This window comes from Diadema antillarum, unplaced genomic scaffold (assembly GCF_040938485.1).
Source record: "Diadema antillarum isolate AM-2024a unplaced genomic scaffold, OU_Dant_1.0 scf00000079, whole genome shotgun sequence".
Lineage (NCBI taxonomy): Eukaryota > Metazoa > Echinodermata > Echinoidea > Diadematoida > Diadematidae > Diadema > Diadema antillarum.
The window spans coordinates 1007192-1151370 of NW_027270968.1; the positions used below are offsets into that span (position 1 = coordinate 1007192).

At 38.9% G+C, this 144179-nt stretch overlaps 3 protein-coding genes and 1 long non-coding RNA gene across 4 annotated transcripts; all 4 read right to left on the bottom strand.

The window, feature by feature from the left end:
- Nucleotides 1–15074: 15074 nt before the first annotated feature.
- LOC139717643 (intermembrane lipid transfer protein VPS13D-like) lies at nucleotides 15075–52802 on the bottom strand. The gene is made up of 32 exons (XM_071629150.1): nucleotides 52778–52802; nucleotides 51934–52099; nucleotides 50798–50961; nucleotides 49929–50117; nucleotides 48769–48908; nucleotides 47752–47902; nucleotides 45371–47313; nucleotides 44325–44526; nucleotides 42666–42924; nucleotides 41504–41684; nucleotides 40516–41157; nucleotides 40069–40147; nucleotides 39310–39747; nucleotides 38247–38471; nucleotides 37344–37501; nucleotides 36710–36808; nucleotides 35683–35916; nucleotides 35121–35301; nucleotides 34437–34642; nucleotides 33826–34025; nucleotides 29746–29816; nucleotides 28945–29041; nucleotides 26208–26306; nucleotides 25163–25283; nucleotides 24465–24599; nucleotides 23779–23932; nucleotides 23078–23285; nucleotides 21428–21647; nucleotides 20720–20911; nucleotides 19646–19815; nucleotides 18498–18629; nucleotides 15075–15231 (listed from the first exon to the last, which is right to left on the bottom strand). The coding sequence occupies exons 1-32, from the start codon at nucleotides 52800–52802 to the stop codon at nucleotides 15075–15077; spliced, it is 7638 nt and encodes a 2545-aa protein (XP_071485251.1).
- Nucleotides 52803–53858: 1056 nt separating this feature from the next.
- LOC139717644 (intermembrane lipid transfer protein VPS13D-like) lies at nucleotides 53859–55232 on the bottom strand. The gene is made up of 3 exons (XM_071629151.1): nucleotides 55024–55232; nucleotides 54373–54595; nucleotides 53859–53879 (listed from the first exon to the last, which is right to left on the bottom strand). Exons 1-3 carry the CDS (start codon nucleotides 55230–55232, stop codon nucleotides 53859–53861), a joined length of 453 nt encoding a protein of 150 aa, XP_071485252.1.
- Nucleotides 55233–57032: 1800 nt separating this feature from the next.
- On the bottom strand, nucleotides 57033–73245 carry LOC139717645 (intermembrane lipid transfer protein VPS13D-like). The gene is made up of 11 exons (XM_071629152.1): nucleotides 73160–73245; nucleotides 67682–67798; nucleotides 66727–66855; nucleotides 65655–65702; nucleotides 63355–63602; nucleotides 62432–62600; nucleotides 61076–61177; nucleotides 59549–59756; nucleotides 58715–59103; nucleotides 57958–58139; nucleotides 57033–57336 (listed from the first exon to the last, which is right to left on the bottom strand). Exons 1-11 carry the CDS (start codon nucleotides 73241–73243, stop codon nucleotides 57033–57035), a joined length of 1980 nt encoding a protein of 659 aa, XP_071485253.1. The 5' UTR covers nucleotides 73244–73245.
- An 869-nt stretch (nucleotides 73246–74114) lies between these two features.
- Nucleotides 74115–76149, bottom strand: LOC139717667 (uncharacterized). Its single transcript, XR_011709993.1, has 3 exons — nucleotides 76055–76149; nucleotides 75332–75409; nucleotides 74115–74296 (listed from the first exon to the last, which is right to left on the bottom strand). It is a non-coding gene; the product is annotated as an uncharacterized lncRNA (long non-coding RNA).
- Between the last annotated feature and the right edge of the window lie 68030 nt (nucleotides 76150–144179).

Consider the following 144179-nt stretch of genomic DNA (forward strand, 5'->3'; position numbering starts at 1 on the left):
GAATAGATATTACCAATTCTCAATTATATAAGCTTGTTTATCTTCTCATACTAAGAAATCAAAGAAAACAGTTTTTCCATCTCTCGTAAATGCACGTACAAACGTACGTGTAATCTTAGTGACGTAGTCCATCCTTGAGAACGAATATATTTATCAAAATTTCGTTATCATGAAGTATATAAATATTCAGGTCCTAAACTTGTTATGTAAAGTCTACAATGCAAAATTTGCTTTTTATATAACGAACATGGTCACAGCTAAAATCATGACAAAGAATTAACATAGAAAAACAACAGAAATATGCTCCGTTATAGAAATACGAAGTTTAGCTGGGGAGGGCAAACGAATACATTAGGAAGAAATCCCTCTGCGTTTGCTCCTTGTGTTACACACTGTTACCGAGGAGAATTTGTGTTATTATTTTAGTCAGAAATGATAATAGGTTCGATACTGCGAAGTTTCGTCATAACAAGACACAATAAGTCCATATAACTTGGATGGATGTTTGTGACTTCGATATTATACAATATGGTTTGTTATTAAAAAAACCTTTTGTAGCGCGTCATTTCGGAGGCTCGTTATTCATACAGTTTGTCAATACGAAAATTGATAGAGTTCGTATAACTATGAAGCTTTTTTTATTCGGTAAATGATAGGAATCTCCGAAGGTTAACCGAAGGTTTATCAATTGGAACATGAAAAATTATGTTCGCTTATCCAAATGTGGAGAAACAAGTTAACAACTAAAATCCTCCAATTTCAAAACCTCATAATAACCGTTTTCACCTAAACGAATATCAGGCCCATTCTACTTTTAGAAGAACGGACCTAAAAATAATGATCCTTAATATCTATTTTTCGAAGAACATTTCTAATAACAAACCTCCTGAATTAACTACATTTTTTGTTTTCATTTTGGAATAACAAACCTTTGGACATCGGACTAACGAATCTTTGGAAGAGCGAACGTATCAAAGTGCAACCTTAAACCTATTCTTAATCATTACTTTTTTTAACATGTGTTTTCAAAGTAAGCACAAAAGCACAAACAAATTGACGATCTCTCTGTCTCTTAAATGTGAAATGAAGAAAAAAATCTTTGAAAAAATTACAAATGAATATTGCTTTTCATTGATGAGTATAAAACAACACAATGTGATGATAAGCGGAGGATTTGTGTGTTTTCATCAGACAATAATTGTATACTGCATGATTTTTGTTCGCTTGTGACGGCATTTCGATGAATAAAAAACATAAACAAACAAACAAAAAACTTCTCCAGAGGAATTTGGTATAACGGGAGTGCACTGGCATTTCTTTCCTCTGTGTGTTGGAGCTCGATCCCTTCTCTGTTTCTCAGTCATTTTCATTCAACTGCTTCCACGTCCTTTTGAAACTTTTCCGTTTCTTATTCAACACATGCTCATTGCAGACTTCTTCCGTCATTATCCTTAATGTGATTGCGTAGCTCTTTTCGGATTTGTTTTGGTTTGTTTTGTTTTGTTTTTGTTTTCTGTTTGGTCGCAGCATGTTCAGGCTATTGAGGGAATGAGAGAAAAATCGTCATGAAGAGAAAAATAAGAATGAATTAAGGCATTTAATATCATGACAATTACAGCGAACGTCCGTTATGGAGACCAAAACTGGATGTGTTCTGTTTGAGAAGGCAGCTACCATACTCAAAAGATAAACACTTAGAGCACCTGTCACTAAAAAGTGGCACTGATCCTCTTTCTCCAACTATGTAATCCACTGACTTATTCAACCAACGAACATCCGTGAAAAAAACGTTTTCCGTTTGTTATTACAGGTAAATTGAGTGCTGAACGCTATTCACTTTCGGGTATGAGCGGCTCAGTGATTTGGTAATATTTTCAACTAACATTGATCTTATGTGCAGTGATATATTTGTAATTGTCAGAAATTTCCTTTCTCGGACAGAACGTCCGTTAGCGAAACTTTCAGAACCTGTAACAGTACAAATTGTCTCCAGAACCTCATTAGAAAGAAATTTAAACGCACAGAATTTGCAGATTACGCAACATTCCAGTTTCCTATAACTTTGTTTTAAGTGTTTAGCTGTTTTTTGGTATAATTAGAGGGAAAACAAACGTAAAATTGTAAGTAAATTTTCAATTGTTTGTTCATCATGGTCACATAACGCCTTAAAAATTCCGAAACTACTCCTCTAAACTCATTTTCTACTTTGTAAAACTTTATTTGTCGCTATTCGAGCCAAAAGTTTTAAAGAATACAGGATACTTTCGGGACAAGTTATCCCTATCGGAGGGATTGCATACGTCACGGACGTTCGTTCTACTACTAGGGTCATGTTCCAGGACGGATAACTAATTGGCAGAGAGTACCTAGCCTTCCTAACTCTTTCAAAATTTTGAAAAGGTATTGTCAATGCAAATTATAAGAAATTTGACATCCTTACAACATATGTATTGCTCAGAGGGGGATCAGGAGGTGAATTTTCAGAGAAAATATTAATTATTTGCTTGGTTTTTGGTGAATTGCATGGTCCAAAAACTGCGGACGAACCTCAGTCCGCTCCAAAAATGGCATGCAGCTCCTCGGCTAGAGAGCCAAAGGTAAAATGCACCTTCGCCATCAAAGCAAGATGGTGTCCCACTCGAAAACGTTTTCATCATCACGGACGTTCTTTTTTTCTTGGAGGTTCGTCTAAAAATATAATTTCGGTTCCTATTTGACAAAGGATGGACAGAAACTCAAAAAAAGCATATTATCGTGTTGCTAGATCTTAGTTGATTACGACTCAGAACAATATCGCCAATAACGTTTCATGGGCTACGATCTTTATTAGAAAATAGCGAAAGCACGTCCGTGACGAAAACTGAGTATAATTTTGCATAAAAGAATATTACGTCCCATGTACAGCCAGCAGACGTACAATTTTTGCAGGATATGTTCATTAGGTGGAACACCAAATTTTCGTATACGTTACAGTTGGGACAACAAAGTAGAATTTGCAGCAGCGATAGAAATAAAAGCATCACAGACGTTCGTCTGTTTAGGACTTTGATATTTTAATTGTTCTCTGTAATTTTATACGTGCTCATAAAGTTCTTATAATGTTGTGGTACATACCCATGATATGTCAAATCCAGGACATGGTCAGATATTAGATGCCACGTACAATTAAAAATGCACATCATTAGTTTGAAAAACAAAAATTATTGCGAAAATAGCGTTTTTACCGTATTTTTACGCTTTAAGTCCTTGTGAAATGAAAAATATCAGGCAAAAGTCAACCAAACCATATATTTCCTGAAAGGAAATTTACCAATTTTTGAGATGACATGAAAAAATCTGGTTTCTTAGATCATCCTGGCGTGTTCTAAGGGAAAGAATGTCATAAGGTACGAAAATTGGCAATTGTACATCGTTCAAAATTCTCACCCATATACAAGTGTAAATCTTTTGTTTGTGAATGTGTATAAGTGTTTGTGTATGTGAGTGTGTTTGGATGTGCATGTGTACATGATAGTCATATGTTTATGAAATGTGTACAGAGAGAGAGAGAGAGAGAAAGAGTGTGTGTGTGTGTGTGTGTGCACGCGCATATCATTGGCCGTCCTCTGAATCATATTATATCCACATTTTCTGTCAAATTTTTTGTTTTGAGATTTTCAGTCATTTCAAAAGGCACATTCCATTATACATATTGTGAATCTTCCATTTTCTAAATCTGATGTAATTTTTGTGTAATTATCACTTTTATAGCGTCTTGCCATTTCACTTTGTTAATTTCCCTGCAGGCGCACGTGTTAAAACACAGTGATATGCTGTCCTCTCCTATATAAAAACATCACACATTAGAGTGAGAATTAAAGTCTGACATATTACAAATTCATTGGAAATGCTAGACATAAAAGGGTAGGAATCATGATTGAAAAATGGGTAAACTTCAAATGCGCTTACACTGAAATATCATTCTTACGGGAAAATTGCATATATATTAGGATGACCACCTATGATATGCAAGGGCGCAAATAATGTTACATTTTAGCAGAGAGCATAAGCTACAAAACTGTATGTCATGGCAAACACCACTGTCCCTACTCTCTGTGCCTGTTTTAGGCATTGGACCCTTGTGGAATAAATTAAAGATTTTGGTGCAAAACTGCTTTATAAATCAACTTTAGATCAACCTCTGCTGTTACCATGAAAACAAACTTCCGCTGATGTTGAATAATGTGTCTTTTACAACTTTACATGCAGCATAAAATGTGTGCCAAATTTTGTATAAATTGCCTGAAAAGTGGGAAGTAGTTTGAGAGGTGTCACTTTCAATCCACAAAGTTATAATTATCTGTATAAAAATGATGTTGTTGCAGTAACTCATTTCTTGACACACACATGAAGGTGTCTTGCATAATTACATATGACAATCATATAGCAATCATACATCCCAAAATCCTACTGAAATGCTAAATAACTGAGAGTAGTTTTTCCACAGCATCACATGGTAAGTGTTTTTATTAAAATTTGCCATTACCAGGATGGAAACCCATCACTTGATACTGATGAAACTAGAACTATCACTCAATGTGATTAGTACCACCACCTATTAACACTATGGGAGTTATGGCAATGTACTGTTCAACATTGAATAAATGTATATTCATATGTATGCTCACTGATAGTCACATGTGCCATAAAAGTCAAGTGCTCAAAACCTGAATAAGATAAATAAATTGGCAATTTCTATGATTTTCATTAAAAAATGCTTTTAAGATGGCAACACAATGTTTGACATTAACAAAAAATGAACTTTCCTCAACTACTATATCATAAGCCATCACATGTGCCAAATTTCAAGTCAAATGCTCAAAGACTCAGGGAGTTAGCTAAATCAACTGTATTTTGTATGATTTTTCATTGAAAATATGCTGTTACCATTGCAACACATTGTTAAAAAAATGACGGAAGAATACATTTGTACGTGTATGTACAAAGAGCAGTCACATGTGCTAAATTTTAAGCTAAATGCCCAAAGACTCAGGGAGTTTGCAAAATTTTTGAATGATTTTTCATTCAAAATAAACTGTTACCATGGCAATGCACTGGTCAAAAATAACAAAAGATTAAGTTTGCACATCTATGTACCATACCGGTGACAAATTTCAAGCTAAAAGCTCAAAGACTGAGGGAGTTAGCTGAATCCATAATATTTCAGTATGCTTTTCAGTGAAAAAATGCTGTTACCATGGCAACGTATCATTCAACATCAACAGAAGTCATGTCCTGCACATCTACATGTACATACTGTAGTGGTCACATGTGCCAAAATTCAAGTCAAATACTCAAAAACTCAGGGAGTAAGGTCAATCCTCATATTTCTGATTAATTGGTATTTAAAAAAACTGTTGTTGCCCTGGCAACAGATTTATTCACACACACAAAAAAGGCATCTAGCACAACTACTGTACATTGATCCTATATCCCAAATTTCAACTGAATTGCCATAAAACTGAGAGAGTAGTTTGATTCACAACATTTGGCAAGATTTGTTTAAAAATTTGCCATTGCCATAGGAAATTCATTAAGCAATACTAACAAATAAGGTGTCTTGTACATCTTCTTTTTATAGCGGTCACAGAAGCCAAATTTGGCGTGAATTGCTCAAAAAATAAGAGAGTAGTTCGATCCACAAATTGTTATCAAAGTTTGTCGTTGCAATGGCAATGCATTATGCAATAATAACGAAAAAGGTGTCTTGCACATCTACCTTTGATACATCTAGCAGTCACTCATGACATGCCAAATTTGGAGTTAATTGCTCAAAATATAAGAGAGTAGTTCGATCCACAAATTTTTATCATAGTTTGTCGTTGCAATGGCAATGCATTATGCAATACTCACGAAAAAAATGTCTTGCACATCAGGGAATAATTTTCCTGGTATCGCATCGCAATTTGCTATGCATTTTTACACCACTGCTATACAAACTAACTTTTGTGTAGCAGTTTTCTTACATAGAAGTGTACAGGATATCATTGAAGATATATTTCATCAGCTGACATTGCTAATCAAATTTGAGTTTGAAAATTATTCCCTGCACATCTACCTTTTAGCAGTCATACATGCCAAATTTGGGGTTGATCGCTCCAAAAAGGAGAGAGGAGTTTGATCCAAAAGATTTTGCAATGGACTGACCACCAGCCCGATCAACACCGACTGCCTGGCCACCAGACCTGAGAGTGATTCCTATACCCCCATACACACTATGTGTGGGTGGGTGTATAAAAAAAGTCTTGCACACCTAAAAGCCTGTACATAAAATAGCAACTGTCAAATAGGATACCTGTCTTCCCTAATTGAGCGACGGCAGCCTCGCCCTGGCCTTCGTTCATCTGGCCTTACTCTCCAGGTGCCCATCACACATCTCAAGGGATACGGAGACCGGGTGAATTCCTCTATTGCTCCTCGCCTATAGTGGAACTCCCTCCCATCTTTCCTCCGTGAAACTGACAAACTGGATCACTTCAAAGCCTCACTCAAGACTCACATTTTTCACCAGACATTTAATTGCTAACTGTCTTGGAGGAGTCTGCGCCTTTGAATGTTTCTATGACAGATATATGGCGCCATACAAATGCTGTGGATCATCATCATCATCATCATCAACAACATGTGCAAAAATTTAGGTTAATTGTTCAAAACTGCAGGAGTACTTTGAGCCACAAGACTGTGCAATTAACCGACCAGCCGACAAAACCACAGAGTGCCCTTGTACATGCAGTATAAAACACCTAAAAAAAATCATAGCTATTTAATTTAGTTGATTGCTCATCACGTGGCATGCAGGTAAAAGTACCATGGCACACTGCCGCTGTTCAGTCATGCATTATTTATCGAGCAATTTTGGATATTGAACAGCTGATGTGATCAATACATTGACAGCCATATTAGGCTCATACAGTATATAGCTCATTCTTTTTTTCACCATTGCATGCCTCAGTCATCATGCCATATATACACGTAGCTTTACCATGCACATTTAATTATAGGTACACACACACATTGAGACTCCATGTATATCCGTCAACAACATAAATGATCGCTTTTTCGCACGACAGAGTGCATCGTGCCACGTCGTTTTCCGCAGTGCCAGTATTACCAAATTTGGTATGCTACATTCCGTGCATTTGCATTGACGTCATCTGACGTAAATGACTATGGGTGTGTCGCACACGCACAAATACAGTGTAACTGCATATCTACGTACATTGAACGGGAATTCGTGAAACAACACACTGCGCGTGTTGCAAGGCATAACTTGATGCAAGGCATAATGCTCTACTGGCCTGCACTAGTCAAATATCGACATATTGTATTTCTGGTTCTACACTGTTCTCCTTTCCTCAAGCGTGAGTTTCAAGGTTATATTGCAATTTCATTATCTATTCATTGGCTTATTGGTTTATTGAGGGAGCAGCTAAGTATGGGGAGGAGGGAGGGAGTTGTATAAAACAATGCATGTTTGCGTTTGCATTCGTGTGCAATAAAACGAAACCGATCACTGGGAATCAGTGGGAATGCTGAGGGATGATTGTTCCAATGCTTGTGGGATTCATTCAAGAGTACATTATATATCTACCGTTGTGTGAAAATTGTTTGCTACAGAATGGTCTCATATTCAATTAATGTGCAGATTAACCCTAAAAGGGCTGGGGGGGGGGGGGGGGCGGAATCCCCCCCCCCCTTGACGTTTCGCACTATAAATCTGTAACGCGACAAGGCCTCGTCGCGAGGGCGGAATCCATCCCCCCGTGCGGGGGATTTTTCAGGGAGCGCTATAAGCAGGTGGCCGCTAAAGACAGGTGGTCACTAAGACAGGTTTGAATGCACAGAAGTTTGCACAGTCATACATCAGTTGGCTGCATGCATGCCAAATTGCTGGAAAGTTATTTTGGATTCTATGCAATACGGTCAATGAGCAAAACTTTGCTTAGAATAGATAGGTAAAGCAATACACTGGCAAAAGGAAAATGTTTGAGAAAAACAAATTCAATGGACTATCTTTCATTTATTGTATTAATGCAATTTTCATCAGTGTCAAACTCTTGTTCTTTTGATAGGGGAGGGGTTTAGATAAGACTGTTCTAGTTTCTGCATTCTTCTCTACACAAACCCTGAGAACGATTGTTGCCAATCCAAGCATCAGTTTTCAATCTGCTTGTAATACTAAGACAGCAAAAAAAAAAAACATAAATAAATAAATAGATAAAATAAAATGAAACGGAAGAAATGGATTGTTCGCATGTCTTCACTATGTTAAGATGGCTATCAAATGCACATTGTGCTCTGATATTCACAAGAAAAGAAAAGACTAGTATTATCATGTTAATAACCACACAACTCTCTCTCTTTCTAATCACTGTTTATGATACACACTCTAGATGGGGAGCGGCGCATCTCTCAATAGTAAAGACATCCTCAGGCATATATGCGCTGGACACCAGAGAGTAGAAGACGAACCACGGTAAGAATGTAACATCTACTTCGGTATGCTTGTTGCCAACTATATTATACACATGATGCACAGGTCTGAGTGCGGCAGTCAGAACTGTGTGCATAAGGGAATTATGGAATGCTTAAAAGACAAGTCCACCTTCATATACATAAAGGATTGAGAGAATGCAGCAATATTAGCAGAACACATCAGTGAAAGTTTGAGGAAAATCGGACTATCTGTTCAAAAGTTATTAATTTTTTAAGTATCTGCGCAGTCACTGCGGGATGAGAAGACTACTACAGTGTATGATGCCACATGCGTACAATGATAAAAAGGAAAATAAAAAGAGAATTTCATAAAACATTGCTCTTTGAATAAAGTGCATATTTCTTCGACTTGTTACTGACGTATGTTAAGGATAATGTTATTCCCCCTAGCTTCTGAAAGAGAGAAGTCAAGTATTCTTTTGTTATGGGGAAAAATGAAAATAAGTTGAATTTTCTTTATTCTTTCTTTATATCATTGTACACATGTGACATCACAAGAGCTCTGTAGTAGTCTCTTCTCATCCAGTCATAACTGAGCAGAAACTTCAAAAATTCATAACTTTTGAACGGATTGTGCGGTTTCCCCTCAAATTTTCAGTGATGTGTTTTATACTAATATAGCTGCATTCACTCAACCCACATGTCTATGAAGGTGAACTTGTCCTTTAACCCACGAGGCAAGTTTGGGCTAAATTCCACAGTTACCGCATGCACACTATATTCTGACTGACGCACGAAAAGACATGTGCGTCATCTGTGTTTAGAATGGGTGATTTTACCAAAAACTCCTTTTTTTCTATCATGTTACCCAATGACAAATCTACTAGATGCATTTCCTTTTGGCTTGTCACAGACGAGAGCCCTGAAAATCATGCATCCAGTATTTACTGGATGCATGATTTTTTTTTCAATACATCCAGTTATTACTGGATGCATGATTTTTTAGCCAATAGGCATCTCGTACTGAGTGTGCAAATGCTTGCTTAGTGCGCGAACATTTGTGCACGTACAAAATGTACTCTTGCTACATTACAAGTGCACGATAACATGTTTACCACTGTGGCTCGGCGTGCGGCCAGTACATAATCAATACATAGCTCTCAACCAATGAGATGGCAGGATTCTCACTGCCCATTCTATAATAAGGCATTAAGTGTGGAAGTGACCATTGAGAAGAGGTCATCATAATACAGTTTGATTACCAGGGTTTCTACATTTGTGCGCTTGAGATGAGGCAAGATTGGCAGCAATACTGGACATTAAATTACAACTGTACAGCAGTCAGGACTAGGGGAGGGGTTGGCATTGTCGAGACAGTATTCACACTGGGCAAGCTACAATACGTATGATACACAGACACATCATGGAGAAAAAACAGGCATATCATTTGTGACCTGCCACAACAAAAGGATCTGAAAGTCGCTGATGGCTAAGCTGAGGAAATCGAGTTTGAAGTTAGATTATCAAATCGGTTGAAATCATTGATTTTTTTTTTTTACATAATTTTGTAGTCTGATGTTTCGTCTATCATCCACTGAAATTTCGAAGGCAAATAATCAAAGGAAAGGCAAGAAATTGGTGTTTTTCTGAGCCATGATTTTCTGACTTTCAATGGAACAGAACGTGTCCAAAGATTTGGATTTAGTGCCGCAGATAGACTCTGCCCCTAGCAATGAGGGAGTGATCTTATTGGTCAGTGCGTGGCATCCTGGTTACTGACTGGTCATGCATAGACCACTGGCGCTAAACTTGAGTGAACATCGCAGATGTTGCTAAAACCATACCTTCTATTGTCTAGAGGGAAAAAAACTGTCTTACCTCCCCTTGATAATGATTGTGTCAAAAGGAAAACTTTGAAGGTGATTTTCTCGAAATTCTGATTTCCTAGATCGCTCAACCTGCTCTCATTAAATCATTGATACCTCAGCATCAAAGTACTTTACTGAGTCGTGTTATACATGAAATTAACGCAGAAGAGTGAGGGAATAATGTCATGTCATTTTCAAAAAATTGACATCCCCCAACTTTTGGATCCTTTTGTGGTAGTGGGTAACATTTGCTAACACATGGGCTTACACTTGAACATCACATATATGTACAAGCTCAAGACTACCATCCTGCATGCACAGATCGAAAAAAAATTTCATTTCAGTTTTGCTGTGAAATTGTTAAATAATAATCTTGTAACAAGAACTTCTTCATATACAAATTAGGAGGAACTAAGACCACGTTTTTGGGCTGGAACGAGCAGGGGCCGAGCTGCGGCCGAGCCCAGCCTCAATTGCGGGGCCAAACCCCGCAGTTTTGTCCATTTACTTTGCAGGGCTCGGCCCGGGCTTTTCATTCAAACCCTTCAATATTTTGTAGTAGTGGCGCTCTGCTTGTAAACAAACGTAATTTGGTATAGTCTGGTTTTCAGACCCTTTGCCAACTGGATTCTGTGGCGACAAAGTCGCCGTTCGGGCAAAGGCTACCTTATTTTGCCAATTGTAGTTGTGCTTAATGTACGTACTAAAGCCTCAAATACACCACTCCTTCTGCCAGTCGTGCAAACACTCCCACTTTAGTGAATTGGGCTTGTCACATATGTACCTGTATGACATGATAACATACTAGGCAGGCACTCACCTACATGTACTTACACGCACATATGTATATACAGGGCCATTATGCCCCCACACATTATAAAAAATGTAATCTACTATCTATGTGGTGGGGGGGATGCTTCAAAAATATTACGGTAATACTGTCCCATTAAACATGTACGTAACGCTGCTTCCATATATCCACGGCCCAATTACAAGATGATGGCTGTATATCCCACTGGCAGTTTACATTGATGCATGTACTAACAAAAAAGGTGACATTTTAATATAGTACTGCTGTATATTTTCACAATACAGCTTAAAATGAATTCAGGAGAGTTAGTGACGAAACCTCACTCCAAGACTCTTTATCGTATGTTTTGTAATGCAGATTATGGATGGAGGGCATTGGTGTCAGCGCAGAAGGCTGGACTGGGAAGGGTGATGTAACTCTACCTTTAGGAGTGCAGGTAGAGCGCTCTTCAACGGACCTGCCTGCTGCAGCAGACCTGCCTACTGCAGCAGACCAGCCTGTTGTAGCAGAGCAGCCTGTTGTAGCAGAGCAGCCTGTTGTAGCAGACCAGCCTGTTGTAGCAGAGCAGCCTGTTGTAGCAGACCAGCCTGTTGTAGCAGACAGGCAATTAGAAGCAGGCCAACCTGCTGTGGGCTTGCCCCCTGTAGAAGATATCTATCTTCCCGACTAACAGGCCACACCAACGTGAAGGTCATGTGACCACAAGGAGATAAGGTTAAAGGAAAAACGCTTTTGGCACGCCATGTTATGTCTTGCTTCCACTTTAAACACTTCTTGTACACTGTACATTTCGATAAAGTCCATTCACAAGTTTTTGACAGTTTCTGGCAGGTAAACAAACCAAAACTACCAAAAAGACAAACTTCCATGGTGACATAAACTAAAGCATTGTGTAAAAAGATTTTTGAAGTTAAATTATAAGTACATGCATTATTCTCTAGTATTATTAGAGGAGCAGGTAGATAATGTTAACAAGTATTCTGAAAAGTGGGAACTTGGAAAAATGAAATGTCGGTAACTCACTCAAAGGTATTGATCGTAAGAAATGTAATAGTGTACAATACGCAAAGAATGAACTTGGAGGAAAAGCTGTCACAGCCTGACAAAGAATTGTTGTGCAAATGGGTAATTCCATGAAGTTGGGGCAGTGTCCATGTAGCATCGTGATATTTGAAAAATACATTTCAGCATAACTCAATATTAATTATGCTATACATTTATTGTTTGTAGGCTTTACATTTGCATTGAGGCCACACATTTTCCTGGAAATTTTGTGCCATTCAGACTCAATTTTGATGAAGTTATTAAACAATATGTAACGGTGTCCTGTAGCATCGTGACGTGTCCATGTAGCATCGTGAAATTTTAACATTTGGTCCTAAGAGACAAATTATGGCAATTAGCTTGACCAAAATTTGATGCAATATGCATATTCACTAGATTAGTCAGATAGCTAAATATCTCAAATTTCCTGTACACAGTTTTCATTTTAAAAGAAAATTACAAAATGTATCACGATGCTACGCGGTGTCCTTTTTTGTTACATTTGGTGGACACCGTGTAGCATAGTGACACATTGTGTAATTTTCTTGTAAAAGTAAAACTGTAGAAAATAGAGTTAAGATATTTAGCTATCTGACTAATATAGTAATTATGCATATTATATCAAATTTTGGTCAAGCTAATTGCATTAATTTGTCTATTAGGACCAGATTTTAACTATCACGATGCTACATGGACACGTCACGATGCTACAGGACACCGTTACATTTTTTAAAAATAACTTCATCAAAATTGAGTCTGAATGGCACAAAATTTCCAGGAAAATGTATGGTCTCAATACAAATGTAAAGCCTATAAAGAATATATGTATAGCATAATTAGTATTGAGTTATGCTAAAATGTAACACTTTGTGCCCCAACTTCACGGAATTACCCAAATAGAAGAAAAGTGCAGTGAAAGTTGTAAAGACGAATATTTAGAAATAAAGTGTAGACTACATGTAGAAACCCAAAACTGTATAAACCAGAATGTGTAGGAGCAAGCACTATGTCACTTAAAAAAATGAGCACAATATTATAGTGATATATAGAATAGATGTATGTGCTATGAAGCACAACCTTAGTTTTATGAAGACTGGAACTACTGTAAAGTGGCAATATGTATAGCAAAGATATTGATACAGTATTAGGAAAGTTGGTGCACACTGTTAGTATGTCAAGTATTAAGCATTCTATTTTATGGTATTCTTGTTGTTGTTGTTGTTGTTGCTGTTGTTGTTGTTTTTGCTGGAAATCAAAAGTCTTCTGCATGTTAATGAAAGATGTCTCCAAAATGTGGAAAACAGAAAGTGTATGATATCCATCTGTTCCCATATGCTCCCATATGTATCCATACAATGTATGTTCAAATAAATGGCTGCATCAGCTATACTACAAACTGGCCTGAAATCTTACATGATTATGAACTCAGTCAAAATCATCTTTCGTACACACACACACACACACACACACACACACACACACACACACACACACACAAATGCCTTGATCAAATTTAGACTCAACTCTGTGATCATTTTGCATAGGGAGAGATTTGATGTGTGTCTATGTGCATGTGTGCATGTGTGCATGTGTGTGTGTGTGTGTGTGTGTGAAATATATTACTGCTGGTGATTTTTTTATTTTATTTGACATGACGAGAAGCACATGATAAAACACCTCTATGTACATGTGCCTCAGGATGGGGTTAAAAAAAAACAACTATGGACTTATAGTATAATCATGCAATCTTCTTTTAAATATCTTCTTCCTACAGTATGTGTATATGTGTGTGTATATATATATATATATATATATATATATATATATATATATATATATATATATATCGTTGGTGGGGTGACAAAACCTCGTATCTCAATATTTGGTGGAAATGAGTTTTCTTCATATATTGAAGCTAGGATCCATTACTATGTAATTCCCAATCCTTGTATGCCCATCTGCAAAAAAAGGTCACAAATGAAAAATAAAAGTTGGCTGTTTCCATTGACTTACATGTTATGGCAGCCATGTTTTTTTACAATGTAGCTCTCCTGAACATTTGACATTTTTGAGATACGAGGTTTTGTCACCCCACCAACGATATATATATATATATGACCATCAGGTTATAACACTGGTCAAGGTTGGTGAAAATCTGACTATGTGTTTTCAAGAATTGGGCCTATTTGGACAAATTGAGATCCTATTTCCCTAAGGATGCTACCTGCAAAGTTTAGTGAAAATCTGCTATGGAGTTTTCAAGAAGATGAACATGTAAAAAGTTTACACATGATGCAAAACACACAATGAATGATCGCAACAGCCAAAAACAACTTGGTCGGAGAATTCACTAATTCTAAACGAGGGAAACCAAGGGGTCTCACACTCACTGGAGTATTGCAAGTTCACCTTCCACCCATTCTTGGAGGCAATCATTTACGAACATAGAAAACTTGCGGCCCCAAGGGGTGGGGATACAGTGTCCACTTGAATGCGTATACTGTAAACAAGGAATGTTCGCGTGCATTTTAATTTTGCGAAAGCCAAGATTCGCAAAATTAAAATGCATGCAAAGTTCTTGTCTACACTTTATGCATTGTATGTCATAGGGGAACTTGTGAAAATTCAATGCTGCAAAAATATAGTGTTTTGCAGTATATATAAATCTTGTCACCTGACTGATAATGCCTGTTTGGTAACAAATATGAAAATGTTTTCAAGAAAAATATGAAAAGGTGAAAACAAGTCGTGGGGTTTACACACAACGCACAATGGACGCTGGACAATGAATGACTGCAATAAAATCACTTGAGCACTTAGCTAGGGTAAGCTAAAAACAACAAGATGCAGTATTAGGTAGAGATGAATGTAAGAAATCATGAGCTCACCATGCTGGTGACGAGATGTCGCTGTGCGAACGCCAGGTGATGAGAGGAGCGGTTCTCCAGCTGGAAGCGGGGCACGAACGTCACGATCTTGGTCTCGTGGTAGCGCCCTCTGCCGGGCCGCACGTCGATCCCGATGTGGTACACGCTGAAGGGACATGAATGAAAAATATTGATATCACTGAGTCCGGGCTCAGTGAAGTCTACGGCATTCATCCTGAGGGGGGTTGGGAGAGATTGAGGGAGGAGAAATCATGTTAATCTTGGTCACTTCCTGCAAAAGAAAAAGGGACAAATAGGGTATTAGTATGAACACCAAATCCTACACACAGAAACAGAAGCCAACACAAAGAATTAAAACCTATTATGTGTCATCTTTGTTAAAATCTATGGTGAATTTACTGAGAGCTAACAAAATTTCCATGATTACATAAATATCGACAACATTACTGGTTTAAGGTAAATCATAGACACATTCAGTACCTACGGTTGATTAATTTTCTTTTAGCTAAAATGTAAAAAGTGAAAAATTATTGGTATTCATTTTGGAAAAAAAGATTTGCTGCAGACTTACGCAGAAAGCAGACAACCCAAAACACCACCAATGTTAGTAACAATGACTTTTAAGCAGTGTATGAAGTGTTATACTTGGGATCAAAAGAAACATTACATCAAAAGTGTATGTACATCACTGACCTGCAAAAGTGAAAGATATCAGCCATCCAAAGAGCCCGCGATGACAAAAGCTGATCATAAAATGTCTATGAATACCGAGTTTACTGCAAATGCTATGCACTGCGTACATTCTTTTATTCTCATGAAGTTACATAATCTTAAAGATCACACAGATAGTCTTAAATCTAACATAAAAGACATTGTGGGCTATAGAATCATATTATGTCATAATGTGATAATTACTTCTGCTAAACTACAGTTAGCGATAGCTACTCTGCAAATGACCATTTTCTTTGCATGACGGAGCCTTTGGAGATATATTGCTTCTTTCTATCGACTCATCAGAAATATCAAGACACTACAAAGACTTCACTGGTAAAATCTAAGAGTACATTACACATGACTGCTTTCCTGTCCTAAAATTTCTTTCGCCCTTACTGATGACTTGAACGCACTGCTATCTCATGTATCATGATCATGTGTTGCCTGTTTCTCCTTCCTACAGTACATCATGATTTGGATGCAGAATTCTGCATATCTGTCTTCTTAGCTGCCAAAGCTTGAAATGCACAAAAAGGCACACTCCATAAAAGCATCTACACTTACCCATTATCTCTTCAACAGAGGAAGGTTTTACATTTTGAGTGATAGCTTTCTCCCTCTTTGTATTCTTTGCCATACTAACTCTCATCGTGCTGGCCTCTTTGGACAATGTTCCCTTTGAAGAGAACACTATACCCAAGTACCTAAATTCTAACTCATTATAGGTTATGTTTAGACTGGTACAATGTACAATGGAGTTAAATTGCTGGAAGAACTTTGTGCAGATGAATGCCACAAATTTTTGCATGTGCAGATGAATGTCAGAAGTTGTTGCAATTTTGATATGAACAAAGTTTCATCTAATAAAAAAGTTGTTATTGGCAAAGACATCAACAAACATGACATTCAAACTGAAGTTCTGTGAAATTATAAGGAGGCATTTAAGTGAAGGTGAAGTGCAGACTGTGTTGATGTGATGCAAGCAGTCAATCAAGAGGGACCATCTTGTATGGTGGCCAAGAAGGCATCAGATGAGGTCCAGGAGGAGTTGTCATGACGACGCGATTCAAGCTGCTCGTTATCATTGTGAGAAATGACATGATGGGTTAGTACATCTCATCACCAGCAGCACAACCCTTGGGCATGATTAAGTAAAACAGCATACTGTAAAAGTGGAAATTTTCGCGGTGTTGAAATTTTCGCGCATTTCGCACAACCAGAAACTAGCGCGAAAATAAAAGCACGCGAATATTTTTGCTTGCCATATGTTCCTGTGCGTGATGTCTTGATTCCGCGGAATTAAAAACGCGCGAAACTCTTCTGACCTGGCCAAGCGCGAAAAATTAGTCACGCGAAAATATCCACTTTTACAGTAATACATGAATATTGTCATGATGATATAGTATTACACAGATCAGTTGCATTTTTTTAAGGCAGTAGCCTCACTGGCCCTTTGAGAAGATGTTGCAGCTTAATAATTGGAACTGTCATTGCAAAATACATCATACCTAGTATGTTTCTAACAGAGATCACCAGAAGAGTATCAATCATATGCTCAGTTTCCTCAGCATTGACGGCAAGAATGTGGAGGAGTGAATGCTTTACATACAACCAGCTATGAATCAAGCATAAATAGCCCAATGGGATCATACATGTAGCAAAGTTGAGAACTGGGAAGACAGAAGTCCACAGCCTACAAATATCAGGCAGGCCCTAAATGTGGGTTTCATGATTTCACAAGGAAAGGGATATTGATGATATTCTATGATAACTCTTGTTTCAAGGAATATAAATTATGAAATCTTATGATGTTAGAGTTGTACAAACCCTGAGGATTCTTCCAGTGGTACTACATAGATGGCTACTTTAATCGTTAACTGAGAATTACTGGTACCTCCACCGGGTTACAGGCGAAATTAAAACTGGCTTGTTGTCTTTAGCACCTTTCAAGTTCCACTGGGGATAACCATAACTCAGCAGCCCGCTAGAGGGATTGTATAGTTTTGGTTGAGACCTACACGTAACTTCAGGTTGCTAACATTTTTGGTGAGACATTGAGAAACCTCTTATGAAATATGAAAGAGCATGTAATTCTAAAAGGGATTCAGTGTTTATTTGATGAAAATTTGTTTTAAAATGGCAGAGATATCCAAAACAGAGGAATACTTATAAAAGGGGGGGACCCACCTTTTATTAAGATTGCTTTGTTTTACTTTGTTTTTGGATGTTTCAGCCATTCCAAAACCAATTTTCATCTAATAAACTTTGAATTCCTCTTTTAGAATGATACGCTCTGCATTATTTCATAAGTGGTTTCTTGGTATCTCGCAAAAAGCTATATGCCCAATCCTCATCTCCGCCAATACTATACCATCCCTTTAAAGTAGACTGAATCTTTCCTCAATAGATTGACAACTCCACCACATCCTGAAAGTGACTACAGTAAAACCAGAAATATTCACAGCATGAAACCTTAACAAATTACAAAGGGCACTCACTGCTTTGGGTAGACAAACGTTTTGTGTGCATTTTACCTTCGCACATCCTTGCTCCTTGCAAAATTCACTCAAGTTTCATGCATGCGAAAATTTCTAGTTTTAAAGTACACTTTCCAGCCAAGCTTGGATTGAGGTACGTACAGGCAAACATGCGGAAGAATGGAAAGGGGGGGGGGGGGGGAGGGGTCAAAGGACTCACATGTGGGGGCGGCCTCCGTCTTGGTAGATCCTGAGCGATCTCACCCCTGAGCCGCCCTCTAGTGACATGCGGTGGCACCAGTACGGCGTTCCTTCTAGACCGATGATGCTTCGGCCCAAACGCATCAAGCACCTATAGAAAGGCAGGTAGATAAGGATCAAACATCAAATCTCTTCATTTTCTTTTCACAGACTATTGACTGTCACTATTACTATCATTCACTGAGATCTTTCAGAGTGAAGCAAAAGCTTTTTTTTTTATTAAACCAACCTTTAAAAAAAATGCTATATTAATGAATTTCTGCCATGAACATGCATCCTTTTCTTCTTCTTCTTTTTTTTTTTTGCATTGAACATCAACAAAGTGACTGTAGCACTGTAAACTGAGAAGCCTGCATGTATGACTTCACTCTGGATCAGCATAGTTCCATATTAACAATGTCAATTTTCTAGTACAAAATGTAACTGAATTACTCAAAGGTACATGCACATTGAAATCACTTCATTAATACAAGACATCAGCTCACAAGGGGCAAATATACTTTTGATAAATCCACTAACATTGCATGAAAATATATATTCTTTAACTCACATACTACTTCATAATCACAAGATATGTTTTATCGGTGACACAACATTTGCTCCTGCGACAATTGCTCTGATCTTATTTTCTCCAAGCCCTTTGGGCTAGGGTTATGTTTGTGAGTAGAATTTATATTTGACTCGGCATGCATATATTTCATGAGAGCAATTGTTGCAACAGCAAATGCCATGGAACTATTTTATTGTCTCATACCTACGGTATGTTCACATCAATGAAAGACTTTCATTGCCAATGACACTGTCACCTCATTCATTGTATCTGAATATGTGAGAGCAAGTGCTGTCACTGGTTCTAGACCTTTAAACTTAAACTGCTGCTTCGGTTTTTATCATCAACTTCATAAAACTTTTCAATATCTCTTATATTGTTGTGTCTATACTCCCCTCTTCTTCATTAATCGGAGTTGATATAGAGTGAAGTTTCTCATTAACCCTTGGTGTGCTTTGAGTGCCAGTGGGCACAGAAATTCCCATAGCTTTATACACACTGTCCCAAGACCCTGGCACACACAGGGTTAAGTCATCCTAGAGCATCCTTCATCTTACATGTGTTCTCCTCCCTGGGGTTCCTGATAAGAGAACATGAGGGGCGCCACGCTCCTCGCTCTCTCGTGCTCCTCAAACTGGCCCGCAGCCTCGTGGTCTGCGTGCTCCTCCCGAAAGATGAGAGGGAGGCCAGACTTGTTGATGAGCCAGTAGGGAGCCGACACGGAAAGCTGATGGGGGCAGATGGGAAAATATTCATCAGAGTCATTTCTTGTTTAATTTCCTGCTAGTCAACACATGCTTTCATCACAAAATGTTCAGGTTCAAATTAATCAGGTTACTGGTATCTGTCATTTACCTAAAGAGTCATGGGTTAGCTGCATTCTACATTTGCATACCTCCTCTATGTTTATACCAAAATGCTCTATTAATGCAAGTGTTAGAGTGGAATATGTACCTAACATAACTCTTAGTTCCAACTTCATCATCAAAATCTTTGCTACTACCGTAACAGCAGTCCCCCTCCCACATCAATACAAATCTTCATCGTTCCTTTAAGCATAACTGACCCTGTTGTGACAATATCCCTTTCATTACTCAAATGGTCACTGCACTCACTAATTTAGGCCTTGTCAACATCACTGAAACCTATCACCATGGCAACCAACACCACAATCACCTGTAATACCATTCTTTCTACCATCTCCTCTTCCTCTTACATCACAATTAATTCCAACTTAATCATCTTCATCAGCATCCTCATCTTTATCATTCTCTTCATCATCATCATCGTCATCATCATTGTCATCATCATCATCATCGTCATCATCATTGTCATCATCATCATCATCATCGTCATCATGATCATTCTCCTTATCAAAATATTTGCTACCATAGCAGTCCCCTGACACACTAATACATTTGTACAAACTGTCATCCTCCCATAAAACCTAATAGTATAACTGACCATGTTGTGACAATCCCTTTCATGACTACCATGGTCACTGTAATTTACAACAGGTCATCAGTTTAGTCAACATCAATGAAACCTATCACCATGGTAACCCCCACCACTACCACCATCACCATTCTTTCTCCCATCTCCTCCTCGTCCTCCTCCTGGGGCACACTCACCTTCAGCGACCTGCCAGCCATGCACTCCACCCTGACAAAGAGATTGAGCTTCCTCCTCTTCTGGTGGCCGTCTCTCAGCTCCACGTAGCCACACCCGCCCCTGGTGTGCTTCGCTGGGATGGAGAGGGGGACGGAGCACTCCCTGAAAGACTCTGTGAAGAACTTAATGTCCTGGGCCAGGTCCAGATCAGTCTGCATGGATGAATTTAGTGAGCAAAACTGAACAATCTGAGAAATTATAGAAGACCACTCTGTCAACTTACAAAAACTTTACAGTTTTAAAGCCTCCAAAAAGTACCAGTTCAGTGGTTTAGGTTTAGCATGAAAATTTTCTTATGTTGAGGATTACCTCACCATGAATTACAAAGAAATGGCAGAGAATATTTTAATAATGTTTCTCCCTTTAATCATCATTCACAAATATTGACTGCAGGACAGTATGGGAAAGAATTGAAATAGTTGACCTGCCACGACTACCCGGGCAGTCAATATCAATATACTGTACGAGCTGAAATTTTCGCGGATTGCTACTTGGAGGACATTTTCGAGTGTTGGTAATTTCGCGGTTGCGAGGGTCTAACTGAACTTACTTATTTACGCGTTATTATTTTCGCGCTTCAAAGGTGATTCGTGAAAATAAAAACACCACGAAAATTTCAGCTCGTACAGTATACAATTGTCACTGGACTAGATCTCAGGATTACTGACCGTGTAGATGGGCTCATCCATGCCTGGCCGGATGCACCCCTGGACCTTGGACTTGACCACCAGGTAGTTCAGCTCCACAGGGAGGAGGTTGGTCAACACCATGGGGGGTAAGACGATCAGGGTGTGGCCGGGCTGGGGGGTCTCGGCCTTCTTGGCCGAGGGGCGTCGGCCTGGCGTGTGCTTGGTTGGGAATGCCTCATGTTTGACGCAGAGGCAGAACCTGTGAGTTATGAAGAGTGGGGAGAGGAGGGGATTGGAGGGGATGTTATTTCTTGATGAGCTCCTTTCAGTGCAGTTCAAACCAGTTATTGCTTAAAAGATTTTTAGAGGGCCATTTTAAACTTATGATGGAAACTAGCAAAATACTGAATCCATTTTGAAACTGTTCATGTATGTTTGCTGTGTGGAAATTATTAGTTGAATTTGTTACATATTTCTTCTTTGCTACAGCATCACTATCACAGAATATCTTCATCACAAAAAAAAAATGCTATCACAGCAGAATCCTTCTGCCAACCCCTTGTAGCCAACTATTCCACAGAACACTGCAAACATCCAAGCCTTACTCAGCATCCTCCGCAAATCAGCAAATCTAAAAGCTATCTTTCCAGAGCCATGGGTAGTTTAAGACAAGAGTAGTTGCTGTGCCACTCCACATGGCCTGCTTATCTGTGTCAGAGACCCCCCTCCCCCCTCCTCGAACCCACACCACCAGGGAATCCTGGCTTTGTCAAATGCTCATTGACCAGATGCACCATGTTCACATTTTTATCATAAAACTTAAGTTTGTTTGTTTGTTCATTTTCCATCTAACAGGATGGCTGGATAGCCCATAGTCACCTATACTAAACTAAGCTGGTCTTTCATGGGGTCCAGCTGGATGTGAGGCGGGACCACTTCACTGGGTTAAACACCCAGCTCTTTGTGATGAATAAATGAAGCAGGATCTTTTACGTGCATGAGTCGTGACTCTCTAACACACGGGACCTCAATTTTATGTCCTAACCGAGGGACAGAGTGTTTTGCCTCTTGCTAGAGGGGACGGTATGATTACACACAACATTGCTCAGTCCAGACTCTGGTATTGAACCTGGGTCACTTGGATCTGAGGAAGACAGGATACCGACTGAGCCAACTCACCACCCTCAAAGTTACAAATTCTGGTCAAGTCTTGATGTCTTCAAGCATTTGTTTACATTCTTATCATAAAACTGAAGTTACCTTTTAGTCAAGTCTTAATGTCTTCATGCCAGGTCCTTTGATAATAAAACTGAAGAAGTACTTCTGAATTGATCATTACCATGTAGATATGCCTATGATAACGACTGTAATGGTCATTGCTGTTAATGACCACTCTTCTCTACCTTTTTATCAGGAACTGTGAAAACAAAGACCTTAAAATGAACTGTCATATTCATCAACCTGCAATAGACACAATTTTATTCATCAAAGCTCTCATCTGTAGGCAAACTGAAATTCACCCCAAGTTACAAACTTTCAGGAGATTCAGTTTCAATTGGATCTGTATTGTTTAATTTTGTTCAGTTTGGTTTGTTCTTTTTTTCAGCGAGATTGGTTGTATCTCTTCCACTGCTGCAATAAAGATCCCCTGATCTTCAGTGCTGATGTGAATTTTAATGGGACACTAACCTGAAGATTCCTGCATTGCCACTGTCTGCCCTGCACTCCATGGGCACACTCATCGCTTCGCCGGGATTCTGAACCGCTTGCCACTTCAGGGGCCGGTCGCAGTATGATACAGCCCACCCCTTGGGGCGAAGGTAGATATCCCACAATGCATAGGGCAAGGGGATGGCGAGCTTGCCGTTCGGTTCCAGTGGATTCATGGAGACTGGGTCTGGGTAGAAAAGATAGGGAAATGATAAATATGCAGAGAATTAGTTTTGTTGCACTGCTATCAAATGATAGACACCGTAAAAGCAGAATTTTTGCAAGAGCATTTTTTTTTTTTAATGCTTGGCCTGAAAAGATAAATTTTGTGTTTTTATTTTTTAACTCCATGGAAGATAAAAATGAAATTGTGTTACATATAACAGGCAAAAAAGAAAAAAAAATGTGCACTTCCATTTTCTGCTAGTTTGTAATCATAAGACCAATGCGAAATGAGAGCACCCATTATAAAAGATATTTCTTCAGATTTGTCCTTTTAGTCCATCTTCAAACAATTATCACATTTCTTTTTTTCTAGCCCACAAAGCAGAAGGTGACGCAGATTCAACTCCGACAGTTAGTTCCTTCTTTTTCACGTGGTGTTCATAATAAAACAGATCAAGCATACTATCTAATCTACAGAGAGCAACAGCAAATAAAAGGAAATCTTTGTGACTTACTTTCCGTTGGAGACTCAGGGTTGATGAGCTTGAGTTCGATTGGCACGCTCAGCCGACTGATGACCGTCAGAGCTGACCGCACGGTGATCAGCTTACGGGCACTGCCCTCTAGTGTTACGTGGAAGATAACTCTGGCTTGCTGCTGGTCAGAAAACTAAAACAAAATAAAATAACATAAAATACGAAGTTATGGAATGCATAATGACCATCAAGCATTTTTAGTCATATAACACAATCGTTTTAAGAGGAATACAATGAACATTAATTTTGATAAGTTTTTTTTTTGGGGGGGGGAGGGGAGGGGCGGGGTATAGATGCATCTGTAAAACATACAAAACAATTTTTCAACGGTAATAGGATATCCTGGTTAATAATTATCTAAAATATCCATTTGAGATCCCCAAAAGTCCTTTTTTTTTCAAACATTTTTTTTTTTTCATTGAAATGTGCCTCACTGCATAAAATAGTTGTACTGGCAAAGTCAGCTTCATTCTCTCGTGTTCATGTTGGCAGCATATACATGTAGATTGTTCATAATGACATTCAAGTCAACAGATTTGAATTATACTGTGGCCACAGAACATGTTGTGACACTCATTGTGCTTGTGGATATGAAAAAAAAAATGTGGTTGTCATGGAAACAGTTTACTTTAAAAATTTAAAATGGAACAAGTTGTGGCCCTCACTATGCTGGAGAGCTGGTTGTGATGGGGTTTAGCCAGCCTGAAGAAGACGCCCACTTTATCGACAGAGACCGGTGTAAGCTGCTCCCATCCATCCACCTTCACCACCAACTGGTGCACTCGCAGCTCATGGGTGTTCTGGCAGAAATTTGAAAGAAAAGAAAAGAACAAAGACATTCTCTGTCACTTTCATTTAATGCTCCTACCTTCACTTATGCAAAAAAATATATATATAAAAGCAAAACACAGTTACTTAAAAAAAAATAGATACATCCAAAAAATGGCAAGATGCTGTCACACAAAAGAAAAAGTACACATGTATCAAAGCAATATAGTCATTTTGCTATTTTCAAACAGACCTCAAGTTCCACATTTTCATCACATCAAATACATTAAGCATCAATTCATTCATGATGACACAAAATTTGCTCCTGCAACAATTGCTTTTGTCTTATTTTCTCCCAAAACTTTGGGTAAGGTTTACGGTTGTGATAGGGTTTTCGGTTTAGTTTGATGTTAGGATTAGGATTAGGGCTCGGGTTATGTTTGTGGGTAAGTTTTATGTTTGGCTTTAAAAATGAGCACGGAGACATTTCATGGAAGCAATACTGTCAGAAGCAACTGTCATGGAACCTCCAAATATCTCTCCCAAGATATTGCTCAACCCTCATTGGTCTAGACGGAATAATCAAAGGACTCACCCGATGCCTTGCTTTGCCCTTCTCTTCAAACATGAAGGGAATCTCTCCCCCAGGAGCCACGTCCTTCCACTGGCTGAATGACCTCTCTGACTTGGACTTCTCTTCCGGCGATGACAGAACCCTGTCATACGGGGTGAGAGCAAAGAATTTATGTGAAACAACATTTCAGAGAGGTAAGCAATAATAATAGTGTATGAACTCATTGGCCTACATCGTAACTTCTCAAAGATGGTTTAAATCAAATTTATTGTTTATATTTAGGCCATGGACTAAAATGAGCAAAATATGCATACCTTTCAAGTGCATGTTTTAGCACACATTCATTATTGGATGCTTATTTGCGTTATTGCAGCGATCTGTCATGCACATTTTTGTGGACAAAATTAGCATAATCCATGGTCTAAACTTTGTGAATTTGGGCCTTTGAGCACCATGACATGGAGCAAACAATACACAGAAGAAACAACTATAACAGTAATGACAGTATATATTGCTTAACACATGTATACATCATCAAATAGAGACAATTTCTAACTTGCACATTGATATGTGTCACCACAGACCTGCAGTGTTCACATTTGAAATCATGGTTTGTGCATGTGACAGTAAGGAGTATGTCATGTCAAAAAAGGGATATATTATGTCACGTAAAATTTTCTTACAGTGTTCTGGAATAAATTTCTGTCATCTAGTCCATATTCATAGTATGCATAAATGCATGAGGTAGATATTTCTGTAATCTTTGATTGGTATCATTGGTTCTCTGCTTGTAATATATCCTTCTGTCTATACCCAGTAGTCAATCTACCAGCATCCATAATGCTTTTGAGCAATGCACTGAACAATGGAGATTAAACTTACCTCAGTGCTCAGCAGCTGACACAAACAAGCGGTGAAATTCTATGCTCGACACAAACAATCAATTACTGGTTATTCTAAACACTTTCAGGTGTGCAATATAATCCATTCACAGACACTAGAACACAGCTTGTGGTAATATTCTTGACGATCAAATCGAGCAATGGAATAAAGAAAGCACACTCACTTGTTTGGAGTGGTTGTTAGAGTAGCAAAGGAGAGGCGACAACCCGTCTGGTTCCTGAGGGCGAATGGGACGAAGGGCGAACGCTTTCGTCCCGTCGTTCTGATGATGAAAAAAAATGTTGAATCAGAGTCTTTGAGTGAAGTCATTCTGAGACAAAACATGTAATGAGCCAAGGAAGAATGCAACTCTGCTTTCTGTAGTAAACTGGTTTACTTCATGTTCAAATTATAGACACACAAGAATATAGAAAGGCAATTCTTCCTGGCAGGAAATCGAGGAGGGGTTCAGGCAATGTCTTGGTGTTATGTACATGTATATGCAAGCAGTTTTGTCCTTTTTCATTTTAGAGTAACGTAAACACATCAGATTTCATGGTATGGAAAGTTAGGATATACCTGGGCCCCATTTCATAAAAGATTTTAGGATGGCAACTCTTGCTGGAATGGCAACTTCCAATAGCAACAGCCAATCAGGAAGCTGGATTCTTGTCGTTACTATGACAATTGCCATTTCAGCAAGAGTTGCTATCATATCAACTTTTTGTAAAATGGGGCCCAGATCTTGCCTCCTCCTCCCAATCCCCTCCCCCCCCCCCCCAAAAAAAAAAAAAAACCACCAACAACAACTAAAATCTGTCTTATAATTTGAAAACAAGCACAGTTTGAGCAGTGTGATATACTATAGCAATTGAGAGAAAATGGCCAGATTTATAGTATAATGTTTTAATTTGTTTTCTCCAGCCAGCTTTTAGTACTCACACCATGCTATAAACCCATACACAAATTCTGTACATAATTTTGCTTGTTATGATACAAAGTTCTTTGTTACACTTTGAAGGCTAAATTGCTGGTTACATTCAATTGTAATGCCCTTAGTTAAAGACAATGACTCAAAACTGTTCTCATATTATTTGGACCACACAAGAAGACATAAAGGCCAGAATTCACGAAGGTGGTACAAATGAAACCATGGTTTAAACATGGACTAAAACCATGGAGTGCCAAGTGTTGCATGGAATATTTCGTTACGAAATCAGTCATTTTGTCGATGAAATGATTATTTTGTGACGAAATGACAACATTTTGAAACTAAATGAACATTTCGTCCACAAAATCATAATTGCGTTGACGAAACGATCATTTTGTCGACGAAATGACCATTTCATAACGAAATATTCCATGCGACACTTGGCACTCCATGGTTTTTGTCCATGGTAAAACCATGGTTTCATTTGTACCCACCAGTCACAGCGGACGGGTGCAATTAAGTCACTGTTTTCATTTTGACCTGACCTCGCTTTCCTCTTGAATGAACACGTTTCGCACGAAAACCGCTAGGAAAGTGTCGCAGCAAAACTGCCGTAACTTTACTATTTATTCATATTTTTTGATGATTCAAACGGTTATGAAAAGTAAAAACCTCATTTTAACCTACCATTATGTTAACTTTTTTAAATAACGACGAGAAAATAATCCAAAATGGGGCATAACTTCACTTTCAAAACGGAAAATAATTGTCAGAAATCGTTGCTAAAATTTCACATTTTGACTTCGTGAACAACAAAAAACTTTCAAGTATGTTACTAAGTATGTATTTCTTTCCGGAATTCTAAAATATCACATTCGAGAAGTCATGCGTCCGGATATGTCTGGAAATAATCGAAAGTGGTGCACTTTCTACCTTCGTTCCGAGCACGAAATTTCATAGTCATTCGCATACGGGAAGACAGGGTACAGTCCCACGTACCCACATCTTTGTCGCTCTAACGTCACTTGTACTTCAGTGCCGTACGGCACTGCTGTACTCTGATCGTAACTCGTACCGGGAATTCGTAGTTGTAATGTTACTTACTATAGTGCAGTAAAATCTGCGTTAAGTCCGAATAATCCAATGTCAAGAATTTGCAACTGCATAAATGGTATCATAGCCGAATATATATTCAAATTTTTGCTATATTCTTTTTAATAGGACAGTTCTGATAACGTAAGTGCTTGTCTTTGAGGTATAGCGAGGTCCCCAGCACACTGCTGTACATTATCGACACACCGCGTCCCACTCTCATAGCATGCATGTGCAGTTTACTAGGCATCCGCAGCAGCCACCTCGCATCGCACAGTAACAGTATGCTGCAATGCATCGACCAATCAGCTCGCTGGATCGAAGCTGCATGGGAAAGTTCATTCATTGCGCAAGCGCAAATCAGTTTTTCTTAGAATATGACGTCATTATTCTGGTTTGCTGCTCCAAAATTTCTGACAAGATACCTCATTTATTTTCACTTGTAACTTCAAAAATAGGTCTTCGGCAAAGCGAACAGGGCTACATTTACGTCCGCACATGTCTTATGAATATGTATGTCAAGTTTCATGAATATTAAGTGGTGCGTCCAGATGTGTCTGGAAATAATCGGACGGTAGTTTTCCGAGACAGAGAAACATGAAATATTGAATAACTTTGAAAATTCTTTATCGTTTCTCGTGATTTTTCGTATGTGGATAGAAATCATAATTTTGCATTGATACTCAAAGTTTGAGCGATTTTGGTCAATGTATAGCGGAGATATGAGAAGGTGAAATTTTGGTGAAAATGAGAACGCCCGATTCGCACTGCCTCGGTGACGGTTGAAAATTCAAAACGTTTCGTGGGTTTCGGGGGAGTTAATTATAGTCGTCCGCTGCGACTGCACTTCGTGAATTCGGTAACATGCGAAGCTAAATCCAGAATCATCGAATCTTACCCTCCCTGGCTGTAGTAGTCTTCAGTCCAGCTTTTCTTTGTGTCGCTGTATAAGTTAATCAGGGCACTCGTTAGGTTGAGATCCAATCTCTCATTCACTGAAAGAGAATAAAAAAGCACATAGATACTTAAGAAGACTAATGACTATCCTTACAACAGTACCTTTAAAACGACATACAGCTATCTTCACATTCATATCTGTGACTACATTGTACATCCTCAATATAAATTTGATTATTTATAAGTATATTTGATGTCAGGTTTGGGTACGGTCACCCGGGACATAAACGCAATGAACAACACTACCTTTTTATGTTGAAACAACCTTGCATGTGGTCTACCTAAATATCGTTATAATAATAATAAAAACAAATAAATAAATAGATATATAAAACCTTGCATAAAGCTCCAAAATGAGCAAGTAGAAATTGGTTTTGCAACACAACAAAGACTTGTCTAACAACATATAGTCTAATTACTACATTCTCTTTTCATTTTCAATTTCCAGCAACCATCACCATACATTCTTCTAATGCCTGCATTTGGGATTTCAAATGTATCACATTTAATTTGTTACAGTTGGACAGGCACACAATTCTACCCTCTGCTTCTCTTTTGGCAACAAGTCCCCAAGTGTAAACAAGCATGGGTCACTGAACAATGTGTATCAGAACAAAATCAATTCTTTTATCTTTGTTGGGTTATAAAGATGACTGTATAAACAATACAATCCCTGGATTTTATTGACACAGACAATGAGAAACAAAAGTACGGGGAAAATGAAATATTGAGAGAGGCATGCCTTTCATTTGAATGAAGAGTTTTTCAGGGTACATCTGACTAGCAGCTTGCTGGATCCACTCAACATTGCACCTGCAGGATTGACAAAACATTGGCAAAATATTGAGGATGAGCCAGGATAGAGAAAATACACTTTAAATTCCCACAGGGGGAATGAAGATGTTAAAATTTGACTTTGGGGGTATGTTTTTGCGTGAGTATGTGTATGTGAGTGTTTTTTTTATAAGCTTCAATGCCAGTAAGGCTTTCAGGGTAAAATGACGAAGGGTCACAAATCACAGAACTATGTGTTAGCATTTGCTACACAGAGTCCCCTCTATCAACATTCACAATTCTACCAATGCCTTTAATATCCTCCCTCCCCTTCTTCTTCTTCTTCTTATCATTATTATCATTATTATTAATTTTATTATTAGGTGATACGCTATCAGCGTATCACCTATTGTGATTGTCAAAATTTCTCTTTTTTTTTATTCTTCTTTCTTTCTGCCACATTTTGTGTCGTCAATATCTCAACAATGACATTACGGAATAACATAACATTTTCAGTCAACATGTCTCATAACAATATCTAGCCACAATAAGGTTTTCATGACAGTAACATATCTATGACGTCATCTAGGCGCCATTTTGTGATTTTCGGACCTTGTCACATGATCGATCATAACTTCATAACTAGATATCATTTCTGTATCATTTTCGGTGGACATAAAGTTCAGGTCAGGCTCTATCTTACGTTTTAACGCTAGTTACCAAGGTCATCATTACGCGCGCGTTTGCGCGCGTCAAAATTTTAAAAGGCTCAAAACAACTTCCCAATGGGAAATCTCGAAGTTTCAGACAATTCTAAGCGTTTCAAACATTTTCTCGCGTGCGCGTCCGTCCGCGCAATTTCGCGCGCAGAGGGCGTAACCAACATGAAAATGCAATTTTTTTGACTGATTTGGATTTCTGATACTTTGAGTAACAATATCCATTGATTTCCGATCGATTTTGACCTATAACAAAGGAATGCACTGGCGTCAAAGTTGAAATTCCGCGCGCGCGTCTTTCTGCAAATATAGTGAAAAAACATGTTTTTGTTTATGTTGCCATAGCTCTTTAAATCGTCCATTGACCCTATATTTCTATTGCATATTACAAAAGCATATGAATTGGAAATAACGTTTCAAGTACCAATATTGCCAGGAAAACTCATGACGTCATCATATCATCATCTGAAATCAAAAAAGTGGAATTAATTTTTTTGAGGTACTCTTTCTGACATTCATTTACTCGTATCTCTATTGTTTAAGCTTAATATCACCCCAAATTCAGATATGTTTTACTTTGAACATTTGCCTTTCAAGTCCATGTCATGGTTTTGAAATTTGATGACGTCATCATACTTTAAATTGTGATTAAAGGTAAAGACGCAAAATCGGACAAGTTTACGTGTTATGTCTATGGGAGGTGATTTTTTTAAAAACCATACATTGACTTGACAACGTTTAAGCACCTTTATCTCAGATGATTTTGCTTCATTTCCTCTGAAAATTAAGTATGTTGTAGCTGTGACAATAAGCTGCAGTAATCATGCATTTTATTCTTTGAAATCTCCTCATCAGGTTGACAATTTTGCAATTTAAAACTGAAAATGAGAATGGAATGCGGACGAAACGATTCCTGATTCATCTTTCACGTACATAAGTTTACGTTCCTCTAATTTTCTCGTCGAGACGTATGGCCGAGTGGTTAGAGGTGTCGTCACAGAAACGTGAGGTTGCACACGTACGGGTTCGAACCTCACAAGAGCACGAAAGAAAATAATAATTTTTTTTTTACTTTTTTTCTTCAATGGAGTACTACACCTTCGTCCATGTAGAAGTCACGTTCGCATGTAAACACACCTATACGCACACACTCACACAGTATCCCTTTGTTTATCGTTGGAGACTGCATTGCTTCGACTGCTGCAAAATATTGCAGGCTGGGCTTTTCAAGCTGATCATGGTATATTGTAACAAAATGAAATTTGTTCATATCAATTCAGTAACACAATGTAGTCGTGGTTACTTTGTGCTGATTTTTATACATGTAAGAAGCTATACATTGTAAAAAAAGGTATTTGAATTGTTCCTTTAAGTCAGTCTTCTGTATTGATGATTATTTGTCAATTAGTGGTTTTTGTGGAGTTTCAGATAATGATAAAAAGTATGTATGATAAGTGCAGCGATACTTTCTACAGTTAGTTCAAAGTTGTGTTACAGAGGTTTGATACATACATTTAGCATTGTGTTTGTGTGTCCACGTGTGTATACAGGTTGGCCATATGGCACATTCTAGACAATAAATCTTAATTAATTAGCAAACGCGATCAGCTATGGAACTGAATATGGTACTAATGTATGATGTTCATGATTCTCATTAAACTGTGACGAGTTTAAAGAGATAGCTTAACTGTGTGTAAAAATAAAGCAATAATAAGGAAATTTTAAGGGAATTTGATAACCATGCCTATAATAATTTCATACAGGTACTAATAGCTGCCTCATAGTCACATGATTGATCGTCATGTCAATAGCAAACTGACAACGTACGATTAATATATTATACATTAAACAACTGTCTTTCAAATCCATATCGATGTTTTCTAGTTTGATGACGTCATCATACTTTAAATTGTGAAAAAAGTAAAGACACAAAATCGGACAAGTTTACGTGTTATGTCTATGGGAGGTGATTTTTTTTTAAAATCATGCATTGACTTGACAACGTTTAAGCACCTCTATCTCAGCTGATTTTGCTTCATTTCCTCTGAAACTTTAGTATGTTGTAGCTGAGACAATAAGCTGCAGTAATCATGCATTTTATTCTTTGAAATCTCCTCATCAGATTGACAATTTTGCAGTTTAAAACTGAAAATGAAAATGGAATGTGGACAAAACGATTCCTCATGTATCTTTCACATACATAAGTTTACGTTCCCCATATTTTCTCGTCGAGACGTATGGCCGAGTGGCTAAAGGCGACGTCTCAGAGACGTAAGGTTGCGGGTTGGAACCCCACAAGATCACGAAACAAAATACTTAGCTATTTTACTTTTTTTTCTTCAATTTTGTATTACATATTCGTCCATGTAGAAATCACGTACGTATATAAACGCACCTATACACACACACAGACACACACACACACGCCATATCCCTCTTTTTTGTGTGTTGGAGACCACATTGCTTCGACTGCAGCACAATTTTGCAGGTTGACTTTGTCAAACCGATCATAGTATGTAATGACGACGACTGAGGTGTTGTACTTTGAACAATTGTCTTTCAAGACGATGTCATTGTTTTGTAATTTGATGACGTCATTACACTGAAAATTGTGATTAAAGGCAAGGTATCAAAACCAGCCGATTATAGGTTTTATGTCTGCGGGACGTATTTTTCCCAAGTTGCCAGAAATGGCATAGCAACCTCAGTCGTTACAAGGCCGCTTTTCCGTCTAGCAATGCAATAGATGTTCACACGGCCACGTTGGTTGAGTGGGCATTGACTTTCCCCCTGTTATATCTATACATTGTTTTTTTTTTGTCTTACCATTTCCGTGGATGACCCGTGGCCGAGTGGTTACAGAAACGGTTTCGCATGTACGCTCAATATAACTTCAAGGTGCCTATATCACATTCTTTTCTTTGTCGATCACAGATGACTGTCATCTGATGACCACAAGCGTATCACCTAACTCGTCCTCTATGTGACGAGTTTTCATGTCTCGTTATCATTAGTAGTAGTAGTAGCAGTAGTAGTAGTATTCTTGCTGATGTTGTGCAGCTGTTGTTGTTTTTGTTATCATTAATATCATTATCATTATTATTATTATTATTATCATTATCATCACCATCATCACCATCATCATTATTATTTTATTTCTCATTCTGGATTTACTCATAAACTGTGAAGAGTTTTGGAGACATGTACAATGTACATGCATTAACCCACTGAAGATGAGTCCCGAGTGTACTCGGGCAGGTGTCTAGTGTATGAGAAATGCATGTGGCAAAATCAGCCCATCCTCAATGGGTTAATGATCCCAGACTCACTTCCAAGGCTCCAGGCACGGCTCCCATCCAGACAGACTCCTGTTGTAGTAATCAGCAGCCAGGAGGCAGGAGGCCTGGCCCTGGGCGCTGGGCAGCAGCTTCTGGAAGAAGTTCAGATTCTGGCACGACATCTCGATCAGGGGCACGTCGATGTTTCCGCAGTCATCGATCAGGGTGATGCCCAGGGTACCGGCTCGGACCTTGGAAGTCACAAAGGAATAGAAACATATTGCAATATTCACAATTGCGTAAGACAAATGATTTCTACACAAAAACAAAAATATGAATTAAACTCCTTAACGAACAAGTTCACCTGATAACGTGTGGATCGAGTGAATGCAGCAACATTCAGTTTGAAGAAGATCAGGTAATCTGTCAAAAAGATTTGAATTTCTGAAGTTTCAGTGCCACCATTGCTGAATGAGAAGTCCACTACAATTTGTGATGTCATGTGTTTAGAATGATATCATGAAAATTGAATTGGAATTTCCAAAATATTCCATTTTTATGAAAAGTACATATTCCTTCAGCTTGTTACTGACATATGTTACCGGTTGTAAGATTAAGATGGCACTCACAAGAAATACTAAGGATATAAAGAAGCTGGTTACCTCTATCCCAGCTATCTCCATCTTGCTCGCCTTCTCCTCTCCCCCGTTCTTCTCCCCTGGGCTCCTAGGAGAGGTGGAGGAGGAGGAGGGGAGGGGCTGGGCATTGTCTATTAACCAAGAGGCGGCCAGGTCCAGTCGGTAGTTGGAAGCCTCCAGGGCCTTGCGGCAGTCCTGGGAGCGGAAACCCAGCTCCTTCAGTTTGGACACTGGAGGGGGGGGGGGGGGGGGGGAGTGAGGAAAGAGAGGGAGAGAATGACAAACAGTGAACCACATAGCACTTTCATACAATCCAAATTATCATGTATTCATCTGACATTTGGACAGGAATATACATCACTTCAGGTTGTGTTTGGGTTCTCTGCTTTCAATATAATGACCCTCACTCCACGGTTAATTTGAAATTGAAGCTAAAAAGACACTACGACCTAGTGTTCATGGATTAACACTAAAAACATTTCATCCTCGGTCAGTTCTGCCTCTTTAGAGGTCCCCCTAAAAAAAAAGTAAAATAAAAGGCACACACACCCACAAACAGGAGCAAGAAAAATGTTTAAATTTGATCATATCCCATACAAAATAAAAGTCTGATCTTGGCATGCAGAAATGCTGGATTTTTTTAAGTTAACATAAGATACTCTTTGGCGCACTGGAGTTGATAAGGTGCACACATACAGCCCAGCTAACCTTGCTTTCTCAACTTGGGCTTTGACTGCTTTTCCTCCGCCTCGTTCTTCTTGTTGTCGGCGTCCTCATCATCGTCGTCCGGCGCCTTCTTGATCATCTGGGCCGGTAGTGAGTTGGCGATGCCCAGAAAGAGCTGGGCATCATGGTAAGAGACTCGCAGATTTAGAGCCTGGATGTGCACCTGTCAGAAGAATTAGAGGTGGAGGGATGGGGATTAACCCATTGAGAACCAGTTTATTTTGCTATGACACACATTTCCCATAGACATCTGCCCAGGTGTACTCAAGACTAGTCTTCAACGGAATAGTGAAGAAAAATGTGACCGATCATTTGTGATAGAGCATCTCTTCTGATCCTCTGGACTTACCCGACTGTTTAAAGGTAACTGCAGAATATTTCAGTGTAGAAGTTTTTGCTCGTTCTGAGCTTGCACACACACACCAAAATTCGACAGCACATACAATGCCATGGCGTTTTCTGTGCAATCAACACTCCCAGCATAAAAAGGGTTAAAGTCAATGAATATCTTCAGGGTGGGTTTTTAAATGTTAAGGTCTCATACCTCCAGGATGGTATGTGCATCCATGATGTCCAGGAGTCCCCCCAGCTGCTGGCCGCTGTGGATGTGGGAGGAGCTCCCCTTCAGCTCCACGTTGATGGTGCTGGGATCCACGATGGAGAGCGCCGACTCCTCCTCGTTCCTCATGGAGCAGGAGAAGATCTCCAGCCCCTCCAGGCCGCCGGAGAAGGGGTTCTCCTTGGAGTCGGGCTTGTAGGTCAGCACGGCACAGGTGGACTGGAGAGACACCAAAGATATGGTGCTATAAAAGTGTTAAGATAAGCTTTTGCCTGTCATGTGCACTGCTTGGCATCTTGTCACGGTGTTAAAGTGTTAAAATGAGCTTCTGGCTGCCATGTGCACAACTCAGCATATCAGCACAGTGTTAATGTATTGACATTAGCTTTCACCTGTCATGTGTGCAATTTAGCATCTTAACACAGTGTTGAAGTGTTGAAATAAGCTTTTGCCTGTTGTGTGCACAACTCTGCACTTTAATGCTCAACACTTCCATAGAACACCTGGGCCCCGTTGCTAGAAACTTTGCGTTTAAACGCAACTTGCAACTGATTGTCACTGGCCAATCAAAATCATTGTTGCATGCATGTCTTCTTAATAGGGCAGACCCTGAGCCAATCAGAATGGTTGTTTCAAAATTAGCAATTATTTGCAATTGATTGCAACTTTCTTGCAACGGGGCCCAGATGGTATAATTGCTCACAGTATCATAGGCATGGTGTAAGTAAAAGCCTGTGTTTTCAAAATGGAGAAGTACTTCAAAATTAATCCAGTGTGGACAGTCCAAACTATTAATAACAGCATAAATTTTATGTGGAGGTACAGTTATAACAGAGTCACAATGTACAAGATTTAAATACTCAAAACCCTCCCTAGGAGTAACTACAGTGTATGTACTTCTACTGCATTACAGAGACTGATGGGTGTGTTAGGATTCTATTCTCTGAGCTCAGTTCTGCAAACAGTGATTGCAATGAATGGGACTGTTAGCCTCATCTTGTGAGCAGCTCACCTTCAAGATGACAGCATTGGAGTCTTGTGATGCTGAGTCCTCCAAGATGACAAACTCTGTCTCAGTGACATTCACTTTGAACTCTGATGTCTTCTCAACCTGTTTGAGATAAAAAGACAAAGAAAAGCGTACAATTAAAGTCTGGCATCGTTGTGATCCATGAGATAATGGAAAATATTGATTGTCCCTGAACTCAACAAAACAAGAATGTCTTTATTAACGTTTTCTTATTAGCTCATCCCTTCATATCACAACCACAAAGACTACACATGCCTTAGGTTTAAACCAAGATTATGACTTAAAATCCTTGAAATCTAATAATAACACTGTTTAAGACAGAAGAATTCATATCTAACAGTTGCTTTAAAAACATTGTTACCTTTAATTTCAGGAAAGAGCAGCAAAAAAAAAAAAAAAACCAACAACAACAACAACCAAACAAACAAACCAACAGCAACAATAACACCACCAACAACAAGAGGATATGTTCCAATCTGTTAGGCCTAATCAGAAATACACTGTATCTTAGACCTTTGACTTTTATCATGTGATAAAACTGTCAAAAATGCACTGCTCTCCTACCATTAATCTCAATCTTATAGCACAAAGTATAGAGGACCACATTGGTACCCACCTGTTCCTTATGAGGCACCCTCTTGGTGAGTATACCGGTACCAAGACTGACGGGTGACCCTGCCCTTTTATCCACACTGGTGATGTTGGAGGACTCTGTGGATGGCCCCTGGGAAGTGGAGGCCTCAGAGGGCGTCCTCACACTGACTCCATCTGATCCTGAGGGGAAAAATCACAATAAGAGTATATTTATCATCAACAAGGACAATATCATATTATATCTGAATCAAATATTCTATGAATTATGACATATTTTGCAAACACAGCATAGTACTTGTGCATTGTATCTCCCTTCACTGTTTTCCTTGAAACTCATTTTGACATAAAATACTGTAAAACAAGGAATGTTTGCATGGATTTTAATTTCGCGAATTTCGCAAGCGCCAAGATTCGCGAAATCAAAATGCACACAAAATTTCTTGTCTACACTATATGCATTAAACGCCATTGGCGATTTGCAAAAATCTTATGCCAAGAAAATGGCAGGCGGCTCCAATTCACAAAAATTTCAGGCCGCGAATATATCATGTTTTACAGTAGATATTCAATTCTTTCAAAAATATTCTTCATTGATTTAGTGCAAATGCTTAGAAAGGACGGTCTTGTACAATTGTATGTGGGTATCACCCAGATTTCATATGATGTATCATGAAACTATCATTTGCCCTGTCAAAATGAAATTTCCATAGGAAAAACAAAGTCAGCTTGTAACAAGTGCTACCTACATTTGTATGATGACCTATTGCCACCAAACTGAATTGTGATAAGTACTACAGGATGCTCACAATCAAACTTCTGAGTGATTCAATAGACTCACCCTGAGCGGCCCACAAGTTGAACAAAGCGTAATTAATATAGCAGAGAATGATCATTATCAAATAATTGACTGCTGGAGTGGACTCACCCTGTGCGGCCTGAGAGTCGTATCCCAGCAGAAAGTCCTTGACTGCTAGTAGTAGGTCCATGACGCAGACCACACGCATGTTGTTGAGCAGCGCCGTGGCCCGGGTGTTGTCTGACTGAGAGGCGTAGTGAAGCTCCAGCTGGAGTGGGTTGGGGTTGCGACTGTGGTGCCTCGTTGGGGTCAGGATCTCCTCGAAGACATTGCTCCTCCGCTTGGAGACATCACCTGACCAATTCATTCCATTTGAAAAACCAAAATAAAAAAATAATAAAATGAAGTGTGAAGCTTACCCTAACTGTTAGCCTTTTCTCTACTCCCCTCCCCGGACTTACTCCACAGTTCATTATATGAACACTGTTACATAACTACCAATTGTTAACTCAGTGGCACAACTCTGAGTTCAGTACAGGGCATTTATGGTATTGCATAATCCACTGATGATGTCATGAGCTTTCACAAATCATACCTGTTCATTCTGCTTGTAGATTAACGTGACAGACATAAATCTCATACAAGCACACTGAGACAGAAATTTGAATCTCTTTCAACACTTCATCTACTGTCTTGCAAAGGCTATGTGTGTTCATCATGACAGCTTTGACTCTGTGCCATTATAGGGGCCTGAGAGTAATCAAAGAATCTCTGAACCCATTGAGGGCGAGTCCTGAGTATACTCAGGCAGGTGTCTATGGGAAATGTGTGTTGTATCAAAATCAGTCCATCCTCAACGGATTAAAGGGGAGGTCCACCCTAAAAATTTGGTTTGTGTAAATAGAAGTAGAAAAATAAGAGCAACATGATAGTGAGAGTTTGAGCAAATAATGATAAAGGCTACGAAAGTTATGATTTTTATTTTTCCCCAAGATGTGATCAATCAAGCACAAATTGGGAACTCCCTGATGTATCACATAAACTACATGTAAACCTTCCATTTGCCCTGTGCATATTGACTTGATGATGTGTCCTGTTCCTGTAATTTTCCTGTTTCTATTCCCCCAAACTAATTTTTCGGGTTGAATTTCCTTCTTAAGATTTGGAGACTTGAGGTCGGTTGATGCCATACCTTTCCACCTTGTGTCGTATGCTCTGATAGCATGCGACACCAAGTCCACCATCTTTGATCCGTTGGACTGGCTCATGAAGGAGAACTTGGATTCCATGAAGTTGAACTGTCCTAGCGACCTCTCTGCCGCGACCTCTTCATCACCGTGGCGACCGTCTAGACCACACCCGCCACTCAAGGGGTCGCGGGGGTTGGAGCCATGCTGGAGCAAGAGTTCGAGGGTCACATTCACCAGATTGATGTGCATAGAGATATTGGTGCATATCTGGCCACTGAGGACTGTCTGGGACTCCGGGTTGGCGGGGCGGGGCATCGGCTGGAACTCCTCCAGCTGTTCTCCCAGGTTGTGGTCCAGGAACCCACGGATCAGCTGGTACTGGGACAGGTCTAGGCAGCAGTGGACCGACGACAGCAGGCCCTGGATCTCCATATCTGGAACTGATGACAAGGAATAAAAGGTGTCAATGTGTGTGAAAAAGTTGCCACTTTTGTTGCAATAAAGGCAAGATATAGAATGGCGAGCTCTACAGCATGAGAAATGTAGACAATATAGAATAGAAAATATTCTATCAAAGTCAGGTGAGAGCAGTTTGGTGAACTACACTTTGAATTCACACATCTACGTATAAGGACTTACCCCACAGAAGACAAACACATTTTTTCTTTTTAGGGGGAACACAAAGAGATGCTTAATAAAAAAGACACCATGGATTCACACAGAAAAATGGTCAGTACCATAAAAGAAATTGAATACTTTACCAGTTCTCCTGATGTCAACATCAAGATTTCTGTCCACCTGGATCTTCAGCAAACACGTCTGCTTCAGCAGCTTGCCACCCTAGTATGAAGAATCATGTCACAGAAAGATGATTTTTTTTTTTGATAAACTTACATTATAGCAGCAATAAATATCACAAACAAATTAAAAAGTCATATTGTTTTCACCAGAAAAACAGTATGACTGGTAGGTTCTTATCCGTATGTCTTTATTTTCTCACATTGACCGAACACCCTTCAGGAATTACTAAACAATTCTCAGTATTGTTTGCTGCATGAACATTTAAGTTCAATATAACAGACGACTAATTTAGGTGTAATAAAAATGTTGCAACTTGAATGCTTGCACTCAATTTATTAGAGATCTCTAACACTATGATACTGACATCAAATGATTCTAAAGACCTTTATGTTCAGATGTGTACAAACCTTTCTCTGCACAACAAATGAAGGGAAGATGAGTGCTGTTCCATCCGACACATTGAAGGCATCATGAGAGACCCTCTCCGCAGAGTACAGGTCCATGTCTTCCAGGTCAATGTGGATGCAGTCCAGGAGACAGGCCCCTTCTGCATTACCAACACCACCACTTCCACCACCATCATCACGCTCTTTGCTTTCTTTGGTTCCCTTTTCTCTGGAACTCCCCTTTGAACGCTTGTGGGTATGCACTGGGGTTGAGGTGCGGGGACCAGCCCCTGCAGCCGCCCTTGTCAACACCCCTGAGGAAGTTCCCAGATCAAGGCCAGTGTTGGCCCCGATGTTCAGTCCGGGAGTTGTGCTGGAGGCTACCTTCCTCGTTTCCTTAGAGGGCTTGGTGTCTCCTGAGGTCTTGGTGTCTCCGGAGGTCTTGGACACACCCTGGTCTCTTGCGCGCATCTTTGGGCTGGAGGTCTGGTGGATGATGGTTCCGGGAGTTCCCGACATGAGGAACTGGTTGTATACGGTCAGGTTGCCAAGGTTGATGACCAGGAGGTCCTGGGAGTGAGAACTCACAGGGGCCAGCATGACGGGAGAGCCGGCCTGGACGTCAAGCTTGATACGAGAAGTCCTGGATGGACCAACCGATACCTGAGAAAAAAAAGAGAAGAAGATAATGCTGGAGACCACTGGTGGAAGGCATACAAATTATGGACTCTGGAAAGAGAGCAAGTAATTCTCATGACGACCTTGAACAACTTTGCTTTCTTTACCTATTGTTCCTGAGAATGACAGTCATCTTTATAACCTTGAACCTTTGAACAGTGAGTAATACAATATGCAATGGATAAACTTGGGTGTGAATATCATCACTGTAATTATGCTGGAGTCAATTTCTGCAAGAAGATTGAAGGATTACATATTGGAAACTTGCACATTGCTAGAAAATTGACACACAGCTGACAAATTCAGGAATGAGAGAGTTAAAATGCCTCACCTGATGGCCTGCTGACGCTGCCCGCATGGTGCCCAGGACTTCCTGGAGCTGGTTGAAGTGTTGGGCAAAGGCCACCACCTCCGACTGGAAGCGGTTGGTGTGGACGTAGCGGACCGACGACATGCGCAGCTTGACGCTGATGTCAAACTCCCTCAGGGATTCCCTGTCTGGCTGCCCGTATCTGAAGATAGGAATGCGGCAACGATGCATTATATAAATATTGAATGGACACAAATGTAAAATCTAATTCTACTGCACAAGTAAAGGTTTTTCACTATTTGTTTTATACCACGCCACAGACATTGACAAGTCAAGACCAGAATATAGTGCTGTTGTGGCAAGCACTTTTCAGGAAATGTGAATGATTCAATCGCACAAGGAAGCTGCTGATAGAAACTGATAGGGTGTGCACTGCAAAAGTATACTGTGAAAACAGAGTAGTGTGATGGTGCTAAACATTAGGCTGAGCCTGTCATGGGAGTAAAAGTACAATTTGTACCTGTGTATACTGCCACAAATTGCATTGTCGATAATGTCAAAAACTGCAAAATGTCAGTGTGCCATGGTACATTTAAAGTGTTTAGTTGTCACATGACAAACAATTGACCAATCGGGCGTTAAGGATCTTTCACGTGTTGTTGAGATTTGTTGTATGAATTAGAATATACAGTTGTATAGTACAAGTCTCTAAGTGAAGATATTCATGCTTGGATGAACCAACACATGACTGCTGCCATTACAAATAATTTGAGGCAAGGAAAAAGTATGGAATTCATCAAATTGCTTCAAAATACCTATCAATATCATGGTCTATGCCTTTGATCAAGGTATAAATGTCATCAGAAATATCAGATTTGAATTTCTGAAGAACTGCAGTAGACTTTCCTCACTACATCCTAGTTGAGACATGCACAAAGAGACTTGAAATCTATGTTGAACAGGGGTGTGAGAGTATTTGCAGAAAAAAAAATCTGAAAAAATCAGAAACTTCTGGAAAAAAAGTCTGAAATGCTTTAAACTATAAATATTTCAATGCATCTCAACTACAAAATATCTGAAAAGGGGGGTTTGGGGAAGACCAAAAAAAGTCTGAAATCAGATTAAAATCTGAGCTCTCACAGCCCTGGTGGGAAACAAAGGAGAGTTCAAGAAGTGAACATACTTGTAAATGTGAAAGCTTAGGGCTTCCTCCCCCTTCGTTGTGAATCTCTCTCGGTAGAGAATGCCATGCGGAGTCAGGTCCAGCAGTAAGATGCTTCCCAAGTGACCTTTGACCTCTAGATTGCCCTCTATGCTTGTCATGTGGGCCGTGACCTCCGACACGCTGGCCCTGGCGAGCTCGTAGTCGGGCTTGTTGAGGATGAGGGAGAGCGAGGCAAGGTGGACCTGCATCTCCATGTTGTTGACGTCATCAGGAACTTCTGGTGATCACAATAATAACAGAATTTCAAAATTTTGAATAAAGCTCTGCTAAATTCAAAGATCAATCCGTATGGATGGAATCAGAAACTTTCAGAAATTTTCTCTTGTAAGGAAGCACCTCTAGCATTACTGTGCACTTGACAAAGTTTGTGCTTAATTCAAAAATGAATCCACAAGAATTGATTCACAAACTTTCAGAAAATTTCTCTTTAAAGGAAGTAGAGTTGTACCTCCAGCATGTTTTTTTTTGCATGTACTGAAGCAATCAATGGCCACTTGCATTCTTCATGCACAGAAATGGCAATGGTTCAGCATGGTATAAAATGAGCACATTCAAATAATTACCTCCGCCAAGGGAGGAGGATATGTTTTCATTACCGTAGGTTTGTTTGTTAGTAACGTAGTTAGCTTTTAGTTTGTTTGTTTGTTTGTCCATGTGCAAAATGACTAATAAAGTTGTGCACGGATTTGGATGAAACTTGCAGGGAAGGTTTAGAATGACACAAGGAACAGATGATTAAATTTTGGTAGTGATCCGGAAATTTGTATGGATTTTTTTGAAGGGTTTTTTACATTTTGGCAGGTAGGGTCAATGAACTTGGGAGTTCAAGCTGTACATATTTGAGGTTTTCATACGTGCACTAAAGTGCGTGCCCTAGTTTCTGCTAGGGTGAGGTGCGTCGCCCAGCTGAGGGTTTATGACATAACATAAGGCTTCTATATTGGGAAATCGGGCAATTTTTCAGCATGCATACGTATGGGTGGAAATCACTGTTCTCTATGGAAGAGCAAGATCATCGGTGGAAAGTAGCTGCTTGGCGGAGGTCTGCGCTCTAAGAGTGCTTTTCTCGTTTTTGTTTTGTCACAATAGGGGCTGGAAGAGGTTTATTTCTGGCTTACTCCGCAATCTTTTCTGAAGCAGCACAGCAAGTCATCTGGATTTCTTCTTACTCTTGTCACTATGTCTAATGTCACGTCAAACAGTTCGTGAAGATTCAGCTTAACGATTTAGCATCAATGTAACTGCATGACTTCACAATAATTAAGGAAACTACCTTACTAGCATCTCTTCTACAAACAACATACACGTAGTTACTATTATGTGGGTGGTACTCAAAACACAACTCCAGAATCATATCCCATTCAAATGGACACATTACACAATTATCAAAGTAGGAAGACCTCATGAATAGCAGATCTTTACCAACACTCTAGGCCCCATTTCATAAAAAGTTGATATGATAGCAGCTCTCGCTGGAATGGCAATTGTCATGGTAATGACAAGAATCCAGCTTCCTGATTGGCTGTTGCTATGGGAAGTTGTTACTTCAGTAAGAGTTGCTATCCTAACACCTTATATGAAATGGGGCGAGCGGGTCGTGATGGCTCTCAAATTTACCTGAACTTGAGGGGCTAGCTTTGGTTGCCTTTGTCTCCCTGCTTGTACCACCAGCTTCTGGTGTCCTTGCATCACTGGGTCGGGGGGATTCCCCCTTGGGGAGGGAGCTCCCGATGCCCAAGAAATCCAGCAGCACCACCCATGTCTGCTGGTTGATGGTGATGTCCAGGCGGTTGAACTCGACGTCGACAAAACGGTTGATCTGAATGTAAACAGGGCAAACATGGCGGGATCAGGATAGCAACAACAAGAATTATCCATAACTGGTAAAAGTAGATAGCAACAGTCTATTTGTACCCCTATACACTGAAATGTCAAATGACATAGAAGTGTGATGATGGTATTGATAAAAGCAACATAATATGTAAATCATTTTAAAAACAACTGTAATGCGATGGTGATAATGATAATGACAATGACAATCAGTTCACTATGCAAATATGCTCTTACTAAAAAAAATAAATACCTCATACATTAATCAAATAAGGTGAATACTACAAAGCAATAAAAAAAAAATGCAAGAATTTTTTTCTTTATAAAGACAGAGCGTGATGTAAGTGCATGTGCAGCCAAAACCGGGGCAAGTTTGTCCCATGAGCTATCCCATAATGCATCTAAAACGCTGCTCTGCGCACGGCACCTACGTATTGGCGATACCCTCAATTGAGCCTCAGGTAATATGGCAGATGGTCAGTTAGTGAAATATGGTCTCACAACTATCTAAAAAGCTCTCCATGATGATTAAAGAAGAGACTGTGTTGACAGACTTTCAAAAGATGAAGAGCTGCTAATCACACGCTGGGTGAGACTGAGAAAAGATTTTGAGGTACAATTGAAATTAATCATTTGTATACAATGATTTCACATGTTTTTAGGTACTTTTGGAATACTGTTTGTAGAGTCATCATATTTTGATTTTTTTTTCTTCTGAGTATTATGAGTGGTAACAGGGAAGATGGATATATTTCTCAACTTTCTGGGCCTCAAATTAACTATAAGAATGAATGTCATCACGATTCACTTTAGTGTTCTTCTAAAAGTCTCACCTTTTTGTACTTGGTTTTGTACTCCTCTGATTTCTTGTCCACCAGAAGAACCCTGATCTGAACCAGTGCCTCACTGGAAGGGGCGGGGTCTGTGGCGATGTTCTCCATGGAGACGTCAAGAGATGGAGGAGGAGTGGAGGGGTAGAATCCTCTGCTGCTGCTACTCGTCTGCCGACTGTACAGGCCAGAGTTATAGTACTGCGACTCTTGTTTGTTAAGTTCCGACGGCACAGAGCTGGGCCTCATGGGAGAGAGAGCAGGCATGGACGTCACGGAGGGACAGGACGTAGAATGCACCATCTTCACCGACTGACCACTGCCCGACCTCCTAGCGCCGCCGTGGGATGCCACCAGCTGCCTGTGTCGGGAATCCGGTCTCTGGAGGAGGTCCTCGATCACCAGCGACTGTAGGAGGACGGTGATCGAGGTCGCTGCGGGGGAAGTCTTCTCGTAGTCCACGCTGAAGTCTTGCAGCTGCACATCGACGACTCCCTGGTCGCCGTCACTCAGGTCTCCGCGCATCTGTATGCAGAGTTCAGGCATGGTGAACTTGGCACATATCCTCATGGGATTTTTGGCTTCTGATGATCGCAAAGGAGTACTTTCTTTGACCGTCCTATAACCTACTGCTTTTGCCTCCGCATCATTCGCATCCAATTCTCTGACACTGAAAATCCCCGATTTTCTGTCCCTCTCCTTTCCAAGGTCAGCGGCAGAAGGTGGTTCCTTCGCCGGTTCTGCGTAGGTCAGGTTGTCCATAGTCTGCAGGATCTGCTCATAGACATGTTTTGACAGGATGACTTTCAATGAAGACACCACCCTTCCAGTGACCTGCAATGTGGATGAGGAGGAGTTATCCAAGCCTAGAACATCATCCTGAAGGTCAAGAAATGCTGCACTGTTATCCATGACAGGGGGCCCTAATCCGGCAGGGATCTGGTTGACGATCACTTCCAGGGATGTGTTGTGAAGGATCGGGGTGCCACTGTAGGGGCTGGATGCTGCTTTCATCACATCCGCACTCATGGTGCTTGTGGTGAGACTCGAGAGCGACTTACTGTCCTCGTGGTTGAAGGAAAACAGATTCACATTTTGAATCCTCAAGTAGAACCTTGTCATGTCTGTCCCTGTATCAGACTCCGATGCACTTTCAACACTCATGTCCTGACTGATCTCTGAGTTCTCATTGTTGGTCAGGCTAATCTTTCCAAGGTGGCCGACCAAGAGTTCTGAACTGGATGCAGTCCTGGGGATGATGATGACGGGCGTCTCCATGACGATGTCAAACTTCACATTGGAGCTCTTTGGTTTGATCACACGAGAGTCTGTCATATCGAAGGATATGTCCTGGGTGTGGTCGGCTTGTTGCCCGGGCGAGTCCATCATGGTGTTGAACACGCTCGGAGACAGAGAGGTCATCAGGTCTGGCATCTTGGCCTGGACAAACTCCCTGGCGGCATCGCTGGCGGCCTTCTGGAGTGAGTTGGCAAGATTAGTGATGGAGCTCTGGAACTCGTCCATGCACTGCGTGACTTCATGGAGGAAGCGCGGCACATGGATGTAGCAGAGCGAGGCAAGGTGGACATTGAGAATCATCTCTTCGTTTGAGTTGTCGATATCATCCGCAAGCTGGATCTTCACCGAGCCCAGCGACATGGCAGTGGCATTGGACTTGTCCCGAGACTTCCTGAAGGAAAAGGTGAATGCTTTCAGTTCATCCTTGTCAGTGTCATCGTCACCTACGCTAAATCTGGAGCTGTCCAGAGCGGACCTGAAGAGGTCTGCCTCGGCACTTGGCTTGGGGGATTGAGGAGCTCTCAACGTAGGACCTTGCGTAGTTGGATCCTGCCCAACACTGAACACTTTCTGATGTCTGCTGCCCTCTGGAGTCAGGTCCAGAAATTGGAGGCCACCAAGAGATCCTTCCACCTTCATGCCACCGCCTGGAAATTAGCCATAATGAATAGATAAATGCCAGTAGCTTGAAAGCATAAATGATTAAAATGGGCATCATTTAAACAAACATTCAGCCTGTACACCACATGAATTGTAATTATTTCGTTGAAAAAAAAAATGATATGTATACTGTACTCTCAATTCTTAACTGCTAATACATAAATGACCTTTTAGACCAGAGTTTTGTCTAGTATAGAAAGAACTCACTGAATTTCCTCTCTTTCTTTTTAATGGAATCAATCTGATACTGGGGAAATTCTTTTAATGACGATACTATGCTGTTCCCTCTATAAAACCAACTTCCCAAGAAAAGCAACAAAATTATAAACTCAAACGCTAATTATAAATATGCACTGGCAACTCTGTGGCGCAAGAGTACAGTTTTGATAAGTTAAATGATGAGTCCCAATGACAAGAAGCCTTACCCAGCGATGCCTGAACATGAGCCTCACTGATGGTTGCTGTGGCAACCTTTTGACCCTTGACCTTTGGCCCAGTTATCCCTCTCACCAGCACAATGTTGAGGCAGCGAAAGTCTGCTGATATTTCCGTCCTGGTTGATGAACTGTCAGAAGGCTGCGATGGACATTATTTTTTTTTATGCAGAAAAAACAAACACAAACACACATCAGTTTTACATCATCTAGTCCTGAAAATTACCTCACTCTCTATTAAAAAAATCCTATTCAAATAATCACAAGCATTGTGTTTCAGCACTTATTCTTTTTGTTTATATGGGCGCCAATTCAGTTTGACAAGATCCAAGTTCTCAATCTAGTGATCAATTTCATTCCGATGAAAATTTATGTAGCTTGGCCTTAACTTCCATGAAGTACGTATAATTCACTGTCATTGAACATTCAATGAGGAGAAGTACGTATATGGCAGTAAAGGTCTCTGTTGTTTTGTTACAAATTATTTGCTGTGGTTATATGTCTTTTTCTCTTCTTTTTGCCTCATGCTCTCTATCTAATGTTCTGTTTCAGTTACATTTGTTTTCTAAAATACCTAATTTGCTAGTATGCTACTTTGGCTCTCATTTGAGAGCTAACTTGAAAACTTAATTACCTCTGATTTCAGTTGATGTGCCAGCTGATCTCTTATCAAGAATGATATTCTAAAAGTGAATGTAGTTAGTTTGGAATGGCAAGAAAGGTCTTTAGGATGAATTCTAAAATGAATAGAATATCTATGGCATTAACTCTGATTCTTCATAGAAGTAGAACAACAACATCACGGCATGCACACAATATCACTTCTACATGCCACAGATTTTCCTACAAACTGTGTTACCTTGTTGCCTATGAGATATCATAGTTCTTATAGAATTAACACATTGCTAAGGCAACCCTGTTCCCATTCACAATGGAGCGATTCAACGGGGAGGAAAAACGATAAAATCACAAGGGCTAGAACTCGTCTTCACTGACAAGCCAGCGTACCTCTATGATGCTGGTATCCCTGAAGTAAGTGCTGGAGAGAGCACCCTCGTCTGGGCTTGGGGATGTCTTGGCCTTGGTTTCCTCGTCGGGAAACGCCCGTCGGAAGAACGAGAGCAGCTCCACAATGGTTTCCTGGTTGGCTGCATTGGAGGGGGAAAAGGGAAACTCCCATTTTACTGGATGGATTGTTTGAAGCAACAGTCTAATCTCTCTTCCATTGCAACTGAATTCTGTTGCTATCTCTCCTCAATCATTCTATTCCACTGGGCAATTGTTTCACCATCCACCCCCCACCAAGGTCAGAGGTAAATTCATACACACATACGCCCCTCTCCTCCCCTCCCCCCCCCCAAAAAAAAAAAAAAAATCACAAAAATCACAAAAATCACAAAAATCACAAAAATCACAAGAAATCACAATAATACATCAGCCAAAAATCTAATGCAAAAAGATGACTAACTATCACAGTGCTTTATGATGATGCTCTACATCATGAGGATAAGCTGACTGACAAGCTCGGTAGTAATAAAAAATTCAATACTGGATCTGTTACTTTGAAGTGAATGAAGTATGGCTACATGTATCAAACATTTGGGATTCCGTGACTGTAATGAAAAACATGTATAAAGCCTGCACGCTTGACATACAACAGCGTCCATGGCTTTGCCTTATTTTGTCACAAAACCAGAACACCTCCATTTGCTCCAGTAATCTGCGGTTTCTTGCCATCCCATTTTATCACCTTTTGATATCATATCCCCCCATATAAAGACTTTCCAAAGATGGAAGTTGGACCTATTCACTAGACTACTGAGCTTCTGCACATAGCCAGCAATGGTTCTTATCACTCATAACAGCAATGATTTAAGTGAATAAATACATGTACAGTTTGCAAAGGGTTGGGAATTCTTAAACAGTTTCAACAGAATTGATATCATGCATGAACGCTTTAAACGAACTTAATGAATTTGCCTATTACCAGCCAATGCTTATAATGAATTCCACGGAAATGTATCGTACGTTATGACAACTCTTTTAATGAAATTCAATAGCATGTTTTGTCATGAATGGAATTTTGTTATTTCCGTGGGACGTTTTCATTAACGCATACTGTACAGTCTGTGATGGGTGCAAACATGGGCAGAAAGCAAGAGCCTCACCAATCAAGTCCAGGCTGTTGAACTGGATGACGGCCACCTGCATGGGACCGTCGTCGTTGGTGTTCGACGGGCACTCTGCGCTGATCAGCTCCAGCTCTACGGTGATGAGTGCCTCCCTCTCCTCCAGAGGGCGCTCTAGCGATGGCGACATGCTGGGAGGCACCACAGACAGGGGCTGCAGAGTGGTCCCTGTTTGAGTGGCAAATCAGAGGCAACAACTTTGTGGATTGCACAAACGCACACACACTGGGATGAGCTTCCAGTTGACAATCTAAGATGTTTATGACATGAGTAGAATCTGAATATTTACCGATTGAAGTCAAGGTGTAAACTCAGCTTTCCTTTACATGTACACTTTTTCCAATGCATTAACAATCTTTAAATGTTGACAACCTCAAGCAATTTGAATGACACATATCCTAAAAGTTGGCAATTCTTTTTTGGAGATTTTTTTTTGGAGATTTTTTTTTATCGGTCAAAACAATCAATTTCAGAATTTTCGATTCAAAAATGTTAATTTTTCTTCAAACCTGCTCTAGGTATAATTGTGTGTGATAAAGGTATCCAGTTATACATTTTTGCCCAGGAGATAAGTTCTGTCTGTACTCAAATGTTGGAGGAAAATCAAAATGAGTACAATTTTGTGTAAAAAAAAAAAATGAATAAACAAAAAATAGAGAGCTGTCAACACCTAGATCACACAGAGTTGCCATTATGTCTTACTCTCTATAACCTTTTTAAATAGTTCATAACTTTTTTCATGTTTTTATAAGATCTACTTCGCTGACTTTCCTGCTTTCATAAAAAGCAACGTAACTATGAGGATGGGAGTTCCCTTTAAAGTCTGTCCTTCTCCCTGTTAAACTCACCCCCTTTCCCATGACTCCCCATTTGTTGAATGGCAGAGGCCAGTTCAGCATGTGTGGCAGAAGCCATCATAGTCTCAGCGGGGGAGGCAGGCGACCTCGGGGAGGTGGGTGACCGAGGAGTGGAGGCCTCACTGTCCACAATGCTGCCACTGGGGGCGTGTAGGCTGCCACATATGAGAGAGCAGTGGAAAATACTTTAGAAAAATGGCTAGAAAGGGTAGACTAGCTACAGAGATGCAGTGTTGTGCCCTCCTTATATATTGGTATACTGTTGATGTGCTCTACTTGTTCAACATCTTATTTGTTCAACCTGCTATCAGCAAAGATTCAAATATTGCAGCCTTTACATACAGAGCCTGAGCTATTGTGGAGAGCCAGTGTTGTGTCATGAGAAAATTGTCATTTGTTTCACTGTAAGTACACTGTATGTTACTTCTAGATGATGATAACATGCGTCAATCAAACATCAAAGTCACAGATCCATATTTTGGCTACAACATAAAAGAGGCAGCAATTCATTTTATTACAACAAACTCTTCATAGCCAGCAAATATCAGAGAATTTCAATACCAAGTTATGTGCAGGGAAATCCGTCAATCGCAAGCACATGATACTATAGCGCTCAAATGATTCACGTGTCAGTACTAAGGCCAACTTTTACACATAATTAAGTCCAGGCAAAGGATTGAGGTCATTGAGGAATGTTGGTTGCAAGGTTTGAGAACAGGATTTACAACAAGTGATATGTCAGCTGTAACAAAGAATCATTGTAAATGCTGCTATTTCACACACAGATACTTTTGTGAATGGTACGTTGAACATTTCTGCAGGTAGTTATTTTCATGTTTGGTGATCTTCTCGTTACATGATACTAGAAAAAACAAAAACAAAAACAAAACAAAACCATCACACAAAAGTCCAGGGTTCAGGACAAATGGTGACTTCTCAACAAACTGTTTGGTCCAAAGACTTTTTTTTTAATCTTTGTCAACATTTTAGCATAGTGTTTTTTTTGGAGAGTGCCTATTCACAAAATCTGCAAAAATAAAGGGCCACCACAAAAAAATTCAGCACATACAGTGAGTCAAACCACGATAAAGAAGATAATTACAACGTATGCCCAGAAATATTTATACCTGAGGTCTTTGTGCGAGGCTAGCAAGAGCTCGAAGTCTGGCCCAAACTGCTGCAGGGCATCAATGACCAGTAGACTGTGGACGCTGAGGGACACCGACATGTCATACGGCCTCTTGGTCATCATCGTCTTCACCTGGGATACTTGGAACTCTGATATACAGCGCCCTAGGAGAGACAGAGAGTCACACCATATTGTGAGTATTATATGTACGTACATCACATTTGATCACAGAACTTGGTGGCGGTGGTGGTGGTGGTCCTGTAGAATGTTTAGAATGTTTCAAGTGTTCTACAAGGCAGGGCCCCCGTACAATTTTGGAATCTCATTAAAAATGTCATTAAAATGACATTTCTTCAGATGTGGGGGCAACTCTTCTTGCAAAGTTATCTTGTATCCCACACGCGATCTCATTGCACTTTTTCCGTGCAACCTACATAGGTAAATCTATATCAAACAACGGACAATAACAGACAAACACACGCTCTGGTAATATATAGGGCCCTGTGTTGCCAGGATTGTAACAACACCAGGATTTGTAAGAACTCCGGGAAATGTAATAATGTTTCGCTGGGAAATATAAAAATCTCGAATCTCATTTTAGAATATCATGCAAACAAAGGTATACCTCATATTTTGTTTTTCCCCTTTTTCAGATTCTCAGACATGGGCACATACACCTCATCTAAAACAGGACACTTCTCATATCCACATTGAAAATTAACGTGATCAAGTCTTGAATCGTGTGACATGCTAAAAAGTCGAGCCCAATGTGATAGTGAAATCTGCTGGAAATTTATAAGGTTTGCAAAAATTGCCAGCTGCCCACATTGATGTTATCTAACCTCTGCTCTGTACTTCAAGAGACATCTTATCGACAGAGAATTGCATCTCCAGCAGTCTGGACTCCTCCAAAAGGGCTTGTGTCCTCTGTCGGATGGTTGCCTCCAGGTCTGATTGGCTGGTGGGAGAGATGGATGAAGGAAAATTACATTTTATAACCCTTAACCATTCACAGGAAAACTGATGTGTCATGCATAGAAGCTGTACATATTCATCAAATTTTGCAACAACCTATCACATTGGCTAGAAAACAAAAATCGGGTTGGAATTTGAAATTGAGAGATGTCCTGATTTTTGTTTTGTTCACAGCTTCAATGACTTCAAAAGATGCTTGACTGTTGTTTGATTCTGATATTTTTGATTCATTCAGTACCTTGGAGCAATTAGCAGGTCCAGTTTCTGCCAGCATTTCATAACATTTGCAACATGCAGTAATTGCAGGTTCACATTATACAACACCGGCAGCTACCACAAAACAAACCAATCAAACAGCTGTGAAAAGTTTACTAAAATTACAGCAAAAGGCCCATAATCTGAAGCGTAAAAAAAAAAGAAGACACAAGTCTCTATGTATCACTGCTCCCTTATGTGTGATGTACATGTACAGTTACATGCATCAATCAAATTCCCTTCCCCTTTTTTGCTTTTTGACAATATCTGACACCCACTTTACAAAACACACACAAACAAGAAAAAAAAAAGGTAGCATAGCAAAACAAATGAAATAAACACAAACACAACACAACAGACACAGAAAGAGAATGATGTACCTGGTGTAGTGTGTTCGTCCTTTGGTTTCCTTGTCCAGCGTTTCACTGACCGGTCTCTCTACCACTGGACTGGCCGGCTGGTTGGATGAGTTGCTGGACATGATCTTCATGCAGTTGTTGAGAGCTTGGATCTGATGATGGACGGGAGGAGAGAATGAGAGATGATGAGGGATGCAGGGAGAGCACAAATGGAAGCAAAGATGTAGAGTAGAGAGACAAATCACCCCACAAGTCTGTGCAGACATACAAACACAAGTTATAAAGATAATCTACATGATCAAAGTGTATTTTTTTCTGCATGTGTGTATGTCTGTCAGCCTGTATTTGTGTCTTTCTGTTTGGGGTTTGTGTATAAAATACACTTACACTGTATACCCGTAAGCAGACTTATGACACACATGTACAACAAGAAGGTTTATTTAAAAAAAAACAAAACAAAAAAAAACCGAACACATACACAAGTAGACCTGATAGTCAGCCAATAACAGAGCTAGAATGAAAAGAGGAGACAAAATATTAAAACAACAACAAAAGATAGAGAGTAAAGAAGATACAGTGTAGGAGGACACACTGAATCACTTGGTGCAAATCTTTTAAAACACTGAATCCATCATCTACTGTATGTCTGAAAGGTCGTCATTGCAGGAGTGGCAGACAACTTGCCATACACACACAGTAATGTTTGTCTGGCAAGCAGCTACCACATCAAAAAACAAACAAACAAACAAACAAAAGCAAAAAAACACCAACTTTCATGCTGTACTGCAGAACAGACCTGTTCAAAAAGGCTAAACGAGGGCATGAATGCCTCACAATGTACATCTCACCTTCCTTTCATTCACATGAATGGACAAGCTGGGCAGGTTCCCGGACAGAGTCATGCTTGGCCACTGAGGGTCTGTGGTGAAGGCTAGTCTCCGCTCCACCTTTACCGAGATGGAGAACTTCTCCAACATCTGTAGGTGACAGAGCCCTCGTGTGTGCGACATGCGCCAGTTCTCCGACCCCCTGGCCACCAGGATCTGGAGGTCCGACATATCCAGTGCATACCTGCAAATCAGAACATTGAACTTTTTGATGTAATTTTAAATTCGTTGCAGCTTGGCATTTACTGGATTAGAAAACATATGGAATTTTCTCTCTTTTTTTTGTGATTACCACCTTCTTGTTTCAAAATTTTAGAATGAAACTTTCCGACTATTGTTCTGCATGATATGAGAAAGCGCACACATTACCATATAGCCTGGGACATGTGGACTGACAATAACACACAAAATGTCAGATACATTACGAAAAATACCAAGTTATTCTAAAATTTGAATGTTGATTAATGGGGCAAAGTTGGACACAATTTTTCTGTGTTTGTTCTTTATGTCTCAGTAATGTGATAATTTTTGTTCTGCTTTCAAAGCCACATGCAAACCTTTCCTGCCGGTATTAGTTCTTCTGAAGTAAAGCGAAGGAGGACAGTCACGCACCTGTCATACATCCTATCCCTGAGAGATTCTGCCGTGATGGCACTATTCCCAAAATCTGTCATGTCGATGGTGGCGCTTGTCATTGTGGAATCCACGCTGAAGGACGTTGGTCGCTGGGATGTGTCGGCCTGGGTCGCGTCAGCCTCGGCTAATTCACCGGGAGGCGTCGAGAGTGGAGTCAGGAAGTCGTCATCGACATCCGCTACCATGGCAACAAACACATTGCAAAAGTTAAAGGGACATGATTTACACAGTTGGTGTTAAACATTAAGGTTATGAAAGTACAAATTAAGGCTTTTAATGCTTGATTCACAACATTGTGCTGAGAAAGGATTCTATTCTCTATGCTAGTTTTTACCAACACCATGCTTATATACTGATCATTTCTGACATTTCACATCAACATCAACACTCCTTTCCCACCAAGTACATTCATTTGCAGAAGACTATACTGACAAATCATAACTGAGCAGACAAAACAGATTAAGCAACAAACATGACTTCTTAATCATTTATAACAACAATGGCTACAATACCATAAATACATGCACATCCTTGTTTGAAGATCTTGTGATGACAGGAAAACAATGATTTATAACTTCATAGCAAGAGCAAGTAGGGGGTAAGCTCAGGTGACAACATGAAATTGCCAATTTGTGCATAATGGATCACAACTATAAAAAAATCATACTTATGTTGAGTTTCTGATCAGAGTTTGCTAAAATTTTCAATGTCCTGTTCCTCTCATTACGTCGCTTCCTTTCACATAAACTAATTTTCAGGGTGGACTTCCCCTTTAATCAGGACTCGACTCACCATCGTCCCCAGTCGATGATCGCTGAAGAGACTCACTCCTCTTGTAGGTACTTTTGGCTGTCATGCTTGACAACTGAAGCTTACCGAAGTCAAGAACCACCTGCAGCATAAAGAAGATGTCTTTATATTACAGTAGACATTCACAGCAGGAAAAGTTGTGTAGATAACATAAGGGCAAAGGTCAATCTTTAATTTGCCTCTTAAAGCAGCATAACAGGAGACAGCTGAAGTAACAAAGTTCTGGCGCTTCTCGTCTCCACTAACTGTGACTTTATCAGGATATTGTGGTGATGGGTAACACGTATGAACTCTGCTACAAACAATTAATACTGGAAGGGCATTTTCTCATTTATATTAACAGTGATTCACTCACTGTGGCAAATGAATTAATACTAAAAGACTCATGCATACTTATAAGCACTTATCCTGCACAATTTGTGTATGTTTCTAATATGTGTATGCCATAAATTGACAAAGATTATATTTACGAGACATCCACTCAACTACTGTCAAAGTGGATATTTTCGCATGAGTAATTTTTTTTTTTTTTTTTTTGGTGCTTGGCTAGGTATGACAAATTTTGTGTGTTTTTAATTCCGCTGTATCAGGACACTAATTACTGAAACATATGGCATGCAAAATTATTTGCATACTTTTATTTTCGCGTTAGATTGTGGTTGTGCAAAAAGTGAGTAAAAAAATAAAATCAACTTTGAGAGTATTGGTTGTTTGTGCCTGTCTGTCTGTCTATTTGTTAGCTTATTATGCCTGTTTGTTTGTGTTTGATAAGCTGTTCTCACCAGAGTTGCATCCTTGGAGAAGAAGTTGTCAGGGATGATGATAAGGGGGGCTGAGATGTCACAGTGAATGTCCCATCTCTTCACTTGTGTCTATGGAAAAATCATCATCAGTCAAAGTATACATGGAACATAAAACAAGAAAATGGTATGATACCAAAAAAATGAGAGTGAATATCAACATTTTACTGTCAATAGATACTGATCAAGCCATCCTGAATAATCATATTTTGCTATTAAAGCTTGAAATGATCAAAAAATGATATGCAGAAAATTATTTTTACATACACTTGTATTATAACTAAACAGAAACAAATGTTCAGTTGAGTTCTTATGATTTTGTATTCAGTCTGAGAGAAACATGACTATTCCCTTTAACCACTGTTGGCACATTACTTAATGGCACACACTAAAGGTGATTTTCGAAAGTGGTTGGTATGTGTAATACACGAGTCTGTATGGCGCCTTCACCTGTTGCTCCCCCTCCAGTAGAGAGTCCAAGGTATGAATCAGCTCCTGCTTGGTCTGAGTCTTGAAGTCCTCGTACCGTAGCCGGGCTGCCCGGGTCAGCTGGAGCTCCGAGGGTCTTGAACTGAGGCCCTTGCCCCCCTGGGCCTCTGCCTTGTTGAAGAAGTTGGACACTCTGTCCATCGCTGCGGGGTTGTACACGATGTCCAGCGGCCGGCTGATTATTTCAAGTCTAGTGGGGAAAGGGGTGTGGTGGGCAAACGTACGTTTGTAGGAAGGACAGACATTGAGTATGAACTTTAATGATTACACAATCATAAAATTGTGCGATTATACTGGTATATAATTCCTATGAAATAACTATAAAGTCTTTTTTTCTTATGTTTACTGATCAAACCACTGTGGCAAAGATGTCATTTCAACCCACTATGTTTGTAAGTGAAAGTATTGCATTAGTTTGCCTACATTTGTATCAAATATGTCACCGATAATATGAGGTGTAACTACAACATCAGTCAGCTGGAGATTAATCCTTCATCATCTACTGGACTTCAACGAGGAATGTTCGCGTGCATTTTAATTTCGTGAATTTCGCGAGCACTAAGATTCGCGAAATTAAAATGCACACGAAAGTTCTTTTCTGCACTATATGCACTGAATGCCAGTGGTAGTCCGCGAAAATTTCATGCCGCAAAAAAGGCTGTCGGCTCCAATTCGCGAAAAATTCATGCCGCGAATATATCATGTGTTACAGTATCCTTTGGCCTTGTGAATGTTAGTTGGTGTCGGTAGACTCAACATTCATGGGACAACATTTTTTCGAGAGACTGCTGTAAGTTGTGAGTGGACCAACCTGCAGTCTGCATTAGAGTGGGGCGGGTTGGCTTCGTAGGACATCTCGAAGACTGGGAGATCCGGGGTGGGTTGCTTAAGATTACTGGCCGACGTGCTGGTGGAGAGGTAGGATATGTTTGGCGTTGACGGGCGGCCGGTAAGTAGGGAGTACGACTGCCTTGGTGTGAGCACAGTCTCTTCCTGTAAACATGAGTTTTAAAGGATAATAGCAAAAACAAAGTTTTTATAAATGATCACGTTTTGTTATACATATTCCACACTCATAACATCAAGTATAAACACGAAGACAAAGTTAATCTAAAATGGGTATATCACCTTCCATTTTGTCTTCTGCCCAGCCAAATACATATCTATCTTTTTCAAGTTAATGATTGCATGTTTGTTGTATTGTTTTGTTCAGATGTTTGTATCGTGTGACAACTGTTGTGTGAACATTTTAAAGATCACTTTCAATGTAAGCAAGAGTCTCTTTTCCTGTTGTGTTTCTTTTGTAAGATTGAGACAAGACACAATTTGCATAGCAGTTCTTGTTAACAATGAATAATACTGGAAAAAAAAAATATAACAATGATAAGTACCACGGAGCATGTTAAAAAGGTCTTAAGTCAGAAATTCATGAAACTCTGGTGCAATGTAAGGCGGTATTCTTTAATTGAAAGGTGATATGGGTGTTTGGAATATACATTTCCTGACTGGGAATATTTAAGGACAATCCCTTTGACAATCCTTAGCCACTTTCACATTGAACATCTTACCCTCTTCTGCTGAGGAGCAATGAGATTTGGGAAGAGCGATCCCTTTGTCATCACGTCGTGTATGAACAGGGCCCCCAGCTTGGCACTGAACAAGAACGAACTCGTCCGTAGCCTCCACTCAAAGCTCATCTTCACGCTAGCAAATTCTAGTTCAATGATGGTCTCGTTGCTGGTGCTCTCTGTTTCGACAGAAGGGCTGGCCTGGGAGTCCAGACTAGGAGAAGCAGGAGCGGAGGTCTGGGGTGGAGTCTTGCTGCCATGGCAACTGCTACAGAGCTTTATGGAGCCTCCCTGGAGTTTGAAGTTGAGGAGTGCGAAGACGTGGTCTCTCCGCAGGAGGTTATTGTCCGCCATGGGGTCCCCAATCACATCCAAAATTTCTTGTTCCTCTGAAACAATCAAACAAGACTATGTTGTTTTGTTTTGTGTTTAATTAGTGAGCTCTTCTATTATGTGAAGAACTGATCTTCATTTACCATTGCTGTGTAATTTGAGTAAATTATCCAACATGTATTCTAGCTTTAAACCTGTTCTAATGCCATTGTATTCATGAAATCCTTGTATTGCACATGAGTAAATCAACTTTAGTTAATATCATTTGAAATGTTTTGCAAACAATAACTCCAAACTTTAACATTTTGATAAATTACAAACTGCCTTATGTTGTAGGCATATCTTAAAGGAAATTATGCAAAAAAAAAAAAAGCATAGATCAAGCTTTAACTCAGACAAAACTATACCCATCTACAATGTAGAGCACTAAATCATGAATGTTACAAATATAATTTCCCCAGCAAATTAATTTGTGAATCTGTACATGGGTAGATGTCTCACCTTCGTCATCAATGAGAGGGAGCGGGGAGGTAGAACGCCTGCTCCCCACCCCTGAGGACATCTCCGAGGTTACGGACACGTCGTCCACACTGCTCTCAGCACCTTCCGGCCCGCCCTGGGTGGAGGTTGAGGATGACCAGCCCCACCCCCACACCCAGCGCTGGATGATACCCCCCTCCTGGGCCTCTGCTGGCTTCTTGAAGATTTCCTGTAAGAAATTATGTACGAAAAAAGGACAGTAACAATATTAAACATTACCCAATAGAGAATGGTGCTGTCGGCAGACATATACATAAAGTGCCTCAACCTGACTCAGGTAAATTATCATTGCAATATATGGCTCATTAAACACTACATTCCACATTAAAAAAAAAAAAAGAAACATGCAACATTCCTGACAATCCTATCTCTATATTTAATAAGCCAATATAGATGTGTTTATAGTAGGCCTACTAACAGACCTATTGATGAATACGTAGATAGTATAATATTTTGCAATCGCCTAATCATATTATGTTTATGATTGTATATAATCTTTGTTTGAAATGGAAAATAATTTAAATGAATAGATAGAATAGATTTATAAATAGATAGAAAGATAGATACACCATGTGTAGATAGATAGACAGACAGACAGATAAATAGATAGATAGATAGATAGACAGATATATAATAGATAGATAGATGGATAGATGGATAGACAGATATTGTAGATAGATAGATGGATGGATATATAGATAGATAGATAGATGGATGGATAGATAGATAGATAGATGGATGGATAGATAGATAGATAGATGGATGGATAGATAGATAGATGGATGGATAGATAGATAGATAGATAGATGGATAGATAGATAGATAGATAGATAGATAGATGGATAGATAAAATAGATAGATAGATAGATGGAGAGATAGATAGATATATAGATAGATGGATGGATAGATAGATATATGGATAGATAGATAGATGGATGGATAGATAGATAGATGGATGGATAGATAGATAGATAGATGGATGGATAGAAAGATAGATGGATGGATAGATAGATGGATGGATACATAGATAGATGGATGGATAGATAGATGGATGGATAGACAGATAGACAGATGGATGGATAGATAGATAGATAGATAGATGGATGGATAGATACATAGATAGATAGATGGATAGATAGATGGATAGATAGATAGATGGATAGATAGATAGATAGATATATGGATGGATGGATAGATTGATGGATAGATAGATAGATGGATAGATAGATAGATAGATAGATAGATGGATGGATGGATAGATCCATGACTGGCAATGATTCATCATGGTCTTCTCAGCATCTTATTACTCTAAATTCAGAGGGTAACCTTTTAAACTGCAATGTAAAAATTCAATGAAATTTAGCAAATAACCATAAGAAATTCAATCTGCAGATTTTGAGTAAATGCCTCACTTCATTCTGGTAATTCAATTCTGTCATCTTTGTGAAGAGATCCAAAGGTTATCTATTAACAGGAACAAAGTTCTACCTCTCCTTGTTTAATCCTCTCCTCAAGCTGACCATAGACCAGACCACGTAGAATCCTAATCTCCTCAAAGGACAGATCCTTCTCCATCTTGGTCATGATGGTCTGATGGGGGGAAAAAGTAAAAAACATAAAATCAAACAACAAAACCCAACATCAACAGAAGACGATTGGTCTAATAGGGGAAAACATATACATAAAACAACAAAAACAAAAGACGACCCAGGAGCAATAGCAAGATGAATGATGGGCGAAAACATAACGAATGTTCTACCTAAAAGGATTTGAAATGCTGGATCAATCCATTTATATCACATATCCGCAAATGTCAGATATTTTTGTTTTTTTATTCTACAACATTGTCTGGAATACAAAATTTCTTCTATCTATTGCACTGAGAGAAGGAATAACATTTTGTATAGTTTGATTCCTAATACATGGCCTCCATGGGAGAAAAAAGAATAATTGCAGAATGTTGTACCCATGGAAGAACATTACACATAGCCCACTATCTCATGATCATGTAGTTCCACATGCAAACTGCTTATTGACTATCCATATAATTCTGTGTTTTGTTCACTGATCTGTACATCCGCCAGTACACTTCCTTCCAAAGTGGCACAGACATCCTGAAAATAGCTGCCAGTGAGTTTTGACTGGAGTGCATAACCCCCGCAATACTTCTTGGTACACAATGGCTGGGCAAGAGAGTGAAAATTTTGTGTATGTACATATTTATCAAGGTCCATTAAAGTTTTCAGCCTTGGTGAAAGACTGGGCCCTCAATACATGTACAAGACATTTCCACATGACACAAAGATGATGCATGTAAAGATATGAATGGGGAAAACAATCCCTTGCACTTTTGACCTTACATGAGGTAGGTCTGGACAGGTTAAGAATCAAGGTATTAGTCAACTTTAAAGTACATGTACCTGCACCATCTCAAGACCATCAATGAGAAGGCTGGCCCAACTCTAATAAATTTGGTAATCCCCACAATAAATTGCATACTTATCACTGATCTCTATAAAAAGTCAGCACACACAAAGCTGACGAATCCCTATGCATGTATACATGTGCACATGTACAGGGTATAGTCGCTGACGGGCACTTCTATTCTAGCAGGTCTGCCTATAGCCTACGGTTTTCAAATGTACACCGGTGGGCCGCATATTAAGATTAATTGAATTGGGCCAACCTTCTTTCCTCACCTTACTGAATCTCTACTGTCTGTACCTTTTAAGATCTAATCTGATAATTTCACTGATTGTATCGTGTTATATCTCCCTATTAAAACAAATCCAATAAACAATGATGTGCTAATCAAGATGAGGTTTAATGTATTACTGAATTCACCTTGAACTGGGTTTGGTCCGTCTTGTTCTCTATGAAGCGAGAGTAGACATCTGTGTACTGCTTGATGAGACCGATCCTTTCCGAGATGAACTTGGGCGATCTCCTCCTCCTTCGATCCTGGATGCCATGGAGCACACTTGTGATGGCAAAGTTCCACCATCTCCTCACACTGTCATCAAACATTAAGAATATTTCATGAAGTGAACATATTTGTATAATTACGCCTACACACATTTTTCACAGATATACCCATGGAGCAAGAAAAAAACAACAACTCTTACATCTTACTCGCTTGACTGTGTATTGTATTTAATAAGTTCGATACACACTCAGAAAAGCTGGGTTACAGCAGTCTAATGAAACTGTGATTGCATAATTGTTTCAGCTCACATCATGAGTTGTGCTTCAATACAAATTGACTACAATCCCATAACTCTGAGGGCTGGTGCAACATGTGGCGGGTGGGGGGGGGGGGGGGGGTGTCTTTTTATTTTGCCAGGCCACAAAACCTTGAAGTGGTAGAAGCATGGATAAGGCCTCTTTTTTTTCTGCTTGGCAGCTGAAAAACCTGAAAGTGGCACCAGAGAGTTGCGCCGAAGGCCTTTTTTTTCCTTTTTATTTTTCCTTTTTTTTTTAATTGTCAGCTGATGAAACCCGGAAGTGGCACCAGAAATATGAACTGCCGCCCCCCCCCCCCCCCCCACTTTTGAAAACATGGGGCTGGCCATGTGAAGGAAGATCCAGATGTTGAAACTATGTGTTGAGTCCAACCCTGTCCTAATACCAACACATACATGTACTCCAAAATGAAGCAGACTCCATGTGGCTCTACCTGGGTAATTAGCAAGAGACAGCATATGGTATGGACCCCGCACATTATGCGACACAAATGACTGACCAATTGACCGGTCTGACCAACTGACCTCTCTTTGTCGCTGCCCCAGCTTTCCGGTCTCCACTTCCGGTAGTGTCGGGCCTTCTCGTTCCTCTCGAACTCCTTGACGAGGAGCGTGATGCCCCGGTACTGGTCCTCCGACAGGGAGAGGGGGATCTTCTGCAGTGTTATGTCGCAGACGAACCTGGGCTTGCTGCGGGACCGCAGCGGGAGCGGGGACCCATTGCGCTGAAGTCTGGCCTCGGCACTCACTGGCTCCAGGATGTACTCATGGTTCTGGAATATTAAAACACAATCAATCAAAATATGAATATACATGTATGCTTATGACTTTTATCATGGCTGCAGCTCTCCTATCATGAGGGAACTTAGAACCAAATTTTACAGAAATATGTATATTTTTCACTTTTGTTTATAGTGCTTTTGGGCCAACATATTGTATCTACGGTAGGAGCATGTACAGAAATAATCATTAGAAAAGCTCTTTTTGATTTGCATTACACTCAATACTCCAAATCATCAACCAATAATCAGTGTTCGATCATTGCAATAAAGGGTGGGGGCGCAAAGGCATCCAGGATGCAAACGTATTCCTAGCTTTTCTCAATTTTCACGTTTTGAATAGTTTCTAAACATGCAGCTCACATCAGCAGATTATATTGTGCATAGACAAGCAGTCATATGAAAATGTTACATGACTTGAATATCACCTGTTTTTTTGTCTTCTGCTTTCTGATATGTAAACACCTACTTCCATTCTCTGTCCTTATATCAGATATACTTTCTCTGCACTTTTCTCATACATATATACATATATCATACCAGGTACATTCCTCCATTTCATGGTGAGACCAATAACACATCTTGGAGGAACAAGGGGAAAATATTCTTGACAATTTTGTATGCAGCCCTCAAGAGTGATAATGACCTTTCTTTTCCTTAAAGGGGATGGCTAGTAACTGATCAATGGGAATCAGTGGGAATGCTGGGGGATGATTGCTCCAATTCTTGTAGGATTCATTTACGAGTACAATTTATGTCTATTGTTGTGCGAAATTATTTGCTTCAGAACGGTCTCATATTCAAGTAATGCGCAGTTTAATGCCCCGTCACTGTACAGGCATGCTAGCCTGGAAACATTAAACTGCACATTACTTGAATATGAGACCATTCTGAAGCAAATCATTTTCATACAACAATAGATATATCATGTACTCTTAAATGAATCCAACAAGTATTGGAACAATAATCCCCAGCATTCCCACTGATTCCCACTGATCAGTTTACAGGGATGCCAGTGGCAAATTGCTCTTGGGCCGGAAAATTTTTTTTGTGAACGAAATTGATGTGCGCGAAGCGCACATCACGAGCGCAAAGCGCGAAGTCCCTTCGGCCAGGGTCCAGGGCCCTTGAGCGGGCCCTGGAAGCTCTGGGGTTCTTAGATGCTCTCTGGTGCAATCTGAGCATTTCTGAGGGCTCTTCTTCCCTCAAATCTAATCCAGAGAAATGAATTTGTAGCAAAAATAAAGAAGTCCTAGTGCCGTAAACTCCGTAGTTTTGCTTCGTTCAGCTGACTCGATCGACTCACCATACTCTCTCAGCGCTGTAGCTATAGCGAGAGCGCAGCATGATCCATGCACCGCACATATAGTACATCGCCTAGAAACACCACACGTTGTTCGATCGCGATCGCACGTGCTGGTATAACGCTTTCCCGACAATAATGTGGTCGTATTCTAGAAAAAAAAAGGAATTTGTAGCAAAAATAAAGAAGTCCTAGTGCCGTAAAATCCGTAGTTTTGCTTCGTTCAACTGACTCAATCGACTCACCACACCGTCTCAGCGCTGTAGCTATAGCGAGAGCGCAGTATGATTCATGCACCGCGACCGCACATACAATCGCATAGAAACACCACACACTGTTCGATCGCTATCATCGTACGTGTTGCATGTCCCAGCTAGCAGCAGCAACATCGCGCTAGTTTTGCATGACAGTCGTTTTGTGATATTCTCATGCCCAAGTATATGCAAAACATACTACGGAAATCGTGAAAGTGAATGTCCCGTAAGTTTAGATGATCATATTTTTTCGTTTTTCTTTCTTTCTTTCTTTGTTTCTTTCTCGTGTTTTCCGGCTTTCCCACACAGACGGAGATAATATCACGAAGCCGGAAATTGGACACCAAAATATGAAAAAGCCGGAATTCCGGCTATTGCCGGAAAACTGGCATCCCTGAGTTTAACTAGCCATCCCCTTTAATATTAACAATTTCATAATTACACATCCTTTTCTAACAAGAAGCCTAGACTGAACTCTGCATACTGTACCTTAATTTGGTTTCCTGTCGTCCTGCACTGGTTCCTTGTCAAAGCATCCTGGAAGAGGGACAAGGGTGTGATGAAGAAAATTTAACAGACACTGAAACTTAAGAAATTATAATAGGATTTGAAAATAGTACATGATAATGTGATTGAGCTGTATAATATAACGCTGATAGCAACAATTTTTTTCTCAGCTATGTTCAGAGCTGAACTCACTTTGGAATGCCACATTTTTGCAGTCACTGAACTCGAGCCTTCATATTTAGTGTATGCACTCAAGCTCAATCCTTCTATAGTGCATGCATTCAAGCTTACATCTTCAGTGCATGCTCCCAACTCACTGAAGCCTAGTTGTCAATTTATGGAACAGACACAGGTAATAGTATAGTGGAAGAGGGAGTGAAATCTTACCCTAAAAGTTGTGTTTTGCTCCTTTGAAAAGAAAGGAGGAAATAACAGTAGTGTGGATATGAACTCCTGAAGGTTCATAATAGGTGACTGGGAATAACAATCATAGGGATGTCACCCTTGTAAAACAACACTGCAGTGTTCTGACAGCTGCAAAAGGTGGTGTTTTTTTTTTGGGGGGGGGGGTAGGGGGAGGGGCAGTGTTTTTACTTTCTTACAAAAGACACATGTACTACTACAATTTGGGAGAAAATACATTTTCCCTGAAATCTACAGCACCTTAGTAGAAAGCAGGACAAAATACTGTAAAAAAGTATAACAGCTGGCATCTCTGAAATCATCAGCCAGGAGAGAAACGGAATGAAACATATTAAAGAAACAGTCAGAGACCTACTGCAAATGTTGAATACACCGTGAAGTTTTTATATTTTTGCTCATTTCGCAAGTCAGGTGCTATTTGCAAATTTAAAGATACATAAAAATATTGACTCTGATCCCAATATGAATATGATGTGCACATATACATTTCTCCATTCAGTACTGTACTCCATATTTAAACTTCTCACCCAGAGGTCACTGAGCTGAACAGGGCCAGAAAATGTTGACCTTTGAAACCTTTCAAGGCCATTAAGGTCAGGGTCAGAGGAGCTTAGACTCATACTGTACTCACCCTGAGGTCACTGAGGTCAAGGTCAGAGACTGGAGCGGAGTCAGTATCCCAGTAGATGGCAAAACTCTCCAACTCAACAAGCTTGAATTTCATGTTGTTTGCATTTTCCCCTCCCAGCAGCTTCTGCTCCTGTATCCAGAACGAAAAATCATGATCCAAAGATTTACTACTATAAAGACCACAACTACTCAAAAGTTTTTTGTTTGTTTGTTTTTTTTTTTTTTTGGGGGGGGAGTGGTTTTTATCAACTTAATTTCAGCATCATTTTTTATTGAGTGCAGACAAAGATAAAGGATGTGAGGGAAAAAAAACTACACGTAGATATGGAAATGTTGGGTTGTACCTGTGCAATACCATTTTGTGTGTGCGCTATGGTAAACTGCACGAAGCAGTGCCATAATCTTATATGAATTGTTTTTGTTTGCACATTTAAATGTATCAATTTTCTTTTTACAAACTGTTCATTGACTACACCGGTAGTTAAAATAAAACATGCACACTGCATTCATCTTTTCCTTTCTGTGACTAGTATAACTTGATCGTTTAGTACCATATACCACCTTGTGGTAATTGAAAGTAAAGTATCTGTCTCAGTTGTCAGATGATGGTAACAGATTCTGATGATAACAATTCTGATATTACCTGTATGATAACAGCTATTGTTTATGAATCTGCCAGCAATCATCATCACCATCACAATGATAATCTTCATCATAGCCATAATAACAGGAATACAAAATTATATTTTTTGCACCAGTAGCAATATTACTATACTTCAAAATGTCCAAAAGGAATACTCCCAACTAATGTTGTGAAATATACACCTTTCTGGACATACATGTATATTAATTATTCCGCATCTATGAAATACTATGCTCTATTGGAAGAAAAGTTTACATATACATGTATGGAGCTAAATGAGATAATGACAACAATATTTAAGATCAAAACCTACGTAGTTCTCATCTGTGCTGACCGCTGACAAACTCTTGATGGTGATACCAAAGGCTAGAGACTCCCCCGGCACGACAGTCGAATCCTCGTAACGAATGTGGACATCTTTGACCTTTAGCTGTGTGTGAGGGAGAGAACCAATTAAAATTATTTAAGGCACTGACACACCCATAATAGACTTGTTTAAAATCCATGCCTCAAAGTAACATGATAAAAGGCACATTTTCCAATTGGACTAGTGACTTGCACTAGAAACAGAACAAATGAGAATACAGTCATGATATTATATCCCGCCACTGATCTTTCTTTTTCATTCTTATTCTTACTTGCATATATCTGTTCATTAATTTGTTATGCTGGACATGTTTTTTTTTTGTCAGTGGTCTGCACATTGCCACATTCTGTGCTACAAAAAGTAAGAACAAACAAACGTGCTGCAACTGGTTAACAAATTGATGTACATAGATGTAAATTAGTTGCAATAATCAGTTGCAATAAAAACAACTCGACAGAAGAATTCCATGAATTTAAATAAGCAAACATGCATCCAATGTCAAACTCTAGGTCATGGAAAATTATGAGGTTAAGTTTGGTCAACACATAAGCATGACATAGTAAAAATTTTTAGTGTCAATTCATCTTGTTCATTCATTCTTCTTCTTCTTTTATTTTTTCTGTGTCTTTTTTACTTTATTCTCCCAGCCACCTCATTCAGGCAAACAGACTTTTCTTTATGAATGACAATAATAACCTGAAATAGTCAAATGATATTATCATCCTCCCATGCTACTGGACATATTTTCACACACAGTCCTGAAATATGTTTGCCCACGATAGGTATCTTTCTCATTGTAGAAGGTTACACAACATCAGTTTTATACATACATACGGTGTAGTATGCCAGTGCCAACTGCACTATGCTCTTGACATTTCAGATGCCGAATACCAGACTTTAAAGGTACAATGTGTTTTCTCTTACTAGAGCACTACACCAAAATTTGTTTACAGCTTGCTAGTGACACATTTCATGTGTCTACCTCCAAAGCAATTTTCTTTCCCAGCAATGGGAAAACTACTGGGTAATACTCTGTGCAAAAGTTCATAAAAAATGAAAAATGTTTTATCATGAAATCTCCTTTAGTAATATATGATGTGTATCCATTCACCTGTCTTTTAATAATTTGAAGATCTATTAGATTCCAAGTTGAGTAGTTTAGTGTGACATATAATATTCAACAGTAGTTTTTTTTTTTTAATTCTATGATTCTAAAATCAAAATAAAAGGAAACTTTTTTTTCCATCACCTCATACACTTCAAATAAGATGTTGCTGGATTAGGATGAGAAGAAGTCCTATTATATACAAATTTGTACAAATAGGCAAACTACACTGTACCCTATATATGTGTACATTCTGGGAACTCGTGTATCTTGTCTGAATCAAAGGTGTTTACAGACTATAGGGCAGCACAGCTATTCTAGTGCAGATTTATATCATAAAAATTAGCTGAATCCCTCCCAATAAAAGATAACTTGACTGATACGGGCATACAGTATCCACTCCAATTACTGGCGCTCATTGGCCAAGAAGAATATGTGCAGATGCGTGAAAATATAACCACAAGATGTCTTTACCCAATACTGCCAAGTCTTGGTACTCCACTTCACGTCAACAATATAAACATACACTTTGACTTTTTATCTGTTCAAGTGATATTTGCTTTACTGTAACAGTTTTAAACTAGGGCAGCATCTATCACCAGACAAGCTGACTGCAAGACATAATTATGGTGGCAATGTGCTTTCAAAATGGCAGCGGCCCTTCACTGCAAACCAAAACTGGATTTGCCGAGAAGAGCACTTGCATTGCAGTTCAAGTGGAAAACATACAAAAAGACAGGAAATAATATCAAAATCTCAGACTTCCATTCATGGTAAACTTATCTACATTCACATACAAAATATGAGGAAATGTATACTATGTACATTCAAATGCTGAGAAAAATTAGAAGGCACTTGAAAAAGAAATTGAAGGGCAAAGGTCATTTTTTGCTTATCAATTTCTCAATGGTAGACAAGAGGACATAAAGTTCATGGCATCAATTATCTAGCATCTATTCACTTTGAAGACACATTATACAAGTGCATCATGTTAAAAGAACCATGGAGGATGAAATACGGTTGTATAGGGCTTGGAAAACACTGTCTACACTGTATGCATTTAATGCCAGTGGCAATTTGGGGAAATTTCATGCCTCAAAAAAGGCTGTCGGCTCCAATTCGCAAAAAATTCATGCCGCGAATATATCATGTTATACAGTATCTATATTTGAAAACAATTTTTTTTTTCACCAAAATGAATAATGGAAGGTTAGGGTTTGATGAACAGACAACAAATTACTTGAGGATTTAGAAGATTAACATTGAGATCATTTAAATCATATTTGCTTTTATCTCCAAACAAAGGTACAACATGATAATCAAACATTTGTACATAAACATCTAACAGAATGGTCTGAAAGTAAGAAACAATGACAAATGTTTTGTATCTTGTGACCCATATCTTAAAAGATAGATCTGTAAGTTATCACAATCAGAGTCTCATCATAGCAGAACACTGCTTTTTTTTTTTTTTATAAAAGAACAGCATCATCAAAGGGAAGATAAACCCCAAGAGCAATGTGGATTGAGTGAAAGCAGCAGCATTAGTAGAACACATCAGTGAAAGTTTGAGGAAAATCGGACAATCGATGCAAAAGTTATGAATTTTTAAAGTTTTGATGTTGGAACCGCTGGATGAGGAGACTACTAGAGGTTATGACGTATGAGTGGACAACAATACCAAGACAATATAAAGAAAATTCTGCAAAAATCAATTTTTCATGAAAATTACAAATTCCATCAACTTGATATTGACATATGTTAAGGGTAGCAATTATTCCCCCTGCTTTCTGAAAGCGGTTTGTCCATTGCTCTTTCATAATTCTAGAAAAGTGAATTTTTGCTGAATTTCCTTTATATTTTCTTTGTATTGTTGTCCACTCATACGTCATATCCTCTAATAGTCTCCTCATCCAGCGGTTCCAACACCAAAACTTTAAAAATTCATAACTTTTGCATCGATTGTCCGATTTTCCTCAAACTTTCACTGATGTGTTCTACTAATATTGCTGCTTTCACTCAATCCACATTGTTCTTTGGGTTTACCTTCCCTTTAAATTATCCCGACTACAAAGCTTTCTAAAGAATGTCTCCTATTTCATTTTTGAACAATCTACCATGAACTCAGTATAAAAGGAACAAAGCCACCTGATAAACAGTTGTTAAAGATGAATGACAATGATATCATGGCTTACTTGAGCACATACCAGATCAGGCAGTTGAAAAAAAAATAGCTTTAAATGCAAGTATGACACCAATGTACACGATATGCTTCAAAAAACCTTCAAAAAATATTGATTTTGAAATGACTCAAAGGCTTTGGAAGAGTGAAACACAAAAGTGTGAATTTCGCAAACAAATGTCTGCATTTTTTCCCAATAAAATTACCTTATTTTGCAAGTTTCACAAAAAGATCTGTAACTTCAGAAGAGATATATGGTTGGCTTTACAATTTACAATGTACATGTACGGGTCAATGGTAATAACCTACACATATATTTGTTGACATTTTAACCAAGTATGAATTTCCTACCAACATCACCAACCTGGATCTGGAATTACCGACCAATAATATTGAGCACTGGTATACTTGTACATATATTTCTCCCTTCAATACCTATATTAATCTACCAGTGACACTGTACATGTATGTGTACAGCTGTATGTTTTTCTCTGTGTGTGTACCTGGTAAAATATGTATTGGTCATGCTCAACACAACTTTTTCACAAAATTGCAGAAGACACAGGGATAGAATTTTCAGCATTTTGTCTACAAAGTAGATCTCAATTATTATTGCAGGTACTGCTACCTGCATGCAGAAGTTACTATTTAAAGGCTCTAAAATTATTTATTGACAGGTCTATGGTCTTGGACAAGAATATGCTGGTAGGGTAAAACTGCGTTTCAGTCACGCTGCATGCCTGTACTATGACCAAGGATTTCACGAAACAATGCAATTTTAAACATAACCTGCACAAATGATTATTTGACCTTATAATTCGTAATCGCTCCATAACAAAGAGGTATGGTGCAAAAATTCCATTGCCAACAGAGAACCTTTTCCTGATATCACTTTTCTTAATGGGTGCATCTTTTCAAATGTACAAGAGTTTGAGGCTGTGTCAATTATTGCAAAAGTTGAACCACCAATAATTTCACGCAGTTGGTGGGTGATGGTTTCGAAAGAGTGATGATGTGCACTAGGGTTGTTTTGCATCAGCAGTCAGAAATTGATGTGTCTTTAGGAATAATAGCCTAACAGTACATTTAGCTTAACCTTGCGGGCAATAGGATATTTTTACATTTGTCTTATTTCAAATATATAGAATTTATAAAGCACTTTCAGAAAATAGAAACAATTAAATGAAAGAGTCCATCCATTTTGACCACTGACTATCAGATGATATTGACAAATCGTGACACACTGCCTGACACATATAAAGTTTTCAATTAGAAATCATACTATTAGGTGTGAAATTATGACTTAAATTTTATGAACAATCATAGATAATGTACACAATAGACTACAATACAAATTATGCAACTATATGCAAGTGCACATGGATATTTTCACCAACATTTGACTAAATGGATGAACCCATTCTTACACATGTATTTTCAAAACAGTTTGGAAAGCAGACAGCTGTGTAAGTCAAGAATGCTTCATAAACTCAATCATACGTATTACAGCATGAGAAGATGCCAGCATAGAATATTTCATCACAACAGAACATTCAGATCAAAAGAGGTTACATGTAGTAGTTCAGTATTACAATGTATACAAAAGTAAACAAAACACTATTTCCTGACAAGATTCAACATGCATCGCTAATTTTTATTTTGTGTGTGTGTGTGTGTGTGTGTGTGTGTGTGTAGACTTCATTTGCAAACTTCTAACTCTAGCCCCCAGGCTACATGGTGGGGTTATGCAGCTGCTCTTTATGTATTCTGATGATATATAATTGCCCCTCTGGCTAGTAGACACTTAAAGACAAGACAAGAGAGAGCAGGGCCGGCGGAACCAAGGGGGCTCCTCCCCATTTTTTTGGCACAACACAGGAATACATAGGGTGTAACCATTTGAGCGCCCCCCCCCCCCCCCACACACACACACACACGTACACACACTTAAGCTTTTGCTGATTGCCAGTTGTACCAGAGTGATTTTTTTTTTGGTTTTGATTTTTGTTTTTTGATAAGGCCCTTACTTTACCTTGTCAGCTGATGAAACCTGGAAGTGGCACCAGAAATATCCCCCCCCCCATCACTCTTGAAAATGTGACACCGGTCGTGGAGAGAGAGAAAGTTCATCACTAACCTGCAGGTTCTCCAGGACATTGTAGAAGACAGATGTTGAGTAGGCATACCACGAATTGGAGTCGTCTCCATCTGTTACTTCCATTTTCCTCTGAAATAACACAAAATATGTGATGTTGTTTCACAATACACACTTTGTTGACATTCTTCAATCAACAGCTCTCCATTTTTTTTTCTCCTTGTCCTACTACATGCCATCTACTAATATTCTACTCATATTACGTACAGAAGTAAATTCATTTCCTTAGAATGATGTAAAAATTCTGTGAATTGGTAGTGACATAAAACAGATGCAATGATATCTAGCATCTACTTGACACAGCACAATAAACACAGGAAGTCATGACTGAAAAATGCCATGCACTTTAACATCTTTTATAAAAAAAAATTACTCTGTTACTGTTGTTCTAACATAAAAATCATCATCACCATTCATAATCATAATTACCATATTTTTACATTTAAGCAGTAGTCAAAAAAGCAGTATCATCAATGAAGTTCTGACGTACAGGTACTATAAAAAGTGGAAATTTTTGTGCATTTTGCGCAACCAGAAGCTAGCGCGAAAATAAAGCACGCAAATATTTTTGTTTGCCCTAAGTATGCTCTAGTTGTTGATGTCTTGATTCTGCAGAATTAAAAACATGTGGAACTCTTCTATACCCAGCAGAGCGCAAAAAATTAGTCGCGCGAAAATATCCACTTTTACAGTACTAAGTTGTATCATTCTTATCATTATGAACCTTACTACCAATGTACTGGTACATATTTGCATCGTTACCACTTCATTATTCCTTTTTGCAATGTAAGCAAAATGTCAGTTCCGTTTTATTTTTGGTAAAACTACTTGTATACCTCTGACAAATGAAGAATGATCACATTGACCTCCTCACACAATGCACATACACCGTCAAATCTGCTGCTTAGATTAGCACACTTTTTTTTCTCACCTTCCATTGCGACTCCACCGCATCTAGTTGCTGCTGTTTCCTCTCCTGCTCTTGCTCCTCCTCCTTCTCATCGTACCTGGACCTCAAGGCGGGGCCGGCCACCAGGTACAGGTTCTCGATGGAGATGATCCATGGCTCCGTCTTCAGGTGCCTCACGGGAATCTGCAGGCGGATCTTCCCGATGAAGCCTGTCACCAGATCGTTCCAAGACACGTGAATGAATCATTCCCAATTTCCCCCAACAGTACGCAGGGGAACCTTGTTAACCCGTTGAGGACGGACTGAATTTGCTACAACACACATTTCACATAAACACATGCCGGAGACCGATTAAATGGGGAACTACAAACCAGATCCGTATCAGGGCAATTATCCCCCAAGGGCAATTACCCCCCCCCCCCCCCCCCCCCCCAGCTAAATACTGGTTAGTGGTAAGGTTAGAGTAAAGATTAGGGTTAGGGTTAGGTTTGGGGTTTCGGAGAATGGGTTAGGGTAAGGATTGGGTCAAGGATTAGGATTAGGACCAGGGGAAAGGTCTGGGATAATTGCCCAGGGGGTAATTGCCCTAGACCCACCATGACAATTACCTTGTTATATCAGGTTTTTCACTATACCAGGGTACAAAAACAAAAAATAGACAGAGTATGAACCTGTAAAATCCCCTAGTTAATAGGGCTTTGTTTTATATAGAAAGACTTCTTTTAGGACAAGATTCCACTGTTACAGCCATTGCTCAATGGAATCTGTCGGCTCCTGTTTAAAATCTGGACTTGAGAAACAAGAATTTTTCCAGATGGCGACACATACAAATTGTATCGCAATCATACCATGATTACAACTAACATTTTATCATTTCACCTTAATCCAAAGGGACTACAATACTTGCAGAAGGTTAAAGGTCATGTTTGTCTTTAAAATAGGCCTATTTTTGTAGGATTTCCTAATTGTGTGCAGACTTTATGAATTTCATAAATTCCACTGAATTGAAATTGTCAAACATGATAGGAAATGAAGTAAAATGCCAAGTAGCTAATTAAATGAGGAAAACATTATCAAATCTGCAGCAAACTTCCTTCAGGACTTGATTTGGATGAAGAAAACAAATTTTTAGTTTCTTTGAATGACCTCCTTATAACATCATTTTGCAATGAAAAAGAAAATGAACTACCAAAGATATGGTGAATCAGAAAAATTATACTTTCAATCATGTGAGCACTACTCACCTGCTTTGACCTCCACTGGGAGATCTAAGTGCTTCAAGGCATCCTTTCTAAGTGGGAGATTTTCTAATTCAACAGCACCTGAGGAAAAGAGATGACAATCATCGAAATCAATGCAGTGAACGATCATCTGCAAACCAGAACTTGAAGTCACTGAATAAAACATATTATAGTAAAGGTACAAGACAATGCTGCTTCAGGAAATCAATTTCAGTTGTTACGTTGTTTCTATTTTACACATTTGTGGTTCTCTTATACCCAAGCCCATAAGAAATTGTTTACAAACACCATGTTTATGACTAACATGTGCATTAGAAACACTAAATGATATTCTCATACTACAGCTGTACATAAAAGCTCTGAACGAACTTCGTACACTTTAACATACCATTTGCCTGTCCTTATCATTTCAGTTTCATGTGCAGTCTGTAAACAGTGAAAAGTGGTCTTGATGTATATGTAACTTATGGAAAACAGACACTAATGTAAATTCTTTGACCCCTTGAAGACTAGTCCCAATTAGCGTATGCTTGGGTCACAGGTGTTTTTGGGAAGTGCATGTTAGAGTAAAATATGCTTCTTCTCATCACGTTTATGAGTGAAACATATAAGGTACAGTTTTGCTCTCTGGCTCTTTCTTGTCTACTGCACTAAATGGATTGGAAATGGAACTTGGCGAGAGAAACAGCCTGTTTCTTGGAATGGAAGACGTGGAGTCAACCTTACCGCTTAAGAGTCCAATGGATAGCTGGTCGGTGTTGAGGTTTTCCACATATTCTCCCAGATACGTGTTGAGGACCCATGCAGCTAGTCTTTCTAACATTGCTGCTGGATTACAAATATTCGCTGTCAGTCAGACACTTTGCCTTCATATGCAGGCATTTTCAGCAACTCTGGTATAAACTGCAGTGCATATATTGAAAAAAAAAAGAATATAGTGAAAGCAATTCTTGATGAATTTTAAACATCAAAACAATTTCTAACCAAGACATATTGTAACAATAACTAAGACTAGATCAATCTGAAAAAATACTGACATCAAATTGGCCTCCCTTGAGATGTACCATGTTTTAATAAGTACTGTATAAAACAACATATTCATGCCAGTGAATGACATCAAATGACAAGTTCACCTTCATAGACATGTGGGTCGAGTGAATGCAGCAATATTAATAGAACACATCAATGAGAGTTTGAGGAAAATCTGACAATCCATTCAAAAGTTACGAATTTTTGAAGTTTCTGCTCAGTCACGGCTGGATGAGAAGACTACTATAGCTTGTGATGTCATATGAGTACAACTACATCAAGAAAGTATAAAGAAAAGTCAAGATATCACTTTTCTCACATAATAAAAGAACACTCGACTTCTCTCTAATTCAGAAGTCAGGAGAAATAATATTACCCCTAACATACAAGTCAGTAACATGTCAAAGAAATGTGCACTTTATTCAAAAAGTCAAGTTTTGTGAAATCATCTTTTTATTTTCTATACATTGTTGTACGCATGTGACATCATACACTGTACTTGTAGTAGTCTTCTCCTCCAGCAGTAATTGCACAGATCGTACTTTAAAAATTCATAATTACTTTTGAACGGATTGTCGGATTTTCCCCAAACTTTCACTGATGTGTTCTACTAATATTGTTGCCTTCACTCAATCCACATGTACTAAATAATTATGAAGGTAAACTTGTCCTTTAAATACAACAAGAACAGCAAATAGTAAATACAAAGAGACACAAACCATGGAGCACGGACAAGATCTTAATGTTGTTCTCTGAGAGTATATTGGGATCACCTCCCATACTGTACATTGCACAAAACAGAGACTATCACAATCTCTGCTGGTCTGGGCAGTCAATACACTGTGTGTGTGTTTTTTTTCTCTCTCTCTTGAAATTCAGAAAAAGAATTGCAACATATCATTCATATTGTGAGTGCACATCTGCATATGGTACTGCAGTAGTTCTACACATTGATGAAGGCATTGAAGCACTTGCTGGTGATTTGGGGCTCCTCGAGCATAGTTTTTTTTTGTGGCCATTTTACGTACTTGCAGTATTTGTAGACGTTACAATTCTTCACCAATGTACGTGTACTTTGAATACTCAAGGGTATACATGCAATTCACAAAGCCAACGGCAACGCATCGCAAAGTTCAATGAGTGGGATCCTACTGTTTGTACTTCGGGTGGGACTAAGGCTCATTTGCACTTCGTCCTCTATACCCGTGCATCTACAAATGTATGATAGAGTTGAAGATTTCTTACTGTGCGAAATATAACAATATTGAACTTAAAGAAACTTACCGGTAGTGGCTACGGTTTTAAAGCATCGGCAAACGCATGTGTTTCCCGTAGAAATTGCTTGATTTGGCTAAATTATCTCATGACCGAGTCGGGAACATCGACAGCTGAGCAACGGCCGGTGTCATTCACGTCTTGAAAACGGCCTCCAATTTCCATGCAATCGATAATACGCACACGTACACGTAGGTCCCCACACACATACAGTACACTCGTAGTCTTCACCGCACCCCTGTAAACCGGTTCTAAACTGTATAATAATTACATACTTTTATGCAAGTTGTATTTGATAAGTATGTTTATATCTTGTATATATTTGTATTATACATGTATACATGTTAATTCTTATTTGAAAATTTTCTATTTTGTGTATTTTCGATTGACATTGTACTCCCATACCCTATGAGGGTCTTTATAAAGTAATAAATCAAACTTCAAACTTCAAACTCCGAGCAAACTTCAAACCACACAAACTGTGTTCAGGGAGGTGGACTACTTGGGTCATCATCGATGCTTCCCACCGGTGTTAGCGATCAACACATTAAAATGTACAAAAAAAGAAAGAACGAAAATAAAGAAGCCTTGTCAATAGTCCTACTTTGTATTTGTAATGATAAAGATGATGATAATATGATAATATAATGATGATGATAATAATGAAACTAATGATGATGATAACAATAATGGTGATAATGGAAATAATGATAATAGCAATGACAGGCTTAAAATTATAAAGTAATAATGCTGATCATAGTAATTATCATCATCATCATCATCATCATCATCATCAAACAGTGAAATAATATATAATTTGCCAGTCAGTGAACCTTAGTTATGGTATAGTTCACACCATACTAGTAATAAGAAGAAATAAAGTCAGTGCTGGAAATCGTAGGGCCTATAGGCCTACGCGATATATCTACCAGTATTTATAAGTGGTACACATCTGTATAATATACGGCCTACAATACTAGTAGTTTCAAGGTAATATAGATATTGACAGTGATATCAAACTGCATACTGGATTTTTTCAAGAGATACTAGCTATTGTTGGCGCCCACATTATATAAGCATAATATGTTAATTAAAAAATAATAATGTACAGGTCAGAATCGAATTTGTGCGGCCGACGATGATGCTAACTGTAATAATTAAAAGGTTAAGGGGTGTTTATTGTCTTTTATCTATATACTCGGTGCCCAGAATGCTGATCACATATTATGCCATGTGTCAGTCAAACGTAAATATTTTTTTTTCTTTGCATTCATTGCATCATTAAATGACAGGACCTACAATGAAGACAAAAAGTTACCTAGATTTGGAATTGTCAGCACGAAACGGAACAAAACAAAACAAAATACCCCCTCCCGACATAAGGTATTACTCTTATTGATCGAAAAATCGGTCTGTATAACTATCTGGTCGTCGGAACGGGACGCAGAGACTGCACCTGGCTTCACGAAATCCCCTCTAAGAGAGCCGATATAAGGTAGTAAAAAAAAAAGTGGTAAAAGACTCCTCTTTAATCTTAGGCCACAGTACAAATGCCTCGCGTATTGCACACTGTATAAAGCACACGGTCTCAGTTCACTTGCCTGCCATAGCAGGATGGGCATATGGATACACACTAAGAAAAAATGATTCATTCTTGCACCTTTTAAGGGTGCAAAGTGATGTCACACTGGTGGCTCCCTATGGGTGTTATCTTGCACCCTCGAGAAATGGGTGCAAAAGTGGTACCTTGCGCAAGGGTATAACCTTGCAACCTGTGGGTGCACCTTTTCACCGCCAAAGAAGGTGCAACATTGCACCCTTTATTGAGGGTGCGAAGTGGTTCCCTTGGGTGCATATTTCCACCCACACTAAGTGGTGCTAAGTTGCACCCTTTTCTTGAGGGTGCATCTTTCCACCCACACTAATTGGTGCTGAGATGCACCTTTCTTGAGGGTGCGATCTTTCTCCCTTTAATTTTCGGCGCAACTTTGCACCCTCTCTTGCCTCTACTTTTGGTGCAACTTTACACCTTTCGTGAGGGTGCAAAGAAGCACCCTAAGTTCCAAGATTGTAGCCTCTTTTGAGGGTGCGATTTTGTGCCATATATATAGGTATAATGTTGCACCTATGTGGTGCTTATTTGATCCATGACTGCAGCAAAATTGCTTCTTTAAAGGAGCCAGTCAGTGTCACTGTCTACGCCTTTAGAGGCGCAATGTTGCCCAGTATAACCTCAAGTGAACCTTGAGATTACTGGGCAATATTGCGTCTCTAGAGGAACAGGCAGTGACACTGATTGGCTCCTTTAAAGAAGCAATTTTGCAGCAGTTATGGATGAAATAAGCACCACATATTTGCAACATTATACCTATAAGGTAAATATACTTAGCATCACATAACAAGGTACAATTTGGTTACTTAACTACTTTAAACCTTGAATAGTGCGAACTAATGCAAGCCTGTTTGCTCAGTATATCAAACTTATGCTGTTGTTGCACTCTGCAAAGTAAATAAGATTGGTGTAATTTGGATCTTGTGAATCATGAAATGTGTCCGTGGAATTTGTGAGTTTTGAAATGTTAATGTAGAAGTTAACTTATAGTTGTGTTTGAATGACATACTAAAACCAAATATTTACCCAATTACCTTTCCAATGAGGTGAGCACTATCACTATCTATCAAACAAACCCTCTAGGCAAGAGCATACATCTGCATGAAGGAAGAGGTAAAAATATGATATACATTAATTGTCTGGATACGTTTTATTCAAAACGTATTTGAATACGTACTTATTCACATAATCTATAAGAATAAAATATGCTTTTTGCCAGTACACAAAGCCTCAAAAAACAAAAGCATGCTACGTACATTTCTAAAGTATGCACCATATTAAAAAAAAAGAAAATGTAAGAGGATTTAACAAGTTGTTTGTATGCATTTAAACGTATAGGCCTGCATATTTCCATGCGTACAATATTCATGTAACAGTGACGTCATCATGAATCATCAAAAAGATATGTTTCCAGCATAGACATGAATTTATCTAAAATTTAAAACATGTCTTACAATTAGGAGTTTGTTTTATAATGACGATGCCAATTGTCTTAAAGTCCTTATCACGACATGTCTTGGTGTTCACACTTATTCAAATCATGAGATTCTTGGCACTTAGATTACGACTACAATTTATTATGGTTTAGATACTTAACTGACATACGCATACCATATTCAGGTATACGGGCATTTCGATGAAAACATCTAAATACAAGGTATAATTATAATATGAAAATCGAACTTGATACCAGCCCTTATGGGCTACCAGTGGAGACTAGGCAGAATCGCAGTTATCATGGTTATGTATTCAGATTTTGTTTTGGGTGATCAATTCGAGTCCCTCGAGCTGAGATTCCGGAACTGCAATGAGCAAATCATCATAATGACTAACAAAGTGACTGAGAATAATACATGCACCACTTTCTGTTTCGTTGTTCTATACATAGAAAGTTGTTACGTTTTCCAATCCTCTGTAGGCACACAGGGATTTGCAGATCACCTTTGGCTATAACGCCATGGTCGCGTGCAAAATGATTGCAGCTTATCTAACTTGTAGTTTCCGAATAGGGGACTACCGTGCTTATACATATTAATCGGATGATAGACCCCGTCAAAGAGTAAATTGCGGATATCGTATACCATTGTCAAATCCACTTTTTGTTCTGTACACAGTTTCACTGGACTCTTATGAACCACTTAAACATTACCAAATCATGGAGTATAAGAATAATCTTATGTTATTTCCTTGAAACGGCTGCATTTGTATGAGCGGGAACAGTTTGGCATCATACATGACTAAATGCATGTATTATACAGGGTTTCAGGACACTTTGAACCGTGTCCCCCCCCCCTCCCCCCCCCCGCAAAAAACCCCACAAAACAAAACAAAGCAAAACAACAACAACGAGTGAAATGTTGTTTACCCTAGGCCCATTAGTGTATGATCTTTGTCCTTTGAATACATTGCCCATATTTTTCAACGAATAAGCATCTGGATGTAACGTAGGTATATATAAAATGATTTTTTTTTAAAGGAAAATACATTTAACCACTTCAGAAATAACTATGGAACAAATAGCATAATATTGACACGTTCCCTTATTCCTAAATGACGTGACAGAAAACTTTCCTCACCGAAATCATTCTGTCGTTATTCAAGTACAAGACATTGATGATTATATACCTAGTTCGATTAAAAGTATACATGGAGTCATTGCAAAAGTATCTAATGAATAGCATGCTTCAGAACTACATCATTATCATTTATTCTATGACGCTAATAATAGAGTAATTGTTCCGCCATACTGCCTGGCAGGTTGTAGTCCTCCTACGACGTTTGTTCAGCAAATAAGGCACAAAATAAAATTTTGCGAATTTTACACGCTGTTGCCAAAGTATCTAATCTTCTTTACCACTATTCTCAGACATAAGGTATGCTGATGCTGTATGAATTAGAAACGGACGCTTCACAAATATTCACCATCAAACAAGGTAAAAGCGAAGTGATGTCTTGCCCACATATCGAATTTGTGATTACACTGATTTTCAAATGTAAGCTCATTGACTTTTTGACTGTTGACGGAGTCGGACTTCACCAATATCAACACTTGACAGCCATCTTTAGATGTTCTGGGGAGTGAATTTGGTGGTCATATAGCTCAAAAGTGTGGAAAGTTATTAAAAGAACACCACAATACTATGTCGACAGTGCTTACAAGGTGAGATACAAAGAAAGAGCACGAAATGACATTGTAGAATTTGACAATGACCTACAGTATTTGACCTTGAACGCTGGCACCCACAAGGTGGTAGAAGTAACTTCATCCAATCGTACATACATATGCAAAGTTTCATTTGGATACCTCAAACAGTACTTAAAGGGGAATGAAACCCAAATGTACCCGTGGATTGGAGCAATATCATAAGAACACATAAGTGAACATGGAAAATCGTATGATCCAGTGGAAGTTATGCATTTTTTAAAGTTTCAGTGTCACTTTCATGTATGGAAACGTATATGACGAAAATATCAAGGGAATTCCATAAAATCTGATTCTAAATGAAAAGTACAAATTGCCTCCACTTATTTGTTGTTGCCATAATGTTAAGGGTAATATTACCCCCACCCCCTTCTGGAAGAAGTAAATCAAGTGCTCCTTTTGTAATGCTAGAAACGTGAAACTATGCCTATTTTCTTTACATTTCTTTATATAATTTTCCATGGTTGACGTCAAAGATGTAGCTTTCTCATCTCGTAATGGCGGCACTGAAACTCTAAATATATGTGTATATATAGCTCTTCAACGGATTTTCCGATATTCCTCAATTTGTGACGATGTGTTCAACTGCTAAAGTAATCTCCCTGCATTAACTTGTCCACTTGTACTTTTCGTTTCATTTCCCTTCGTGATACAACGTTGCCATAATCGATAACAGACTGATGTACGAACGGAGGGACAAGCTGAACAACATCATTTCTCTGGTGACAATTCAGGGGCGTCACCAGCTTTTTTTCAAGGGGGGTGCGTTTTGACACTAAATGTTTACGAGATTTTTTTGACAGACATTTGGAATATAGGAAGCTCTCAATCCCCAGACTTTTACTGTTTTTTTAGGGAAACCAAGCGGGGAAAGGGCACCGGCGTAGCTAGGATTTCATCTTGGGGGGGGGGGGGGGGGGGGGGTTAGTATGCGAAGGAGCGAGCAAGGGTGGGGGGAGGGTGTGGAAGTGCCGGAGGGGGTTGTATACCCCTATAAATGGATTATGGAATGACGGTGTGAAACGACAAATTACTGGCAGCGATATCAGGAGAATGGCATAACGACTACATGCGAGCGAGGGGAGCGAGCGAGCTTGAAAATTTTGACATTTTACAGTCCAAAAACTGCCGTTTGTAGCCATATTCTTTTGCTTTGTAAATTAAGGGGGGCGCACCGGGCGCAACTGCTGGCAATTACTGGCAGCAACATCAGGTGAACTGCATAGTAATTAAATGCGAGCGAGCAAAGAGAGCGAGTTCGGAAATTTTGACATTTTACAGTCCCAAAACTGCCATTTGGAGCCATATTTTTTCGCTTTGGAAATAAAGGAGGCGTGGGGGCGCAACGGGCGCAACTGCCGGTAATTACTGGTAGCAACATCAGGAGAATTGCATAACAATTAAATGCGATCGAGCGAGCGAGCGAGCTTGAAAATTTTGACATTTTACAGTCCAAAAACTGCCGTTTGTAGCCATATCTATTTGCTTTGGAAATTAAGGGGGGGGGGGCGCACCGGGCGCAACTGCTGGCAATTACTGGCAGCAACATCAGGTGAATGGCATAGCAATTAAATGCGAGCGAGCGAAGAGAGCGAGCTTGAATATTTTTGACATTATTTTTACAGTCCAAAAACTGCCATTTGGAGCCATATTTCTTCGCTTTGGAAATAAAGGAGGGGTGGGGCGTAACGGGGCGCAACTGTCGGTAATTACTGGCAGCAACATCAGGAGAATTGCATAACAATTAAATGCGAGCGAGCGAGCGAGCGAGCTAGAAAATTTTGACATTTTACAGTCCAAAAACTGCCATTTGTAGCCACATTTTTTTTTTTTTTTTTGCTTTGGAAATTAAGGGGGGGGGGGCGCACCGGGCGCAACTGCTGGCAATTTTACTGGCAGCAACATCAGGTGAATGGCATAACCATTAAATGCGAGCGAGCGAAGAGAGCGAGCTTGAAAATTTTGACATTTTACTGTCCAAAAACTGCCATTTGGAGCCATATTTTTTCGGGGGGGGGGGGGTGGCGCACCGGGCGCAACTGCCGGCAATTACTGGCAGCAACATCAGGAGAATTGCGTAACAATTAAAATAATGCGAGCGAGCGAGCGAGCGAGCTTGAAAATGTTGACATTTTACAGTAAAAAACAAACAAACTGCCGTTTGTAGCTATATTTCTTCGCTTTAGAATTTAAGGGGGCGCATCGGGCGCAATTGCTGGCAAATACTGGCAGCAATATCAAGAGAGCATAATGATTACATTCGAGCGAGCGGAATGAGCGAGCTTGAAAATTTTGCATTTTACAGTCCAAAAACTGCCGTTTGTAGCTATATTTTTTCGCAGCAACATTAGAAGAATGGCATAAAGATTCAATGCGAGCGAGCGAAGAGAGCGAGCTTGAACATTTTACATTTTACAGTCCAAAAACTGCCGTTCTTAGCCATTTTCGCTTTGGAAATTAAGGGGGGGGGGGGGGGCGCACTGGGCGCAACTGCCGGCAATTACTGGCAGCAACATCAGAAGAATGACATTAAGATTAAATGCGAGCGAACGGAGCGAGCGAGCTTGAAAATTTTGACATTTTACAGTCCCCAAACTGCCGTTTGTAGCTATATTTTTTCGCTTTGGAAATTAAGGGGGGGGGGGCGCACCAGGCGCAACTGCCGGCAATTACTGGCAGCAACATCAGAAGAATGGCATAAAGATTAAATGCGAGTGAGTGAAGAGAGCGAGCTTGAAAATTTTACATTTTACAGTCCAAAAACTGCCGTTCTTATCCATATTTTTTCGCTTTGGAAATTAAAGGGGGGGGGGGGGGCGCACCGGGCGCAACTGCAGGCAATTACTGGCAGCAACATCAGAAGAATGGCATAAAGATTAAATGCGAGCGAACAGAGCGAGCGAGCTTGAAAATTTTGACATTTTACAGTCCCCAAACTGCCGTTTGTAGCTACAAGTATATTTTTTCGCTTTGGGTACACTGCGCACATCCTGCTTATATGCAGAATGCCAACCAGGAATCACAATCTTTTGTCGGGTCCGGGCTTTTTGAACAATGTTTCACACTATATACCTATTTAATTATGGTTAAAAGAAATCATAGAAAGATATCTTATTTCTGGATCACCCTTTCATTCAAAAGCAGTTTACTAACACTTGATCTACTATTTCGGGAAATCCTTCTTTTTTTTTAACCAGCGGATTGGGAGGGGGCGCACCCCCCCCCCCCTCTCCGTAGTTACGCCATTGCTTTTGGGTGAAATAATTGGACAGATTTCTTGAATTCTAACAAAAAAGCAAGAAAATCTTTTCATCGCGGGAATTATGATTATGTGGGGTGGGGCAAATGGTGCGCTTGCCTTCCAATATTTTCATGGGGGCAACATTTTTGTTTTCTTTCAAAAGCAAGAAAATCTTCTCATTTCGGGAATTATTAATTACGGGGGGGCAATTAATATGCTTGCCCCTCCATTTTTTTTTTTTTTTTTTTTTTTAATGAGGCTAAGGCTCGCTCTTGGGCTGGCAATATGGATTGGTCAGAAGTAACGTACATAGACCCTACATACTTGTAAGTAGCACACGTATACATGCAAACGTGAATAAGTGCTCCGTATCGTACGGATGTACAGTACGGTCGATAAATAGTAAACACTGTAGAATACCAATAGATATGTATAAAATCAGTGCTGCCAGAACCAGGGGTGCGAATTGTTTTTGCCAACGAGTTGTGTGTGTGTGTGTGTGTGTGTGTGTGTGTGTGTGTGTGTGTGTGTGTGTGTGTGTGTGTGTGTGTGTCCCTGGTGCAAAATACATTAAAAAAAGTAGAAAAGAATAATTATTTAGCGTCCGGCGTTGAGGTCGCTCGCAGACTGATTTTTTTTTTTTTTTTTTTTTTTTTTTTAAGGATCTGAAGGGGGGTGCGTTCGCACCCAACGCACCCCCCCTGGTGACGCCCATGCAATTCCTTGTAAAAGTATACACCATGAAAACTTTAGGCTGGTAAACTATATCAAGACAATTATTGAACAATATTGTTAATGAAATGCCGTAGGTTTTTCTTCGTGATAGTTGCCTGTTCAGATCAAGGCTTGCAATGTACTGCTGAAGTATGCATCGGGTGTTTCTGCCTTGTCTAGGATTCTGAAAGCCACAGAGCACAGCAGGCCGGAAACATTGTAGCGAAGGAAGACACGATTGTATACAGGAATTCGGGCAGATTTCACAACCATCCAGCCAAATAGTGCGCAGCATTCACAGTGAAGATTGTGGGATTTAGTCCTGCCAGGTTTGAAAGAGATTTTGGCATGAATAAATAATGACTGAATAAAATTTCGAAGGAAATAGGTCGTTTACACTATAGGCGGTTTTGTTGCTTACATAAACTAACAGGTTGCAACTATGACCATTGACCAGAAAATGGAAAATTAAATTGATTGCATAGATCAACTTCATGTTTCTAACGTCTTTTGCTGAAATAATGAGAAATGGTTTTGAAATAGCTGCGATATCCAAAACAGAGCAATAATGATATAATATAGGACTCACTTTTTATCACGATCGCTGCGTTTTATTTTGTTTTTGGATGGCTCATCCATTTCAAAACCAATTTTCATCAAATAATCTTTAGAATTCCTCTTAGAATGGCATACTCTCTATTATTTCATAAGTAGGTTCTTGATATATCACAAAAAGTTAAAAGCCCAAATCCTCACCTCCACCAATACTATACGTTCCCTTTAAGCTTTGATATTGGTTTCTAAACAAATCCGGTCGGATAGATTTATTTCAGCTCTTTGTCATATAAGTAAAACATGATAATGTTGCAAAGAAATATTCCTCTTATATTTCTAGTCACAAAGCAGAAGGAATTCCCGTCTCCCATAAAAAAATAAAAGTGCAGCACTTACTTTGTCACAGACATACAGCACGTCCTCTCCAGGCAGACGGGGAATTAGGAGACAGCATGCCGACATCACTAAGTTAGAGCTGAAAAAAAAAGAATAAATGTGGAATAGCCTGAGTAAAGTCATGTTGAAAAGAAAAATGTGGCGAATTTGGACTGAGATGAAAATACACACCTTTTATGTAGGCCTGCATACATTTATGACATAGGGCATATTCAAATATTCCCACATTTTTCCTGACCAACTCAAAGTCTTCATAACATAAAATAACAAAGTAAGACAACATCAAATTACATGCCAATTTAACAGAGATGCCAAGTTCAAAAAAAAAATATGAGTGAGATTTTCATGACTCGGCATCTCGGCGCGCAAATGTGAGCGCAAGCGAGGTCGGGAGGGTTTTTTCACCCCTCCCACAATATCGCGGTATAGGGAGCGTTTTCAATTTTTAGCTCTTAGTGGTGCGATCAGGTGCATACTTAAGAGACTATTTTTTACTTATTTTGATAGACAAAAGGTAAATATACCTTCAATTGCAACTATCACTTTAATCCTTTGGGCTATGCTCATTATTATAGGCCCAAATTGCATAATTCCCCCTATGCGTGAGAAAAATGGGTGCCACGCGTGAGATCGTGAGATGGCCCCGAAATGCTTGAGTCTCACTCAGAATGCGTGAGACTTGGTAGCTCTGATTTAACATCAGTTTGCTGTATATTTTACACAGTGAGGAAAGGAGTAAGACTTATAGACCTCAGCCATTCAGCCGTTGCTGAGCTTGCCACAGATGATGGTCCGGGTGCTGGCCATGGCAATGGGTGTAATGATGCCCATTATGGTTGACACCTCTAATCCTGCTACCACACACACACAAAAGTGAAAATATAGCCCCCTCTACTTATTCATAACATTGATTTGATTTACTTTGATAATACTGGTTACAGAAAAGAAGATTACCCCCCCCCCAAAAAAAAAAATAAAATAAGAAAATAAGAAAAAATAAATAAATAAATAAGTAAATGAATAATAATAATAATAAATAAAATAATATAAAATAAAATAGATAATATATAAATAAATAAATAAATAAAAAATGAAAAAAAAAGAAGATTCTTGCGGGGTAGAGATGCTGCCTGTATGAGTTACAATCCATCATGGAGTTTTCAGGAAAAAGTCCAAAACAAACTGAGAAGACGTAGAACGGAAAAGGCAAGAATGAATGATCGTAATGGTCTACTTGAGTAACATATCTCTCGATTATAGATGGTATCAAAAATTGCACTATAGTCTTATCAAATTTTCCGCAACCCACTAAACGGTGGCTACGTTATAGTAACTGATAAAACTGCCTTCATGTGTAATAATACGCTTAATATTAATGTACTTCACGGATATCACATGCTGAAAATCTAGATGAATCAATAACCTGAAAATACATATACAAGTGTACATGTATTACGGATTAATCCATTAATGAAACTTACATATTCTGTTGAGGAATCACTCTGTCCTTCAGAATTGCATATCAGTTTACGTGATCAGGAGAATGCGCGCAAATTATTGTATCTTGCTTGAATACCTGAAAAGGAAAATCAAGTTTCATGAGTTCAAGGCCACTGTTCATGCGTGTGTAATAATTTTGCAGAAGAGCTAACTTATGTAAATGTGACTACATAACTCTCTCCATGGCAGCTTAATGTATAGTTCAATTTTTATGCACTGCATTGCTGCATACAGGGTGAACTTAAGTCTACCACTAACACTACCTGACTACAGAGAATTATCCCAGCATAAAGATAAGCGTGCAATGTTTGCCATTATAAGTTTAGTTAGTACACTAGTCTATTTATCCATAAGTTTATCAACAATTATTCATCAACTTCAGTTCCGTTCCTTTTATTCGTTATTAATCAAATGTGGTATGGCACGACGCGATGTATTATCCTTGGGGATGTGTGTTTGTGTGTGTGGGGGGGGGGGGGGAGGTGGCGTAAAGGTTATGTTAAGGATACACTTCCTATAGGAATATCCGATTCCACGTTTTCTTAACTATTTTGTTTTGTTGTTGATCGGTAAATATAAAGAATTACTTGAAATTTGTGATTATGTATGTGTTCACTGTATTGTGAGTATAAATTATGCTTGTATAATTGTGTATGTAGTAAAAATTGTATCTTTTATAATGTGTACATGTACATGAATATATGTGAGTTTATGCATGTACGTAGATATTCCTATGTGCACGCCCATGTACCAACAAAAAGGATTTCCTAAATGAACAATAAATGAATCTGAAATCTGAAATCGGAATGCCATGACGTCTTTAGCAAGACATTTTATCGCTAAAGCTGCTCTAATTCCACAGAATGGTTACGAAACAAAACAAAATAGAACAGAAAACAGCACGCATAAAACTAGCCAGTTTTAACAAAACTCTAAAATGAACATTTTAATATTACTGCCTGCAAGCCTACATTATAAGACATGGCTATACAATCAAAAACATAACAGATACAAGAAATTTGATGAAGGGTAATATCGAGAGTAAGGCCTTGGTCGAGAACATTGTGGATATTTCAAATCATGCTTTACGATGATGTTTTAACTCACCATTTTCCACGTGGTAGGAATCTGCGGGGTCTTGATATTATGAAGTGGACAAAATAATTTTGAAGTCAGAGTTGCAATAAGCCGCTACGAAAAGCCTCAGAAGAGCTGATCTGTTATGGAAATGAATTTGCGCTAGATGCTCAGCTCAAACACGCATGAACGAGCTGTACAATGAGCCATCTGGGAGTCAACTTATGTGCACATATAAGTTTGCACGACTCAACAATTCATTGAATTCATAAATCATGTTCAAGAAAAGAATGAACATGCCCACACCAGGTGACCAAACTACTGGGTCCGTGAATTGACACTCTAGGAAACATCCATGTCATTATTTTGCATCGAATGTATTCTATGGATTAATAGGCGTTTAAAAAAATTTCCACTTTTGATTCTTAATAATTCAGTAACTATATATCAGATAACACTATCATTGATATGGGAGATAGTTGTATAATGTACAATTTCGTTGGAGGTGGTTTAAAACACAAATCAGTTTCATGAAATCCATGATCAATTTCACAGTTAGGTTACAGATTTTGCTCTATTTCCAACCCTGTGTACAAAATTTTCACTTTGCACAGGGGTCAATGGGTGTGTATGGGAGTATGTGGTTAACACCCTGACATTGGTGTTGAACAATAGCCAGGGTTTTAATGCTTTATTATTTATTCATGAGAAATTCCACTATCACAGCTAGTCTTTATTCATTCTAAAATGTGGTGTTTGCAAGCACATGGAAACATGTGCTTACATTTTTCATGTGCATGCATTTTACCCTTAGGCTTTACCGTGCATGAATCCATGAAAAAAAAAGGGAAAAAAAATCAACCCTTACAAATAAATCGTGTAGTTTGCACCCTTATATATCTGCGAGTTTGCTCTCTAAATGATTTAAGTTTATCATTTCCTTTACGTTCACTTAATAAAATATGCATACATAAAATGTGACAATGGTATGAATGTGACAAACAAACAAACAAAGCAAACAAACAGCAAAAGATATCAAGTGAAGGGGTGAGTGAGAAGGCAATTGGCCTTATTTAAAACTAATCCCGGAAAAGTAAATACATTGTATATACAGAGAAAAACATTGGCACACACACACACACAAACACACACACACACTCACACATACACACACATGCATACACAGACAAAAACATGGACCAGCGCATATTAGCAATACACAAGATGTCATTTTCACAAACACACCCTATCTTGCTAGTCTCTTATAAATTCGTAAAATGATATTGGTAACTTCCAGAAAACCTTTCAAGTAAAATAGGTTTTAAAGCTTCCTTAAAACTTTGTACCGTTTTCTTACATTTCACATCAGAGTGGATGGAATTCCAGATTTGAGGGCCTTGAAAAAATATTGACTTTTTTTTTCTGTCCCGAGATCGAGTCGCAACGAAAATCTTTAGCGTGTAGTAGGGTTTGATTCCATCATCGCACAGTAAGCATGCAGGGAATGCTGTGACATATTCCATTTCGATTGGTCAATACCAGACGAGCAGTCAAGTATTCTTCGTTAGCTTGTTCGCAGACCCTTTCATCAAAGACTCAACTTCATTTAAAGATGCTCCGATGAAAGAGTATGAAAAAATGGGAGAACATCAAGTTTTATGATGTCTTTAAAAAAACATGTACATTGTAGCACCACGACGGTATGCAATATTGTATTTAAGTGTCAATCAACATCATATGGGTCTTTCTTTGAGACTTGTTATGGGCTCAATATTGCACCTTAGCAAGAATGAACCACAAACAGGAAGATATGTCTTTGTAATGGTAATTACGTTTCGAAATCCCAACCAATAAGAGATAGGTTAGGTGAATGTTAAAGACACGGGGATACACGAATAGAAATTGCTCAAAAAAAATGAAATAAAACGAACATTATTCTAATAGGCATGCCTGGGCAGTAATCTGATGTTTCTATTGATAGAGAATTCTATTTGAAGATTCATATCAGTTTGCTTTGTCAGAATCATGAGGAAAAGTGATAAAATAAACCGGCTATCCAGGGTACAGTTTAAACACTTTCACATGAAACAGCTCTGATTAACACTTTGCACAATAATATTTCTGTTCAGAATTGACTTTTGTTTTATATGTTTTTATCTTAAAGTATAGGATTTCATATGAAGCAAAATATAGCCAAAATTATGTAAACGTCCAAAATGAATCTTCAGATTGCTCAGTGAGGCGGCGGCATCGAATCCCGATCAGCGAAGGCACAAATGCACCTGTGGAATTGTTTTGTACAGCAATAGAAATCTGACGACTATTTGAATAATTACATCCAGTTGGAACTTCATCTGTTAAACCTCCTAGGTTATGTGTACAATGTGATTGGTCAATACCAGACAAGCAATCAGGTATTCTACTTTTGTTTTTTTAGTAGACCCCTTTCGTCATGGACTCAACTTAATTTGAAAATATACTCTCGATGAATGATTATAGAATATGAAAGAAATTTAAGTTTCCTGATATCAAAAAATATATGTTCATAATATCAGCACAAGGATATGTAATATTGCATTTTAGTGCCGAGCAACACCATAGGATGGCCTTTGTTTTGAGACTAGTTTGGGGCGTAATATTGCACCGTCAATGACCGTGGCAAGATCGAACCCAAAATGAACCATATAAGAAGCAAAGTTCCACCATTTTCTCAAATCGTGTAGTTTGCACCCATTTTCGCGACTTCGAACCCTTCTAGCTCCCTTATTGAACATTTTTTTCTTAGTGTGTACTTCATTTGTTACACAGGGACAGGTCTCACATCTTCTCCGTACACCAGTCTAGTTTCAACTCCAAACCGTTCTTAGCAGCAACGAGGTAAACTAAGAATTCAATGTACACACACACAAAAAAGAAGTTTACAGACAACTAGTGGTAATCATCATCATCATCATCGTCATCATCATCATCGTCGTCATCATCATCATCGTCGTCATCATCATCATCATCAAAAAGTGAAAAAAAAAATAATTTGCCAGTATGAACCTTAGTTACGGTTGAACAACTCACAGCGCAATTTGTTACCGATCACCAATATTACTGTATTGGATATTACCGGTAGGCCTAATAACGCCCCGAAATTTGATTAAGATCAAATAATGGATTATAGTTAGGCTACTCGGTGCCCAGAATGCTGATCTCATTGACAGGCCATGTGTCAGTCTAACGTAAATATTTTTGTTTGCATTCATTGCATCATTAAATGACAGAACCTACAATGAAGACAAATAAGTTACCTAGATTTGGAATTGCACACACACACAAAAAAAAAATGTACCACCAAAAAAAAAAAAAGTTCACAGACAACTACTGGTAATTAAAATACCTCAGAGATACAAAACTTGTAAGTACAAGTACCAACAACCGGGAAGGAGGTCCGAGCCCCCCCCCCCTTCCTCCCGGTTTTTACACCAATAATTATTATGATTTTCATCCTTCTCTAATAGTAATAGAACCTGTATTACATTCATTGGCAGTAAACATACCCTCACTGCCGACCATCCTTCGCTGCCTTTTGCCCAATGCGCCCGCCAGCGTCCATCGCTCCGAGCCTCACGAAGGCAAGCGCGCCATCTACTGTTAACGACGTCCCCTTTATGCCAACAGAAAAAGAAAAAGAAAATCCTGTAAAAATATTTACTTATTTATTATCTTTTTTTTTGGGGGGGGGGGGGGCGGGGGAGGGGGAGGGGGAGGGGAGGGAGGATCGAGACAGTGAACCGAATCACTACATTAATTATAACAATCCATCCCTTTAGTCATTGTCACTCTTGATTTCAGAGATTCTAATTATAATTATTCGTTCATAACTTTTTGAGTTAAGCCCCTATTACACTTTCACGGATTGCATCGCGGATGACCACGGATCGTCGGTCCGGAATCATCCATCCCTACTGTTTCTGGCATGACCGTGTTGACTCCGTGAAGTCATCCGGCATACCTTATTACCTTTGATCATCCGGCATGTCCGCTGAAAAAATTGAGCTTGCTTAATTTTTTCATCCCGGACATCACGGATGCAAATCAATACAAACTCTTTCTTGTCGGCACCGTCTACTCCGTGTTGCATCCACATTCCTTCCTTGTAGGCACCGGCCACTCCGTGTTGCCTCCGTGAAGACATCGGAACGTCCGTATTAGCATCGGCTCCATCCGGGAAGAGAAATTCGTATATTTTGCCAATACAAGCTCAGAAAGTCAATGAAATTCGCTCACATCTTCCCCCATCAATACAGCCAATCGACTCCTCTTACTGTTGGTAGGTCTATATCGCATGAGAAGCTTCAGTGACCGACACACATCTTCCTGCTGTTTCTTTTTTTTGTCTTTTGATTTGTTTTAGTTTGTTTGGCTTTGTTCATGTTGTGATGTTACTGCAAAATGAGAGTTTGCCTGATGTAGGCAGCTGTAGATTTTCTGGTGTGCTTGTTATTAGCTCTGGAGTTATGTTGCCCGAGAATGATAAAGTATCAAAAGCAAAAGTAAATGTCATTTGTTAACATTTTAGGGATATCCGTGTAAATACCGCAAAGGGACCAAGTTGCATCCGTGTTCTTCCTTGATATCTGTGTTAGCTCCGTATCGTTTCCGCTGTGGTCCGCGTTCATTCCTTGTCTGTCCGTGTAGGCACCGTACTTGTCCTTGTAGCCTCCGTACTTGTCCGTGTAGACACCCAGTTGGGATCGTATTCACACCGGCACTGAGATGAAAATCGATATTTTGCATGCCGGAACACCACGGATGACGATCCGTGGTCATCCGTGAAGCAATCCGTGAAAGTGTTCAAGGAGCTTTAATAGCTATTTGCAAACAGGCATACGAGCCAAACCGTCAGTTCGATTTCGACCAGTCATCATTTCAAAATTACTGCGTGTAAATTGTTTGAAATAGGGCAGAGTTGTTCCTGAGGCCGAATTCACCCATATCCTTCTGGAATAAAAGTCGGTATAACGACTTTTATTTATTGATCTCAAAATACTCCAAAACATCTCATCATTTCGGCAAAGCGCGTAGGCCAAGTAAGTCTCTTAGTATAGCCTCTTTCGATATATTGCAAGCAGATATGAAATGGTGCAAGACGGTTTCTCTAACCCTTACCAGACAGGCCAGAAATAAGTTTTTACTAAACCTCGACTGATGCTAGACCGGTGCAGAACAACGACTCGCATCAGTCGCGGTTTAAATCCAATGACCTGTATTAATGCGGTATCGGAGACGTCTCTCTGACGTCCATTGTGACGTCTCCTCAAACTGGGTTCTGATAAAAATCGGCGGTACCGATACCCCGGTGATTTGTTAAATTTCAGAGCTGTCGGCGAGATTGACGTTGCCATCCGATGTCAGGGGATCCAGCAACGCGTGTGCTATCGAGCATTCACACACACACACACACACACACACACACACAAACAAAACCCCGACTTCCATCCGACGGTTTCCTTTATCGAGGGGGGGGGGGGGGGGTTAGTTGGTGTTCAGCGAGAGCACGGTGGAAGATAAAACGATGATACGCCGCCGATTAGTCAATGGTCCCCCGGCCGAGTCAATGAAATCGGAGATAAAACGATGATGGTACGCCGCCGATATAGTCTCTGGTCCCCTTGTCGATCGAGTCAAAAGACTAGTCGCCGGCACGTCGCCGATGGACCATGTGAAAAAGGTTATACGTATAATGATAAGATATCACGCAATGGCACCTCATCTTCATAATCACTGACATGCCCCCAATTGACTAATCACCGTAGGGTCTTAGATGTATCGCCGACATGCTGTAATCGGCCGGGGAACAATGACTAATCGGAGGCGTTTCGTCTATCTATCTGCGATTGCACGCGAAAGTCGGAGATGGGTGCCGCCAGGACTTTCTTCGCCGATCGATCGCAAAATTTTAACTCGCACTAAAAAATAACTAACAGCCAGCCGATCACTAGAAATAGTCGTTTCTGTCGGCGAAAAAAAAAAAACGAGTCGCGGAGACTAATGTAGGCCTACATGTCCGCGACGTCTCCGGAACCTTTCGAAGACTCATGGCGACCTACCCTCAACGCCTCAACAGCGACCGTGTTCCAGAGACTTCAGGGTGAATGAGTATTCACCAATGTTTTCAGATGCATGTGCAGCAGCAGCTCCTCAGAATCGCGACTACTACACTTGCCAGTTTCACTGTGGCCATGCATCAGCAGCTTTTTTGAGAATCGCGAAATATATTGGCGGGTAATCAAAAAATAAGTGTAATTGCTTAAAAAGGAAAACAACAACAACAACAACAACAAAAGAACGTTGCATGCTCGGCTCCAAAAGCCGCGAAAGGGGGGGGGGGGGTCAATAATGTTGGCAGTCATGAAATATCTGCAGGAAGGAACGAGCATCGATGAGTGCCGGAATAAGCCCTGCATGAAGTCGTTGGACCGAAACAGCCTCCAGTTGGCGCTCCATTGCAGCCAAATGCCTGATGAGAGCAGGTGTTACATACTTCTAGCCTTCTTGTTAAGCCGTGTTCACAATCAGACAACCACCGTGAACGCTTCGAATACGTGGGCCTTACCCTCGATAACATTACCTGTCGACATCTACCTGTCCCAGCCGCAAGGGTTTAAGTTAGACGCAGTGAAAGCGTTCACAGGACTGTACAGGCTACCAAGAATACACACATTTATTCAACAGGTTAGTGCTCGACAAATATTGTAAAAAAAGCGTTAAGGGAAGAGTTAAAACATATGTTTTTAGACAAACCCTATTCTTTAATTCCAACTCAATTTTTTTTTCTATTCAACAGTAAGTACACATTGTTAGTATTATCATCATTACTACTCTAATCATCATTTGCTATTAACAGGTTCTTTATCAATATTGAAGTCGGGGACAGAATAAAAAGGGTAGGTTATGAAACCTCTTACCGATAGTCTACAGTTTATAATAATCATCATGACACACTCGCACAAATACAATTAACGAAATTAGTTTCGTGATGAGTTACCGACAAATCATAAAATGAGAATAAAAATGTTTCCGATTCTATGTTCATTCTGTCATTAACAGAATAGCCGGTGTTTTACTCTGCAACAACATCTCAAAATGGGGGAAACAGCAGAGCACATCAGCAGGGCACGCTTCGTGGCGACAGAACCAATCAACTTCCTGATAGCGGCAGTCCAAGGAGCCCTCTCCACTCTCAGGACATTTTACGTACAAGACAGTCTGGCGCAACATTATAATTACTCCATCAATTATTACCACCAGAACGGCACATGTTCTGATAGGGACGTCACTGATCCTCTCGAAAAACAGATACAATCCGAGACAGCCTGGTGGAACATGTGGCTTGCAGTCCTCTCTACTCTTCCACCCGTTGTCACGGCGACATTCCTGGTAGCTGCTTCCAGTTTCATCGGCCGAAAGCCGATCCTAGTCATAGGCGTAGTATGCCATCTCATTGCTCCTCTCATCTTTCTCCTGGTAGCGCTCTTTGGTCTACCCTTGTCCTTAACTCTCCTTGCGGCCGCTGTACTTGGGTTGTGTGGGGATATAGAAGGTGTTGTAACGGTATCCCTGGCTTATGTTGCTGACTCTTCAGTAGGAAAGTCTAGAACACAGAGGATGGTCGTTCTCTCACTCATGTATGAGGCGGGTTGGGGTTGCGGTCAAACGCTCGGAGGTTTGATTCTCGGTTACTGTAATAACTTTCCTGTCTCCTTCGCCTTCCCAGCAATATTGGCTGCCATCAACCTTGCCTACACAACATGGCCAGGATTGGTCTTGGAAACAGTACCTAAGCGTGAACCCCTTCCAGCAGGTTCTATCCTAAAGAAATCTCTTGATAGTCTGGCTGGGTTCTGCACACGCTTCGAGAGACGCAAGAGGATTGAAGTCGTCGTTCTGATCATGATCATCTGCCTCGTGCGTTTTGTACGAGAGAGTATCTTCGACGTCGTCGTGATTTATGGTCTCGGAAAACCTTTCTGTTGGACAGCCATTTTTGTGGGATGCTTTAATGCCAGTGTTGCTCTGGTTCCTGCAGCAAGTAAGAACTAAATTCTATACATTTTGTTATAACAATTATATCATAAATGCCAGAATTGAGAGAGGCTTGTGTTTCTACCCACAAGTATCAAGTGCATGCTTAATCTAGTAGCGAAAAAATGAGAAAAAACAAAACAAAACAAAGCAAAACTCCACCAATAGTCCAAGAGCATTGTGTCAAAATAGCCTCAAACCTGGACATTTTTGGTAACAAGCTGATTTTTTTTTTTTCAGGATAGGTCCTGAAATATGTTTACAATAACATACGAAAAGTCCTCATAAATCCTCCCTGAGCATTTTCCGCAATCCAAGATGGCGTCCAAAATGGCCCCCATTTCCTGGAATTCTTATAACTTTTCAACCACAGAACGAAAATCCAAAATTTCAATGTCTAAGTGTGTTTTGAAGCATGAGGAATTCAATAAAATACATATTAAGAGATATTGATACACACAAGTACCGTAATCCAAGATGGCGTTCAAAACACACACATCGCCATTTCCGGAAATGTTTATAACTTTTCAACCAGGTAACCCAAATACAAGAATTAAATGTCCAAATATATGTTTTTCAGAATAAAGAACTCAATAAAATACATACTAAAAGATACTGACCCACACAGGTGCCGTAATCCAAGATGTCGTCCAAAATGGCCGCCATTTCCTGAAATTCTTATAACTTTTCGATCAGGTAACCCAAATACAAAAATTGAATATGCAAATAATGATAATACTTGTATTATGTTTTGAGGTTGAAGAACTCAATAAAATACATATCAAGAGAAATTGACCCACACAAGTACCGTAATCCAAGATAGCGTCCAAAATGGCCACCATTTCCTGAAATTCTCATAGCTATTCCACCAGGTAACCCAAATACAAAAATTAGTGTCTAAATAATAGTTTTTAAGGATGAAGAACTCAACAAAATTCATTCTAAGAGATGTTGACGCACACAAGTATATTATCGATAAAACCGCTCAAGCTCTTCCCAAAATACAAAATGGGAGGCAGTAAGAATTCACTCTCACAATTATGTAAATAATATCAGTATAGTGTGTAAGAAACTTTTTATAAAAAGTAGTTCCTATGTGTAAAGTATATAAATAAAAACATTCTAATGTGAAAATCAAGGAGTGTGTCCCTGTCACGAGAGAAATATTCACCATTAGATTTGTTGCTAAACAGACAGCCAACTAGAAGTCAATATTTTCTTACCACAAGGTTTATTTTCGTCGCCTCAAGCACATGAGATGAAAATTTAGTGCTAGCCTTTTTTTATTACCAACGTATTTGATGTCTACCATGAGGTGAGTTGCAAATGAAACTGTCAGTTATCACTAAGGAAGTAACAACAATTCTTTTTGGTGTCTGTGTTACATACATATTCAAAATTAGTGTATACATGGTATATGTGTACTTCAAAATAATGTGTAATTTATCACATGACAGTGAATTTCTTCGGTGCAGTATATTGCTCCACCTAAAAACATAGTGTCTAAATTATCTTATTCAATTAAAATTGTATAATAGATAGAAATCAGAGAATATGACAATCGTATAGTTATTGGTACATGGAGGAGGAATATTCTCCTCCCATGGGAGGAATTTTTTTTTTTCACTTGAAAGTGAGACATATCGTGCAAACTTTTGGTTAGATATTGAATTGTTTCCATCAAAGAGTAAAAAGAATATTTAAAGTAGTATTCAGGGAAACACGCAACGGGAGGATGTGGAAGAGGGATTCCCCCATCCCCAACATGACAGAGGTTCTACATTTTCAGACTTGATATTCAGACATCTGATGCCCTATTGGTGAAATATTACATTATTGTTTTCATCAAAAAAGGAACAAAGCGATACAGTATTCGTGAAAGTGTGCGGTCATAGGGTTGCCCGCTCCCACACGAGGTAAATTTTCGTATTTTCAGATGATATGTTGCACCCATTTGGTAAAATATCCGATATTTGTTTCCTATTTAAAAAGTTAGGAAAATTCATACTGAAAGTGTCGGGGAGTGTGGGAGGAGAATACTGCTTCCCATACAAAGGAGATTTTGGCATTTTCCAATTTGAAATTCAGACGTATACAGCACTCTTTTGGTGAAACATTTGTTATTTCTTTTTGTCATAAAAGTATAAAGAAAATATGTATTTATGGAAACATGAGGGGGAAGTGTATGGGGTGAAGCACCCTCCCACAAATGGGAAATTTTTTCAGACCTAAAAATCTCGGAGGTTATGCTTTTTTTTCTTTTAAAAGTGTAAGTAGAATAAAGACTAGTACATTCAAGGCAAGGAGCGAGTGGAGGATGTGGGGGGGGGGGGAGGGGGAGGAGGAGGGACCCCTTTCGACTGTGGAGAGAGTTCTTACATTTTAATGATCATCTTAAAACGGCCTAGTGCACCCTTTTTGTCATAATAGTAAGAAAATTGTCCATCTTCAAAGAGTATATAATTCATAGCCCCAGTATCCTCCAACACGATAGAATTTTTACACTTGAATTGAAATGAAAATGATTTATATTTGCACAAAGTTGATGCAATATTCAGGAATTGTTAATCAAAGGGGTATTTGATTTATATTGGGGACGTGAGCGATGAAAGGGTTAGGAAGGGCAAATCACCCTCCAATATGAGGGAACTAACTTTTAAATTTTGTAAATGAAAGATTCGGTGCACACTTTTTAATGACATATTCGGAAACTTGTCTATGGAAACGGGCTGAGCGAGGGATGTTTTGTATTTTTATGATTGCAATTCAATGTTGTCGGTGGAAGGGGGAGGGGGGGGGGGAGATGCATCCCATCCAACCTATAGGCCGACCCATGTTTTGGACATTACAGGGAAATATTCCACTTGACCTTCTGAGTTGTTGAATCTCTAACGTTATATCAAATTTCTTTGTCTCTTGAAACAGGCTAAAAAACAGCAATGTTTTGATAAAATTTCGGTCATTTTGAGCAACGTTTTCGGGAAGAACTCGCGTGATTTTATTGGTACTTACGTGCTTCATGATCTTTGAATTAGTATTTTATTGGGTTCCTCATGCCTCAAAATATAACTTTTATATTTAGTCATTTAAATGCGTATCGCGGTTACTTAGTTGGAGGGTTATGAGAAAAATTAGAAATGGCGGCCATTTTGGACACCATTTTAAGCTTATGTGCTTTAAGTGTGTTTCAAAATAATATCACTGAGCTTCGTCATCACACCACAGTGATGTACAATCATTACCACTGTATGATTATATCTATTTGCTTTTCTTTCTAAAGCAATGCATGGTTATTCTAATGTATATTTTGCTTATTTTAGCCAAATTATATGGAAACAAAGTTAAACCAGCAATGTCTCACTCCCATGATACACACGAATTTGACAAACAACGCTTTAGGCTGAATACAGTAGACCGATATAAAAAGGTTTTAGTAACATATTGTCCTCTTGCGATTTAAAATACGCAAACTATTATGCGGTAAGCATCATATTTTGTATGGCCCACCGTTTGTATGATCGTACTAGGTCTTACAAAAAGCATTTCCCACTTTTGATTCTAAATAGTTCAAAAACCATCCGATAACACTGTCCTTAATATGAGTAAAAGCTTAAGAGTGTATAGTTGGAGGTGATTCGAGTATGAAAGCACAATCAGTTTCTTAAAACCCACCATTAATTTTAGACTAAGGTTCGAGATTATGGTCATATGCTAACCCTCGATCTATACAAAACCTGAACTTTAGCCAGGAACTAATGATGTGTATTTGAGTATATGCTTACTATAACCCTGAACAATGGACATGAATTCCACCTTTTCAGAATTCTTCTGACTATAGGCTTCTGGTATCTTGCTCCATGAATGCTTTGTAACAATCTATGATGAATTGCCCTGGGCACTGCTGGTCTGAGGTCATAAGGGTAAAATGCATCCACATGAAGAGAGTAAGCACATCTACGTGATGGCATACACATAATACAGGATAAATACAGCTATAGCTGTGATAGTGGAATTCCTCATGAATAAATAATAAAGCTTCCAAACCCCGGCCATTGTCCAGGAATATTTTCGGGGGGATAAACCACACACTCCCATACATACCAACTGACCCCTGTGCAAAGTTTAAGTTTTGAAAAAGAGGATTGATAATAGAGGAATATTTGAACCATAACTTAATCTTGTATTTAATGAAAATGATTTATACTTTCATTTCTAAATCACCTCCAACAAAATTGTACACGAATCAGCTATTGGTCATAAGACTGTTGGTGTTATCTGATACATATATAGTTCTTGAACAAATAAGGATCAGAACTCGGATATGTTTTTCTTTGTACCACCCTGTACATGAACCTACTTTCCTATTTCAGTTGCGACTATACTTACCAAACCTCTACTGAAGTGTTTTACGGAGCACTGGTTGATTCATTTTGGATTCATCTCGTTTATCGCCCAGCTGATCACCTGCGCCCTGGCACCAAACACTACCCAGCTTGCCTTCATTGGTGCGTAAAGTTCCATAGTCAGTGCAACAGCCCTATCGGATTGTATTATTTGCAGACGAGACTTCACACGCCTTACTATTACCTTCAAAAGTATGATCTAAACATAACTTATACAAGTACTAGAGTAGTTAAGTCGAAGCTCAGTGTTATAAGAGTACAGAATATACAACCAATATGCAATTTATCTGAATAAAGTACCACACGGTCACTTCTGTCATGGTGTTAAGTGAGATAAACGAATCTGTGAAAATAAAAGAAAATATTTTTTTTGGTATTCTTTCGGAATGGTAATGATATTGCGTTGTAATTTCAAGTAGAACTATACTCTCCGCATGCTGCTTTTGTATGGTTATCGGCATTGCGTTGTGGTACATGTATTGCGTTATCTATATCTATCAATGCTTCCTGTAGTGATACGTATTTGACAGCGCATTCTCAAACCTTTTGGTATATCAAAATATATCCGCTTGACAAATACCCGACAGATGCTTGTAAAGTACCAAATATAATACTTTCACAGGCTGCTCCATTGAATTGTAAACGTCCTGCAGTTTAAAAGGACTGTACAGTACTGGTTGAGGTGGGGATTCAGGTTTATAACATTCTTAAGTGAGATAATGAGAAACTTCTTATGAAATATTGAAGAGCATGCAATTTTAAGGATTGAACGACGTTTATTTGATGAATACATGTATTGGTTTTCAAATGGCTGAGATATCAAAAAAGTGCCACAGGCCACGCTTTTTATAAGGATCTCTTTGGTTCACCTTGTTTTTGGATATCTCAGCCATTTCAAAACCGATTTTCATCAAATTAACTTTTGATAACCCCTTAGAATTGCATGCTCTTTGACATCTCATAGTGGTTTCTGAATATCTCGCAAAACATTAAAAGCTAAATCCTCACCTCAACCAGAACTGTACTGAATAGTGGTACATGTATATTGGATCATATATAGATTATACCTCCAATCTCTATAGCTTCTGCTGTAGGCCTCCTGCGCACTTTACCGGAACCTCTTGGTAGAAGCCTTATCTCACGACTGGACTCGGCTACAGAACGGGGTAAGTTCAACCCGTTTCATTTCCTTCGATCATCATCTTAATAATGCTAACTTTGTCGTTTATGTGATAGGCGTCGTGGAAATTGGCGGCTTGCTCATGTTCTCATACTACCTGCTTCTTGTCCCTGTGACTTTCTGTATTTGGTCAATCTTATAGACTTGGTTATTCACTCAATAATTATTGAAAGAGTATCTTGTTTCTTTGCGCTCAAACGAACATGCTAGTTTTTCTGTTCTATTCAACTTTATTACATAATTCTCATATCACGTTAAATAAAAAAATAGTGTGATCAGGAATAAGTGTATAGCCATTAGTCTACAAACAAATGAATACACACACAGACACACATGCATATATATATATATATATATATATATATATATATATATATACTGTATAACAAATGAACAAACCAAACCATTTTGATGACAAATGAATAATTGTTAACATCGGAATCTACGTTGCGGGTTGTGCAAATATTCTGAAGGTCAGCTTGCGTGTTTGGCTGTAAGCCCCGAATATAATCAGTGGTTTAGAACGAAATAAACAGAGAGCAGGTAAAAAAAAAAAATCAAATCAGACGAAATGGTATACAGTATGTCCCCCCCACAAAAAAAAATAAAATAAATAAAAGAAATTTGAAAACACTGCATTGCACATCACATTGAAAACATCCAATATGATTTAACTGTTTAAATGCTACTTCAGGGTCTTAAAATATAACATCTTAGCTCTATTTTGCCGAAAACCAAATACAATTTGGTTAAGCTGTCACAGAGAAATGTACAAAGTTGTAAAGCATGAGTCATGAGTGTAATTCTTCCAAGTTTAGCACTTCGATGCTTTTGTGTGTGAATACAATAGACAGAACTTGGAGGGAAAAGATTCCTGACATGCTCTGCAAATTCCTTATTTTTCTCTGACCACTGACATAAATCGAATGGGGTTTTCTGTAAGATGTGGGGAGTGAGTTATAGTTTTATATCCTGAATTTGAATTTGGATTGATTCACTATTTTTAAAGATAATAATTGCGGAGGGTCCCGTTGTAATCTATTTTGGGACATACGGTATAAAAATGAAGAAAATGAGATACGTTACCCAATCAATCAGATTAAAACTTGACAATTGTACAATTATGTTTTTTGGCACATATACGAGCATAAACAAACAAAATCATCGCGCTATGAATAGGTTCTATTGAGCTCTCTCTAGAATAAAAAAAGACAGCTTAACGAAACAACTGTGGAATCGCTCATGATGAGATCTGAAATGTTGATGGCAAGGCCCAGATTGCGCTCATTAGCGTGTTATGAATTAATTCTGAAAAACTTTAATTTGTTACAATTTAAAACTACAATTTAGAACTACTATACTATTTTCTTTTGTGCGTGCGATGCCGCAAATTCATGCATTATTTTATTTTATGATAACTCTTCCAATATATTTTGTTCATTGTTATGTATATCTTTTCAGGTTTCAGGTTTCAGGTTTATTTAACACTGCCATAAAAAAATCAACATATAACAGAAACATGCAGTATTACAATCAATGAAACTACACAAAAGCATTATCATCACAACAACATAACAATATAACAAATCAAAATGATTGGATAGTGTTAGAAGACAAGCAGGAAGGCACAGCTTTATATTTAAGCCTGTCTCCAAAAAAAAAAAATATATATACACATATATCATAATAAATCATGTCATGGAAAATATCTTTGATAAATATAAAAACATTTCAATTACAGCAAATTCAAACATGATTATACACACCTATCAGATACACACACACACACACACATACGCACACCTACACACAAACGGCCTAACAATCAGAAAATTCAATGTATTGATTTAGAAGGTATAACTTGTATCTCCTTTGGAATAATCGTAATGATGTACTGCTTCGAATATCAGGAGTAATTCCGTTCCATATTTTTGGTCCATTGACAAATATCGATTTTTGAGACGGCAAGGTTCTGGCAAAAGGAACGGTATATACATTAACATTTCTCATGTTGTATCTACAATTAGTATATAACTTAAAATAATCTAATAAACTTTTAGGAATCATATTGTAAAAACACGAATACATAAATATTGCACACTGATAAATGTAAATATCTTGAAACCTCAAAAGTTTCAATTGGTAAAATATTGGAGTAGTATAATGGGCATAATAATCACTGTGATTTATCGAACGAATAAGTTTCTTTTGAAGCAATAATATTCTATTTACATTTGACATACTGGAATTGGCCCAATATTACCGAACGATAATTCAAATGCGGGAGAATTAAAGTATTATACAATGTAATCAAGATATTCTTTGGTAAAAATTTCAATCTGGTAAGAAATCTAACAACATTTTTGGCTAATTTGTTGCAGATGACTCGAGTGTGCTCATTCCAGTTCAACTTGTTATCAATTGTGACACCAAGAAATTTTATAAAATTAACTTGTTTTATCATAACATCTTTAAGTTTAATCTGTATATCAGTATATCATTGGTAAACATTATATAATTTGTTTTATTTACATTAATCATAATTTGATTATTGCATACCTGCTTTATACCCGTAGTCAACTTAATTTTGGTGAAATTGTTGATTTTGATAGGATCTAATTTTGGTACTTGTTGATTGATTATCATTTTATGGCGTAGATTTTTTTTTAATATTTCATTTTTATTTTTGGCTCACCCTCTATATGTGTTAAAACAGAACAAGTATGTAATAGTGCACACGCATGCTTAGATCAGGACGCACGCACGCAAGAAAGAATGAATAATCATACTCAACCAAGTCTGAATGATAAGTAGTAATATTTTTGTTTTGGACTTTTTCCTAATATAGGTTTTCCCGTTCATTTTCCTTTTGGACTTTTTACTAATATAGGTTTCCCCGTTCATTTTCAGACTTGTTCCATTCAATTAATGATATATAAGTAATTCAATTTCGTCCCGAAAAACCTGGAATATGCCCATCCTATTGTTTCAAATTCGAATTTTGTCAGTCATTTTCAAACAAAGTTTATCCAATTTAGTCATTTGTCGCACATTTTCGTCATTTATTTTTTTCAATATTCTTCCGTCACACTCGCTGCGCACATACTGGCAAAAGCAATTTCGTCTTTTGTCGATCGTTTTGATTATAGCGGCATAAATGATTCAAGCCAAGGAGACCACGGTGCACTGCTGGCATAGATAATATCAATTCTGTCTTTAAAGTAAATTCGCTTTATCTTCCTATCTACGAGGTGTGTCAGAAAAGTTCCAGGACTGGTGTCATAAAAGATTTATTTCAAATCCAAACTACAAACTGAAGAGGTTTCACCTTCAAAATAATCTATCTTGAGTATGTAATTGTGATCTTAGCTCTCTACAGCCGTCAGAATTTTTTTCTACATAATTTTATATCCACATCCTCTGCTTCATGTCGTTCCGTAATGAGCACAAACAACGCATAAACATAAAATTTCTGGTAAAGTTGGGGAACTCTGTAAAAAAATGCTGAAAGTGCTGCAGCAAGTCTACGAAGATAAGACGATGTCACGCACATGCATGTGTTTTTGAGTGGTGCAAGAGGTTTAGAGAAGGATGAGAGGACGTGGAAGATGACCTCGGGAGCAGAAGGCCCTCAACGACCAGGACTGAGGTGATGACTGGTAATGACTCTCCCTAGCAAGTCTGGTTTGGTTTCAAATTTGAAGGCGCTTGATGATGTCCTGGCAAAGTTGCATGCGTGGATTCTTCTGGTCATCACTCAGGAGTTTAGGCACCATCTTTGTGCAGATTTTCCGCATGTCTAGATCTTCAGTGAAAGACGCTGTCCTGATTCATGCCCAGATCATTTGCCATCATTCGAAAAGTCAGCCGACGATTGTCATGCACCATCTGCCTGACGCGCTCAATGTTGACTTTAGTCCTGGTCACTGAGGGCCTTCCGCTCCTTTGGGGTCATCTTCCATGCTGTCTAATCTTTCTGTAAACCTCTTGCACCACTCAAAAACACATGTGCATGACTTCATATCACCTCCGTAGACTTGCTGCAGCACTTTCAGTGCTTCGACAGAGTTCCCCAACCCTGCCAGAAACTTTAAATTTGTTCATTGCTCTGTGCTCATTGCAGAACGACATGAAACAGAGGATGTGTATATACAATTGTGTAGAAAAAGACCTGATGACTGTAGAGAGCCAAGATCACAGTTACATACTCTAAATAGATTACTTTGAAGGTGAAACCTCTTAGTTTGACGTTTGGGTTTGAAATAAATTTTCTATGATACCAGGAACTTTTCTGACACACCTCGTATGTATGATACGATAACGTAAACACACGTGAAGTTACCACTATACTTCCACTAACAACACCATAAGGCAAATGATAATTAAAATGATACTGCATACTGTATTTCTACTATGCTAGAAACATGAAGAATGACAAGACAAAATTATGGTCTTTCTCGAACAGCGTATGATAGGCCCTAACGAGTTCGTCTTTTCTAAGATCCATTCCTGATGAATTACACTCGTTTGTTTTGATTTAACAGATGCGGCGTTTGCCATGCTAGCAGTGGCATTTTCATTTTCCATCGGTTTTTCTTACTTGTTTTTTGACGGACAATTTACCTACACCGTCAGCATTGGCATGACTCCAGTTACTTTTTACGTCGCTGCAGCCATCCTTGTCATTCCAATGGTATTAACCGGGTAATTGAAACTGTTTTTGTTTCTTTTTGCTGATGTTGCTTGCTAGAATGTGGATGTGTATTCGTTGTGTAAAGCTTTTTCCGACTCATTCCGTGGTAATGAATAATTTCTTTATCTTCTAATATCACGAAACCATCCGCCCCACATTCTACACATTGTGAACGCTACTGGTTCTATGGCAAGCCGAAATCTCGCTGGCTTCGGTGTCTCTGAGAGTGCAAAATGATCACATTTTTAAAAATTGCAAGGGTTGACAAAAATGGTTCAAAATCATTACGCATTAACCAAAATTGAAAAATGTGGCAAATTTGGACAATTTGCAAAATTATTGCTAAAATTAAAGATCATAGGTGTTCAGTTCATTCTGGGCCACTCTGTTTTATATATATATACTGTATATATAGAATGTCGTTGACGTCACCTGTATATTGTTATCTACTATTTAGTGGTAATGTTTGCAGCCATTTCTAATTGTCCTATTCTGAATATACAATAGGTCTTTTGAGAAATACAAGAATACAAGTGGCAACATTAATACCAACAGGTCAAATAACATACACAAGCTTACATAGAGTCACTCCATATGTATCTTGGGAGCCACAATGAGGGCCATCGATAACCATCTTTTTGTTCGTAAATGCCAGACTTTCGTCTCTGATTTTAATAAAGCCCGTTTCAGTACGCATGAAAACACATACTGAGCCATACATTATGGGGATGTCTTAGAGTAGATTAGTAGCATTTGTGGTAGCATTTTTGGACACTCTTTTGTGTGATTTAAACAATTCACTTAACTGAAGTTTACATGGAAAATCAAATCGTTTGTTTTCGATCTGAGTCCCATACCCCGATTCATTGTCAATGGAGTACAATTTCCCTCCATTTATAAGGAAATGAAAGGGAATCTCAGTTCTTGGGAGCCATTTACGAGACAATTTTGAATTTTTCAAAACCGTCAAAGATGCAAGGGTTGCGTTGATTAGATTCGGATGCAGCACCCTCAAAATAGGGCAAACAACATCAATTTTATATCTTATTTTTTCCATTTATAAGAAAAAAAAGCTGCTATTACAGTCGTATTGGAATTTGAATTTTGGTGGCCATTTTGGCAGCAATTTTGGATATGGCAAACAAACCATCAAGGATGCAAAAGTGTCATTATCCATATTCCTTTTCACGACAATCGAAATGAAATAGAACTACTATTACAGTTTGTCTATAGTCACGATTTACATAAGAAAATAAATAGGAATTTAGATTTTGCATGTTGGATACCTCAAAAACCCTCAGAACTGCAAAAGTAGCTTCACCCAGATTCGGATTCAGGCAGTTTGTCAGCAGCCTGGAAATAGGATAAAAGCCTTTTTTTTTTTTTTTAGATGGACCGGCACAATAAGACAGTGTTCACTCAACCTCTGGCCCCAGACTAACAACAAGCGCAAGGTTTGTCTGAATAACCCCATTGCTCCCTGCCATGACAAAGCAGACCGAAGAAAACGCAGATGAAAGCGCAGTTCTAAATGATGTTTTAGATGCAAAGTAATGTTATTGTGCAGAGTTCCATACCAGTGAATGTAATGCTATTATTACGATGCTTTCAGTTCCAGGCCTCACAATGTCTCATCTAATACTAGAAAATTCAAACAGTAACATTGTTTGCTCGTTTGTTTGTTTGTTTTCTTCTCGTAATTCTTCAAGGATTCTGCAGGTACTCTCGATGATCTCGGAAAATGACGAGGAACGAATTCCATTGAACAGTATCAACAATACAGAATGTGAATGATATTACGTTCTGCAAACGTTGTCTACAAATTACTGCTTCTGAAAGACGAGCCAAGTTCAATGCGGCGTTCCCACTATCACGATTGGCGCCATAATTGAAATCGTGGTCTTAATCGTCAATCGTGGTGATATTAACAGAGTGTGTCAGATAGTATCAGATCTTGAGATCTATCGCGGCAATTTGCTTTAATCGTAGAAAAATTTTGGACGGTCCAAAACTTTTCTCATCGAATCTCATCTAATCGTTCGACTTAATCGTGTTGATCGGGACTAACTTTTTCACTTTACTTCATTTTTTTTAAACACATTTTGTCCTTATTTTATTCGCAGACTATGCATCATGTATTCCGCGAGGTGGTACTCGTAGCCTGAACTTTTAGATTATCATTACCTAATGCTTGATTGGACATTTAAGATTATAAAATTATGGGCATTTTTCAGCATGATTTGTGAGGTAATCATCGTGAAATTGCATTTCGTGAGATAAATTTTGAATCATTTATTGTTTTACTTTGATATTCACGCAACTATTTGTAGCAGTTCGACCGATGATTTATCAGCTATAGACCCCAAAATCATGGATAGTAACGTTACGGTTAGTAACGTTTCATTTGTCCGGAGTAATTCCGCAGGTCATTTCACTCTTTTGTAATTGACAAAAAGTCACTTGACTTCTGGAGTATTTAAATGCATTCATCTTTTACCTTATGAAAAAAAAATTGAGGAAAAATTTCAAAGCAATCCACTGTAATTTGCATTTAGATGAATCTCAGCATCTCCAGTCCCACATGTACCTTTTTAAATGATGGTTTTAGATCTCGCAAAGCCAATGAATACGAAAAATAAAATCTACTGAATTTGAAAGACCTTAGTGATTGGTGAACATCCATGGCATTAGTTGATACCTAAATTAAAGAGTAAGATAAAGAGGCACATTTCTTTTATCCATGTCGTGAGCACCTAACTGCGGAATTGCCCAAATACATTTTTGGCGGGGGGTGGGGGGGGGGGGGGTGGGGAAGGGTTGAAGCATTCTGTTTCCTACTTATTGGTTGGCATCCATTCGTCTCAAGAAACGATGGCGTAGCACAATTCCCAGTCTTGAATGACAATCTCTGGAGCACATGCTTCAGATAAAGTCTGTTGGGGTTGAGACGGAGGCTGCCCTTGCCTTCCTCCTGGCTCTCTGTTTAATTTGCTGTACGTTTCTTGTAGCTTTACAGCTCTCTTGATGCCCTCTCTTATAGTGCCTATGTACATTTGACGATTGTCAGCTGCACCTTCTCAGTTGTTGGTGTTGAAGTCAAATATCGTCATGTCGAGTTTGCATGCGTCTTTGAGGCAAAGACGCGGCCTTTTCATGGGACGAGACCCCTCGCATAGCTCGCCGTAAAGCATGTCCTTCAGGATGCGACCTGGTTCCATTCGCCGCACATGACCCAACCACTTGAGGCGTATCTGGCTGAGGAGCGAAAACATACTGATAATGCTGGCACGTCTGAGGACATCTGCGGTTGTCACCCTATCCTGCCATTTAATGTGCAGGAGTCATCTGAGGCAGCGGAGGTGGAAACTGTTGAGCCTTTTCTCCTTACTTGCCAGTATATGTTGCCCAGGACTCAGAACCGTACAGCAGGATGCTTAGGACGCACGCTTGATATAAACGCGGAGTTTGGTGTTCTTAGTCACTTGACTGTTTTTCCATACGCGCTTGTTTAGTTTAGCCATGACTGTGGTACCTTTTCCTTTCATTTTGCTTATCTCATTGTCAAGGGAGAGGGAACTGGAGATTGTCGAACCAAGGTAGGTAAAGGAGTCCACTTCTTCCAGATGTGTGCCATTGATGGAGATGTCTAGAGGAGAGTGGTACCTTGGGACAAGATCTTAGTCTTTTCCAGGCTTTTTTACAGGCATGGGGCAGACAATCAACCAGCCTCTGCCATCCGGCCTCTATGTGCGATCATACAGAGTAGACAGATAGGAACCTCTACAACCCAGGTTTTGACAAGCAGTTGGGCATTGCAAATAGCTTCCCGTCCGCGCTCTGGTACTAATGTAAATGTTTCCTGTGCAGTCATCAACGGTGTATTGAATGAATTTGGAGAAAAAGATTCCGAAAAGTGACGATGCGAGGATGCAGCCTTGCTTCATACCCACTGCTGTTCACAAAGAATTAAGGCATGAGAATGCACCCGTTTTAGCAGACCGTACTTTTCAAGTCCTTTGGATAATCTGGAGCAGTGTGGGGATGGGGCATCCTGTCTTCTTCAGAAGACTAAAGAGTCCACTTCGGCTGACTATATGTCAAAGGCTTTGGTCAAATCTATGAAGGCATGCAATGTGTCTTTTGCTTCTCACGGTACTTCTCCTGCAGCTGGCGTAGTGAGAAGATTATGTCTACTTTAGATCGTAGATCGGCCTGCCCTGAAGCCGGACTGGATACACCGGGGGGGGGGGGGGGGGGGTCACGACTCTGCAAGCGTGCCAGAACTATACACGTGAGAAGACTTTCCTGGCAACACTGGGGAGAGAGATCCCTTTTTCTTGTAGACAGTGACGGTGTTGGTATCACGCATGTCTTGGGGTACGTGGCGTTTTCCCAGCAAAGGCACAGAACTTGTGGTGGAATGCCATCATTTCCAGGAGCCTTTGCGCGCAGGAAAGGCGGTCAATGACATTGCCGAGTTCTTCTTTTATAGGTAGATCATCCAGCTCCCCGTGATCGAGAGACTAGATAAGGTGCCAAGGCAGCCTCTGTTATCTTATTTTGGAATGCGTGAGTTCCAGGCAGTTTTCTACTTAGCGTTCAAGCTTCTTTCGTAGGTCTGTGATCGCCTCTCGTCTTTAGTTATGCAATCTTGTTGGCGGTAGGACTGATGACAGTTTTGATGCCGTCTTCCATGCTCCTTGCATTTCCATGGACTGCAGCAGTCTGAATCCTGCTACACAAGTTTATAACTACAAGTCATTAGCGCAACTTGGGCGGAGAGCAGACTGTATGGAACCTTTTTGCAGGAACTTCTAAAGACATGGGATATTGCTTTTGGCCAGTTTGGCTTTCCTCTTTGCTTAAACATCTGGTTAAATTTCATCCAAACGAGTTTCTTACCAGTCTTTTCACTTCTTCCAGAACACAGTGAAGGCAGAGGAATAATGGTGATGGTGGCACCATCTACTCTTAGTGTCCGAGTCATTGAGGATGAGAGTGACCATTTTACCATTGAAGGTGTCTAGAAATCTTGCATATACTATGCATGTATGCGGCCCTGCAAGACAAAACCCACAAAACGTCACCAGACATGGATTTTTATACCCCTGCCACATACTATAGTGTGAAGAGGGTATACAGGAATCACCGTGATGTTGGTCGGGCGGGCGGGCGGTTGGTCGGTCGGTCTGTTGCAAAATCTTGCGTCGCGAACTCCTCCTACAGTTTTGAAGCAATTTAAATGAAACTTAGGGTAAATGATGATATTGAGGTATAGATGTGCAAGACATGTTTTTTTTTTGTGTTTGTCAGACAATGCGTTGCCATGGTAACCATAATTTTACCAAGACCTTGTGGATTGAATAACTTCTATAGTATTTACGCAATCACTTTCAAAATTGGTATCTATGATGATCTATAGGCGTAGTTATGCAAGACACTCTTTGTGTTTGTACTTGACAAGGCGTTGCCATGGTAACCGCATGTTTTCTTTGAAATCTTGTGGAGTGAACAACTTCCACAGATTTGAAGCAATTGAAATCAAATTTGGTAGGCATTATGGCCTTCAGGCATAGATGTGGAACACATAATTTTTTGTGTTTGTCGGACAAAGCGTTGCCATGGTAACCATAATTTTACCCAAACCTTGTGGATTGAATAACTTCCACATCATTCAATCAATTTAGGTCAAATTTAATATGTATGATAATCGGAAGGTGTAATATGCAAGACACCAATGTGTTGATATAAGAAAATTGTGTTGCCATGGTAACCACTAATTTTTGTATCAAATTGAACCATTTAATCTATAAAGGTGAAATTTGGTGAGTATGATGCTCTTTAAGTGTAGTTTTGCAAAATGTCCTTTGTATTTGTATCGGACAATGCGTTGACATGGTAACCGCATTTTCTTTTATCCTGTGGAGTGATCTTCTTCCACAGTTTTCAAGTAATTGAAACCAAATTTGGTAGGCATTATGGTCCTCAGGTAAAGATGTGGAACACATAATTTTTGTGTTTGTCACACAAACCGTTGCCATGGTAACCTCAATTTCACCAAAACCTTGCAAATCGAATAACTTTTCCATCATTCGAGCAATTAAAGTCAAATTTAGTATGTATCATGGTCTAGAAGTGTAGTTTTGCAAGACACCAATGTGTTACTTTAAGGAAAATGTGTTGCGATGGTAACCACTCATTTTTGTATCAAAAACCATTCAAGCCATGAAGGTCAAATTTGGTGTGTATGATGGTCTTTAAGTGTAGTGATGCTGGGGGAAAGCATGTTTCCATTTGCTGTAAGTTTTATACTCAGTAATTGTACAGTAAACTAAAATCATTCTGTTTCCATTTCGACAAGTGCACAAACTTGGTATTAACGTCATTGCCCTCATGACATCACATACTATAAAGCAACACTAGGGGCGGGGGTATTAATCACCTTCAGTGATAATTCTCGTCGGTTAAGGGCAGATTCTAAAAGAGCAGATTGTAAGCTTTTAAATCTAGATATTGGAAAGAAATCACACACTTTGGAAAAATGTGATGAACTGAGAAAAAAGGCTCTGAAGTGCAGAGTCTATACTTGAAGCGATTTACCTTTACCATGCCGTGTAGTTGTGCGATGAATGGGACCAACATGAAAAACAAAAAGAAAAACTAGAAATGTCGCTATGTGACTGGTATGCCTCCGATATAATGATTGATTCGACTAATAGGTCATAGTAAGCATTGACAATGTGTGGTGACAGTTAAATCTAATTGGCAAAATAATGAAATGAAATGTAATAATGTGTTCAGTGTTCATTTTCCTTGAACTATATTGCATTTGGGAATTTGAGGACTTATACTTGAATTTTGATCCTTATATAAGACTATGCAACAAGTTATTTTCAAGTTATACAGGAAAGGTGTAATTTCTGTATTTAATCGCAAACTGTTAGCATTTTTACCTGACCTTTAACCATTCGACCTTAAAATTCCTTGAGAAGAGAATCGCTGTCAGGCACAACATGCATGAATATTAGTTTCATGATGATACCTTGAGCCAATTCCAAGATATACTTCTCTTTGACATACTTGTCTTTGATGAACCCCATATCGATTTTGACCAGTTATCATTACATGTAATCACTATGTTATCACCATGTATATTGTTTGTTTTTTGCACATTGTTTACAAGGTAAAAGAACTGGTATTATGCTTTCTGTTGTATTGTTCATAAATGAGAAGTATGGAAATAAAAAAACAATAAATAATAAATGAATATTGAGGAAGACGTGAAATTTAGCACTTTCACATGACCTTTGACCTTTTGACATTTGACTTCTTTTTTTTTTTTGCCAGAAACATTCCTAGAGGATCTATATTGGGTAATACATGTAGTCATCAAGTGTAAAGAAAAATCCTGAAGGCACTGCATAAATACAATGGAAAAATGAAATTTAATGAGTTGACTCGGACCTTTGGCCCCTGATCTTTGATTTCATGACCCCCTGATTTCCTAGATAATCAATGCCAGTCAGTACATGTATATGTACTATGTTCCATGAAGATACCTTCAACCATTTCCGAGATATGGAGAGAGAAACGGAATTTTAACATTTTCATGCCAACTTTGACCTCTGAACTTTGAGCTCATGACCCGAAACTCTCATGAGAGAATCTTTATTGGGTAATACATGTATACACTAATTCTGTTTTTCCTAGGCAAAAAAATACCATTAATTCTTCGAAGAGGGGACAAAGTGAGCAGGTCAGTATGTAAGAAAAAGGCCAAATGGTTAATTCGGTATTGTAGAGTCATACGATTGCAATAAAAAAGACTTCAGTCTCCTCTTGAAAGAATATATGGATAAAGCGTTTTTTTTTTTTTATGTGATGAGTCAAAGAATTCCAATAATTTGGGCCTACCCAAATAAGTGTGTTTTTAGCAAAAATCGTTCTTAAAAGAGGTAAATGAAATTCATTGGAACACCTAGTGGGATATTCATGAAATGATTGATTTTTGAGGAACATAGAATAAAAAATGGACGGAAGCAAATTGCTTCTATACTTGTACATAAATTGCCCTAAATTAAACAAAAACAAATCTGTAATTTTTAAGAGCTTGTTGGAGGCAAACAACATATTTGTATGAGAACGTGCAGGGGTATAACAGATAACACGGAGAACTTTCTTTTGTAAAAGGAACACTCTCTCTAATGAATTCTGATGCGTGTTGCCCCAAACTAATATTCCACAATTAAAATGAGGCAATATTAACGACGAATATAACATAAGCAATGATTTTTGTGGAATGTGAAATTTCAATCTATTGTCAATGCCTATATTACGTGAAATTATATTGCAAACATTATCAACATGTGATTTCCACGAAAGTTTGTCATCCACAATGACACCCAAAAATTTGATATGTGAGACTCTTTGTAGATGAGAGCCATGTAATACTATATTTATACTTAAACTATCAACGGTATTACTAAAAAGTATATATTTCGTTTTTTGAGCATTGAGTAATAGCCTGTTGGCCCTGACCCAGTTTGTCACTTTTTTCAATTCAATGTTAATTTCATGAACGAGAAAATCAATATCATTATGGGCAAAAAATACATTAGTATCATCTGCAAAATGAATAAAAGAGAGGTCGTCGGATACGCGACAAAAATCATTGATATAAATATGGAACAATAACGGCCCTAAAAGACTTCCCTGTGGGACGCCACATTCAACTTCTCTAACAACGGAATCATTGTTTTTAATTGTAACAAATTGTTTTCTATCAACTAAATTACTCTTGAACCACTCCAAGGCCTTCCCACGTATTCAATTCAATTCAATTCAATGTTTTATTTCATTTTTCGACAAGAACATATAAACATCACTTCTTTTTGGGTAACAGAAAATCAGGTGCGTAAAACTATGTAGGATGAAAAGAATATACAATAATTGTAGCATCTTGCAATAATTACTCATTATCATAAAACGCAAGTGATTTGAAGTAAGTAAACATTGTGGATAATTCGAAAAATGGAGGGACCCACTAAAAAGACAAGTCTTGTAGAATGTGGGCTCCTCAGACGAAAAATTTCAGTTGAAAGCAGAGAGAAGGTCTGGAAGCCCACTAGAGAGAAAGATCAACAGAACAGACACATGTATTCACGTAAAAAACATAAAACGGGACTGCATATGTACAGTACAACAGACAGTTGACTACGAGATGAGACAAAACTAACATAACAGTACGAGAACAGAACGGAACAAACAAAACAAACAAAAACGTTTAGCAGAAACAGCGATCTCGTAGGAAGTATGTCGAGGGAGAGAGAGAGAGAGTGAAGCGAGAAAGAACAATGTAGGCCTACTAGAGATATAATCGAGGAAATATCCTATCTTTATTACATGAGGACGCTGTATAAGAATAAGAGAATACACGTAGCAATCAATACGTGGTTCTTTTCTTAGATAAAGGGTAATAACAGCTGGTTAATTCAAATCAGTAGAATTATAAGATTGCAGTAGAACAAATTTCAGTTTCCTTTTAAATGAATATATAGAGGGGGCATTTTTAATATCGGAATGCAATGAATTCCAATAACTTAGGCCGATATAAACAAATTTAATGTGTTCTTGGCTAAAATGGTACGAAGAAGAGGTAAATGATATTCATTAGAACGTCGAGTTGGATATTCATGAAATGACTGATTTTTTAGAAACAGGGAATGAAAAATATCAGGAAGAGAGTTATTGTTATACATATACATAAATTGTCCTGAATTAAATAAAAACAAATCTCTGATTCTTAACAGCTTATAAAAGCAAACAATACATCTGTATGAGAACGTATTGGAGAATAACAAATGATGCGGAGAGCTTTCTTTTGTTGCCCCAAACTAACACTCCGTAATTAAGGTAAGGCAATATCAATGACGAGTATAACATAAGTAATGATTTTTGTGGGAAACACAATTTCAGTCTATTAATAACGCCTATATTACGTGAGATTATATTACAAATATAATCAATATGCAATTTCCAAGAAAGTTTGTCATCTACAATAATACCAAGGAATTTGAAATGTGAAACTCTCTCTAAATGTGTATCGTCCAAAACTATGTCTGTATTTAAAGTGCTAACGGTATTACTAAAAAGCATATTATTTCGTTTTTTGAACATTCAACGAGAGCTTATTAGCTCTAACCCAATTTGTTACTTTTTTCAATTTTCACAGTTAACTTTTCGAACAAGAACATCAGTATCACTGTGAGAATAAAATACAGTAGTATCATCAGCGAAATGAATAAAAGAAAGAGTTTCAGATACTTGACAAAAATCATTGATATAAATAATGAATAACAATGGCCCTAACAAACTTCCCTGAGGAACCCCACATTTGACTTCTCTAATCAATGACTTATCATTTTTAATTGTGACAAACTGACTTCTATTAAATAGATAACTCTTGAACCACTCCAAGGCCTTCCCACGTATTCCATAATGTGATAACTTGTAAAGCAAGATATCATGATTAATTGTATCGAAGGCCTTGGAGAAGTCGAAGAAAATACTAATCAAATGGGAATGGTCAACAATTGCATGAGCCACTTTTTCAACGAAACTTAAGAGAGCATGAGTGGTACTGTGCCTCTCACGAAAACCAAACTGAGAATTTGTGAAAATGTTATGCTGTTTCAAACAATTAATCAATCTCTTATGAATAAGTTTTTCCAGGACCTTAGACAAAAAAGATAATAATGAAATTGGACGATAATTATTGATTTCAAGTTCATCCCCCTTATGAATATTGGGATAACTTTTGCCAATTTCATTTTATCGGGGAACACACCGTGAGACATTGACAAATTCAATATATGAGCAAGCGGATCAGCAACCGAAGATATAACACTATTCAAAATAACATTATCAATCTCATCATAACCAGAACTTCGTTTGTTCTTTAATGAAGATACCATATCAATTATCTCATATCTATTAGTAGGAGTAAAAAAAAATAGAGTTGGGATTATACTGACCTAAGAATTCAGTAGAATGCTTCTGTGTAACAGGGATATTTTGGGCATACGTTTCACCTATTTTTGAAAAATAAGAGTTAAAAACATTTGCAATATGAGCAGAGTCATAAATCATTTCATCATTCATCTTTATGTTATCAATATCTGAATTTTTATTAGAAACATTCATAGCCTGTTTTAGAACCTTCCAAGTATTTTTCATATCAAACTTATATTTCAATAATAACTTAGTGTAATATTTTTTCTTTTCAGATCGTAAAATCATTGTTAAAATATTTTTATAAGATATATATATATTCTTAGATAACTCATTTCTGTCCATTTTGTATTTATAATATAATCGATTTTTCCTATCAATAGAACGGAGAATAGATTTTGAAATCCACGGTAACCTAGGTGTCTTTTTATAATCCGATTTATTCTCTTGTTTAGGGATTATTTCATCCAAATGGTAATTAAAAATTTCTATAAAATTATCAAACGACAAATTAATATCATCACTGTCTAACACTCTCGACCAGTCAGTATCATCAAGGGCCGCGTCCAAACTAGTTAGCTTTTCATTCGACACTCTGCGGCTAAATGAAGGAAATACAGAAGATTTACCAATATTAGGTGAGACTTTAAGAGTAAAATAAGTCATAATGGGAAAATGATCAGTCATATCTGAAAGAATTATAAAAGAATCGGGGAGGGGTAGAACATTGCAAAAAAACGTTATCAATAAGGGTAGCAGAGTGATCTGTAACACGTGTAGTTTTTGAAATGAGCGGAAGAAACGAAGAAGACAAAAATGTTTGGAGAAACTCATTTGAGATATTATCATTGTCTAATTTCAATAAATCAATATTAAAATCACGGAGTAAAAAACAGTCCTTATTTCGAAGAACCGGGGATTGCGCCAAATCTGAAAGATAAATAAAAAAATCGTTGATACTTGAGTTGGGTGGTCTGTACAATATGCCTACCACAATATTTCTATTTCCTGGAATACAAATTTCGAGAAAAAGTGATTCGACAAAATCATCCATTCTAGAAATATTATCAAAAATAGTACATTCAAAAGTACGTGATACATACAACGCGACCCCTCCATCACTCGTATCTAGTCTATTATTGACAAACATATTATACCCATCGATTGCAAAAGAATTTCCAGAATTAGAAGTTAGCCGGGTTTCACATAATCCAATGACTGAAAATGGCTGATTTATATCAGATTCCAGTAAAAATTTAAACTCATCAAAATGTTTATTTATACTCCTTATATTCAAATGCAGCAAAGAAAACGTATCTTTAGAAAAATTATTATACATATCTTTACATTGGTTCACAGTGATATAATTACACAAAACATTCTGAGTTAAGTCAGAACTAAAATCATGGGGAAGTTCATTAACAGATGAATTCAAATTATCAGCGACAAAATTATCATAAGGGGTGATTCGTGTACTATCTGTCCCACTAAATGAATCAGATTCTGACATTGTATGCCTAAATAGTTCAAAGAGGTCATCATTTGAAACGGAATGAAATGGTGCATTACTGTAATCAGCCATTAGAGATACGGAGCGTAAATGTATGTATGAGAATCAGCTTTACATATAAAACTAGAGTGACATGAATCAATTCATGATAAGAGCAAATAGCCAGCCAACGAAATGTGGCAGAATACGAGAGGAATTGACGGCCATGAACGGCGTCAGAATCAGAACAGAAAATGGAAAAGAGAAAGTAGACGAGAAGACTCAGTAACATTGAAGAAGACAAACATGGAACACACACAACAAGTAGACAAGGATACACGGAGTGCCTTAGTGGGCTTCCGAAATGATAACAATAGCATGTGTAGACAATCCAGACAATGCAAACAATGTATTCCATAATGCGATAATTTATAAAGTAAAATATCATGATTGATAGTGTCGAAGGCCTTGAAGAAGTCCAAGAAAATACTAACTAAATGAGAATGGTTATCGATTGCGTGAACAACTCTATCAACAAAATGCAAAAGAGCATGCGTAGTACTATGTTTCTCACGAAAACCAAACTGAGAATTCGTAAAAACGTCATTTACCTTCAAAAAATTGATCATTCTCTTGTAAATAAGTTTTTCTAAGAGCTTAGACAATGACGATAATAATGAAATTGGGCGATAATTCCTGACTTCAAACTTATCGCCCGTCTTCAATATTGGGATCACTAGGTATAGCTAATTTCATTTTATCAGGGAACACACCATTAAAAATTGACAAATTAAATAATATATGTGACCGTGCATCACAAAACGAACAAAAAGTCGCACGTACTGATTTTGAGTGAGGACTGGAAATTGGTGAAATGAGGCAACCTAGCCGATCTTGACTTTTTAATATTTTCTGAAAGAGCAAGTCTTCTTCTACATTATGTTAAAATTTGGGATCATAAAACGTTTAGGAAAGTGTGTTTTTTTAGCAGTTTATGTCGAACATTTTTGGTAGAATACTGTGATTAGATGTGTCTTTACAGTCCAATTTTCATTTCTGAGAAACCTTGTGCACACTCTTCACTTTCAACTCTAATAACTTTTGGAAGGATGACGCTACTGCTTTGAAAGTTGGCAATAATCATGGGCAGAGTGTGTTAATAAGGCATGCTCAATTTCAGTTCAATTTGATAATCCCTTCATTGTTGTTACTACGGTGGTTTATTTCCTGTTTTTTGTTCCAATCATCGCACAGGCAGCACGGTTTTGTAAAGATTAGGCGCTTGAATACACACTGTACTTCGGAGCCTCTTTTCTCGGTTCACACTTTTCCTGAGTGTGTGCTTTCTTTCCAATATTTACATAGGTTAAAAGAATCCAAATGAATCGAGTTATACATCATTTTAAAGCTTAGAGTCTGCTCTTTCAGAATCTGCCCTCAACTAAAAATCCATGTTGTTGTCCCCGCCGAATAAGTTCGAGCAGGGGACTATGAAACGGGCTCCGTACGTGTGTGTGTCCGTGTGTCCGTGTGTGTGTGCGTCCGTGTGTGATCAAAATGTTCAATTTGCTACTTCTCTGCCATTTATGAGCCAATTTTGATTCTGTTTGCTTTATATGATAGCACTACATGGGAGCTTTGAAACTTCTACACAGATTTCAGTTGTGACCTTTGACCTTAGACCTTTGACCTATATTGTACATTTTGCTACAAAATGCTACTCCTTCGCCATTTCTAACCCGATTTTGATTCCGTTTGCTTTATGCGATGGCACTAGGTGAGGGCTTCAAAACTTTTACACAGAATTTTGACCTTTGACCTTGATTTTTGGCCTGTATTGTACATTTTGCTACAAAATGCTGCTCCTTCGCCATTTCTAACCCGATTTCGATTCCGTTTGCTTTATGTCATGGCACAAGATGAGGGCTTCAAAACTTATACACAGAATTTTGACCTTTTACTTCTTTGACCTTTGACCTTGATTTTTTACCTATATTGTACATTTTGCTACAAAATGCTACTCCTTCGCTATTTCTAACCCGATTTCGATTCTGTTTGCTTTATGTGATGGCACAAGGTGAGGGCTTCAAAACTTCTACACAGAATTTTGACCTTTGACTTCTTTGACCTTTGACCTTGATTTTTGACCTGTATTGTACATTTTGCTACAAAATGCTACTCCTTCGCCATTTCTAACGCGATGTCGATTCCGTTTGCTTTATGTCATGGCACAAGATGAGGGCTTCAAAACTTACACACAGAATTTTGACCTTTTACTTCTTTGACCTTTGACCTTGATTTTTTACCTATATTGTACATTTTGCTACAAAATGCTACTCCTTCGCCATTTCTAACCCGATTTCGATTCTGTTTGCTTTATGTGATGGCACAAGGTGAGGGCTTCAAAACTTCTACACAGAATTTTGACCTTTGACTTCTTTGACCTTTGACCTTGATTTTTGACCTGTATTGTACATTTTGCTACAAAATACTACTCCTTCGCCATTTCTAACGCGATTTCAATTCCGTTTGCTTTATGTGATGGCACAAGATGAGGGCTTCAAAACTTCTACACAGAATTTTGACCTTTTGCTTCTTTGACCTTTGACCTTGATTTTTTACCTTTATTGCACATTTTGCTACAAAATGCTACTCCTTCGCCATTTCTAACCCGATTTCGATTCTGTTTGCTTTATGTGATGGCACAAGGTGAGGGCTTCAAAACTTCTACACAGAATTTTGACCTTTGACTTCTTTGACCTTTGACCTTGATTTTTGACCTGTATTGTACATTTTGCTACAAAATGCTACTCCTTTGCCATTTCTAATGCGATTTCGATTCCGTTTGCTTTATGTGATGGCACTAGGTGAGGGCTTCAAAACTTACACACAGAATTTTGGCCTTTGACTTCTTTGACCTTTGACCTTGATTTTTTACCTATATTGTACATTTTGCTACAAAATGCTACTCCTTCGCCATATCTAACCCGATTTCGATTCTGTTTGCTTTATGTGATGGCACAAGGTGAGGGCTTCAAAACTTCTGCACAGAATTTTGACCTTTGACTTCTTTGACCTTTGACCTTGATTTTTTACCTGTATTGTACATTTTGCTACAAAATGCTACTCCTTCGCCATTTCTAACGCGATTTCGATTCCGTTTGCTTTATGTGATGGCACTAGGTGAGGGCTTCAAAACTTCTACACAGAATTTTGGCCTTTGACTTCTTTCACCTTTGACTTTGATTTTTTACCTATATTGTACATTTTGCTTCAAAATGCTACTTCCGGTGGGGGACATATATTACGCACCGCGTAATTTCTACTTTTCCTTGTTTTGTTTTGTTTTTGTTTGTTTTGTGGTGCAGGGTCACATATGAGCAAGTGGATCAGCAATCGAGGAAATAACACCCTTAAGTATAAAATTATATATCTCATCATAACCAGAACTTCGTTTATTTTCAAAAGAGGAAACTCTATCAATAATTTCAAATCTGTTAGTTTGTATGAAAAATATGGAATCAAATTTACGCTGAACTAAAAATTCAGCAAAATGAGTCTCTGTTGCAGGAATATTTGAGCATAATTTTCGCCTATTTTTGAAAAATAAAAATTAAAAGTATTTGCAATATGAAGAGGATCATTAATCAATTCATCATTCAATTTAATTTTATCAATATCAGAGTTTTTACTTGGAACATTCATGGCCTGTTTTAGAACTTTCCAAGTATTTTTCATATCAAACATATATCTCGATAATTGCTTAGAATAATATCTTTTCTTTTCAGAACGTAAAATCATTGTGAAAGTATTTTTATATGATGTATGTCTTTTCTTATATCGCTCAGTTTTTTTCCAATTTGTACTTATAGCACAAACGAATTGATCTTGAAATCCAAGGTAATCTAGATGTCTTTTTATACTCTGTTCTATTTCTTTTTTTTTTTGGAATTACATCATCTAAATGATGATTAAAAGTTTCCATAAAATTATAAAAAGATATATCAACATCATCGCTGCCAAATACTCCTGACCAGTCAGCATTCTCGAGAGCAACATCAAAACTAGCTAACTTTTCAGGTAAAACTCTGCGTCTAAGCAAAAGAGGTGAAATAGGTTTGATAGTAGCTGGTGATATAAGACTAAAACAAGTCATTATTGGAAAACGATTAGTCATATCTGAAAGAATTATAAAAGAATCGGGGAGGGGTAGAATATTACAAAACAAATTGTCAATGAGGGTGGCAGAGCGATCTGTAACACGTGTGGGTTTAGAAATAAGCGGAAGAAAGGACGAGAACAGAAGTGTGTGAATAAAATCACTAGAGATATTATCATGCTCAGACTTCAGCAAATCAATATTGAAATATTGAGTAAAAAGCAATCCTTATTTCGGAAAACGTGTGAATTATCCAGATCTGAAAAATAAATTAAAAAATCATTGGCGTTTGAATTAGGAGGTCTGTATATAATGCCTGTCATAAGATTTCGACATCCTGGGATAAGAATTTCTATAAACAAAGATTCAACAACATTGTCCATTCTAGAAATATCTTTATCAGTTTATGAACAATAGTATCAAAGGAACGTGATAGGTACAATGCAACGCCCCTCCATTCTTATCAGGCCTATTGTTAACAAACAAATTATAACCCTCAATTGCGAAATAATTTTCTGCATTGGAAGCTAACCATGTCTCACGTAATCCGATAACGGATAGCGAATGGTTTGCATCAGATTCTAATAAGAATTTTAAATCATCAAAATGTTATTCAAACTCCTTATGTTTAAATGTAATAAAGAAAACGTGTCCTCAGAAAAAGTATGAATCATATCTTTGCATTGATTCACTGTTATATAATTGCACAAGATATTTTGAGTGAAATCATTACTAAAATCATGGGGCAATTCATTTGCAGCTGTATTCAGGCTATCGGTAACAAAATCTTCGTAAGGGGTGGTTCGTGTACTGGTTAACCCACTAACTGGGTCAGAATCCAAGCTTGTGTTCCTAAACAATTCAAAAAAGTCATCGTTCGATACGGAATCCAGGGGCGTCACCAGCTTTTTTTCAAGGGGGGTGCGTTTTGACACTAAATGTAACGAGATTTTTTTGTTTTTTTGACAGACATTTGGAATATAGGAAGCTCTCAATCCCTAGACTTTTACTGTTTTTTTTTGTTTTTTTTGTTTTTGTTTTTTTAGGGAAACCAAGCGGGGAAAGGGCACCGGCGTATCTAGGATTTCATCGGGGGGGGGGGGGGGTGTTAATATGCGAGGGAGCGAGCAAGGGGGGGGGGGGGGAGGGTGTGGAAGTGCCTGTTGTCCCCCCCCCCCCCCTCCCCTCCTCCCACGGTGAGAACTTTTTGCATTTTGATGTTGTAAATGGCGCAATTTGATGCAGGCTTTTTGCGTGTCACACTTGTTTAAGGTAGCAGTACATTTTGATGGAAATTGTTGTTGAACAAATTACTGGCAGCAATATCAGGAGAATGGCATAACGACTACATGCGAGCGAGAGGAGCGAGCGAGCTTGAAAATTTTGACATTTTACAGTCCAAAAACAGCCGTTTATAGCCATATTTTTTGCTTTGGAAATTAAGGGGGCGCGCACCGGGCGCAACTGCTGGCAATTACTGGCAGCAACATCAGGTGAATGGCATAACAACTGTAAATGCGAGCGAGCGGAGCGAGCGAGCTTGAAAATTTTGACATTTTACAGTAAAAAAAAACCTGCCGTTTGTAGCTATATTTTTTTTCGCTTTGGAATTTAAGGGGGGGGGCGTATCGCGCGCAACTGCTGGCATTTACTGGCAGCAATATCAGGAGAGCATAACGATTACATGCGAGCGAGCGGAACGAACGAGCTTGAAAATTTTACATTTTACAGTCCAAAAACTGCCGTTATAGCCATATTTTTTCGCTTTGGAAATTAAGGGGGGGGGGGGGGACACCGGGCGCAACTGCTGGCAATTACTGGCAGCAACATCAGGTGAATTGCATAGCGATTAAATGCGAGCGAGCGAAGAGAGCGAGCTTGAAAATTGTGACATTTTACAGTCCCCAAACTGCCGTTTGTAGCTATATTTTTTCGCTTTGGAAATTAAGGGGGAGGGGGCGCACCCGGGGCGCAACTTCTGACAATTACTGGCAGTAACATCAGAAAAATTGCATAAACATTAAATGCGAGAGAGCTTGAAAATTTTGACATTGTACAGTCCAAAAAATGCCGTCTGAAGCTATAGAAAGATCTTTTTTTTTTTTTTTTTTTTGCCTTCGAAATTAATGGGGGCGCACCGGGCGCAACTGTTGGCAATTACTGGCACCAATATCAGGAGAATTTAAATGCGAGCGAGCTTAGCAAGCGAGCTTGAAAATTGTGACATTTTACAGTCCCCAAACTGCCGTTTGTAGCTATATTTTTTCGCTTTGGAAATTAAGGGGGGCGCATCGGGCGCAACTGCCGGCAATTACTGGCAGCAACTTTACGATTAAATGCGAGCGAGCGGAGCGAGTGAGCTTGAAAATTTTGACATTTTACAGTCGAAAAACTGCCGTTTGAAGCTATATTTTTCGCTTTGGAAATTAAGAGGGTGGGGGGGGGGAGCCTAGCTGGTGCGCCCCTCCCCCTGGATCCGCCACTGGTAGTCAAGGGTGTCGGTTTATGTTCATGACTGGGGGAGGTATGACCAGCGAGGTGGCGTCAAAGTGACCAAGCGGGGGAAGGATGTCCAAAATCTGCACTTTAGAGCATCCCATAATTGTGCGTGTTTGTTTGTGTGTGTGTATTATATACATGGAAAAGTTAGGAATTAGCCCAGGTCAAGTCTTTTTATTGGCAATGCAAGACATTTTTATACAGACTACTATGTAAAGCAACACTGCAAAATCCATGATCTAGCTTTGATATAACGAAGCGTAAGGTACAAAGGTGTACATACATCACATTGCGCAACATTGTAGCGACTCTTTGCAACATTGTAGCGACTCTTTTTGCCGTTCGGATGTTCTGAGTACACTGCGCACATCCTGCTTATATGCAGAATGCCAACCAGGAATCACGCTGATTCACAATCTTTTGTCGGTTCCGGGCTTTTTGAACAATGTTTCACACTATATACCTATTTTATTATGGTTAAAAGAAATCTTAAATCTTAAAAAAAAATATCTTATTTCTTGATGACCCTTTCATTCAAAAGCAGTTTACTAACCCTTGAATTACTATTTTGGTAAGTCTTTTTTTTTAACACGCGGATGGGGGGGACGCACCCCCCCCCCCTCCGTATGCCACTGCTTTTGGGTGAAATAATTGGACAGATTTCTAACAAAAAAAGCAAGAAAATCTTTTCATCGCGTTAATTATGATTATGTGGGGTGGGGCAAATGGTGCGCTTGCCTTCCAATATTTTTATGGGGACAACATTTTGTTTTCTTTCAAAAGCAAGAAAATCTTCTCATTTCGGGAATCATTAACAAGGGGGGGGGGGCAAAATTAAAATATGCTTGCCCCTCCAGTATTTTCATGGGGGTAACTTTTTGTTTTTCTGTCAAAAAAAAAGGTAAGAAAATCTTCTCGTCTCTGGAATTATGGAGGCTAAGGCGCACTCTTGGGCTGGCAATATGGATTGGTCAGAAATAACGTATAGACCCTACATACTTGTAAGTAGCATACGTACACGCAAACGTGTACGTGCTCCGTATCGTACGGATGTACAGTACGGTTGATAAATAGTAAACACTGGATAGAACACTAGTAGAATTGTATAAAAAAAATCATTGCTGCCAGAACCAGGGGTGCAAATTGTTTTTGCCCACGATTTCTTTTTCTTTTCTTTTCCCTGGTGCAAAATAAAAAAAGAAATAGAAAAGAATAATTATCTAGCGTCCGGCGTTGAGGTCACTGGCAGACTGAAGTTTTTTTTTTTTTTTTTTTTTTTTTTTTTTTTTTTTTTTTTAATGGATCTGAAGGGGGGTGCGTTCGCACCCAACGCACCCCCCCTGGTGACGCCCATGGAATCAAATGGAGCATTCAGAAAATTAGCCATAATCACAAATACGAGACGAATTTTTAAAAGTCTGCGTTATCAACAAAACTAGGATGTCGTGAATAAGTGGACGATACAAGAAAATACCACGTCGCCAGAATGTGGCAAGACGCTGAAGTAATCTATACGAACATGGGTGACGTCAAAATCATGATAAGCAGAAGATCGTCGAAGAGACGTAGAACGTGAAACGAGAAAGGGCAGAATAAGGTAAGTAAGAACACTGAGAAGCATCGACAGAAAAAGACATAGGACACACAAAACACAATAACAAGAATAAATCCAGTGTCTCTGTGGGCTTCCAAGACGACAGCAAAAACATACATACACAAAAATTTGAGCCGACATTAGACAAGGACAAAAGTAGCTTTTGAGCATGTCAAAGATTGAAAAATCTTTCAATTTCATTTCTCTGAATTCAATTCATCATTGAACTTACTTCTGTAAGTTCAATTCAACTTCCGTAAGTTCAGTTCTTCTTCATCTTTCTGTCTTACTTTTCCTGTTCTAGTTTCTGCGTTTCTGCATGACAGCGACTTAGTGGATGTGTATGGGTGTTTGTCTAGGGGTATATATATAATTAGGTTTTTATCTGTAGTTTGTGTAATTTTTTTTTTTGTTGTAAATTTGGTCTCATGTGTTAAGTAGAAGATCAATGATATAAGATATTACTATATGTTTTTTTTTTTTTTTGGGGGGGGGGGATGCACCCAACAAGCTTTGCTTTATCAGCAATCCTCCCCATCTCCTGCATTTTCGTAATTTCAGAATGTTTGTTTTTGTGCTCTTTTTCTTTTTCACCTTGTCATTTGTATACAATTGGTATCTATAATTTCCACTTGTCATACTTTGTAATATTCACATATATATGTACTTATATTTTATGTGGAAGGACAAATGTATTAAAAATTTCTATTGGAGATGGAAAAATAAATGAAAAAAAGTGTAGAGGGTTGTAGTTCTTTTGCACGTGTCGCTATAAATAGGATGTACAGTCCTGTGAAGTGTGCGTTGTGCTGTGATGATTTTAATCTGTGGGAGTATGTACTCTTTCTTAGTGATGTAGCAAATGTATTTTAATATCGTGGTCTTGAATTCATTGTTTAGAGTACATGGGATTCTATGGTATTGGTTTATTCATGTGTCGGGAAAAAATTGTGATAAAAGTTGTTTTTTTTATTATTATTATTCTAAAAGTAGTTAATGATGCACACTGTGAAGATATTTTGGAAAAAAATCCAAACATCAAAGCCATGATGCTTGTGCTGGCCTCGGGAATCTTGCCACTAGACCCTATCCAGTCAGATAACCGTATACAACAATAATAAAATTGCAGACAGTCCCCTGTTAGTCGCACGTTGCACCCTTGTTTTTATTCAATTCTATGCGCGAGCCCAATTAAATTCTTGTGCGCATGTATGTGAGCGGTAAAACTGTAAACTTCTGTGAAACAATCGCTGGTACACTGTATGAATATGTATCAAACATACATTTCTTGGATAACAGTAGGTTGAGCATGTATGTAATTCTCGATTAACACACACACACAAAAAAAGGTTTGCTTGTTCTGAACAAACAATAGTAGGCCCTACACTGTCTCGTAATGCATCATTATACAGAAACATTCTGTATCCATGCATGTATTCACTACCCATCATGAAATGGCATGTCTGTAATGTCATTATGCATCCACTGTTACATTGTAGCAATGTTAACATATTGTTGCAATGTCACTTCACTGTTACAATAAAAAAAAATAGAGGCCATAATAATTACACATGTAAAAAACCTATAACAAACTTACAGACTTGTGCTCTTCAAAGCCTACAAGCTATACCCTTCTGAACAACGTGTTCGGATTGTGATCCTGTCCCAAGCTGTGAAGTGATGCAGTAAATTTCAAAGGTTTGTATGGAAAATCCAAATTAATGTACACTACACCTAATATTTGCCTACATGTGGCACTGCACTTGCCTTCAAGTTGCCACGAGGCAAATAATACTTTCCTTAACCAAGAGCTGCTCAAAATGCTATACACTTCCTTTCACAGAAGAATGTAGAAATGTTTCAGCCTGTATGTTACCGTCAGAGGACGACATACTTACGGGTGCACGTCACGAGACCGACACCCACGAGTCATACAGCCCACAAGTCATACAGCTCACAAGTCATACAGCCCACGAGTCATACAGCTCACAAGTTATAAAGCCCACTAGTTATACAGCCCACGAGTTCGACACTGAGTAAATAAAGCCCATGAGTTCGACATCAAGCAAAATAAGCCCACGAGTTATACAGCCCATGAGTTCGACACTAAGCACAGAAGGCTCACAAGACCGACACGAAGCAAAGAAAGCCCACGAGACCGAAACTACACTTAAAAGGCTCACGAGACCGACACTAGGCAAAAGAGGTTCACGAGACCGACACTACACTTAAAAGGGTCACGAGACCGACACTAGGCAAAAGAGGTTCACGAGACCGACACTAGGCAGAAGAGGCTCACGAGACCGACAGGATGAACAGCTCCCCCTATAGACCAATTAATTGTATAGGGTGTCCAGATAATGGTATGAAGGAATAAGAGATGGAAAATAAGAGTTGCTCGGGTTTTACCTCGTCATATTGCCCTCCCTCACCCCCTGAACGGTGAAGATCTTAAATTGTGTTTGCGTATGTGAGTGTTTGTGAAATAAATAAACAAAATTCAGTAATTGAACAATACTTTCGAAAATTCCAAAAACACCCTCGTCATCCTATCTGAAAAACTCATACCCGATACATCTACTTCGTAAAAAATATATAATGATATGGACATTCAGATTAACCAAATAGAAAAATACCCAGGTATGAAATGAAGTTCACTACAAGAAAATTATTCACACAATGGTCATTGTTGTAGTGCACACCTGCTTTACATGATATTGGGGAGGGGTAGTCATCTACGAAGACGTCGAAATGTTATAAATTCATAGAAAATAATGTAGTAGTCAATTAAGGCAGCTTAAAAATTCGAAAAAAAGGAGATGCATCCATGAAAACAACTTTTCTATTTCATGAAGAATATACCGTTTTGAAAAGAATTATTATTTTACAAACACAAGCCACGGGAAAAAAAAGAAACGTTTTCCTCCGTTGAATTTCATACGTCATAGTTAAAGAGAAAATTCAAATTGAACTCTAAGCAGGCGGGTATAAGCAGACAGATAGGATATCTAATAAGCCTACTTAACTTGTGAAGCGAGAAAGACAAGGGCGAAAAAATTTACATCCTTAGAAATTAGGAAAGCCTATTGAATATAGCACGATGGAATCTAGAATTAAGCCATTCATCTTTCTTGTCCTATATCATTTTTCATATGTTTTTTGAGGGGGGGGGGGGGGAGGTGGTCCAAGGAAGAGGGCAATTTGATATAAAGAAGAAACAATGGTAACAATGTAGCTCCTCGTAGCGTGACAGAACTGTCCCCTAAAAGCCACACGTGTACAAGTACATACCAATGTCGTTGATATGTAGATGGTGCTGTTATTAGTAAGTTACAATCTTTCGCTCGACAGCGTAACGAAATTGTACCCGCCAGTATGTAATTTTCCCCTTTATAATGGAACACCCTGTACAGGGACATATTTGTAATTGACATGCAGATGGCGCTGTTCATCCTGTCGGTCTCGTGAGCCTTCTTTACCTAGTGTCGGTCTCGTGAGCCTTCTTTACCTATAGTGTCGGTCTCGTGGGTCTTAATTGTGTAGTGTCGGTCTCGTTTTTGTACCTAGTGTCGATCTCATGGGCTGTATGACTCGTGAGCCATATAACTCATGAGATGTATGACTCATGGACCTATTTTTGATGTCGGTCTCGTCGACCGTATGACTCGTGGCCGTGTCGGTCTCGTGGGATCAGACCCCCATACTTACGAGTGTCACCCATACAGCATGTATCTCAAAAACACAAAAGAGAGTCTTTTATTCATGCTGACGTCTAAATGCATTATTTAAACTACACTGTGAACACATCAAAATTATTACTCGTCTTTATCAATACTAATATCAAATCCGAACTAATTTTTACATTTGAATCTTCACCTGTAAGTCTAACTCAATACACTGAGTTGCTTGACTGTATAACTCAAACTCTATCTTAGAGTTCAGTTGTTAATCAATTCTTGACGTATTACCACCATAAAAACTGAGTTCTGAATACTTGCTTGCAAGTCATAGCAACTCACCGCCAAGTGATAGCACACAGAGACAATGCAAGTCTGCGGCGTTATAATCACTCTACACGCAACGTACAGTACAGGGTCTAGGAACACTACCCCCTGGAAAACCACCCTCCGGATAACTACCACCCGGATAATTACCCCCCAGGACAATTCCCCCCTAGGGCAACTACCCCCCCGGACAACTACCCTCCAAGGGCAATTACCCTCCAGGGTAATTACCCCCGAGGACAACTACCCCCCGGACAACTACCCTCCTAGGGCAATCACCCCCCCCCCCCCGGGCAATTCCCCCTTAGGTAAACTACCCCCTGGATAACTACCCCTCGGATAACTACCCCTGGATAACTACCCCCTCGGATAACTACCCCCTGGATAACTACCCCCCGGAAAACTACCCCCTGGGTAACTACCCCCCGGAGAACTACCCCTTGGATAACTACCCCCCGGAGAACTACCCCCTGCGTAACTACCCCTCGGAGAACTACCCCCTGGGTAACTACCCCCAGGATAACTACCCCCCGGATAACTACCCCCCGGATAATTACCCCTCGGATAATTACCCCCGGATAATTACCCCCCGGATAATTACCCCCGGATAATTACCCCCCGGATAATCACCCCCCCCCCCGATAATTACCCTCCGGATAACTACCCCCCCCCCCTCAGACAATTACCACCAGGATAATTATCCCCAGGTTAATTACCCCCTCCTCCGATAACTAGACCCCAGATAACTTCCACCCGATAACTACCCCTTCCGATAACTTCCCATGGATGACTACCCCGGATAATCAAGCCTACAACTCCCCCTCCCCTATAACTATCAAGACCAAAATTTACCCCAGGACAGTGCACCACGCCAATTACCCCCTGGGTAACTACCTCCCGGGTCATTGCCCCCACCCCCCCCCCCCAATCTTACCTTTAATAAAAAAGAATATCATTACTACAGGAAACGAAGTTCTTTGTATTATTTGCCAGGAATCACGGAGATGCCATACTGATACATCATCTTATGAAAACAACATCTTAAGGATTTACGATTTGTATCGTTTGCACTTGGGACGATTTATGTACAAGCTTAATTTCTCCCTCTGTATTTTGACTCTATGTTCATAAAAAACGAAGCTGTCCCTTCATATCCTACCCGGTAATCCAGTAAATGTCAATGCCTTTAACCAGAACTACTTTCGCTAAATCTGTATTTTCTTTTACTGTTCCGAAATTTCGGATTTCTCTTGATAGTAATAATAATAATAATAATAATAATAATTGCATTTATATGGCGCTTCATACTGACGTTTCTAAGCGCACTTTGCTACTCATACTAATATATAGTATAGTATAAAAGAAGTTTTAAGTTTGAATGCCTTTACCATTGAACTAAAGACATTTTGAAGAAATGTTACACTTCAGAATGAGTTAAACTTTTTGCAATATTTTTTTAACCACAATCGTCTATCGTTTACCACAACTCCATGAAACACTTCTTTATTTTGAGGAGCTTATATCTCATGCCTCACGTGCCCTGGTTTTGACCCATCATCTTCCTCTTCCCTCTCGCTTTTCTCTGTCCACCGTGAAGGTAGTCTATTCCTGTCATTCATAACTCACCTTTCCTCTTTCTCTCATTACAAGGGATTTATCTCGTGTGTGTTCATGTGCAGTGCACTCCCGTTAAAACGAAATGCTCAGGACCGGCAGTTTTGTTTTTTTCGTTTTAACGAAATTTCGTTGTAACCGAACAAATATAATATGCAATGTATAACGAAAAGAAGGAAACCACGCGTAAAAAATTATGTTTGTTGAATCCTCATCATACGCTGGAAAGCTATGTGAAATGGGAGAATACCTTTTTAATTTCGTTTAAATATTACATTTTAAAAAGAGCATAAAGTTGTTTGTGTTGTCACACATGTGTAGAAAATGACGGTGTAGGATTTGGTTACAGTTCGCTATTCCAAAGGTTCTTTTTTTACTAAAGTACGTTTCTCCGAAGGCTCCTTATTCCGAAGTTTCGCCATTCCCGGGATTCCGATGGTTTGTTTATGTGAAGGTTCGCATTTCCGCAGAATCATTATTCCGAAAGTTCATAATTTAGATCAAAATAATATATTGTTCATTTTCCGAAGGTTCGTTGATCTGAAAATGAAATGAGGTTCGTCATTCTGAAGGTTTATAAATAAAAAAAAAATAAAAATAAAAAGGTTCACTAGTCAGAAAGTCCGTTGTTCCGAAGGCTTTTTCATCCGAAAATGAAGTAAGGTTCGTTATTCCGAAGAAATTTTGTTAATGAAAAAAAAAATGAGAAAGGTTAGTTATTTCGAAGATTTATTTATCTTAAGACGATTATAAGATTGCAATTCTTAAGTTTTGTTAGTGTACTCTCCTTTTTCCACCATGGATTAACGATACTTTTTGTAATGTTCCGATTAACGAACGTTTTGAATTCCTATCATTTTCGGACTAACGAACCGTATAAGAATAAGAATAAGGACCATATTTTATTATCGAATTAACGAACCTTTGGAATAACGCCAAAATGTGCTTAATAACAAACCCTCTTTCATTTCCGAACTAACGGACATTTAGTTGTATCAGAATCTGTGTGTTTTGTATTAAAGGACTTCGGAACAATGAAACAAACCTTATCTGAATTCAGATTATTGTATTACAATAACGCAAGTTCCCCTCGGAAACTGTGCGTGATACACGGAGTGAACATTCAATGATGCGTTCGCTCATGCAGAGACGCTTTAAAAATGCTTGTTCCGCTACGCATTTTCGAATGCGATCCGCATTTCGTTATAACGGAGCACATTTCTTTTGTTTTTCTTTGTCAGTGGCGCTCAGAAAAGACTTCGTGATAACGAAAATTTTGTTATAACCGTCTTCGTTATAAGCGAATTTTGTACCATAGACTTTAATGGCGATAATTTTGGGACCAGAAGTTTTGCTTCGTTATAACGAAATTTCGTTATAACCGTGTTCGTTGTAACGGGAGTGCACTGTATCTTTATTTGTGTACTTCGTCTCTGTCCTAATTTGCTTTCTTTGCATTGTTTCATCAATTTTGTAACTATTTTACTGTTATACCGTTAACGCTCATTTCAGAATTGCCCTACTGCATTATTGGGCATATTAACAACTAGTATATCAAGGATGTGGGAAGAGATTGTCACCTCCTTGGTATGATCACTGCAGAGTATTACCTCCCTTGACAATTACTCCTTATCAAAATTAGGCTCCAAACAATCACCCCTCTTACAATAACTCTCCCCCAGAAAATTACGTCTCTCATTGTTATTTTCGAACAACGTTTGCTATTTGAATTGAAAAAAAAAACAACAACATTTTTTCATATCGTCTGGTTTTGGTCGAGACCTAACTTCAGGTTTTAAACATCTTTTGGGTGAGATAATTAGAAACCCCTTATGAAATATTAAAGAGCATGTTATTCCAAGAAGGATTCAAGTTTTTGAGAAAAAAAAATACTCTTGAAATGGCCGGGATAAAACAGAGCAGCCCTATAATGTAAAAAGGATTCTATCAACTACAACTCTCCATAGATCTATTCAAAAAGAGGGTGCAGGACAAAAGACTTCGTTAGCAACTAGGGATGTTTTGTAAAAAAAAAAGAAATACCGTAAAACTCGTAATATTTTACTCTTTCTAATGAGACTAACTTATATTTGAACTGGATTTCCTCTTAAAGTGTCGAGAACATTTAATTTGAAAACTAGTACAATTCTACTTGTATGTAAAACAAGCTGTAATTTTACTCTTATGACAGATTAGGGCACCGTTTGATAAAAGTTGCCAGTTATGACATCTTGTTAGTCTCTAATAATTTCAATAAAACCATGGGTTCTGCTTGATTGATAAGCTCGAGTCACTGACTTGTTACCATGGACCTGCTTTGATCGACCTACAACGATTGGTAATTGTGTGGAACTGACAGCTTGTCAGGACTGATAACTTTCATAAAACCGTGCCCGGATCCTATCAGAAATTATGGCTTTATAGCGAAGGGTCCCTCGCTAATGTTAACTGAATATGAATTGCAGTGAAATCAACTCTCTTCTTCTTATGTTTATCGTCTAATGTGTTATAACGGTAGAAAATGACATGCCAAAAGAGTGATGACAGTGTAAGAGAAAGGTGCATCTTCTGATATGGTGTTATGAACTTATGGAAAAATACTTTCGGGGGGCGGGGAGGGAGGGTTGTCCAGTAGGTAAGTATCAGGATGGGGGCGGGGGGGGGGGGGGTTCGGGGTATGGTTATGGGGGGGGGGGGTAGTAATCCGGGTGGTAGTTATCCTGGGGTAGTTATCCGGGGGGTAGTTATCCGGGTGGTAGTTATCCTGGGGGTAGTTATCCTGGGGGTAGTTACCCAGGGGGGTAGTTCTCCGGGGGGTAGTTATCCAGGGGGTAGTTATCCGGGGGGTAGTTATCCAGGGGGTAGTTATCCGGGTGGTAGTTATCTGGGGGGTAGTTATCCGGGGGGTAGTCATCCAGGGGGTAGTTACCCAGGGGGGGTAGTTATCCGGGGGATAGATGTCCTAGGGGTAATTGCCCTTGGGGGGTAGTTGCCCTAGGAGGGTAGATGACCGGGTGGTAGTTGTCCTAGGGGGTAATGGCCCTGGAGGGTGATTGCCCTAGGAGGGTAGTTGTCCGGGGGTAGTTGCCCTAAGGGGGAATAGACCTGGAGGGTAATTATCCGGGTGGTAGTTATCCGGAGGGATAGTTGCCCAGGGGGGTAAGTGCCCGGATACGGTGTCGGACCTACACTAGTTACTGTGTATACTCAGTATACAAGTATAATCTCAAGAGATTTTAACAAGAGGAGAAAATCTTTGTATAACCTACACTCGCGTTACTTAGCTAGACCGCTCGTGGAATTCTGAGCACACAAAAGACGGTTAATTATTGCTAGAAGTACAAACGATCAAACCGTCGTTTCGTGCGCCATCTTTCTAGCCCAGTTATGGAAGGCCGAAAATTCCATTGCATTACTACATTACGCGCATAAATTTAACAAACAATCATCGCTACATTTGGTGCACTAATACTAGCCTAGGTTTGGGTAGCCAAAATTGCAGGAACAATTCAGCGCGAATAGGACAATGTTGTAACATTTTTTCGGCTACGATCATTCTGGGGTTTTCAAGATGATAATCGAACTATACCTTGACGCCTGGGATATGTATGAACTGCAGAGTTTTCAGGGAAAAATATACAAATCTGTTTCTGGAGAAACCCCGTTGGAAAGAACACAGTGTCGACACAGTGGATCACAGTGTGAATCACAATGTGATATCTGATTAACGATGTGAACAAGTTAATAAACAAAGATGTCTACGAGGCTGTGAAGATGGACATACAAACGCACCCGGAAAACACAGAGTCACTGAAAACCAGATTGATGAACTCCAAAATGATCGTACAAAAGTAAACAAAATGATAAGGTGATAATCGGACCATTGACGTGTCGGATATGTAAGAACTCCAGAGTTTTCAAGGAAAACAATATCACAAATCTTATAGGAAGACAATAACAACATGTGTGTTTTAGGAGAATAGTCTGAAATTTCACCTCGACCTTGGACATCCATTGTGGTAGAGAGCGGGGTACCATCCCCATCCCGCCCATTGTCAACCCCTCAATGTCTCCCATGAAGTGTTGCTTTTTTATTCCTCCCCCAACTAATGAATAAGTCTGGTTAAAAACAAAGAAACATTCGCACACCCTGTTTACATTTCCCATCATGATGCTTCCAAATTGTGTTTTTCAGACACCAAGACGGCGTGAAGAAGAGAATAGACTAGAAATGTCGCTACGGAGACTCTGGGTATGCCTCCGCTATGATGCATGGTTCTCCTAATAGGTCTTTAGTACAATGTCTTGACAATGTGTAATGACAGTTTCACACAATTGGCAAAATATTAAAATGACAGGTTTGCCACAAATGTGCTGAATGTTCACTTTCCTTGAACTAGGTTCAATTGGATGAATGATTAAAACGTCAGAGTGCAGGTATTTGGGGAACTGATGATTTTTACTTGACTTTTGACCCTTTTATAAGTTTATGCATTGAGTAATTTTCAAGGTATTGAGAAAAAGTATAGATTCAGTATCAAATTGTAAAATAGTATTATCTAAACCTGGCCTTTGACCTTTGACCTCACAATTCCAAAGAGAATCACTGTTAGGTAGAACATGCATAAATATGTAAGTTTCATGATGATACCTTGAGTTAATTTCGAGATATGGAGGAAAAAGTGCAATTTAGCACTTTCACTTGACCTTTGACCTTTTGACCTTTGACCTTTTGGCAAGAAACTTCCCACAGAATATATATTGGGTAATACATGCATACATCAAGTTAAAAAAAATCCTTCAGGCATTGCATAAATATAAGGAAAGTAGTAATATTTTGAGGAGTTGACCTTGACCTTTGACCCATGACCTTCGACCCATGACCCCCAACTTCCCTAGATAATCACTGCCCATCGGTACATGCATATATACTAAGTTCCATGAAAATACCTTGAACCATTTGCGAGATATGGAGAAAAACATGAAATTTCAACCTTTTTTCACAAAATAACCTGTGACCTTTAACCTTTGACCCCGTGACCCTAAAATCCAAACAAAGTATTATCCCCCAGGATATACCCTCATACCAAGTTTGATGTAAAACCACCTCACGGTTCTTGAGATATCGACAAAAACAAAACGGGACGGACGTACGGACGGACGGACGGACGGACGACTCGAAAACATAATGTCTCCGGCCACTTCGTTGGCGGAGGCATAAAAATACATTCGTGTACATGCGATGCTTGTCATGGAGTGGGACCATAGTCTGTGTGCCTACTACCCACCTCGACCTTGGACATCCATCCATTGTGGTAGAGAGCGGGGTACCCTCCCCATCCTGCCCATTGTCACCCCTCAATGTCTCCTATGAAGCGTTACTTCTTTATTCTTTTTTTTTCCCACTAACAAATAAGTCTGGTTGAAAACAAAGAAACATTCGCACACCATGTTTACATTTCCTATCATGATGCTTCCAGATTGTGTTTTCAGACACCAAGACGGCGTGAAGAAGAGAATAGAAAATACATCAATGTGCATGTGATGCTTGTCTGCAGCTCCATGTTGGAGTGGGAGTCTGTGTACCTACCATGCACCTCGACCTTAGGCATCCATTGTCACCTCCCTCAATGTCTCCAATGAAACGTTACTTCTTTGTTCTGTTTTTCCCCACTAACAAATAAGTGTGGCTTAAAGGTAGGGAATACCTTTTACAGACCTCCCAAAATGCAGCAAAACATTAAATATGAACCTCAGGAGACTTGTTTAGGCCACTGCTGAGAAATTTGGAAGTCAACAGTTATCTACAATTTGAATAATGCACAAAACTCAACTACTCAGTAGTTCTGTGTGTCAGCCACACTTAAGCCTTTTTGTTGCAGTCTTCTGTATTTTTTTATCTATAAACACAAATCTAAAAGTATAAGGGCTGATGTAATAACATATAGAGTGTGTGGCAAGAATGTATATAGAAATGTTTGTAAGTTTTGATGAACTTTCTTCACAAAATATACATGATGGACACACATGCAGTGCATGGGTCTGCAAAGGTAACCTAGTAATGTACTGGAATTTACGGTGAGCCCCGAAAAAAATTCAATTCAAAATCTAACGGTCAATAAAAATGTACTAAATGTTACCTTCCACTTTCAATACTTCTCTTCAACATACCACTGTATCTATACAACTCTTCATTTAAGGCATGCAAATGGGATTCCCTACCTTTAAAGGGGATGGCGAGTTACTGATCAGTGGGAATCAGTGGGAATGCTGGAGAAGGATTGTTCCAGAATTGTGGGATTCATTTAAGAGTACATTTTATATCTATTGTTGTGTGAAAATTATTTGCTTCAGAATGGTCTCATATTCAAGTAATGTCCAGTTTAATGTTTCCAGGCTAGCGTGCGTGGTCAGTGACGGGGCATTAATCTGCACATTACTTGAATATGAGACCGTTTTGAAGCAAATAATTTTCACACAACAGTAGATATATAATGTACTCTTAAATGAATCCCACAAGGATTGGAACAATCATCCCTCAGCATTCCCACTGATTCCCACTGATCGGTTACTATCCATCCCCCTTTAAAACAAAGAAGCATTCGCACGTAGGCCTACTGTTTACATTTCAGATTATGTAACATCAATTCCTAACCCCATCAATTTACACGTGCGTGTAGGCCTTGCTACTACGTGCGCTTCCAGTACCCCCCCCCCCCTTTTTTTTTTTCAGCTGCTTAACCCATCCACGTACGGGCCTCTGTGTAATCTGTAATTCCGTGCCTGCCTATAAGTCGGCAGTGAACTTGGGCGCGATCTTCCCTACGGCGCGATCTACACGCGAAGGGTATTCATACGTGTCATTGAAAAACTGCCTGTGTCATTCCCACTAGACAGGAGGGATGATGCATGTACACTTGTGGGAATGTGCACTTAGTTGACTCAGTACAGCACTATTCGTGTGAATTTTATGAAAAGAAATAATAAACTGTGAAGGAATTATGAAAAAAAATATGTTTCTGTGTATTTTATTCATAAATCCTCTTCATTTCAACCCATCTGTAATCACATCGTACCCACTTACAAATCGACGCGTCCATAACATCCTGGAGCCGCCTCCCAACCACCGAGATAGCTCTGGAACATTCCATTCAATGACGGGGGTTTTATTTTGCAATGTTATCAAATAACTCTCATGTAAGCAAATTCTTGCCATAGCTAATCTATTTTAGAATAAAATCGTAATCTATCTATGCTTAGATAACCTAATTCAAATTGGCAGAGACATAGAAAAATATTTGTTTTACAATCGTGATACGTTCAACTACTCATTTGTGCTGAAATCCGCATGTCTGCTCCACACATGTCTAATATCGCTATCGCTCAAACTTCGATCGCGGTGCCGGTGGCTTGTGTTTGTTTACAACATGTACTTGTGTGTGCATCTATATGGAGGAAGCATGGGGCTGAAAAAACAGCACCACGCGGTGAGGTAAAAAACAAATCGGACGTAAGAAGTCGTACATTCAAGAGCTAAACAGACAAATAGCGAAATCAAAGTCCACTGAAAAGGTCTTGACACTGTAATGTATGTTCCAAATTCATGTCTGGCTTCGTTTCGAGAGAATTTTCTACACTTGTGAAGGTTTTCTTTGCAAGAGATCAGGAGTGAGATCGGTGAAGTAGCTAAACGTGTACTCTATGTGACTGTTGCATGCATGCGTGCACGTGGCTGGGAGAGTGCGGCAAGAACGCTAGGAATGCACCACCAGCAGGTACGGTGGGCTGCACATTCTTGGGGCAAAATTAGACTTCATTGTTCAGCCCGTCTAGTATATATATTCATAATAATTCTAATTCTTCATGAAATCACGATAAAAATGCTTCATATATTCATAATACATTTTAGAAGCGTAATATGAAATATTTTGACTTTTTTTTTTGCAATCCAAAGAAAAAAAAATATTTTGAATAAAAAATTAATAATTAATAGTTCTTGACTCAAGTTTAAACTTCGTGCGTCTTCTTGCAGTTACCCCGCAGTTGCCCATGGATACGACGCATAAATAATCAGCTGTTTGCTGAGTTATTCCTACCCTACTGCCTCTGTTCAAATTGAGAGCGATTGTGATTTTATCGGTGGCATTTATAGTTTCATGACCTAATCCAATAAAACTAGACAAATTTAAACATCAAATGTTGTGACAGTTTTTGTCAGAATTCCCTATCACTTGTTGCCACGATAGTTTTCAGATTTCACTAGCTTCATTATCGAAGCTGGTCTGAGGCTGTTGGACATTTGAAAGAACTGCTTTGTAAGAAATCACCTTTTATTTATTATTTATTTTCACACACAAGAATTTTGATGACTTACATAATCTTTTAAAACTATTCTAATGTCAAAATATTTCATGATGGTATGTGTTCTGTCTTTACATGGCAAGATGGGATTTTTTTTTTCCTTCCATCCAGGGTCAAAGAAGGAAGTGACAGGAAGGAAACCAACACGATAGGGAGGAAATGAAAAGGATAGAATGAAACACCTGCTGAGCGGGCTCTTTTTTATTGATTTTTACAATGGTGAATGTAGTACATCAGAATTTAAGTACAGTTCTAAATAATTTATTATTTGAAAAATGAGCAAAGAAAATGGGATATCATCGAGTTCTAAATGAAAACTAAATTAGCATCGCCATTTAGATCTAATATTTACTAAAGAATAGCCTTGATGCAACCTTATTGTCAAGGTTTTGGTTGAGTTTCTTTAGAGAAACGAATTTTTGGAGCACTAACCCGAGTGAACAACCAAAAAGTTTAAAAAGAATGATGAAATGCAGGTCTCTAGACCACTCCTGTGCATGAGCGAGCAACAGCCCCCGTGGACAGTGTCACTCTCGTCCTTGGCCTAGGCTAGGCTACTCGTGTCGTTCTCGCCATCATCAACGTCATGGTCACACGAAATAAATTGCATCAAAAGGGTTCGTATATCATCACCAGAATCATTATGATCATCATAGCGTCATTATCATCTCAACCACAGCAAAACCCTGAATATAATTCCCACCATAGTTACTCCCAGCTCACAAAAACACATCAGCAAACGTACAGACATCGCAGACTTTGTAGCTAACTACGTTAGACTTTATAGATCAATGTTAGTTGTACACAAAATGAAACGGAGGTGGAAAACTAGTAATGAATACACGGAGATCATCAACGATGGCATTTTACTGTAGAAAAAATACACTGAACATCTTGCACCGCAAAAAATTTGAAGTAAAAAACTACGTTGAGGAAAACTAGGGTGAAAACCCGCTGCTTGGAAGACGAACGATGAAGACACTGTACGGTAAAAATGCACACGGAAACAAACGAGTGGGTACCATACAAAGTATGAATGTTCTCGCACACACGTAGATAATCTACATCGTGTTCAATCAAAAAACTCAACAAACACTCGAACAAAAACTCACCTCTAAATTGTTGCAAACGAGATAATCACTTCAAAAAATGGGGGGAAAACACTTGTGGT

Excerpts from the sequence above, each read along its gene's own strand:
- LOC139717643 (XM_071629150.1), bottom strand. The coding sequence starts at position 52,802 with ATGTCTCTTGAAGTACAGAGCAGAG. Across the intron at positions 36,809-37,343 it reads GGGTGCCTCATAAGGAACAG|GTTGAGAAGACATCAGAGTT; the intron begins GTGGGTACCAAT and ends TATCTCAAACAG. Across the intron at positions 25,284-26,207 it reads CTAACAACCACTCCAAACAA|GGTTCTGTCATCGCCGGAAG; the intron begins GTGAGTGTGCTT and ends CCCGTATGACAG.
- LOC139717644 (XM_071629151.1), bottom strand. The coding sequence starts at position 55,232 with ATGGTAGCGGATGTCGATGACGACTTCCTGACTCCACTCTCGACGCCT. Across the intron at positions 54,596-55,023 it reads AGGGATAGGATGTATGACAG|GTATGCACTGGATATGTCGG; the intron begins GTGCGTGACTGT and ends TCTGATTTGCAG. Across the intron at positions 53,880-54,372 it reads TTCATGTGAATGAAAGGAAG|AAAGACACAAATACAGGCTG; the intron begins GTGAGATGTACA and ends AACCCCAAACAG.
- LOC139717645 (XM_071629152.1), bottom strand. The coding sequence starts at position 73,243 with ATGGAAGTAACAGATGGAGACGACTCCAATTCGTGGTATGCCTACTCA. Across the intron at positions 62,601-63,354 it reads TGGGGCAGCGACAAAGAGAG|TGTGAGGAGATGGTGGAACT; the intron begins GTCAGTTGGTCA and ends GTTTGATGACAG. Across the intron at positions 59,757-61,075 it reads AGAGGATTAAACAAGGAGAG|GAAATCTTCAAGAAGCCAGC; the intron begins GTAGAACTTTGT and ends AATTTCTTACAG.